General features: G+C 41.0%; 1 protein-coding gene and 1 long non-coding RNA gene across 5 annotated transcripts; both read right to left on the bottom strand.

Annotated features, from left to right (window-relative positions):
• Window positions 1-28,749: 28,749 nt before the first annotated feature.
• On the bottom strand, window positions 28,750-106,096 carry SNX10 (sorting nexin 10). Of its 4 annotated transcripts, none has more exons than XM_004418901.3 (7): window positions 105,957-106,096; window positions 56,535-56,581; window positions 42,227-42,313; window positions 38,719-38,819; window positions 37,978-38,076; window positions 30,996-31,208; window positions 28,750-30,541 (listed from the first exon to the last, which is right to left on the bottom strand). In XM_004418901.3, exons 2-7 carry the CDS (start codon window positions 56,556-56,558, stop codon window positions 30,460-30,462), a joined length of 606 nt encoding a protein of 201 aa, XP_004418958.1. In that variant the 5' UTR covers window positions 56,559-56,581; window positions 105,957-106,096; the 3' UTR covers window positions 28,750-30,459. The 4 variants fall into 4 exon arrangements, with proteins under 4 accessions (XP_004418958.1, XP_087285208.1, XP_087285211.1 ...); XM_087429082.1 differs by lacking the exon at window positions 105,957-106,096 and adding an exon at window positions 105,764-105,878; XM_087429085.1 differs by lacking the exon at window positions 105,957-106,096 and adding an exon at window positions 105,594-105,611.
• An 18,754-nt stretch (window positions 106,097-124,850) lies between these two features.
• Window positions 124,851-125,352, bottom strand: LOC147918216 (uncharacterized). The gene is made up of 2 exons (XR_015553196.1): window positions 125,251-125,352; window positions 124,851-125,074 (listed from the first exon to the last, which is right to left on the bottom strand). It is a non-coding gene; the product is annotated as an uncharacterized LOC147918216 (long non-coding RNA).
• Window positions 125,353-144,179: the final 18,827 nt, after the last annotated feature.

The following is a 144,179-nucleotide window of genomic DNA, read 5'->3' as shown; positions in this document are numbered from 1 at the left end:
AAAATTCTAACAATGAATAGTAACGAGATATTAAAATGTGTGGTCTTGGCACAGAAAAACACAGAGTGATCAAATGACCACGGTGGAGCCCAGAAAGTATATATGAACCCTTAGCACATAATAAAAGTAGCATTTTATATCAGTGGGAATAAGATAAATTATTCAAGAAATGATCTTCAAAAATCTAGCTAGCCGTTTGGAAAAAAATAAATAGAGCTTGATCCCAGCTTCGTTCTTTATACGGAGTTAAATTCCAGAGAGGTCAACAACTTAAATGTAAAAATTGGAACCATAAAAGTAATAGAGAAAATGATAGATGATTTTTATTATCCAGGGAAAATGGCAGTCTTTCTTATCATGAGTCAAAGGACAGAAATGAAAGGAGAAAATCTGGTAAATTTTGTTTCATAAAAAAAAGTAAAACCTCTGTAATTAAAAAAAAAAAAAGGCAAATGACAAACAGATAAATATTTGCAGCAAATATGATTTTTAAAGAATTAATATCACTAATTTAAGAAAAGTATACAAAATACTTTCTTCTTTATATTTTCCAACGTTATTTGACTTTTTTACAGTGAGCATATCCCGTTTTTCTACTGAGAAAAATAATAAAGCTGTTTTTATTTCTAAGAGAAATATTTGTTTAACCATGCCTATTTCCTCCAGGCTATAACTGCCAAATTTTAAAGGAACCAACCAATAACTTTAGATCACATCATTGCAACCCTAACCACAGGGGGTCTCAAAGTTGGATGCGCTTAAGAATCACCCAGCAAGGTTTTATTGCTGATTTCAGGAGTAAAGGAATTTGCCTTTAAAATTTAACAAGCCTCTTGAGGTGTCTCACCTGCTAACCTCACTTTGAAAACTATTGTAGTAGCATATCCAGTCACAGAACATTTTAACCTGCAAAAAAGTACACCGGGAGACTATCTTTGAATTTACCAGGAGATGTAGAAATATTCAGTGCTTCTTAAAGCAGCTACATTAGCGATTGAAGAATTGCTTTCTCTGTCTGTAGCTTTGGTGGCCGCTTAAGAGCTGATGTTAAAATGTTAGGGCCAAATGAAACTTATTATCTAGGTTTTATCCTCAAGATCTCTTACATTTTATTCCAGGAAAACAATTCTGGGTATGACACTAAATTGTCTGCAGTTCTGTGATGTGAAGTACAGAGGCTCTGTCTTCGGCAGTTAAATGACTCTTACAGGAATTCAATCTTCTGTGTGCAGTCTGAATTTCATTTACTGAAGATGCCACATATGTTTTATAAGGTGAAAAAAATTCTGATTCTTTATTAGAACTTTCCTGCTTTATCTTGACACTCTGATTTTTTCATAAACTTAGAATAACCTTTGCAAGTTTCCATTGGCTCTTCTTTCCCTCCTCAGTTTTCACTTCAGTGTTAGGAGCTTCAGGCCCGCCCCGTGGCTTGGCGGTTAAGTGCACGCGCTCCGCTACTGGCGGCCCAGGTTTGGATCCCGGGCGGGCACTGACGCACCGCTTCTCCGGCCATGCTGAGGCCGCGTCCCACATACAGCAACTAGCAGGATGTGCAACTGACATACAACTATTTACAGGGGCTTTGGGGAAGGAAAAAAAGGAGGAAGATTGTCAATAGATCTTAGCTCAGAGCCGGTCTTCCTCAGCAAAAAGGAGGAGGATTAGCATGGATGTTAGCTCAGGGCTGATCTTCCTCACAAAAAAAAAAAAAAAAAAAAAAAAAAACTTCCAAAAAAAAAAAGAAGGAGCTTCAGAAGCTTTAAGTATTGAGACACTAGTACAGTTCACTAGGTGTGCGTGACTTGTTCAAAGCTATCTTGTTGGATTAGAAACTCAGGATTTCAAGTCAATTGATGATATTTCTAGATTTAAATGCAGTCTACTTTGAGAGATCTTCCTATAATTGAGGTTTTCAAAGGATGTGAAGGCCCTAGAAATTGATCATTTTTTCTAATTGTTTTTTCTCTTTTTTCAATTTTTAGTGACAAGTAGTTAGGTCCTACCACCCACATGTTTAGGCTTGCAGTCATTTCTCTCTTCTTCTTCTTTTTTTTTTTTTTAATATTTGTACAAGAGTTGTGATTTTATTCTCTTTTTATTTTCTTATTTTTCTTTTTTCAGAGGAAAACTGGCCCTGGGCTAACATCCGTGCCTATCTTCCTCTACTTTATATGGGATGCCGCCACAGCATGGCTTGACAAGCAGTGCATCAGTCTGCTCCCGGAATCCAAACCTGCGAACCCAGGGCCAGCGAAGTGGAGCACGTGCACGCCACCAGGCCATTTCTCTTTTCCATACATAGGCATTATCATATCAAATAAAAACAAGTCTGTTACCTTTTTATTATTTATCTAACACTGGGTCCTTCCTTCTTTCCTTCCTTCCCCACTCATTATTTGATCAGCTCCTCTTGAGAAGCTAGATATGCTCTAGTTACTTTGCTAGATCATAAGCACATGAGAATTTTTAGACACTAATTCTGAGTGATATAATTTTGTTCTTTCCCAAGTTTCCCCAAGAAGGAGACAAACTTCACAATCACAACATAGCTCCAGAAATAACAACTATACAACTACTATGAAGTTAGTCTCAATAATCTTGGTAAATGACCACGAAAAAATTTTAGGGTGATGTCTTACCAGTCAGGGACTAACAACTAGCATTAATTTCATCTGTTGCTCGTGGCCCCCAGATGGGTACTTTGGACCTCTTGGTCTTCCCTGGTATAAAAATATGCAAGCTTCCTGACACCCGATAATTATATGACATGCTCTGCCAGTTGTTCTACCTCATATTGGTTAAGGAACACACTTGCAGTGACCGTTCTTCCAAAACCATCTTTACTCTCCTCCTTGAATCTGGGGTTGGATCACTGATGAAAGACTCTGCTGTCTGAACAAGGATTACTGTTCAATGATTACAAGGATTACTGTTCAAATCCCTGACAATGATTTGGGATTATCGCCTACTTGCCTAGGTAGCAAGAATTCTCTCTCTTCATATTCTCAACAACCTTGTCCTGCTGTTTGATTTCTGAGCAAATTAGAAATTTATTCTCAGTGCCCAGGCCTTGCTCCATGCCAATGAAAATATCAAATTTGGTTCCAACAGGAGTCCCTCTTAAAGGTTGATGCCATGGATTCCACATACAAGATGATCTCATGGGATATTTTGGAAATCCCCAATATCAACGTGTGGGGAAGATGGCTCATTCTGTGAGGGTCCAGCAGAGCCTCTGAGACTTCTTGTTTTCATTCGTAAAATTCAAGATTCTGAACAGTGACCAGTAGGGCTGGCAAGACATCCTCCTTCAATAATTCAATAGCTTCCCCAAACTCCTGATCTTAGCCAAGTTACTGGTCACAAGAGATGTTATTGTGGCATGTGTTTGGTCCTATGGGAAGTCTGCTGGTGTTTATTTTGTTTGCTTCTAGATAAGCCTCAAATACAACTTGGAAAACCGTGACCCTAAAAATTGGGGGAATTACATCAAGTTCATCTGGAAGTCAGCACAGACTTAAACCAAGTTCCTCATTCTTTTGGGGAAGATGGTCTGGGTGATAATTCTCAAAGGGTACTGGTGTCGGCTTGGAGGGAGGTCTCTAATCAATAGGCCCCAGGGCTCTCTCTGTCTTTAGACATTGCCTCAGTCAAAATGTTTCCCTCTGCCACAGATGAGGACGTGGATGGCATGCTTATCAAATCCGATGAAATTCATTCAGCGTGAGTCCCAAGAAACAGGACACTTGACATCCAACTCTGCAATATACTTCAGAGAAACCATTTAAGCAGTGTCTGTTCAACTGTCAGTGAAGACAGGATTTAATTGCATATGAAGAAGAATTATCAAAAGATTTATACTGCTTGCTGTTGTTTTGTTTTCTTCTTCATTCTCATTAGCATCTTTTTTTTTGGCCAAAAAGTGTATGTAGTCTTTGAGCTCACCATAAGTGGCCATGGTAGTTTGCAGATTATAACCAGCCACTTACTACCATCTTAAAGGAACACCCCGAGATATCACACAGTGCTCCTTGGCACACACAACAAAAGATAAAGTTCTTGCAGGCAAGTTCAAGTCCTCCAGGTCAAGGGCCATAGAATTTTAGATCTGATAAAAATATTGGAAATTATCTAGCCCATATGTCTCATTTTACAAATGAGGCATTTAAAGCTACAGGATTTCCATGACTTCCAAACGCCCCACTACAATTCAGATATAGATCCGGAATAAGAACCCTACTCCTTCCCTATACCTCACTCCCCTGATGCTCCAGGATGCCTGACTCAGTGCCTCCTCATAATTAGGTAGTGCCTCCCCTTCTGCTCCCCTTCCTTCCCAACACACACCCCTGGGAGCCATTCACACCTGCATGCCACAAAGCTCCGTCCCTTTATTGTGGTTTCCTCTGTGTAGAAGTCCTTCCTTGTTGGTCTGGAAATCGTTCCCTAACCATCTTCCAAGACCGAGCTCAAATACCAAACTTTGGAGAAACTATTTACTCCATCACAGTTAGTCGCTCATTGTTCACTCTGCCCATACTACGTCAATTTTCAGCCTGGTTTACATCCCTAGGTCTCTCCCACGTGAGCTGCTGGGAGCAGGGATTAAACGTCAGCCATCTTGAATCCCCAGCTTCAGGTAGAGGTATATAATGGACAAATTAAAACAAATTAAATTGTTTAAACAAGCAAATAAACAATAACAACAATGAAAACAACTTTAGGCCAGGTCCCGTTCCATAATTCTGTGGAAGCCACAAAGATAAAAAGACAAAGCTTTTGCTCTAGAGGGGCTTACAATTCAGCAGAGACATCACTTATAACTTCTCAACAAATATATGCTGAATGATGAATTAATATGATTTAATTCCAATTCTCCCATGTTGATAGGCTATTACCAAAATTCAACTGATCTCAGTGTTTTATGGAGCAATCGTTTTTTATCTTGACTAACAGGACTTCCTACTTTGTAGTCTGACTTCCACACTTCACTGCATTTATCACAGCCCCTGGGGCTGGGCTCTCACCATAAAACTGTGAGGAAAACATGGTAGGAAAATTCACTCACACACATTAGAAGTGTCTTCCATGATAAACGCTGTGTTGGCCTGGAGTGGGAAAATTGGCACACATACTGGTAGTTGGAGTGTAAGGCAGTACAATTATTCTGGTGATCGATATTGGCAATTTGTTATCAACATTTTAAATGTACATCTCTTTGTCCCAGCATTTCCACTACTAAAAATTTATCCTATGAACATATTTGCACAAATCTGCAAATGTATAAGTATGTTCGTTGCAGCAATGGTTGAAACGGCATAAATTTAAAAATTGTTACATTCAGACCTTGGGATTCCATGCAATCATTATAAAGGATGCAACAGATCTAAATGTGCTGCAAAGGAGAGATGTTCGATATGTTATTAATTCAAAATACAAGGCATTGAAGAGTAATGTTTGGTATTATCCCATTTGTGTAAACAAAGAAAAAATACATATATTTGTAGATATATAAAAATTACTAAAAGAATACACAAAAAATGTTAACAGAGATTGTAACAGTGGATGAAAGAAGAGAGGAAGGGACAGGAGAATTTTATTTTTTATTTCATACACTTCTGCAGTGTTTGAATTATTTTACTATTGAATATATTACTTTTATGATTTCTAAAAGTGTCTTCCATCTTCTCACCACCTTCTTGTTTTATCTATTTCAGTTTAGCCAACTAGGTTTTCTCAGGGCTGAGGTTATTTATTCCAGATTAACTCTCTCAAACTCATATGCATCTCCCAAACTTATTCTCTCTAAACCACTTTCTCACTTTAAATATGACCTTTCCAAGGTCTTTAGCTATTATTAACCAGATGAAACCATCAGTACATGGACTCCCCAGTCCAGGTATTGAATTACAAAAAGTACTTTTGGAAAAAAAACGCTAACTCAATTGCATCAGTTAAAACAGCAACAAACATTAGCAATGCCACAGTGTCACGATGTAGGAGATCAAAGGACTCATGCCCTCTGCACCAGGAGTCATAGTGGGACTTAACTGGGGCAGTTCTGGGTCTGCCATTGGGACCACAGGCACTCCAATCTCAATGAAAGTGCATAAGACACTGCCATTATCCCCGGATCATTGCCACGGTAGACCCCAACAACTCCAGTCTATCGTGTCAATGTGTATTCAGGGAGTCTTTAATGCACGGATCATTGGCAAGCTGAGCCATAAAAGCCCTGTAGGAGCCATGGCTGTGCATGGAATCAATGCACACTTGGGGACTCCCCCAGGCCTGGCTCATTTGCAGCGCATCGTGTCAATGCATACTCCGGGAGCCCTTACTCCGAGGCCTGTGCGTGCTAAGGAACAATGTACACCGAAAATACTTATGAAATAGTTGTTACAGTGCATACACAGTATTCACTCTTCTAAACGGCATGTCAGCAAGTTTAGTGTGTGACAAATAACTCCTAAAAGGCACAAAACACTCCTAGAGGCCCAACTTCGCACATGGACAGTTGGTCCATGGAATTGTAGCACGACTATAGTGGGAACATGAGGCTTCCTTTACCACGAACAAAGGGAATTGAAGCCACTGTTTCTACTCGGTGTTGTCCAAGTTTTCAGTATAATCCCAAATACTTCCTAATTATCTTTCTGGGCATTCGATTCTTAAAATCCGAGAACCTTCTGTCTTTCCCTGCCCTGTTCCAAAGCACCTGCAGTGTAAGGTGAGAGGGTTAGAGGAAAGCTCCTTAGGTCTCCGGCCTCTAGACCAGCACTGTCCAGCAGACATAGAATGTGAGCCACATATGTCATTTTAAATGTTCTTTGTAGCCACATTTTTTTGAAAGGAAAAAAGAAACAGACCTAATAGATTTTAAAAATATATTTTATTTCACCCAATACATCCAAAGTATTACCATTTCAATATCCAATCAATATCTTAAAATGATTGAGACAGTTTACATTCTTTTTTTCATGCAGAGTCTTTTCAATCCAGCACATCTCGATTTGGACTGGCCACATTTCGGGTGCTCAGTAGCCACACGGGGCCAGTGACTGCCCCGGTGGCCAGCACAACTAAAGAGGCCTAGGAAAATGAAGGCCGGTAGCTTAAATGTCCGCGGTCCTCTGTCAACTGACCATCTCAAAGCAGGTGTGTGCCTAGCTTTCCACCTCATCTCCTTGCCAAGGCTGCACCTGCTGACCTGCCCTTTCTTGGCCGCCGGAGTGGGTGGATATGTTTCGGGTTTTGTAATCATAAAAAGGACCACCAAAACGTGCATTCAGAAAGGGGAGAAAACCACTACAGGCCAGTGATAATGGTAGTACGAGGTCCTCCTTCTTGGAGGTGGAGATGAAGGGGAGAGCAAGGGGCTGCGGGGGAGGGAAAGAGAGCGGGAGCGGCGCTACGGGTGCGGGCGGTGGCGTCTTCCCCAACCGTGGTGTCAGCGGGGCAGCGGGCCGTGCGTCTCGGGGCTCGGGGTCCCTGGCGGTCAATCCGGGTAGGGTTGCTGATATCTGAGGCCGAGTCCTCCCAGAGACACAAAGAAGGAGGGGGTGCGAGGAGAGGGAGACAGAGACAAAGACGCGGGGGAAGAAAGAGAAGAGAGCAGGGCGAGGCGGAGAGTGGGATGCGGATGCGGGGCGGGGAGTGCGGCAGACAAAGCGCCCGCGGCCGCCAGGAGGAAAGGGGGCGCCGCGCGCTCATCTGGGCATCCGCGGGACGGCCCGGGGCGAGGGCCGGGAGGGAGGCGGGCGAATCGGGCAGGGCTATTTGAATATCAGGCTCTGCCACACTCGGGGCGCCGCTGACAACTTCATTACCTCCGCGTATAAAAATGACTGCCGGCAAATGCAAATGGCTTGCCCGTCTCAGCCGCCTGCCTCCGCTCTGCCGCCGGCTGCGGGCGGGGGCGCCGGGAGCCCCGCCGCCCGGCGTCATGAACGGCCCCGCAGTAGGGCCCGTGCCCCCCGCCCCCGCGCCCCGCGCCCCGCGCCGCCGGGACCCGGCCCGACGCCGGCTCCGAGGGCCCGAGTGGAGCCCGGTTTGGAAAATGAAATGGGGGTGGGGGCGGCTGGGAACTGCATATCTACTAAGATTTGCTTGCGAATGTTAAGTAAATGCCCTGCCTCTTAACTATCATCTAATTAATGTATGGAAATGTCAGGAAAATACTATGGGTAGGATACATAACTTTGAACCCTGATGAAAGAGGCTGAACCCCACTGGTCCTGGACTCCTCCGCCCATAGCGATTAAATTGGACGAAAGCATCCTTAGCGCCCCACGTTCGCCTATTGAGCAAGCAAGCGAGGGGGTGGGCTGCTCCCTGCTCCCCAGGCCTTCGCGTCCAGCCGCCACCAGGACTATGCTGGGTGACTGTGCAGAACGCCCTCCCAGATCTCTGGCCTAGCTGAGCAGTCCAAACGGGAGCAGAGGCAAGCCGCATGCAGAAGGAAAAGCAGTCTTCCCAGACCCTCTCTTTTTCCTTTGGCGCAGAGAGAGAGGGGAGGACTCAGTCCCTGGCATGAAGTCGCCTCCTGCCGTGTGACAGCTCCGGTTATTACATGTGGACTCCTGCAAACCCCTCAAGTGCAGGAGCTTGGTCATTTTTATTAATAATAACAGCAGTAGCAGCCGCAACAATAATAGTAAACATCTGCTGAGGGCTTATTATGCACAAAACATTATACCAACTTTTATCTAGGTTATTTTCGCCACAACGACCCTATTGCTGTCCTGGAAACTGAGGCTTAGCAAAGCCAGGGTAACCCAGCTAGGAAGGGGTGGAGCACGGATGAGAAAGCAGGCCTGCCCCCCCCCCCCCCCCCCCGGCCCTGTGCTCTCAAACATTCGGCAATTTTCTGGGCCTTTCTTGCAGCTCAGGCTGCTGTCCTGCACCCCCTTCCTTCTACCCCCGCCCCAACCCAAGCCATTCCTCCCTCTCCCCTGTGGCCCAAAGGTTAATCCTAAATAGTCCAAATCTATTATGTTCACCCCCTCCTTGTGTCCAGGGCTTGGTTCAGAAAACAGCATGTGAGCAGTCCTGGCCAGCACTATGGGGGGTTCTGGGAAATGCTCCCTTGCTCTAAAAAGGGGACACACGGAAAGCATTCGCACTTCTTCTGCTGGATGGTATCTTGGCACTGTGTGAAGTCTGATGGTGTCCACCACCTAGTAACCAGGGAGGAGCCAGCCAGTAAAGCTACTTTTTGCGGAGATAGATTTGCAAGAGTTAGTGCGCTTAATGTGCAGGCTAAAGTTCAGGAACGTCGCCTCCTAGTCCTGTCTCTATCAGCAGTGAGATCATGCCGCCTCATGTTTATTCAGGGTTACATTTAAGGTTAATTCCTTTTCAAAACAAGAGAAAATATAAAGAATTGAACAAATGAAAACTCCAGAAATTTGGTCATGTCTCTTCCCTGCTCTGTTTCTGTTTCTTCATCAGAAAAATGACTGAAGAGCGTCTGCTCCCTGGTGGCTTCTCCTCCTGGGCCCTCACCTCCAACCTCAATGAGTCTCAAGGCTCTCAGCAGCTTTTACCCAACTCCCTTTTCCATCAAGACGTCTCCTCCTACACAGGCAATGCAGCTCTCCCCTCCCAGAGCATCAGATCCCCCATCTAACTGCTGTGCACGTGCACACCCCAGTGTCTGAGCTCGACTGCCTTTGAAATGTTACTGGCCTTCAAGTAGTCTCTCTGGAGAACTTGCATCTGATTTTGAACTTTTTGGAAAACAATGGGTACTTAACCAGTCACTTACTAGTTTCCCTTGGTGACTGCTTTAAAACATAGAATCCAAATTAGAATGGAAAATTGATTTTTATTGTTTCATTCAAGTCATGCACAGTTTTCATTAAAATATGCAAAAAACTATATAAAATATATACTATATGCTTTAACAATTCATCCAGAGTCAATAAGTGGTGAACAGCTCAAATATTTCTAATGTTTCCCATCGCTGAGGAAAGGAAGCCCAAACTCCTTAGCAAGACATTTAAGACACTCCAGAAACTGTACCTAACCAGCTCCAGCCTTGTCTGTCTACCATTCTATACCCCAAAATCATACTATTGCATTTCCTCACCCATGACATATATTTCAGCATGTTGGGTGCCCACACTCTCTAGAATGCCCTTGAACTTCTCCAACTTTTCAAATACCACTGATTAAATACCGCCTCTTCCAAGAAGCCTGTCCCATTCCTCACATTCAGTGACACAAAATATTGAGTTCTCTAGTATTTGTTCTCATTAATATTTAGCATATGTTTTGTGTTTACTGACACCCAGTATTCTTAAAATAATGCACATGTCCAAATAGTGAAGGGCTTAAATATTATCATGCAAAGAAGTAAAATGGGTCATAAATATTATCAGCAGAATGTATAAACCTCACTCCCAACTTAAGGATGAGCTGTTCTCTTAGATGTGATAAAAAAGCTTCTTATGCTCTCATTTTTGTTAGGCTAACTTTGATCTAAGTAATAGAAAAGCTGTCTCAACTAGCTTAAACGTCGAGGAAAATGTAGTATCTCATGTTGAAAGTCTCAAGGTAGCAGGTGCTGGGGTTGATTCATTCAGTGGCTCAATAATATTTAATGTTGTCAAGGACCCAGGTTCTTCTCATCTTTCCACTCTGCCATCCACAGCTTGTTGACCTTGTCTTTAGCTAGTTCTCTTCAAGGTCTCAAAATGGCTGCCATAGTTCCAGGTATCACCTAAAGACATAGTAAAGTCCAGCCAAAAAAAGTGGGACTATTCTTACCTTATATATCTTCTTATGAGCGGGGAAATTATACCAGAAGACTTCTCAGAAGATCTTTTCTCATATTTCATTCGCCAGAACTGGGTCACGTGCTTATCTCTAAATTTTCACTGGCAAGGGAGATGAGACGATCATCACTGATAACTAATCAAGATTTACCCCTGAGTTATATTGTGGGGTGGGAGTTGGGGGAGGCAGAGGATAGGACAGGCAATATCAGAACAAAAGCTGAATTTTAGCCAGTCTCACAGTCATCTATTCCTGCATACAAAGAATCCCAAAGCTTACTGGCTTAAAAAAAATAATTTATTTTCTCAAGAATCTGGGCTGGGAGGATTCCCAAGGAAGAAGGGAGGATTGTTGGGTAGGCAACTAAAAGCGTCTCTCTACAACTTATGATGGTTTATCATTTGAAAGTCAAAACTAGTCATATTTAGATGATTCTTGTATTGGTCTTTTCTACAAAATATGTGTTAAAAATGATGTATACTGATTCAGTCAATAGTAAATTGATTGGGTGAATTCAACTGGTAATTTTCTTAGGAGGCGATAAAATCATGTTTTCTCTTTTGCTTTGTTTTCTTTTAGATAACTAGCTATATTATGGAGTGCACATAGGAGTTTTCCTTTAACAATATTAATGCTTGACTGAATTAAGCCATTTTTGCCCTAAATTCTTTAGTTTGTAGGCATCTGAGAATTAAGATCAGAAGGATAGCAAATAATTCCTTTAATTTAGCAAGTAATTTGATAACGATTATTCACTATCAGAATATTACCCTTTTGAAAACCGGTAAATCACAGGAGCTTTTGAAGATAAAAGTATTAAATAACGATTCTCCTCTTTTAATCAGGGCAGGTAGGAAAATTGCAACATACATTCTTTGTTTTGTAATGTCACTTCCCTATCCTAAATAGGACTTCTAGTTCTCTTTAACTTTTATATATGTGAGGCAAGGAAGTTCTTAAGTGGTGGCTATAGTTAAATTCCTGTCACTTACTAAAATAATACATGCACTTCCGTTTGTGATTATATCTCCCATCTTCTAATAAATGTATAACTGCCTCTGTAACAATACCCAGTCAGATGATGAATGTGTCTATAATACTACCTCTCTCCCCCCCTTTTTTCAAGAAGCTCATGGAAGTGCTTGCACAAAATCTGATGTATTTCAACATCATCTCCGTGAATCGTAGACTGTTAAAACCAGAATTACAACCTCTAATTTGATAGGTGAAGAAAGTGAAGCCCTAGAGTTTAAAGAACTTTCTGGAAGTTTCCAGGCTAGTTAGTGGTAGTGTGGGATCTCATTATCTTGTTTTCTGGTTGATTGCCCTTTACATCACACAATGCTATTAATGATTAACATTAAGGACGGAACTAACTCTAACCAGGTTATCAAGTCAAATTCCTTAATACCGTGTTGGTGGTGCCCACTCAGCCAGGTCCCTGCAGGGGCAGGGTTCTCATTATATCCTCAGGGACAGAGAGCATGTCCTCTAACCCATCACAGCCCATCATATCCAGAGATCCCACCTAGCACTATGGACCCTCCAGCCCCACTCCCATGTATCTAAGGTCTGCTCAAATTCCTGTTTTGTTACATGTCCCTGCAGCCCACGTAAACCCAGGGCATAAGGAATGTACTTGGCAAGATGTTTCTCCCCTCCCCTCCCATCCAGCTAGTGCAGAAAGTGAAAAATGGAAGAGTGCAGCTGGTAATGCACTGCTTGCCATCTTTTCACCATCACAGCCAATTTAAAGCCAGATTTTAAGATGAGAAACTGACGGTTCAATCATAAAAGTAGGTTTCTACTTCTCAAGTGTTAGTTGAATTTTCTTCATTAAATAATTGTTTGGATTTAGAAACCCTGGAACCTGTATTTTTTCAATATGGAATGATTCCATTTGCAGCATTCATTCAAACCTACAAGTCATTTGCTCAAATCATATATTTCCAAACAGGAGAAATGAAAATGTGCTCTAATTCACCAATATTTTTAAACAATTAAGCACAACTAAGAAAATGAAGCCTGACTTCCCCTCTCCCTCCTCCTCCTCGTCCTCCTCTTCTTCAACCAGCAATCCCTATAATCCACACTAATGAGGTAGACTGTGTTAAGAATTTTCTTCACTTAACATTTCTCATTATTAATAAATTTTACACTGACAACTATAAAGTGAACACTTTGGATTTATGCACCTAACCTAATTACATATGCTGCATGTACGCATTTCATTATTTACTTGACAGATTCATTCCTTGATATCATAAATAATTAAACAAGAATCAAATATTAACAATCACATACATTTTAATTCTAAAATCTGTAGAAACAAACTATATTTTTATCTTCAGTTCAACAGCACTGATTAAAATTTCTTCGTTAGGCAAATTTCTTAAGCAAAGTTCTTGATCCACTTTTCTTACTTTCACTGAAAATTAAACCTGGAACAAATTATTCCAGGATTACTTCATGGAAAAAAAAAAATGAATATAACAGTATTTCTAACAAGCCATTGGATTTGTAATCTTTCTCAAGCACTGCTTGAGAAATTCATATATAAGAATTCTCATATTCCTATACATGAAACATTAATCTGTGTGGTTGTTAGGAATTTTCAAATATGGTTTTTATTATAAGCTAAAAGCTGGCACATATTGGTTGCTAGTAGTATATTACCAGAGCTTCTTGTCTAGTGGGATGACGGATTTAACCAAACTATTCTTTTATAACTTGTTTAAAGAATGATTTCTAGGCATTATGGATCATGCTGGAACTAAATTTATTGGGGCTGAAAATTTACCCTGAGGTCAAAGTATAGCTGTTGCTTTTCTGCTTTAATGAGCTAGGTTTAAATTTTTTTATTTGTGTATATCAACATCTTCATTGATCAAACTATTCTCATACTTTATCAAATTTGCTTTGGTAGAGCATACCATACAATTTCATCATTTAAAAAATATTAAAGATTCATAGATAGCCACATTATTCATAATACAAGATTAATGCCAGGCTGACAGGTTTTTGTAAAGATCTGACTCTTTTTTTCTGAGTGCATATACCATATCTCTGTGAAATGTACCTCTGATGCTGCATATTGATTACTCCCTTCTCTTCTTTTCTAATGCTAAAGAGATAATATTATAGAATGATTGTCAGGGTTAGTGTGTCTCTGACCTACACATGTACTATTAATAATTTATGAGCTGACTTGAAGTACAGCACCAAGAAACCAACTGAGGACCATTGCCTGGAATGACATACACTCAGCGCTGATAGCATGTGCACCCAGATTTTGAGGTTCTGTCGTTAAAATACATAGAGAGACACAAACACTCCAAGTGCCAGAGTTAAGTGAATGGAAGGAAGCCATGCTTCTTTGTTAGAAATTTCAAGTAGCTATATTTATCTCTTTTCATCCTATCTTTCTAGGACATGAGATTTCCTTTTTAAATTATTTAATCAGATTGTCAAGTTAACTCATAGTGTCTATAAACATTAGAGAATCTAAATTCAAATAACATGGAGATTTTTAAAGCAAAAGATCAGATGTTTCTTCTTATTTCCCCCATTCCTTCACACCCAGAGGTTGTCAGGTGTGTATCCTTCCAGACTGGGTTCTATACTCATACTAAGATAGAGGAGGTGGGGAGAGAGTCCCCCCACCCTCAAACATGGTATCACACTCTACAGACTGTGCTGCAATTTGCTTTTTTCACTCAGTCCTAGAAGTAGTATTGCTAGGTCAGTAACTGATTTTTTAAGTATTCTTAATCCATTAATTAGGCAAGAATCAATAAATATTCCTATTTAGGATTTAAATATTATACCATTTTATTAATAGATTTTCTCATAACATTTAAGTGCATTTTTAAGTATACTTTTAAAACTTTAATAATATAGAGTAATTTAGGAAAAGATTATCTAAATTTTTAGTTACATTAATTTCATGTGTGAGTAGCTTTATGCAAAAGCAAACTGAAGTCTAAGTTGTTTTTAATGGTTTAGCAACACGTCATCAAGCCACACATCTGTATATATTATTTTTAACATCAATGTCCAAGGCAGTCAGTCTTCATTTTAGCAATGCTACATAAAACTAACACTTTAAAAGTGTTTATAGAGATTGACAACTGTTAAACTACTGAATGCTTTTCAAAATATATTCAAAGAATTTTATGTTTGAAAACATTTCATCTAGGAAATCTAATTAAAAACAATGTTATGTTTATTTGAAACCATCACAACTAAGTGTATTTGTAAAATTCTTTGCTTTTCACCTAAATTGTTTGAAGTCTTCTACAAACAATGTAATGGTTACCTAGTGTGTCTGTCAAGTTCTATTATGTGAACTAGAATATACTTTCAGAAAAGATGCCTCGCATCCGATGACAAGCACTTCCTATCTGCTAGGATTCATAAAAATTGGAACGTTGATCATTTCATGTAGACATTTTCTTTAGCAAGAAGATAAAGGGAAACCCTGTTATGCCAAATGACTTACTAGTCAAAAGTAGCCAGGACACTGAAACCTGGAAACTAGTTAATGGTTTGTAACAAGTCAGAAATAAAGATGTTCAACCAAGAAAATGACATTAAGCAGCACTGGCTACAAGAGAAAGAGCAGCCTGTCAGAATCACGCGAGGGCTGTGGTGACAGGTAGACAATAAAATGGGATGACACCAGTTCCCCTCGGTGGGAGTGTTTTCAACAGCTTTCTCTTGGGAATTTCCACGCACTTCCTTTGCAGGAAACCTTCCCTCTAAAAATGGCAGCAGACCCCTTGGAGGTCTTATTAAAATTCTCCTCAGTGTTATAAAGTGTGTTGTATAAGGCAGACGGCAGTACCCGAACAGTTAATTCTTCATTATATAAAGGAAAGTGGGGACAACAGTCACACTGGTACAGTAGCTCCATGCTGAAATATCCCAGTAATATTGTACAGTAGGCATCGTGAATCAGGAAATGAGTCAGAGGGGAAAATCAGTCCATAGCCCACCTAAAATAGCAGACAGCATGAATCCAAACAGAACCAATATTGTACATAATGAATATTTCATATTCAGATTGGTATCCATTATATCTGCAAATGAATTTCACAGATTAGCTTACAACTCCACAGTGTCTAGTCCAACAGCACCATTAGGATGAACATTGCTTTCGTTTTTAAGGGAAATTTTATTTCATTAACTTTCCACCACAAAACGGCAGCTATAACAGAGTACCTCTACTTACTTCATTATGGGCTACAAAGGCTCTGCCACCAAAGACTTGAAAGCAAGCAAAGAACCCAGCTATCATCCAATGAGTTCTTTAATACCAGTAATTTCAAAGAATGAATCTATAATATTTATCTAGAATAAAACTATGGCTGTTTTTTACTCAACCGTGTTCTAATGTAAAGTTATATCATTTCATATATGTCTATTTAAAGTGTTATAATACCACTAAACTAATTTCCAATAGAGTAATAGCTGTTAGAACAGTCTTCTAAAACATTTCTCTCTTATTATAGTCTATTCCCAACATATTTTAAGCTACATGACAAAATAAACGTTTCACAACCTTTTTCAGCTACATTTTTTTTCTACTGATGTCATTTCAACCAGTGGGAGGTCTATATTTTCCACACTGCAGTTCTACATCTAAAATTATTTCTGATATAGATTAGCTGTCCCTTAGTGAGCTACGAAAGACAAAATCTTAGCTTCTTTAAGCCCATCTCGTTTGACAGCATGCACGTATTTACATGAAATATAAAGCAAATGTTTGTTCTTTTCATACAAGCTGTCAGGACAAACTTGGGTTGTTTAGAAAACTGTTCAGACAAACACTACCGGCGTTTACTACATGACATATGATAAAAGGTCAACAATAGGTAAAATTAAAGTTTATTGAAAAAAAAATAAAGAGTTGACATGCATTTTTGGAACCAAAGTTGATCATGTTATACCATAAATTATATAGTACACTGACAATTAAAACTTCATTGTTGGGCCGGCCCTGTGGCTTGGCGGTTGGGTGCGCGCGCTCTGCTGCTGGCGGCCGGGGTTCGGATCCCGGGCACGCACTGATGCACCCCTTCTCTGGCCATGCTGGGGCTGCGTCCCACATGCAGCAACTGGAGGGATGTGCAGCTATGACATACAACTGTCTACTGGGGCTTTGGGGGAGAAAATAAATAAATAAAATTAAAAAAAAATTTTTTTAAAAACTTCATTGTTTATTCAATTGTTTGTTTAAGGAAACGTGAGCTTAATTTCAGTTGCTCACTTACCGGGGTATTAGCTTATGGTCCGATGCAGGGATACATATAAGAAAATGTTTGTTACCCTAAAAAGTTTCCAATTAAAGTTGCTTTTCAGCTTTTTTCTCCAGCGAACTTTCTAATAGCTAATAGGAACACATTCTGGAGTCAGGTAAGCTGAGCATCCTGATGTTACTGCAACCTAATCAGGGCCGCTGAGCCACCACGTCCAGCTGCCCAACAAAATCACGCTTCTGCTTTAAGAAACTGGTGGTTCTTGAATACGAGGAAGGAGTGATTTACCAAAGGATGCTTCCAGGGGCAAACTCACTTTGCTCTTGCTGCTAGGATTTGCACTATCGCGGCTTCCCTGGGGAATGCCTCCATCCTGCTGGCAAATTTCACCTGCCCCTAGACCCACTCTGTTCTGAAGCCACGAGAACGGAACTTGTTCTGCTTCCTGTGGACAGTGTCCCATCTGCTGAACACACATTTTAATAAGTAAACTCTATTTCCAGGGAAATACCTATTGGTATTAACAAGAAAATAGCATCTCTACAAGATTCTCTGAATCTTGCCCTATCAGTGCCACTCATTCTACCTTCAAAGACAAGTCCCTGTAATTACTTTCTCCTCTCCATTTTCTTGTCTGGAGAAAGCAACAAGATCAAGAGAACCTATCCATTTTCCCCAGATACCTTCCAACATGTGTGTCTGCTTTGCAGGCTGGGATCAGAAATTTCATTATCTGTATTTGTATTAGTAATTCACCGCACAAAGAGAACAGGGAGCAGAGGAGGAGAGCAAGCATGGCAGCAAACATCAGACAGACAATTGTATATATGCAAATGCTTGCAAATTCCTGCCAGCATCTCCCTATCTATAACCAAGCAACATGGAAGCCTATTCATCCCTCAGCTTCTCTGCTGCCAAATACGGTTGTGGTTTTGGAGGAAAATAGTCAGGAAACGTTGAACTTTCAGCCACTGGGACTAAATCTAACTCAAAATCTACTACATAAAAGGCTAATGCATAAATATAATGAGTGATTTTTCTAGAAAGACACCAGATATGCAAGCTCTTGGCTACAGAGGGTGAAAAACAAGATACCCAGGGAGGGGGTGGGGAAGGGAATGGCTGCATGCAGCTCTCCAGCCCAATTGTCAGAGGACTGAAATGTTGCCTCTTGGCTTCAGGGTTGTGCATTTGCATAAACAGCCTGGGCAAGAAGGGGCATGGAAAACCAGAAACAGGCATGATGAAGAAAATGCCCCAAATTCAAATTCGTAAATACAAAGTGCTCACTTTCAAATGAATACGCATGGCGTTTGAAAATGACAGTAGGAATCATCATGTATTTTATTCTGTCCTGAAGTCAATTATGCCCAAATAATAATGGTTATAGAAATTTTCATGACTTTCTTTATTCTTATATATTCATTCTACTCACTGCAAATCGGTAATAATGGTAATAATTCACACATATACATGCCCTTTCACATACGGCAATTTACTTCATCCTCAAAATTACACTTCGAGGTAGGGTCAGTATTATACCCATTTTACAGGTAAAGAAACCTGGCCATGGAGGTTGAATCAGCTCCACTGGGATCTGAGAATGAAGAGGGATGGCCCCTAACGAACATCAAAAGACTTCCAGGAAGAGTATGGACAGTGGGCAGGTAAATCAATGGATGTCTTCTACCCTCAACTATGGCACCTGATTCATTCTGTCTTGTATTATGGTTAGATGCCCTCAGATGGAGAGCCCCTGAGAGCATGGACTATGTGTTTGTTGTCGTTGTATCTCCTGGAGGACTCAGGACAATCCTCTGAGTATAGTGTATGTTCGATAAATGTTTTTTGACAGGAACTGATTCAGTAAACTAGTTCTTCTTTTGCTCATTTTAAGTTCTGTGGTGTCTTGTTCTCTTTTTACATGAAAATACATAAAATCTCAAACAGACATACGCCTCTTAACACCTTAAAAGACAGGATTCCAATGGCAGAAGCAAATAACGCAGCTTCATGATTTACACATATATTGACTCTCCTCTAAAATCATTCTCTCAGCTAATTTTACACAGGTGAGAAAAAGATCAAGGTTCTGCGGTGCCTTTGCAAGCCACGTCATTTTGCTGTTTTGTTTTTGTTTAGCAAATGTTGTATTTGTCGAAAATTTAAGTGCATAAGACTCACTGTATCCTTTCACAAGGTATCAGTATGCAGTTGTCATCATTTGGATTTTACTGCAGTGTAGAAATGTCCTTAGTCCTTTCTTAAGGAATTTAATTTCAATCTCTGTGGCCTTTCTCAAGGACTCCCCTCAAATCCTGTAATCTCTCCTCCTTCCCGGGCCTGCAGCTGCCCAGTTAGAGACTGCCCACCTTGCTCGAAGCTAGATGTAGCCATGTGACTGAGTTCTTACTAAGTGATGTAGTGATGCGTGCAGCTTCTAGATCATCTTCTTAAAGATGTCTGCGACTTGATTTAAAATAATCCAGCAAAGAAGGAGGGCATATTTGGGGGATATAATGATATAAGTTCTGCGACGTGAAGATAACTTTAAGCTGAGTGATGGGCACATGAGGATATATTATAATACATTGTCCCTACATTTGTATGGATGAGTTTGGAATTTTCTATTGAAAAATAAATTAAAAGGTGCTTGCCCCGGTTGTGTTCTCTCCTTTCCTTCTTCCTAGCTGGAAATAGGAATGACTGGAGCAACCTTGGAAAGAACATGTTGAGGCTGGCAGAGCCACCCCACTAGCCTGGGTCCCCAAATGACTTCCTGGAGCAGGGCTCCAGGAGAGTTACTGCAAGAGAACTTGATTTCTCACTCGTGTGAGCCACTGCATTTTGGGGTCTCTTTGTTATAATTACAGAGTTCTTTACATAACCCCAGCTCCTTCTTTACTTACATTCTATTTCAAAACAGTCTCCTTTATTCTAACGAACAGTATCATCTTCCCTGCCTTCACCTCTCCTATAGGTCAGCAGAGTGATAGAACTCAATACATGTTTACTATGATTACATTTTTATTCCTCAGGCTGAACCACAAGCTACTCAAACACCTAGACGGTATGAAAACAACCTTAAAATAAATTACTCGCAATACAACTCACTGTCAAAATCCTTAGGAAAAAATATCACTTTTGAGTTTAGACGTCTACGATTTAACATAGTTATGGACAAACTTGATTCAGAAAAGAACCATAAATTATTACAGCAAAACTTAGGATGAAATAGCAATGTTGAGAACATTTCAAGTAGCAAATAAAAACTTAAGAAAAAATTTAGTTTTTTTCTCATAAAATATGGTTGTGTTCTAAACCACCCTGTAGGCTGCCTCTAACCCGTCGACCTGTTTCCTCTTCCCCACTCCAGGTCTGGCGCAGTCCAACACGGTGCTTCCAGGACTTCTGAGTTTCGGTGTGTGTAGAGGGCATGCGCTCTCCAGTCCAGCAGAGTTTCACCCCTTCCCTGTGGCCTCACACCAGGCTTCCCACACACCTACCCTGAGGCCTAAGTGATCTGGCCATACATTGGGCTTAACATGTTACATGAGGCACGTGGACTAAAATAATTTTCTAAAAGGAGTTGTTAATCCTTGTAACGGATCACCAAAGGAGGTCACAGACACTTTCTCCAATAATCCTTAGAAATAAGGCTGATTTTCACACAATGGCTTTAGGTGAGGTCCCCCGAAGGTCAGAGGATGAACTACAAAAACAAAAGCAAAAATGGGATGCAAACCAGTGCTCATTATTAATTGAAATTAAACAAAACTAGGAGTTTCAGGAAGATCTATTTGCAGGGTTCGACGGCAGGTTTCACTCTGTTCACTTTTGCACCAGGAAAAATAATAACCTGTGAGTACTGCCAACCTGCTCCCACCCTCCGCCCCCAGCACACGCCACACTCCACCCTCCTCATTCCCCTCCCGCCCCCACTCAGGAGAATTCTGTCTGTGCGGACTAGTTCCTGAGCCCTGGCTGCACAGGCTGGAATGGGTGTGGGCAGGAACCGAGACAATCGGAGACTGTCTTGACCGATTTACACCGAGAGGTACTGGGTGAAGAGCAAGGAATAGATAAGCAAAGTTAGAGAGAAGGGGGAGAAAGACAAGAGCCAGCGTGGGCTGGAATTTGGAAGTTTGGAAAGAGGCTAAAATTGTTAGGAGTTTGAAAAAAAGCTGCCAAGGAATGTGAGGTGTATATATACATATTTAGAGAAAGAGAGACAGAGAGAGAGGGAGAGAGAGAAGACGACGGAGGCTTTTAAGCACGTTTTGGGGGTTAAACTTAGACTCCTTTGGTGTTTTTTTAGAGAACTTGGTAAAACTTTAAATTACCTTTCAACTACTTTTTAAAAGTCAGACTGGGCTTCAGCTTTATACGGGATTATAGGACGTAGCAGCATTTAGAGAAAATGCTAGCCTGTCCATATAGTCAAATATTTCAACTTAATCATCAATCATTTATCGAATGTCACTCTACTATAGACACACTGTGCTAGGCACAGTGTCATCAGAAACAAGTTCACCAAAAGAAAAATTTCACCAAAATATTTCATTGAACGGTCTCTGCGTAATCTCGCGCAAAGCATTTAATGACTGCCGCGTAGACCTCACGAATGGACGATTATATTACCATTTCAAGGTCTATTGGCAAAGAGAAATGGGAAACGAGGCACTGTAACAGAGTTTTCTCGTTCACTCTCAGGACGACCAAAGTTTTCAAGTTCAAGGAGCAAACATCTCTGAATGACCTACTACCATTCCCTACACTCTTCTGCCACTTTTGCTGGTTCTGCCACAGGAAAGGGGATTTCTGAAGGGTCTGTGGGTCTTTTGCCTCCATATGACAGTAATTCATCATTGGCTACAATGTGCTCCATATTACACTGTGGGCTGGTGCTTGGTGGGGGAGGTTGTAAATGAAATGCAGTTTTGCCCTCCAGGGGCTACTGCCTGAAGAGAGGGACAGACAGATGGGTAACCAACCCTGCAGGGCAGGGGGATGAGTGCTACCAGAAAGGCATGTGGGAATGTGAGGTGGGTCGTGCCATGGAAACACTGACTTGTAGTGGGTGTGGTCAGAGCAGGCATCAGCGCGAGGAGACATTTCATCAGCGTCCTGAATAACTAGTAGGAATTAGCAAAGCAAGAAGGCATCGAGATGGGGAAAGGAAGACTCTTCCAAGAAGAGGGAACATGCCCTCATGTTGTGTTATTATCTTCATGTTGTAAATGAAGAAACAAACTCCAGAAGGCTGAGTGACCTGGGGCACTCCTCTTTAAGCAGTGAAACTAAGATTTAAACTTAGCACCATACTCCCCGCCTCTTTGCAGAACCTGGTCTCTGAAGGGGAATCCTCATTTAGTGATGTCCACACATTCCTCACACCCAGACCTCAAGAACAACTAGGGCAAATGCAAGTGTCCCTTAATCATTCTGGGAAGGAATCCAAAGTATTACAGATTGAAAAGATCATAGAATTTTTTATTGTTTTGCTGGAATCAGTTTAAGAAAACTGCATACAGTACTTTCTCTCTCTCTCTCTCACACACACACACTCACTTAAGGATTCACAGTGTATATTAACATATGAAAGGCACTAAGTCCTGCAGAAAATTAATGTTAAATTTTGTTGAACCCAGTGCGTCTGAAAAGTAATTGACCACACCCTACCTCCCCTTTTCTTTTTAGTAACACTTATGAACACCTTTAAAAACATTCTGTATTCAATCTTCTTATTGGACTGATGAGGAAACTGCAGTCCAGAGAGGCTGGTCGCAGCCTTGGGTGTGTGCTAGTGGCGGACCCATAACCCAGGTCACCAGACTTCCCTCCCGTCAACACTCTCTCTGGGAAATCACACTTCAATATGTCCATTCCATACCTCCAATATATAAACAGTACATACAGCGCATGAGTTGATAACCTTGTAATTGTCAACTTACAAATTACCCTTTAAAAAAATACAAAGAAATCCCTAGGTGAGAGCTGAGATAGTGTATACAAATTTGAAGTGTGTTTATATACACTATTAATTGCTCTTGTCATGGTTTACACTAGTTAGCCAAGTCTTGCTGATATCAGTTGTTTATCTTCACAGCCTTCCCACTGAAATAACAATAACAATAACAACCACTAACTCTCTTTTTGCTCTCAACGTGAAGGATAACATTAATACATTGATGCAAATTTCTAGCGTTTCTCTTTATGCATTCATTTAAATGGAACCAAAGCTGAAGAAATCACTCGTTAACAAGATAATCACAAAACAAATCTTTGTACCAAGTATTTCATTGCTAGATCAAATCCCATCATCACTAACTACAAAGAAAGTTCTTTACTTTGGAATTTGGTTGGAATCAAGACAGCAAAACAAAAAGGTCGGGGGGAGGGGATTGGAAATCTTTTTGTTTTTGCAAAGATTTATATTATAACAATATTTGTTATATTAAAATTTGTTATGCTTGACTGGAAATTTTTTAAAGGTAATATACAAATTAAAAAATATATTTCAAGAGCAGTCAATTCCCAACTTTGCAGAGTATTTATGAATAATAACATATTAGGAAAGATCAATGGGGCTTTCTGTCTAAAAAGTTAAATATTCGGTGCCTGTATTCTGCATTTGTTACCAAAGGCCTCTTTATCAGCAGAAGGAGGCAAATGATACCCTGAAAATGTTTTAAATGTGCAACTTTGCTTATCTTCTGTATTAATGATCCTTATGGCAGTTGTTATATTAGCCTTATCACACAGCACAGCAATCAGAGAAACCTATTGTGAGAGGAAGGAAAAGAAAAAGCATTTAGTTTCATCTTGGGCCCTTTTTTTCAATCTAGCAATTTTCTGATTGTCAAGGGGGGAAACATGCAAGTTAGAGTTTTACTGGGTTTTCTTAAAATCTCAAAGAAGAAACTAGACATTTCCAAATGGGTGATTTATTAAACATCATACACTGTGAGAGGACACAGATTAGATTATCGACGAAATGCTCATGATGTGAGTCTTGGGTTTCGTGGTGTCCACACAGGAGCTCGGACCAGGAGACACTAAGTGGCTCCTGAGAAAGCCAGTCTCTCCTTCAAGGCTCTGAATTGCTCATTTGTGGATGTCACGTTACAAGAAATGCCATGTGCCCCTCGTAAGACTTCTCTTTCCTTCTTCATACAGTCTCTACGTGCACATAGAGGGAATTCAACAGCTCCGTCTTTTAACGCCTTTTCACTTTGATAACAATACCAAACCTGACCCTGAGACCCTTCTACCTTCCCATTCTCTCAAGGTGTTTGAGAAAACACCTAACTTTATGATTGAAATTAATGTTTTCACTCAACTGCAAATGCTTGAGCTCAACACACATACTAGCAGAGTGCGTACAAGCCCCTTTCACTGCTTTAGCCAGGTAATATGCTTTCTCCTTTTTTTTTTTCATTATCCCTTTAATGCAGAGCAGGGCTACTGATTACAAAGAGGCAGTTTGACTCCAGCAATAGGTCTTCTTCACTAATCCTCACTGTCATGGAAATTCCAGCTGCTACAAGAATAAGAGGCTCAATCCATATTTGCCAGCTCTAATATGAAATCTGTCAGAGCCCAAATTAATGAGTTCCAAATTCCTTACATCACGATAACAGGTTAAGACTGGTCAATTAATTACATAAATCCTTCCCGATTCATTGTGCGTTTGCAGCCCAGATTGTGTCTTACATTACTCCATGACACAAGGCCTTTTGGCTCCTGTTGTTCCGCAGAAAGGCCCCATTTAAGTGGAGGCTGCCTGCCATGGCAAAATGTTAAATGTCACACGTTAAATTTGCACTTTTCTGTAATTGCTTTTGTTAAAAAAAAATTAAATTAAAGCACAGGGCTCCCAGTACACCACCATGCAGAGGGCTGGGAGTGTACTGAATGGATGCCAGGGCAGGCAAGTACCTACGTTTTACCTCTAACGGTTCACACAGTCTCCTCTGGACCAGGTGTCCAGGAGGCAGCGGAACCAGAACGTTGATATTTGTGAAAATAAACCAAGTTTCCCTAAGATCCGTGGCAGCAAAACTAACATATTTAGAATATTCTTTTCTTTATGAAAGGATTAAAATAGGATTTTTTCCATAGCCAGTTTCCCTTTTGTCTACCAGTAAAAGTATTAGATATATAAAACACTGTTGATCTAACCACCTCTTCAGGAACATATATTGTACAAATGTGTGCGTTATTCTTGTGTGGGTCTTTGCCTTCAAAAACAATGTTGCTGATGGCTTTGCTATTTGGACTTGTAACCGGTACACATCTACAGAGGGAGAATAATTGAGGATTAAGATCTCAAAGGACTTCAAAAATCTTCCAGGTCAAACCTCTTCCTTTTTAAAACATCAAAATGTGCTCGGAGTCACAGCTAGTTAGAATTAGACCTAGAACTGTAGGCTTCCAGATTCCTACGGCGGTCTCTCTTCACCCCGCCACATACCTTATGGTGTGGACTTAAATACCTAGGTGCTCTGTATCGAATGGAACCAGCTCCCTTTTGTGTCTCCTGCATCATCTTATTGCGGGCTGGGGATTCTGCGAAGACAGAAGAGACCAGATGATGCTCCTAAGCACAGAGTGAAATCTATGTGAGGCGCAGGGTCTTTCCACCCGGGAGCCCTAACACCACCCCACCTCGCAGACAACTAGCTAGACCCAAGGCGGCGCGTTCTCAGGCGGGTAGCAGCAGCCGCCGCGCCGGCCCGGCAACGCCCCCCTCTGTCCTCCCGCGGCTTTGCACTCGGTATGCCACCGGCCACGCGTTTCTTTTTTCCAGGGCAAAAAACACAGCTCCACTTCCGAGCCCCCCGCCTAATGTGGTGGGGGACTTGTCTCTTCTCGCCCGTCCCCCACCCCTCAAACGCACACTGAAACCCTGACCCAGGGCCGTTTCTGAACCCGGAGCACACGCTTCTACCCCAGCGGCCCATTCCCACCACCAGGAGCGACTGTCCCCTCCTTCTCCAAACGGGAGGAGGCAGGTTAAGGCGACGGCGCGTCCGCCCGACAGGTTTTAGGGTCTTGGGGAGACTAGAGGGAAAGAGGGTTAACTAATGTGTGCCGTGCGTGCGCAGATGAAACATCTGGAACGCGTGGGTTTCGCCCCAGCGCCGCCGCAACCCCGGGGCGCTCGCGGGGCCCCTGCAGGCCTCAGCCACACCCAGGCCCGGGCGGCGGGGCCGGGCGCCGCAGCGCCGCGCGAGTATCTGCATAACAAAGACTCGGGTCCAGCCCTAGGCTGGGGAACGCCGCCGCCGCCGCCTCCTCCCCCGGCTCCGGCGCGGCCGACCCTGACCGGCCGTCCTGAAAACCAACAGGAGCGGCGGGCTCCCGGCTCCACGCGCGCTCACAAACCCAGCGGGGCCCGTCGAAACGACCTAACCCGGAGGCCCGGAGGGTCATCGGTTTTGCAGGCTCCCTCCCACACCAAACCCACCACCCAAGGCCCATCTGCATTATTATGTTTTATTATTATGTTTCAGGCAGCCAGAGTTGTCATGTTAACGCTGGGCAGCGGGCCCCGCGGTGCCCACGTTTGAAGCAGGTGGGGCAGGGGAGAGGGCGCTGCGGCTCTGTGCTGTAAATCGCTGTCTTTTGCGGTTGTTGTTCCCGCTCACCATCCACCGCCCCCCTCCACCCGGTTTTTCCTCCCTTTCTTTCCGCAGCGCAGTTGCTATGGGTTACCAGGGCGGTTGCCATGGGTTACCGGACCGAGGCCGGCTGGCTCGCTACCTGTCACCCAGTCGCCGCCGCCGGCGGAGCTGCCGGGGCGGGAGGAGGCGGGAGCGCGCGCGTGCGGGACGCGGCGCGGCGGAGTGTGCGCGAGCCGCCGGGGCGCCGCAGCCAACGGGCGGCCGAGGGTGCAGCCGCGGGAGCGCCGCCGCCGGTGGGGTGGGGGGCAAAGCTATCAAGAAGGCCCAGAGGTAAGAAGCTAGCAAAAACACCACCACAAGTTATGCCCGTGCTGTGCCTCTAGCAGCAAAGACAAGCGGTGCGGGGTTTGGGATGAATCTGCACTTCTCGTCGGGGGAGAAAGGGTATTTTCCTCTTGAGCATAAGCTACTTGCATAGGGTCTTTAGACCAGAGTTTAAATTCAGCAGAAAACTGTAGCTTAATTTTTTTTTTCTCTCTTTTCCTCTTTATCTTTTGAAGTCTTTGGAATTTTGGAGGAGAAAAGGGTCATTAACTACCAGAGTTTGCGCCGCTAAAATAGTGTCCAATGCACTGTTCATAACAATGATGTAGAAAAGTTTCCAGCAAGAGTGAATAGCAGTTGTGTCTGACTTAAAGGGACAATGGTGACTCGTTTTTGAGATACATATAGCAAAGAAGAGAGCCAAAACCCTTTGTAAATATTTCAAATTTAAAAGAAATTGTTGCTTATTTACATCCTTCTAAAATTTGTGAACTCCACTCTGAAAATGTATTAATTTCTTATGACCTTTATTTGCAAACAAAATTATATCTATGCTTTGAATGTCAAATTACAATAACTAATTTCAGACAGCATTTTGTATTTGAAACTGTTTATATATAATAAAGAAAAGGTCTATATTCCAAACAAAAGCAGAAAACTGTATTGAAATAGTTTCCTCCATTGAAAAGATGCTGCATTGTATTTATAGGATACCAACTAAGTAATTTAAATATTAAAAGGAAAACTATTTAGAATAAGCTTTTGTTATTTTTGTCTTAAAATTATAGAGGACTTTTGTGGAAAAGGGTCTTCCTTTATAGCTGAAATACTGAAAACTTTATTTGTACCACAGTAGCTCAATAATGATGAATCCTTAAGGCACCAAAAAAACAGTTCAAAACAACATTCAGTTTACTGTTGGATATAACAGTTATTGTGGCTAGGCTAAATTAATTTGTTTAAATTCTGAATAGCCATAAAAGAAATTTTATTCTTTTACCTTACTATATAGTAAGGTTATTGCCTATCATTTGTTTGTATTTGATTATTCAATAAAATGTGAACTAAGCTTCAAAAGCTCCTGCAAGATATTTAATATCTTAAGGGACATAACTACTTAAAGATAAACATTTCTGTTCTTCCTTAGTAATTTTTAAAACTTGAAATTTTAACTGGAATTTAAATCACTTTCTTCCAAGTGAGACTTTAAAAGAAGCCCTAAGTAACAGGTTATATATAAAACCAGTGCTCAAACAAAACACATAAACTGGCTTTATAGGGGAAGAGTTTACCCTTTCATAATTAGCCAGGGAAATACAGTTTTGTTGTATGTGAATCATAAAGCATCCAGGATTAGAATTCTTTAAGTTACATTAAAAATAGTTTTAAATAAACATCTATTCTATTTAGTTTAGTTACTTAAGTAATTATTTTCTTTTCCTAAAGAAAGCTTTATAAAAAAGTGTCAGAGAGAAATAAGAGGCTTGAACAAAGCAAGAAAGTCATCGAAGGCTGAAGTTCATCTAAATATCTCAGCTGCAGGAAATCAGTTTTAAGACGCCAGTGCTTAGGTATAAAAACAACCAAACCAAGGATAAAAGCCTTAAATGTATATACAACTATAGTGAATACTGAACCAAATTTCACCAAAGTTCTCCATTAAATATTACTGATCATTCAAGAACACACTGAATTTAGGTCTAAATCAGAACAAATATATTTGCTTGTATAAAATAAGTGATCCAGCAAACTGAAGTTGATTTTTTCATATTTAATGTGAAAACAATGATCTTGTGAAGTTTACATATCATAGTATTAGGCATTACTTGACATCAGTTTTGATGGCTGTGTTACATCACTTAAAAATAATATGACAATCAGTGGCACAATATATGCTTTTCAAAACTGCTATAAAACAGAAATAATGTGAATTCAAATACATATTGCCGAGTTGGCTCTTAAATGGCTGGATGGCATAATTTACATGTGAGCAAGAGCAAAAGAAATTACTAATCTTTTTTTTCCTATATTAAAATAATAAGTCAGATGATAAAGTAACAAGACCCAAGATACATTAAATAAAAATATTTACAAAAGTTCAGTAATGTTTTAGACCAAACAAAAAACAAGAAGGAGAAATTAAGGAAATCGTTCTTATTCTAAATTTAATTTTTTTCTGTTGGTTCTCAGTTATAAGCATTTCAAAGACTTAAAATAACTTTTAAACTCCTAGTTAAAGTGAGGTGAGGTAACAATTAAAGCAACAAGTTATCCCAGTTATGTAAAAATATCTTCCTCTTAGTTTCAGAGCTATTTTGTACCATTCAACAAGGAAGAAACTTGGATAATTATCTCTAGAAAATGCTCCCTCATCTGAAATTTGAAGTTCAATGTAGATTATCTAAGACATTTCATTTTGGGGCCACTAAAAAAAAAAGACATTTTATTAAATTATACCAATCCTCAGGCAGATGCCTAAAAAGAAAGGGCTTTTTAAAAATGAATAATTAATTCTGAAATTAGTAAGTTGATATCCTTTTGTCAATTATGGGAACATTTACTGGTCAAGTTTATTAATTTTTATAAGATCCTACTTCTAATTCAAAGATAAGTAACAAGTAACCACCACTGACAACGAAAGTTATCTAGGGATAAGAAATTGCACATTTAGTCAGAAAGTAAATCATTAACCTGTAATGCTAATTACACAGTGATAATGAAAATAAATTATCTGTTTCCAGAAACCATGTGTTAAAGCTGATTTTGGATGATGAAAATGTATTTCTGAATCTATATATTGCAAATATAAGCACAATTACTAACAGTATTTCTGTTTTTCCTAAGATGTGAACATTATTTTAACATGTCTTATTCATAAGATACATTTTCCATCTAAGTGTGAAATAGAATACTGGAAAGGTTAAACACTCTTACAATATTTCAAACACCCAAAAGCAAAGCATTTTCCCAGTCCAGGGGAGGAACCCACAAAATATCAGCCGCATGTCTGAAAGAGGCAGTCTGGTCCACGCTGTCAATCTTCATAGTGGTTAAGATCATACATGCTGCATTTAGGGTAACACTGCCCCATTGATATGAGAAGGAATGCTCTATCTGGATTTTAAATGCTACCTATTTAGCTATCTTTTAAAATTCAATAATACCAACTAGGTCTTTTTAAACATATAAATCATTTCATTTGAGGGCAGGCTCTTGTTTTACCACTAACGTTCGCCTATAAAGGAGAGTATTGCATTCACAGGCTTTTAGCTTTTTACAGAAGCTTAGCCAAAATAAGACAACATAAAAATACCACTAATACACAACCCAACATCTTTAAGAATTTAAATACCCAGTATCATGACAGTGAGCTTTAGGTAAGAGTATATTATTGGCAAGCTTTCTTCTCTATGACTGGACATAATTTGCTATTCCTAAGATGGTAACATTAGAATTATTTTTCAGGACTCTTGCGGAGCTGGGCTCATTTTACATCCATGTGAACTGCTGTCATCACTAGTGTGTCCAAACCCAGAGGATGAACTGGAAAAGAAGAGAGGAGAAAATAATAAAAAGAGGAAATTGGTTTTCACAACACACTCAAAGCCTGAGTAACAGAGGAGAACTTTAATTATCTCCAGTCACAAAGAGAGACAGGAAATTTGGACTTTTAATTAGCCATTTGGAGTGCAGTTGGATATTTTTTTAGCTAGATAATTTAAACGCGAATAATTCAAGTCTGACTAAATGAAAGTCACATAATCAGAATGCAGATAATTGAATTTCTACTGCATTCATTAATTCAGTGTGGAGGTGTGTGTGAAGACTACTATGATGAGCTGTCACAGCTCAATAAAATCTCAGTCAATTAATTTTTTCATTATCTTAGTATTACATCAACAAAAAAGTGAAGTGTGTGTATATATCTATACACATGCATATATGCACTCTGTGTTATATAAATACTTAGACGTTAAATCAAAATGCAAGGAAATACCTTTCGGAATCATAATCTATATCATTTTCTTTTTTTCCTTCTTCATCTTCTTCAGGGAAACGTCTGTTCATCAAGGCAAACTTGTGAATTGCTTCTTCTACAGAATACTTGGTCTGCCCAGAAACGCACGCCTCAATGTCTTCTGAATTCAGACGGCTCTGCAAGAAGAGGTGAAGCCTGCTGTCTGAAAGCAAAAGTGCGTTCTGCAGGACCCTATGTCAAAGAAACAAGGGGAAATAATCGGTGAACGGGGATGGGCAATTATAGGGTAGGAGAGGGAAAAATATTAGAACTGTGTCACCAAAGTAATTTCTCCACTATAGCAAACTTTGCATCAGTTATGGACTCTGCTCATTAAAGAGATGAAAGCATATGTTAACTTTTATTCGATTATTTGGAAATTTAGGTGAGTAAAAACATGAAGCTGATAGTTAAGAACATCTGCTAAAAGAATAACTTCAAGGACATTTCTTCAATTTAACCATCTGTTATGACCATGTGGATTAATTATGGAAATATTTTGCTTATATAGTCATCGAAATTTATTCTACTTAAAAAAAATTTACTGCCAACCAGCATGTCAGTTCTGTGATCTTTATTGGCTAGGCTGTCATGAAACATCAAAACTTTCAACTGCTATTAAAAATTATATTAAAAAGTCAATACATTTCTCAGCATGTTTTACATCTTAAAACTTTACAAGCATGCTTATTATGTACACGTTTACAAGGGCTCAGCTGAGAAGTGGCTTTTTTTGAATACCTAAGATTGACTAGAAATTTCTCCAAAATCGCCAGCAGCACTGTGTATCTATGTTGTTAAAATGAGCCAACAAATAAAATTGCTCCCAACCAATTTTACCATATATAATTAAAATACCATAATTTTGTGATAAGTATATACTAGCCTTCCTACATTAAAGATCAAAGTTTACAAAGAGTACAGATTTCAACTAGCGCATGAGAACTACATGGAGGATTAAAATTTACCCTGGAGCAAAATCTACATATGCTCAAATTCATATTATCAGTGAATGTGTTTTTTTTCTGAAATGCATGTCTGAGAACAGGAAATTAAGTCAAAGTACACCCTTATAGTTAAATAAAAACTTTTATCTTTTTAGCCAAGATTTTGATGTATGATAATTTAGTCTCTATTAATAGTTCAATAATGATATAACATGAGACACTAAGACCAGACGTAGGGGACAAAACTAAACTAAAACACTAAAACCCAAGTATAATTTTGCCCAACAGGGGATTTTTCCTATAGAGATCTATGAAAAAAAGATTATGTATTTCAGACCAAATGAACTTTCCCTTATAGTCTGCATTTTTAAACAGGGAATTAGAAAAGTAAATCTCTCTTGGCCATTCATATCAATTTACTTAAAATCCACAGTCATTAGAATATTTCCTTTTTCTTCAAAATAAAACAGAATTATTTCTTCAAGAAGGCAAACATCTAAAGATGCACAGCATCAAAACCAAAATTTAGCTGTCCCTTTTGCTTCAATAGGCTTACAAATGTAGTTTGAGTAAATATTCTTTACTGGCCTACTAAAAGGAAAAATAAAACCTTTGTGCTTTTTAAAAGGCAAAATCTCAACCAAAACAGCTAAATACTTCCTCTCCCTCCATGTCCTCTGCCCCAGGTTCTCCCAGAAGATGACCATACCACATGATAAAGATTAATTTACCAAGTACAAGTAGTCAAGTAGTAAATCCCTTTTAGTACTCTTTGAGATTTATTTTCTACATTTACAAATGTTTACCACTCTTGTTTTAAATACTTCAAATCAAGAGAAGATTTATATGGCAACGACCCATTAATATTAACTTGCATTCGCTGTGAAGTTTGAGCGGAGTGTTTCCTGTGTCCTTCTGTCAGTGGTTTCCTGCCAGCCGTGGCACAAGTAACTGTTCATGGGATTATACTTACTGCTTTGTTTCTGTGGGAAATGTGTTTTATTTTCTTTATAAAATAATGGGTAATCTTTAAAATTGATTTTAGATGGTTCGAGGCATTACACCACAAAAGTAATGAGCACTAATGCCAATGATATTGGACACAAATTCATTTTAGCTTTATTTCATGTCTGAAGCAATTCTACTGAGCCTTGAACTGCTCACGCGTGGTTATTAACTTGCTAGTAACCTAACACATGGGTACAGCAAACAAAAGTGATCAGAGTCCAGGTTGATCGGGACCTCAAGGCTACTGTTCTTTTTCTTGAGCTATAATTCAATTTCCAATTTTACTCTACGTTAGACTCATTATTTCCCAGTGTTTTCTTTTCTGCTTAATACTGCCATCTGGAGGACACGCAGGTGAAAAGCGAGAGGGAGCCCAGCACACCCCGCTCACAGTTCTGAAGCCGGCAAAAGATGTGGCTGGGGAGGGAACATCTGAACAGACACACAGGCCCAGAGTTCAAACAGGACATCTCTAGGCACAGTTTTGGTTTTTGGAATTCCTTGTGCCTGACTAAATTTATGCCACTGTGCTCCATGGGTACGAGTTTTAAATAAGCAAAAATAATTTTTTAATGTATTGATGATTTTTATTTTCAGTCAGATATTTCATTCCAAAATTAAAAATACAAAATTTTTATAGTGCTTTCCCATCTGGTTAGGTGAGTATAACTAGTTCATTTAAAGTAATATCCAGTTTACTATATATCAGAGAGTGTTGTGACTGCCCTCATCATAATATGACATCCTATTTTTACCTTAGTCATATTTGTGCCACATTTTCCACAAACAAATCTAATAGCAGAAAATCAACTTCAAACTTAATATAAAGAGTACTTTGTAAAACAGTCAATAAAATGTCATTTTTATAAGCTTCCATAAACATAAATGTATACAATTTTCAAGTCTTTATAAAAGGAAGAAAAAATAGCCTCTAGAATTTTAAAGGAATTTCTGAGAAGATATTTACAACATGACTCAAAAGTTATTCCTTTCCCCATAACAACTTTAAACTAAACAAAGCAAAGCCTGTTTTCCCTTTAATTGGATACAGTTGAAAATCTGGTTCTCCTCAACATGATTTTATTAGATGTATTATATATTGGTTCAGTTAAGAACAATATATAGCTATGCAAAACCATTTAATCCTAACTAAGGATGCCCTGGGTCTACTGAACCCAATATAACAGTATATATACACATCTGTATAGCGTGTGGAAGCTTAGCAGCTTGATGTAGGAAAAAAAATTTAATTCAGCCTGTTTATCTCTTAGCATGAGAAAAAAATAAAACCTACAAATCTTCATTGAAGACATTCAGGATCTGTGCTATGGTGCCCTCTATTGAACACAAAGACTTATAAAAATTGTTTGTGTGCGCGTGTGTGTGTGTGTATAAAACTAGCTATAGTGTTACCATGGGATCCTTTTGTAAAACTATAATATTCCTTAAATTTTTAAGAAATACAAAACTATGATACAAAAGTCTACATTGTAAGGTAAATGTAGTTATATTAATGGGATGTATTCGGTAAAGAAGGAAAGCTGGCTCCCACTTGAGATATCAATCAAATGTAAAAAATCAGTAGGAATACCATTTTCATAGTTGGAGACTTACCACCAGACTTTATAATTTTAGTCTATAACTTGCTTTTTCCATAACTATTAATAGAAGTGACTTACTATTTATAATTAGCCAGGGGTAAAATCCAAAAGAGACATTACAAAAATCTCACAATCTTACTGACCAAATTTAGCCAGCATTTAAGAGTTCTGCTAATTATAAACTTGCCAGTTCCTGGGATTAATATAGTGCCTCCACTTTTCCTATAATCTCCTTGTCTATAAAATTGAGATGATACCCATCTCCTAATATTGTTATAGGTATTGAGGTAAAACATGTAAAAATCTAAACATATAGTAAGTGTTCAATAAATGGTATAAATTATTCTTATTTGGCACCTAGTCAAAGAAACAACTTTCTAATCCTCTATGAAGATTGGCCTGGATATGTACTTTGCTATTAAATATGTATTATTTCACAAATGACCTAAAAATGGAAGAAAACATTATATTTATATTCTATACACACACACATGCACAGAGACAGCAGCATTTTGGTTTCAAAGAGTTTGACCATATATAGTGCTCTTGGTTCATAACTTCAAAACTTACATAAAAACCATATTTTTAAAATACTTGCTAAAAATCTACAACACAAGCATATTTCACATTTTAATGCTGTAGTGTCTTCCCTCTCCAGTTCCTAAAGTGCTCTACAAACAAATAAGAGACGGGCTATTGATGGTGGCCCTACTTAATGGGTAACCAGTGGGGCCACAGAGGACATCAAGCTGGGGTCAGGACACAATGTCGAGATGGCCAAGTTGCACGTCGCATCCGGTTTCCCAAAGTGGGCTTGGGCTGGAGGGACCCCAGGGGCAAAGTCATGGAAGGTTGCTACTCCTACACAAACTGGACAAAGAACAGGAGAGCTATGCACCAGAATCTGAGGGACACAGAAAGGAGGGTGGGGAAGGCCAGGAGGGGCCACAGTATTGAGGTCATTTAGGTCAGGCCTGAATCCAACCATGTGCTATTGGACTCCTTGCATCTTTCAGGTTTAAACCACATAGAAGCACTAGATTTCATTTTTAATGTGAAACTCATCAACTTGGAGACTAATGTTCACATACCATAGTGGAACAAATAACATCACAAGAGAACTTGGTGTCTGTTCTCTGATTTGACTTCTGGATGATAATCCAGATCCAATTTTAATGAATCTACCCATCCCCTGATATGTATATAGTGCTTCCCCACTAGAATGGAAGCTTGAAGAGGACAAGGATTTGTGTCCATTTTGTGCAGTCCTATATCCCCAGTACCCAGCCTGGCCCAAAGTAGTCACTTAATAAACAGGTTTCCAGAGTCCTTTCTGATGCATCATCTGAACTACACAACCACCCAGTGAGGTCAGCAATGCCTGTGTTACATTATCTCACTTTTTATAGCAAACCAAGGCTCAAAGGAATTAAGTGACTTTTCCAAGGTCATATAGCCAGAAAAAAATCAGGAGCCAACATTCATGCAAGACCTGGAACCCAGCCCCTCGAGCTCCTGATCAGGACACCTTCCACCATGACATCTGCATCACATTCAATCAGCAAACAACCAAACGACACAGCGTGCAAAAATCACCGAGGGCAAGCACAACCCCACTGCAGCCAGACAGCGCTCACTCAGTCACTAAATTGGTAGATCAACCGTGGAAGGAAAGATTATGCTCAGAACAATGGAGTGAGTCCTGGTCAAAAAACGCATGCTTGCACTTAACTAGCAACATAAATACAGAGACACGTGCCGTCCTTTGACCTCAAACAAGGAGACTTTCTACAGAAGACAAGCAGTCCCTCGTGCTGACAGGGACTGTGGGATTTGGCTGTCCTTGTCCAGGCCTCGCTGGTGATGGCCAGTCTGCAGCGTCCTGAGCAGCATCTGGAGTGACAGGCCACTCGGCAAACTTGGACTGCAGGGACCGCATCTTAAGGCAGAGGCCATCAGCCACCTGGGTCTCACGGAGACAACAATTAAAATCCCTTTCCCGAAGGGAGAGGGCGGAACAAACTTGCCCCGTGCTTTGTTCTGTCAGGCCTGTGATAGCCAAAAGAACACCACTGTATGTTTTCCGAGGACTTGGCTCGGTTAATCAGTTCTTCTGGTCTCTTGTCATTTTTATTCCTCTGGCTTCTTTTTCTTTCCCAGCCCTCCCTCAATTTATAATCTTGGATGTTTCTGTATGTCTCCATGACCCATTCAAAGGAAAGGCACTATATCAATCTAACAGAAATAAATATTAATATTCATGTGCATACTTAATACCCAAGCCCTTTATGAGTGAGCCATATGGGGAGAAGGCAGTATATTATTTCAGGCCAGCTCTAAGTGAACTCGAAAGGAGATTACTTCAGATCCTGAAGCTAGTAGAAAAAGAAAGAGAGTTCAGGAGACTGGACCCTGCCACTAACTAGTAGTCATATGACTCAGCCTATTTCCTTATCTATAAAATTGGAAGTTAGAAAAATTAGCTCAAAGCTATTTCATGTCGAAGTGTATTAAAACAACAATGGCCAATACTTAGATACCACATATTATGTGCCCGACTGTTGTGAGTGCTTTACATTCGTTAACTCATTTAACCCTCTCAACAACCTTATAAGTAGGTACTATTATTAACTCCATTTTATAGATGAGAAAACACAGGCACCAAGGAGGCAAAGGACTTGCCCAAGCTCCCAGCTAGTAAGCAGCAGAGCCAGGGTTTGAACCCAGGCAGTCTGGCCTCGTAGTCTGCGTGCAAACCAATGTGCTGGCCCATGGGATGGGTATTCTAGCATTCCAGAGTGGAAAAAAGAGAAATTATAGTAGTGTGAATTCAAGTCGCTTTAACTGCAGGACCTACCATCACCATGTAATCGAGAGTTAATAACCCACTGAGACTATTCACACACCACTAAATACTCCCTTATAAACATTCCCTCCAAAAAATAAGAGTTAAACTATTCATTTAGAGGAGCCCAGAAGGGTTTGACAGCCCATTGTAGAGCTGATTTTGGTCTGTCAATCCTAAACTTTGTAAATAAAGATAATTTTTAAGAAGTTCTTTTTTAATAACGTACATTTGTTTCCTGGAAAATTTTACTTTTGTCAGCTAAACTCCCAAGTAATTTGGCTCTGTTTTACTGCTTAAGGGACCATATATTTATTATCTGATTCAATTAGTTCATTGTTTTCTTTCTAGAAGATTTGGTCCCAAATATGCACCATATGATGTGAACCACAAGATGGTGCTCTAATCCAGGGAATGAACTACTACTGCGCTTAGCTCTGGAGGCGATTATTAGCGTTTCAGAAATAGTACTGTCCTCCCCCACATCATCACAGGACACTCAACTCCTGCAAAGCACTGTTCTCACATCTGTCTGGCTACAAGAGTTTCTGCACACTTACTTTCTGAGGAAATCTTCCAAACCCTGGCGACGCTGATCCACATGCTGGCGATTGTTCATGTTGAAAAATAAGTTTTTAGATGGAAGTTCTGGCAGTTGTCTTAGGAGAAAGAAAAAAAAATTTTTTACTCATGAAATCAAGGTAGTTTAATTACAGAAATCCCTCAAAGTGAAAGCAAATTATGCATAATAATTATCATACAACTATTATAGTTATATATATTATATATATTACATATTATATAATAAGGGTATGAGAAAATCAACTTAAAGAAAAACCCATTTTGGGCCGGCCCTGTGGCTTGGTGGTTAAGTGCGCGCGCTGCGATGCTGGTGGCCCGGGTTCGGATCCCGGGTGCGCATCGAGGCACCGCTTCTCCGTTCATCCTGAGGCCGAGTCCCGCATACAGCAACTAGAAGGATGTGCAGCTACGACATACAACTATCCACTGGGGCTTTGGGGGGAAAAAATAAAATAAATAAAATCTTTAAAAAAAAAAAAAGAAAAACCCATTTTAAATATTTTTTGTGGCCTTTCATAATCAATCCTCATAAAAGTTGGTGGAATTCAAGTGATATTGAATTCAGAGGCAGTAGCCACAAAACTAACTAAAGCTATGTATTGCAATCAAGAAGAAAGCTTATAAAATCCTTCATATTTTATATATCTTAATGCATATCAAATTGTTAAATATTGAATATAATAATACAGTCTCCTTGATATACTCTTTAAATCACTTACACCAGCAATGCATTACTTTGGAGTCTCTGCCTCAGCCACACAAATTCTCTATATCTTCTTCGTACACAGGATGTTTTCATTGTAAAACACATGCTATTGGTCTGTTTAGAGAACAAGAAAAATATAAGCCTCACTTAAGGAAAAATGCTTTTCTTATATCTATAACTTGCTATATACTGCAGTATTTATTTTAAAAAGGATTTTAAAAAATACATTTGCATTTATGCCTGATTCAAATCTTGCACATAACCCACCAATATAATAGCCCTGATGACAGCTGGAATGACATAAATGAACAGTGTTGTCTTGGGGCAAGTCATGACCCAGCCATTCCCTGAGCCCTGAAGTAGCCTCCTGCTTACCTATTAGCACTGCTTTCAAAGACAGATTACAAAAATTAAACAAATCCTGAAGCATAAGTGAGCAATAAGAACTCAGGGTCATCCACTGCATTTTCATACCATCTATCCATCCATGTAGCTGGAGAAGCCTTTGTGGATTAGAGACACCTTCTCATGGCCCTTGATGTGACATCACAGAAGCCATCATGCCCTCCATATGGCCATCATTATAGATCACACAAATCACTAGGAATCCTGAAATCACTTTTAAAGAGAACAGCATTTCCCTTCTCTACTGGACATTCGAGCAAGTGTGATCCAAGTTAGAGAGAGGTGTGCAGTGCACAGGGACAAGCATCCATGTAGGGGACCCAAATTCCAGTCCTGGCTCTGGTATAGGGCAAGTCACCTACACTCCAGTTTCCTGAATGGTAAAACAGGGATGAAACAATACATACCTTTTTCACAGGGTGGTTGTAAAGATTGATAATAAGCACTTAGCAAATGCTATCTATTAATATTATCAGTTACTAGATGTTGGTTTCCTTCCAGCTACCGTAAGGCAGACTTGGAAAAAGACCTACAGAGTCTCCATCCTAAGCAAAATGGCAATGCCTCTCTTTTGGGTAAACACAAGCTGATAAATACGTGTGTTTCTCCTTTGGGTAAAACAAGAGACTGGCAAATATTTGTCTATTTGCTTTGTAAGAATACCTCTATTCTCTATATTTATTTCAAAGTTCTATTTCATAATCTTTACATTGTCAATGAGAAATTTCTTTGCCCCCAAAATTTATATTATTTCAAAACTTGTTATTATTCCAACCACTTAATAAGCACCTAGCAGTTGTTTTCCTTGGGAAATGTAAATGATTTATGTGCATTAGTTCTCAAACTGTTCCCATGAAATATATGGCTCAGTTCCTGGTATTCCTGAACTTTATAAAGTTCAGAAAACCTCAGGATACAGAGAGGTTAAGAGACTTGCCCCAAAGTAGCTATTTATCTAAATCCCATCATCTTTGACGATATTGCAGCAAAATGCAGTGGATGGAGTTTGTGGCACAATAACATTCTGTGTGTGGATTTCAAAGCACATGAGGACCTCACTCTAATGTGATCCTTGGGGACTAAGACAGCAGGCCATTTACACCAGAACTGGTGCCCTAACGAGGCCTGGGCAGGTATCCTCTCAGTCTCTCTCCCCAGAGAGTACCAGGGCACTGCAGGGACTCCTGACGCCTCAGGCACAGACTAGGTCAATTTCAACTCCCTTTCATTTCTCTGTTCAGAATCATTGCAGATGTCAGTAACTGGAGATCCATCTGGTACATACACCAGACAAAGGTCTATCTCTAAGTCCTTCATCTGCAAGATAAGTTCAGGAGAGTATATATGATCGACTACCCACCTCTATAGTCCACTAGTTTAAAATTCCAAGTAAATCCTAAGATTTAGAGTCAACTGATATCATTTCCCTTGAGGTTAATGTAAACAGGTTAAACACCAGCTTCTCTACCTGAAAAGCTCTATGGGTATAGCATCTAAGCAAGGCTTACTAGAACTCTCCAGTCCCCCCATCCAGTCCTAATCATACAGCAACAGGTGGAAGCCTCTGCAGGATCAGAATACACTAGGATCACTAATTTATTAAGTTCCTCTAAATCTATTTGCTTGTTCCTGCTATCTACCAAGCCAAGATTTATTCATTGTCAATTTATTAGCATTTCAGAGAAACACCAGAACACCACCAAATAATATTTGTGGAACCATCACTTCTGGCTCGAGATGGACATTTCTGAATTCACATCATCTATTTAGGTAGCAGAGAAAAATGGATGCTTTCATTAACTCCCTGAGGTGAATTAAATTTCATGCCTACCATAAAGTGTGTAATAACGACCCACAAATTTTTTAGAGGAAGTTAAAAGGCAACTAAAGAATTTCATTTCATTTTCAAATGCTTAGTCTTACATACTCATGTTATAATTTTCCACACAGAATGTATTATCTGGTGTGACTATGAGTAAAACCAAAATACAAGGCATACCCTGGTAATGGCCATCAACACAATCATCAAAAAAGCAGTTTGGAGTTTTTACTTTATTTTCTAAGTTGGGCAGCCTTGAAAGAAAAAAGGAAAAAAAAGAGAAAAAGAAAAGTTTTATGGCTGGTGATTTGGTATCCAATACACCAATTTAGCTATTTACATGGGAAGATTAAAGGTGGCTAAATTTTACTTCACTTGTGCTACGTAGTCATAGATAAAATCTGAGCCTGTTGCTATGCTCCCAGGAGAAGTCTGGACTAAATCAGATGGGAAAAGTGACTATCTTCATGATCAAGGGCCAATTAACTATAACCTGTGGGCCAAATCCAGCCTGCCACCTGTCTTCACAAATAAAGTTTTATTGGAACACAATTACACTCATTCATTTATGTATTGTTTATGGCTGCTCTCATCCTACAATGGCAGAATTGAATAGTTTCAAGAGAGACTACACAAAGCCCACAAAGTTGAAGACATTTAGCACCTGGCCCTTGACAGAAAAAGCTTGCTGACCTTTGTTCAAGATGATCATAGAAGGTCACACACCACAGGACGTTGTTAAAGAGATTGTGGCACAGTATGATTTCCAAATAAAGTACATTGTTTCTAGTTATTTACTTATGTTAATTACTCATAATCTAGACTAAGGCAAAATAATTGCACATATTCATTCCCTACTTTCTTATTCTACACATAAAACATTGTGCATCTCTTTTCCAGAGAACTCTACGTCCTCTCAAAACTTAAGATTTACCAGGCAGTATATTATCCAGAAATACGCTATAACAGATCATAAAGAAATACCGTTAATGAGCTATAAATACTCCTTAACTGTGAATTTTAGATGTATTCACATCTCCATACATGAAGGCAATAAACATTAAAATATTAATATTAACAAAGGTGCAATAAGGAATTCAAATAAGTAATTTTTCAACTTTAGGAACCATCCTACTACTTCATTTAAGATACAAGCATTAGTTGTAATCATTCAAATTCAGTTCTTTGAATTAGGAAAAGTTATACACATTTCAATTTTAAGTATATCAGTGTGCCATCAGATGTATGCTACCTAAAAATTACTATGATTTCTCTGGACTACTGATTGCATACTTACATGAATACATATCTCATAGTCAATATAGGAATGCCAAAAGTCCTCCTTCTGAATCCTAGGATCTCGAACCCAGACACTTACAAATTCCTGCAAGGGCATGGTAAACAAAGAAATGTGCTTCAGAATTGCAAGTAGGGCTACAAAGAGCTGAGAAAAATTGCTGTACTAAATCAAAACTGAAACGAGCTTTAACCAATGTGGTCGTAATCCTTTAAAAAACAAGAAGTAAAGTTAATGAATCATGTACCACAGGAAGTTCAAGAAACACTTTTGCCACAAATGGAATTTTTAAAATAATGCAAAACCAAGCTGGGTACACTTTTAGATAGTTATAGAAGTTATGGGAAGACAATAAGATAGTATACACCAAAACCGATTTTTGATTTTTAATTATGAAAAATAGGTTCACATTTTTCTCAAATTTTAAAAACAGTAATTTCTTACCTTCTTCACCTCTCTAAATTAAAACTATAGACCCTACCTGATAAATCACTTCCTAGAACACAAATAAGAAAGAGTAGCAAAGGTCATGTGAAAAGCAAGCAATGAGAGTTGAAAATGACTTTGTATATGCACCCCAGCTTCATGAGAGTAAGCAGTAATAACTTATTAATAGAAAGATGAACACCTTTCACACAATACTTTTTCTATTTTTAAAATATACTTTCCCATACAGTAAATCATTTCATCTTCATAGTAACCTCATGTTACAGGTAAAAGTTAGAGATGTTAAATAAAAATACATAGTCAATAATTTTGTTCCTTTTTAAAGATAATAATAACGGAAATAACGGGGTAAAATTACAATACTTTCAAAAAAAGTGCTCTTTACTAAAAATCTGAAAACGTACAACAAAAAAGTATTATGTTTGGCATGATAAATTTTAAAGTGTAATTTATTCACTTTGATTATAAATTTACTAATTGAATTTAATTTTAAATATATTAACTTTTTGTTTAAAAAAAGGGGGCTTCAAGGCTGAAATTTTAGGCATTTCTTACTGCTTGGCTTTGGCACATCTGAGACGCAGGCTGTCAATGCTCTAGGGCAGAAGCAGCGGAGGAAAAATTGTAGGGTTTTCTGGACAGACCACCTCCATTCTGTTATACAGATAATAAAGTGAGAATTTTCAGTACAGAGGATTGAAAAAAAAGGAGAAAAATTGTCCACATTCCCTGAAAATAATTTTTTTGTGTGTGAGGAAGATCAGCCCTATGCCAACATCTGCCAATCCTCCTCTTTTTTTGCTGAGGAAGACTGGCTCTGGGCTAACATCCACACCCATCTTCCTCCACTTTATACGGGACGCCACCACACCATGGCTTGCCAAGCGATGCATCGGTGCACGCCCGGGATCCGAACCGGGACCACCGGGCGGTGGCCCTCTGAAAATAACTTTTGCCATCTATCAAGTTTCACCTTCTAAGGCAATGTACACTTTGTTCTTGCGTTTGAGACTTCTGCCCCACTGCTTGCCCTCAGCTTATAGGCATGATGAGTTAATGTTCCAAACAGTCTTATTTTAAAATCTTTTCATTATGTATTTTTAAAGTCATTGAGATGACACAGAGACAATAAAAACAACATAACAATATAGCAATGCTCTAAAGGTTTTGCCCATTATTTCTCAAAGCATGTTCTAAATTATAAGAGGGACTATAAAAACAATTGTTAAAGCAAAGTATCTGTAATAGCCCCTCATCACCTATAGCGTGACTGAGTCAGGGCAGTAGATCCTGCCCGGAGATGGAAACTGAAACAAAACCCAGGCTCCCTGCCCTTAGTCTGTACACATTTCACCTCAGTCTCCTGTCAGTCTGTGTGAAACTCATATTCCTAGAGTACCTTTGATACATCCACAGTTCTTAGAAGGAATGAATCATCATCATTGAATCAATGAACAGAAGGAGAAACAGGTTAGAAATAGGAGAGAAGACCAGAGTCCAGAGTAGACCACATGTCTCCCAGCAAATCCCCCAACACCCTCAGAGCTGCATTCTGACTTTCATAGGCCCTGGGTACTTTTGCCTTCATGGGCCTTTTCTTTCACAAAAAAAATTATTAAAGGGACTGGCCCAGTGGCACAGTGGTTAAGTTCACGTGCTCCACTTCGGCAGCCCAGGGTTTGTAGGTTTGGAACCCAGGCGGGCACAGACCTACTCAATGCTCATCAAGCCATGCTGTGGCGGCATCCCACATACAAAATGGAGGAAGACTGGCACAGACGTTAGCTCAGCGACAATCTTCCTCAGCAAAAAGAAGAGGAATGGCAACGGATGTTAGCTCAGGGCCAATCTTCCTCACCAAAAAAAATAAATAAATAAATAAAAATCATACTTTATGACTGTGCTCGTGTAAAGATGAATATATTAATATTATATATTAAAATCTTTTATTTGACCTAAAAGTTCAGTTCATTTTATTTTTCCTATTTTAAAAGAAATTAAAACATTTTCATGGGCCCCTCAAAGGAGTGTGGGCCCTGGGCATGTGCCTAATGGAGAAGTCAGCTGAGCCTACACTGAGCAAGGTGGAATGTTGACAACAGCTGACAAGGTTATCCTGCCCCCCTTAAGCCAGAAGGCTCCTAGTCATCAGGTCACATGTAAGCCATACTCTCTCCCAGAGTGCTGGCAGCTCCATTTTTCCACTGGAGAGGCAGAAGTTCTTCATTATACCAAAAGGGAAATTAAATATTTCCAATAGCTTAATGTCCCATATTAACAGTAGAAGACATGCACCTGTTACTGAAATAATGGGGCTTTACACAGATTAAATAAAAATGAAAAGATAAGGAAACACATTTGTCAATTTGCTACAAACTTGTGATTTAATAAAAATGTTTCTGAACTAAAACTATAAGTTACCACAGTGTCACATACCCCCTGATCATTCAACATACTGTTAATTGATGATGGTAGTAATGACAAATAGTTCTGGAAAAAATCAGGGCTTTTTCTTTCTATTTTGTTTGCTATTGCCCAACTGTTAACCTATAAGCTTTGAGTAACATGGCCCTTTCCATGAAAAGAGCACTGAAATCATGGTCACAAGAACAGGGGTAAATTCTGGCTCACCCACTTCCTAAATTGTGAACTTATTCATTGAACCTCTCTTTCCACATCTGGAAAATGAGAATAATGCCTGCAACCTGTCTCAGCTCTTTGTTAGGAGGATCAAATTATAAAATACTGGTGAGAGCACTGGGAAATTTTTAAGTGCTACATGAGTGTAAAGTATTATGACATAGAAAGAGAAATGCTTATAAACCGAAAGCACTGAAGTCTTTCCACAGACATCAGCAATAAGCAATTAAGAAAAGCTAAAACAACTATCTATCTTGTTTTAAAGTGCAAATTATTAATTTAAGAACCCAGTAGCAAACACTCTAACACTGTAATTTTTTAGCAAAAGGCAGAGTGACCTAAAGATTTCACAGTACTTTCTCAGAGCAAGGCCTTCATAATATTTGTAAAAGCATAATGACAAACTACAGTAAAGAATCTCTTCTTCATCTCAATGGGTTGGAATTCTTGGACTCTCCCATTATTATGACTTATTAAGTCTAATCTTTACATAGGGAAGTGTTTTTTGAATACCTTTCTAAAACCATGCTGGAAAAAAAAAATGTCTTCTAAGAACACAGCAATGCATTTTAAATACACGCTCAAAATTAACTATGGTGCTAAGACTCCAAATGTTTTTTCAATCCTGAAAAATCCTTAACTTGGTTGGAGTGCTAACTGTCACTATTTTTGTGGATGGCGAACTTTCTTCCCTCTTGTTCTCTCAAATGTTGCCGTGGCCCTGAAAGCCATCCCAGGCTGCTGTTCTTCACACCCTGTTGGAATTCAAGGGTAACCTCATGCAAACATACGGTTTCAAGCACCCAGAATGAACTGATGACTCCCTCTCCATCCCAGTCCAGGCATCTCTCCACAAATCCAGGCTCTTGCCTAGAAAGCTCCACTTGGAAGTCCCACAAGCACACAGAGTCCATATCCTTCCCACATCACCCTGCTCCCTGTCTCATCCCCAACAACCCAGCCAGAAATCCAGTTACTCCAGACTTCTGTCTTTGATTCACCTCCCAAATCCACACTGACCACGTCCTCCAGATCCACCCTCCTGTGAACCACCCACAACTCTATTCCCTTTGCTACTGCTTTGCTTCAAGGACCACTTGCCCAACATTAATGCAAGGGCTGCGAATTGATCTCTGGGCCTGTATCCAATTCATCCCCCACACTAAGACAAGAATGGCTCCAAAGCACACATCTGATGATGTAATTTTCCTGCTGAAAATCCTTAAAAACTCGCCCCATAACCTTCAAGATCAAGTTCAAACTCCCTAGCTAGCACAATATAGCCTTTCATGATTTTCATGCTACTTATCTCCAAAGGCTAAGCTTAGGTCCCCATGCACAACAGGCCATTTCACACCTCCATGCCCTTGAACATGCTGTTCTCTCTGCCTGGACTGCTGTCCCCACCCCACTTTCTGCTTTTCTCTTCTTTGTTGTCGTCTTCTTTCTTTTATTTTCTGCTACCTCCAATTCATTTTTCAAAATGCAACTCGGTCTCTGGAAATCCTTCTGGAATCCCTCTGGAAATCCTCAAATTCAGCCAGTCTGATTAATTTGACCCTCGTCCAGGCCCCTAATGCCTCTGGGCAGACCTTGGGCATCGTCCCCACTCGCTATGTCTTACTGTACTGTAATTACCTGTAGGCCTTCTCTACCAGATGCCAAGCTCCTTTCGGGTAGCTTAGGCTGTCTTGTATGACTTGAGTTACTGGCACATCAATGCATTCCATTAATGTCACTTAATGAATAAATGAATGCCTGCAGGAATGAATGAACTGCTTTCAGGGAAAAAACAAGATCAAACTTCAACTGAAATAAAAACCTCATCCACTTGGGTTCTTAGACTCCATGAATTAATGATAAGTTATTTAGCAGCTGGTCTAAAGTTTATCTTAATTTAACAAACCCCTTCCTCTAAAGATGTGCCAATTAACAGCATATGGCTACGAGAACAACATTTAAGATCTATGAGAACAAACTATTTTCGAGCACCCTAAAGAACTCCAGAAGCACCTATTTACATAGAAATAATTGAAAATCACTCTGATAGCTTCAATAACTTGGGTCCCCTAAGACTTATACCAGACAACAATTTGTTTGCCTAGTTGGAGTTAAAATATGTACTTGAAAGTAATAAAAGTACATTTATTTTAAAATATTCTATAATTCAGATGGGCCTCCCCTCCCCCACCCTGCAATTAGTAGGAATTAGTGAAGTTTCCCCATACTTTTAGCTACGAATAGCACACCCAGGAAGCCAAGGTTCACCTATAATCTCTTAATTAGACGCATCCCTCATAATGCTGCCCACCATCCTTCAAAGGAATGTTGACAGCCTGTCAGCCACAGAGGACAGCTCCGAGTTCCACACCTAGAATCATATGGATTTCCTATGAAAATTGCTTCAGCAGCAGCAGTTAGTCAATTTAATAACCTTATTAAACACTTTAATGATTTCTAGGGCCTAATGACTATATCTAGTATGAAGGAAGAAGCCAGGCAGAGCAGAATTAAAAATTTAAACTAACTGATCCCTACTGTTCTCCATGTGAATACAGGCTTCTGAAGAAAGAGAGACTGCTAGACTCTTTTAAAATTTAATTCCTGTATTCTCTTATAATAATCATTCTTTGATTTCAATGTACCCTGTTTTCCTCCCCACCCCCACCCTGGGTTCACCCTTTATCCATTCATCCATCTACCTTGTCTTTTCTTCCTTAGCCCTGATATGAGATGAAATTAACAATAAAAATAACTGTATTGTACAGGGCACTGACATGTGCCAGGCACTGTGATAAGTGTTTTACACTTTTTCTTTTCATCTTTACCACAATCCTAAGAGGTCAGTAATATCATCCCATTTTACAGATAAGAAAAATAAGGCTTCTAAAGATTAAGCAATGGGCTCAAAGTCAAATGGCCACTAGGCCGAGCTAGATTTCAAACTCAGGTTTGCCTTGTTGCAAAGTGTGTGATCTCAAACATGTTCTATCTAGCGGTTCTTTTAGCAATAATAAATTTCAGGTAATTTTCAATTTTACTGTAACTGCATTATTTTGGAGGGGAAAAAGTTATCTTCTTTGCTATTAGCTAAAAATATCAAACAACATGTTCTTCTGAAACTGCCCCACTAGCCTCTCAAAGGCTTTGTATTTTATATTTATATTTCTAGCACTGGGCACAGTATTAGCACATAGAAAGTGCTCATGAAATGTTTGAAAATTAATTAACCAATTGATTACAAAGAAGATTCAAAAATAAAGGATGTATAGGCTCTGTATGCTTAAAATTACAAGATGCTGTTGAAAGAAATTTAAGAAACTATACTTCTCTGTATATGTCTATATATGTCTATACTGTGTTCATGCATTGGAAGACTCAACATAGTAAAGTGATAAATTCTCCCCAAGTTGATCTATAGGTTTAATGCAATTCCCATAAAAATCCCAGCAAGATATTTTGAAGACGTAGATGAGCTTATTCTAAAATTCACATGGAAAGGGAAAGACCCTAGAATAGCCAAAACAATTTTGAAAAAGAATAAAGTGCAAAGAATCCCTCTTCCTGATGTCAAGGCTTACTATATAGCTATAGTAATCAAGATAGTGTGGTACTGGTGGAGGCACACAGATCAATGCCACAGAAAACCCAGAAATAGACCTATACAAACATGCCCAAATTATTTTTAACAAATGTATAAAAACAATTCAACAGAGGAGGTACAGTCTTTTCAACAAGTGGTTCTGGAGCAATTGGAGATCCACGGGCCAAAAGATGAACTTTGACCTAAACTTGCACCTTATACAAAAACTAACTCAAAATGGATCATAGATTTAAATGTAAACATAAAACCATAAAACTTTTAGAAAAAATATAGGAGAAAATCTTCGGGATCTAGGACTAGACGAACAGCTCTTAGACTTGACACCAAAAGGACAATCCATGTAAGAAAAAAGTGATAAACTGGACCTCACTAAAACTAAAAACCTTTGTTCTGCAAAAGGCCCTGTGAAGAGGTGAAAAAACAAATTATAGACTGGAAGAAAATATTTGCAAATCACTCATCCTTCAAAGGACTTGTATCTAGAATATATAACGAATTCTCAAAGCTCAACATTTTAAAAAACCAAAGAATTCAAATAGAAAATAGGCAAAACACATGAAGAGCCATTTCACCAAGGAGGACATTCAGATGGCAGGCGAACACCTGAGAAGATGTTCAGCATGATTAGCCATTAGGGAAACGCAAATTAACACCACACTGTTGCATCACTACACATCCATCACTGGTTCTAGTGCTATTATCACTATTTTTCATTCTAGCCATTTTGATAGATGTATTTTTTTAATTTCCACTGTAGTTTAGCTTTAATCTCTATAGTACAGTAAACATAACTGTGTGCTAATTATTAAAATATTTACTCAGATTACAATAAGTAGAGACAAAAGCTAATAAAGCAGAATCTCTAGATGTTAGTGAGTATTAATTTTCTAAAGCCTTGATGAGAATTTTCTATCACAAAAATGAAAACTTGTTTCATTTTGTGCTCACTTTCTCAGGACATTTTTTTTCCCTATTCTAAAGTAGTGTTTTACATATTTATGTATTTAAACTGGAGAGTCATTCATTCATTCAATTAAAATATATTGAGCACCAACTCTGCTAGGCAATGTTCTAGACAGCTATTGATTGCAGAATTTAACCAGAATCTTGTTCACTAGGGTTCTATTCAGCACTCCCACATAAGAGTCTCAAAACTAAATTTAGCCTGTTTAACACACTACATTCTTTACAAATAACAAGCCTGAAAGGCAGAAGGAATCCATCAAGTAACCTTCCTTTATTTCCTAATAATAGTTATGACAAATAACCTAAAAGACATACTACAAGTGATGTTACTTGCCACTTTCTAGCTTAGAGTGTGTTTAAATACCATGCTCTGGCATTTTTAACTATGATTTGTGTGTGTGTGTGTGTGTGTGTGTGTGTGTGTGTGTGTGTGTGAGGAAGACTGGCTCTGAGCTAACATCCATTGCCAATCCTCCTCTTTTTGCTGAGGAAGATTAGCCCTGAGCTAACACCTATGCCAATCTTTCTTTATTTTGTATGTAGGATGCCGCCACAGCATGGCTTGATGAGCGGTGCATAGGTCTGCACCTGGGATCCAAACCTGTGAACCCCAGGCTGCCGAAGCAGAGCACACGAACTTAACCACGATGCCACCAGGCCAGCCCCTCAACTGATGATTTTTAAGAAAGCTTTTCTTCAGGATAGATAACTGTGGATGAGATTCAACTAGACCCGCTTTTTACATGACTTATAATAGTTCATGATGTCACAAGTTTCTTTCCACAAGTAGCGTCTAAAATTAAGGAGAGTTACCTTTTTGCATCTCATAATACATTAGGAAATGCAGTGGAAAAAACTCATCTTTTGCAACAAGAAATAATTGCCAACCCGTGTCAAACTACGCTACAAGGACACAATCAGCAAAATCCAGAATGTGAAAACCTCTACAGGACAAAAGATGCAGTTTCTTCAACAAATAAATTGCAAAAGGAGAAAAGGCAGAATAAGAGACTTTAAGCAATATATTAACAAAATGCAATGTGTGGTCCTTATTTGGATCACCCTTAGAACAACCAAATATATAATTTTTTTTTCAATATAATCAGGGAAACTTGAACATTGATGGTATGAAGGAATTAATGTTAATTATTTAAGGTGTGATAGTGTGGTTTGTTTCCAAGAAGTGTCATTTGTTAGAAATGCATACTGAAATATTTACTGATGAAATTACACAACGTCTAGAATTTGTTTCAAAATAATTCACTATGTGGTAGCAGGAGGAAATGGGTGCGGGTAGGGAGATAGCTTGGTCATGAATTAATAATGTGTTAAATTTTGAACCCTTAGGTACATACCGGTTCTTTATATTATTCTCTCTTCTTTGTGTATGTTTAAATTTTCATAACAAAAAGTTAAAACCAGAGAAAGTAAAAGAAAAGAAGGGAGGAAGGAAGGGAGGGAGGGAGGTCATCTCCAGCAGACTGCTTTATGAAAGGGACAGATACAGCACTTGAAAGTGAAAGTAAATCAGAGACATGGATGTGAAAATGTTAACCATTTGTTCAACATGTACTGATAGCATTAACATAATGATATCCTAAGATTTATCTACCTTTAAAAAAATAAGATTTTTTTCATTATTATAAAAATAAAACACATGCGGTTAAAGAAAGAGAGAGAGAGAGAGAGACAAAATTTCAAATACAGAGGAGTACACTACGAAAATAAAGTCCCCCTCCTACTGGACTCCCAGTTTCTTGTCCATCTATCCAGGACTTTTATATATATTTTATATATATAATTGGCATATATATATAATTTTTAACACAAATGGGAACATGCTATAAATGCTGTTTGGTACCTTGCTTTATTCACTGTACAATCTTTTAGAAATCTTTATATGTGAGCATATATATTTCAATGTTATTTGTTTTAAAACAAACTGCTTATTTCAGAATAGTTTTCAACATACAGAAAAATTGTGAAGATAGCAGAGAATTTCCACAGGTCCCATACCCGGTTTCCCCTATTATTACATCGGATCACATAGACAGGGAGGGAAGGAGGAAGGAAGAACAACAAATTTAGTTTTGGGGAGCGGGAAAGTGTTTTGTCTTGTCTTGTCACTTCCCTTCAAAGTCCCTAACACCATAGCACACCAGGTGGAAGCCTTGCTTATGGGATATTCCCTAATGATATTCATTGGTTCCAGCCTAGTCAGTTTCTAATCAGTTTCCCAACATTAAAACCATGCTTTCCTAGAGCAAGCCCAAAATGCTACCATCAGTCGGCATAAGCATATCTTGAACATGTAAGTGGTAAGCTTAGAGCCAACACATTCAAAAATAGCAGCACATCCCTCCCATCGCTCTCTGTAGGGACCTGTCTCCTCCCTCCCTTGGTGGCAGGGTCCTCCTGGTGCCTAGAACTCTCGAGGGCCCACGTGGGTCTGCTCTGCTCAGGGTATCCCCTGCCACTGGAGCTGATGGTTTACTGTCACTAAGGTGTCAATAATTGGTAGTTGCTGTTATATCCAGTATGAAGTACGTACATTTTGAAGGAGAAAAAAAACCTTATCCTAAAGGTACATGTCTCCAAAGGCAGAATTCAGCCATCATGGTCTAGGGGAGCAAGGGAAATATACAACACCCCCGCCCGACACACACACACACACGCGCGCGCGCGAGGTTTTAGCCCACTCTTCCAGTCACATCACATAGGTAGGACCGTCCCATTTACACCAAGTGAGCCCTGGGCAGAGGAACAAACCCCGTGCCTTGGAAGCGAGAGAATCTAGAATATTGGATTGAAACAGACTATCTGACAGGAGAAAACTGCTTATTCATACATCACAGAAGATGAGCTCAGTGCGGCTGGAGGCAAGGGTCTTTAGTAATGGAGAAAAATCAAACCGCTCGTGCTGGACATTAGAATACAAAAAGAACAAAAACGCCTGACTCCACAAAAGACACTGTCTGAAACGTGTTTCCTGTCACAGCCACCTGCCTTTTCATTAGGATTCTTGGTTCTGTCTCATTAAACAGAAAAGTTGATTCAGTTGGGCCCATCTAATTATTCTTATTAAAATATGTAACCATAATATTTTAATTGTAAATTAAAGTTGCATGCATGAATGAATCTGAATTCATTTTAATTTTACAATGGCCCAATGCCAAGGCCTTTTTATGGGGAAGATCCATCAGCTCGGATATTGCTCTCCTGGGAATTCCAAACAATGTGCAAATGGAACATGTTTAACTAACAAGGGAGACTCTTACTCCCTGTTCTCCTCTCTCTAGATTTATTACAGTAATAAAGCTATTTTAACAAGAGAGACTGCATTTGTTTCCTCACCCTCCAAATCTTTAAAAAAAAAAGATTTACCAAACTTCTGGGCTGGCACTACCAGTTAGATGGAACTGAGATGTCACTCCTGGCTCATCTGAATCCTGAACAAGGATGGTCCATAGGTCTCAATTCACATGCCAACCTCATGATTAATTCGTAATGTCTGCTCTGGGCGCCAAGTGGAAAGTGCTTACAACACACACACTGCCCCTTTGGTCTAGATTCTAGAACAACCAGTGATATTGCATTCAGCCCTCACATATGCAGTTCAGTGGGACCTGAAATATTTTCCACTAAACAACAACCAGCCACTAGGATATTTAAAAGCTCAACCGAAACCACCTCCACTTCTGACTGGCGTAGACTCCAGGGTGCTGTTGGGGTAGGCGGTGGGATAAAAATACCTTCCATAATTGAGGCTTTAGGAAAACCTCTTCTTCACTTCCAAGCTGAGGCCTGCAGGATAAGGAGGAGTTAGCCAAGCAACGCGGTGTGAAGGCTGGGGGAAGAGAGGTTATTCCAGGCAGTGGGAAAACCGTCTGTGAAAGCCCAGGGGCCCAGGGCGCATAGAGCATTCAAGTCTCAGGAATAAGCTCCAAAAGAAGGAATGAGAAGTGCACTAGGGTGGAGGGAAGGGCAGAAGATGAGCCTGGAGAAAGAAGCAGGGTCAGATCATACAGGGCCTCAGAAACCACGTTTTCGACTTTGTTCTAAGAGCAATGTGTTAGAAGCCAGGAGGTCATTCTGGCCACATGCAGAAAATGGACTGATATGTGATGAACATCAGTTTATTACAGTACATCCAGAATCTAGCCTTGCTATGCTTATTTCTTGCTGACAGAGTAAAGTAAATTTCTGAACATTATACCTCTATCTCCTCATAGTATTTTCTTCCTTTTCAGTTGAAGGACTTTCCAGTTTAAAATTCCTTAATGTTGTAATATTATTATATATTTATTTATTTTTTGCTAAGGAAGATTCACCTTGAGCTAACATCTGTTGCCAATCCTCCTCTTTTTGTATGTGAGCCACCACCACAGCATGGTTGCTAATAGACAAGTGGTGTAGGTCCACGCCCGGGAACCAAACCCAGGCCGCCGAAGCAGAGTGCACCAAACTTAACCACTAGGCCACGGGGGCTGGCCCATATATGGTTATTTATAATAAACGACTTTCACAAGGTCAATAAAATGCTTTCTTTATATAGTTGGTTAAAATTTGTGTCTAGTTTTTATTAATTGAAATGAGTTTATAATAAAAATCAAGTGATTAAACCAATCAAGGGAAAAAAAAAAAAGCTTCTTTTAATTAAAAAAAAGTCTTTGCTGCTTTCACTGGTAGTTATTCCTCCCAAGAGAACAACTTTTAAAATGTGCCTTTGAAATTGTGCCAGCAATTGGCATGACCCTGCTCCCTTGGCACAGCCTGCCTGGTGGTCAGACTCATGCAGGTGTGTAGTCAAGAATTCACCTTACCCAAAGGGAGGTCTGGCCTCTGCCCTCAGCTGCAGCCCCTGCAATGTCCTGCCTGACAGGAGTATCTTTTTGCCCAGGCTTTGGCCACTGGACTTTCTTAATGTGAATATGATGGCGGCTTAGGGCCACACTACATCAGTTGTGACCTCTGGAGGAACTGGAGACTAAAGGTATTAACCCAATCCCAGGAGGAATGGAGACTCAAGGTCAGCCACACAGGCAGTGTGGGACTGAGCCCCAGTAAAAACTCTGGACACCAAAGGCTCAGGCAAGCTCTCTTGTGCGTACTGTCACACATTGATGCCGGGAGGGTAAGGCCATACACTCCATAAGGAGAGCACCACCAGAAGCTCCGCATTTGGACCACTCCCAACTCTGCCCTATGTGTCTCTTCCTTTGGCTGGTTCTAATTGGTATCCTTTCCCTGTAATAAACTGTAACTGTGAGTATAATAGTTCTCAGTGAGTTGTGAGTCTTTCTTGTGAATTATCAAAACGGAGGATGGTTTTGGGAAACCCCGAACTTGTAATTGGTGTCAGAAGTGAGGGCAACTGTGGGGGCTTGCAGTTTGGCCAACTTCACAGAGAAGGTATTTCTTGAAGCAAGCAGCTTGGTCCCAATACAGGGACAGGGAAAAAGTATACCTGGTCTTGGTATTGTGTGGGGTTATCTCTGTGGAGGGAAGTTAGGGGGACTGACTGGAAAGGGACACAGAGTACCTTCTGGGGTGCTGGAAACATCTATACCTTGATCCAAGTGGTGGTTACACAGGTATATACATAGTGAAAATATACTGAGCTGTACACAAAGATTAAGGTTCTTAATGCATTTTATAATACATTGGATATGTTATATCCAATTTTAAAAAGTTAAAAAACAAACAAACCAAAACATTCCACTTGAAAATGGGGGAGCCCAGCTTGGAATTAAAGGGTGGAAGTGGGCTGGACTACTGAGGAGAACCCGAACCCAAAGACAGGGCTGAAAGAAGGGATGTGAGATCTAGCAAAGAAGTTTCTGGATGGATTCTCTGAAATGAATTGTTTTAGTGCTTTAAACTTGGGCTGGGTGAAGTAAAGTTTTTGTGTCCGTGTGACTGTGTCTGTGTATGTCCGTGTATGTGCACACTCCCTACAAAGGCCCGTGTGCTGCTGTTCAGTTTCATTAGGCTCACTTAGCGAGGATGTGTGTGGTACAACAACAGGCAGAGCAGGACAAACAGGTACTTCCAAGGGAGGGCCACTCAGCAAAGGGTTGGTGTGGTGGTTGTCCTACAGTCCTCCCAGTCAGATGCAAGCTCAGGAAGCTGGGATTGGAGGCCAGGGAGGCCAGGATGGGTTCAGGAAGGGACAGTCTTCCCTGACTGTGTGCAACCAAGCCAAGAGATCCAAGAGGCAACAAGCAGGGCAAAACTGAAACTAATGGCAGACAGTTCCCCTGGGTTGTTACCAAAGGTGGGGACTTCAGATATGAGGCAACAGAGGAAAAAACCAAGAAGGCAGGCCAGAGGGAGACTGTTCAAAGCAAAGGGTGGGAGGCAGAATCTGGGAGAATCCTGAGTCATGGAAAAAACTAGTTTTATAAGCAGTGGGTGGGAGTGAGCTGAGAGACAGCTCAGTCATTGGAACCAAAGAATGAGGGCCAAGTGCTGGGGAGTGGGGCCATGGGGCCAGTAGGGGCAGCAGGGCGGGTGTTTCCTGAGCCCTCCTCTAGGATGCCGTGCAGTATCTTGAATCGCCACCACAGATTTATGGTTAGTGAGTGAAGAACTAATGTGCAGTGAGTCAGAATGCATGGATTATTTATTTTTGGATTTGTGATGACATACCTCTTTCTGTTGTTCTGGAAACATCTTCAGCACAGGACACGATCAATCTGAAAAATAAGATACCAACACTTGGTGATCTGGAACCTCCATACTGAAGCAGATATGCCTCTAATGGCGTCCCACCCAAATTCTCCAAGAGAGCCCACCCACCCACAGTCTCTGAAAGGTGAACCTCTGCTCCTCCCTCCCTCCTGTCCACTGATGACCAGACCAAGGTGAACATCAGTCCTCACCAGGGACGGGAGTTTGGGACATGGCAAGTCCAAGGCAGTTAGATGATGACAGGTCCTCAAACTGGAAGGACAGGTAGAGTTAGGCCTTGGTGAATCAGAGGAGGCTGGAGATGTGGGGGAGCAAAGAGGCCATGAAGGGTGGCGTGGGATGCTAGTTGACAGTGAGATGAAGAGAATGGAAAAGATGGCCAAAGGGATCTACCACTGAGAACAGCCCTGATGGTTTTACCAACAACTCCAACTTTCAAGGAACAGGTCATTCCTGTGACGTTTAAACTACTCCAGAGTTCAGAGATGAGGTGGTGTGGCCTCAAGAGGCATGAAGGTTGGGCTGGCCTGGTGGCGTAGTGGTTCAGTTCACGAGCTCCGCTTCAGCGGCCCAGGGTTTGGGGGTTCGGATCCCGGGCACAGACCAATGCACCGTTTATCAAGCTATGCTGTGGTGGCATCCCATGTAAAGTAGAGGACGATGGGCACGGATGTTATCCCAGAGACAATCTTTCTCAGCAAAAAGAGGAGGATTGGCAACGGATGTTAGCTCAGGGCTAATCTTCCTCACAAAAATAAATATTAAAAAAAAAAAAAAAAAGAGGGATGAAGGTCAAGACCCTGATTCTGACCTTCCAGTCAGAGCAGTCAGCCTGTCGGTTGATTCCAGGCCCTGCATGTCCCTGGGGTTATCTATTGTTCTTTAAACTCCCATTTATTACAGAAGCTTGCTGGAGTTGACACCTGCTCCCTGACAAAAAAAATTAAAATCCCCTAACTATATGCCCGCATATGCACTCCTACAACCAAAAAGTAGCCTATGGCTGCGTGGTCACTACTATTTGCCTTTATTTTGATAATATAAGTCTGACCTCATTTTCCAGATAATTCATTATCATCCAAAAATATCTCCTGAGTCTCTACTAACACCCTTGGCATTGTAGGGAATACAAGGAAGCAAGAACACTAGCTCTGGCCTCCAGTCCTACATGGTGTTGGGGAGGAGAAAACCCACCACAGGCAGAGGAAAGAAGTCCCACAGGAGGCGAGTGAACCACACCAGGAGCAGCAGGCGGGTTTCCAAGGGGAAAGAAGTTCCTTTCACCTGGGGTAGGCAGGAGACCCACAGAGAACAGGGGAATGTCAATGTTCACGAAAAGAGGAGGAACAGATGGCACGTATAGAGGACAGAAAAAAGCGTGATGGAGAGTCAAGAGATGGTGACCAAGCCAGATCAGCTGAGGGAAAGGGTTCATGGAGGGTGGAATGCATTGAATTGTTGCCAAAAAGATATGTCCACATCCTAATCTCTGGAACCTGTGAACGTGATATTACTTGGAAAAAGGTCTTTGCACGTAGATGGGCCCTGAATCCAACGACAAGTGTCCTCATAAGAGATAGAAGAGGAGAAAACACACACACACACAGAGGAGAAGGCCATGTGAAGACAGAGGCAGAGACTGGAGTGATGCAGCCATATGCCAAGGACACTTGGAGCCACCAGTAGCTGGAAAAGACAAGAAAGGATTCTCCCCTAGAGCTTTCAGAGGGAGCACAGTCCTGCCGGGACCTTGATTGTAGATTTCTGGCCTCCAGAATTGTGAGAGAATAAATTTCTGTTATTTTAAGCCACCAAGTTTGTAGTAATTTCTTATGGCAGCCACAAGAAGCTAAGACAGAGAGGGTCTGTGGGGATTCGATTGGAAAGATAGTCTGGGGTCATAATTGGGGAGGGGGGAATTCATTCATTCGTGTATTCACTCAATAAATATTTATGGAGCTCCCACGATGTGCCATGAGCTGGACTAGGAATGGGACATGCAGTGGAGTGTAGAGCAGTCTCAGAGCTTGTGAGATGACTTCATAATTATAATGTGGAAATGATATGAAAGGAAACGACACCCTGTTATACGAATGGAGAGACTAAATCAGGGGGAGGGAGCGGGGAAGAGTGTCACCAGGGAAGGCTTTACTGAAAAAGCGGCACTTAAGCTGATGCCTAAAGGATGGTGTAATTTAGCCAGGAATGCAAAAAGAAAAAGACATTGTAAGCAGAGGGACTGGCATGTGCAAAGGGGCGGAGGCTAGAAGGAGGAGCAGATCAAGAATTCAGTTATTGAAGGGATTCCGGCATCCGATGAAAGCTGGACCGTGGGTTGCATCCATCTCAGGCTCTGACCATGTTTCCTACCTACACACACCATGCTGCTCCACACAGCTGAAACACTGATCAGGCGGGTCGTCTGCCCTCATAACTTCACCCCTTCCAGATCTCCCTGCAAACTCCTGCTCCTCCTCCATGATTCTGCTCAGAAATCACTTCCCCTCTCCTGCCCCAGCTCTCTGCCCCATTACACAGCACAGTGTGTTGTATGGTCCCCTGTTAACATTAACCTCATTTGCATCATAATATTTGTATATTCTCTGTCTCCCCTAATTGATTGAATTTCTCCAACACAGCATATCTGTGTTTCCTTGTGTAATTAAACTTCACAACCATCCTGTGAGGGAGATTTGAGTGTCCTCACTTTATAGGTAAGAAAACAGAAGGTCAGAGGGATTAAGTTGCCTAAGGTCACACAGCGAGTGAGAGAGCTCAGGTCCAGTTTCAACTCAAGCCAGTGTGCTTCCCAATCCTATTCTTTCCACTGCCCGAGGCTGCCTCCATGACTGTGTGATATGAACAAAGAGTTCAAAGTTTGGGTCTTTATTCTCCCCAAAGGGCTAGAGCTTTTCCCACTCAGGCAGAAGGACTTGGCAATTCTAATAGGGTGTTGGCTACCTGAGATGCTACAGACCAAGTCAAACCATGAAAGTAGGAAACTGAAAAGTTTAAACCAGTTCCAAGACATGCCAGAGAACCACATGGTAAACCTTTAATATTTTAAATTGGTATAGTGGAATGGGGGGAGGGGCCACTTTCATTTTTTACTCCACACACTTCCATATTGTTTGAATTTTTCCAGTTAACACAAATTAATTGTATACTTTTTGAAGTAACAATTGTTTAAAACAAATTAAACACCAAAATTCTATCAGAAGAAATACTGACTCTAACATAAATTACAGAAGATTTTTATGTCATGTAAAATAAATAGCAGATTCAAATGTATGAAGAGACTCTATCTTTATAACACAATAAAAAATGTTATTTGGTACTAGACCTTGCCATGGCATTTACTAATGGAGATGAGGAAATTAAATGATAGCACAATAGTATGGTTTGAGATAAAAGGTCACTTGTCTATAATTTAGCAAACCAAAGCTGCTAATCAGAAATTGCCCCCTAAAAAAACTACACCCTCCTGGTGGGTTAATAATATGTTAGATTTGTTGAGATTTCCAAATTCCCCAGACTAGCCCATGTGTCTGTCATAATAATGTACACAGAGAATTCTTGCCTCACTGAAAGACTTTTATGCCAACAAGTATGGAAATCTGCCTCCAGGTGACCATCAACAAGGCTGTCTTTGGAGCATTTTATCTCCCCACCACTGGGGAACCACAACATACCTGGATGGTCACCCACTGAGATCTACTCTCCTTCCCACTCACCCTCCTCCCAAGAATTATTAAATCTCACCACCCTTCCAAACAACACGGATGACTTCTCAAACCTGTTGTTAAGGTTAGAGTTGGGTACACACAGATGACAGTTATACAGGTTGTCCCCCTACTGGGAAACTACAAAGACTCATCTGAGAGACTCAGCAGGTGTCTTCACAACTCGATCACCACCTTGAGAGTATGATTTGCTAGAACCAGAAACTTCTGGAGAAAACTGCCTCTATTTTCCACCTTGGCATATTTCTTCTATAAAATACAAAATGTCTGTGAAACTAAGATAGAATTCTACAGAGAAGAGGTCGGCAAATTTTTTCTGTAAAGGGCCAGATAGTAAATATTTCAGGCTTTGCAGGCCCTATGGTCTCTGCCGCAACAACTCAAGTCTGCAATTTGTAGCGATAAAGCACCCACAGATGATCAGTAATTGAAGGGACACGGCTAGGTTCCAGTAAAACTTTACCTACAAAAACAGGTGGCAGTAGTTTGCAGACCCCTACTATGGAGCAATCAAGTATTGCACTTTCAATTCTATACCTTAATAAGCCCCTTTCTTAGATCAACAGGAAAAAACCTGTGCGATGCTAAGCTCGATCTGTACACCTCTGGGTGGTCTCCTCTCTGACAAGCAAATAACTGACCAAGGGTTTACAGACTATATATGTGGGTGGGGCGAGAAAGGATTACATACTTTTCCCAATGGTGAAATAAGGAATAAATATGGTTTATATCATTCTTTGAAATGGAAATGGGGTGGGGGTGAGATTTAAGTAGCATAGTTTTGGGTTTTCCTACCATCTCGTGTCAAAGGCTGATTAACCCAACAAATTTGTTAATCATTAAATGAGATTTGAATTTACATCAAAGCCACAAGAACATCCTAAACTGAATGAAACTGGTTTTATTGAAAATCTATACAGTTATTGACCAATTATGACAATATACTTTTTTTTTTTTTTGCTGAGGAAGATTTCCCCTAAGCTAACACCTGTTGCCAGTCTTCCCCTTTTTTGCTGGAGGATGATTCACCCTGAGCTAACATAGGTGCCAATCTTCCTCTGTTTTGTATGTGGGTCACCGCCACAGCATGGCCACTGACGAGTGGTGTAGGTCTGTGCCCAGGAACCAAACCTGGGCCGCCAAAGCAGACTGCACCGAACTTAACCACTAGGCCCCGGGGCTGGCCCCTAAAATATGCAATTTTATAAACCAAATAGACATGTTTTTCTGTATTTCCAACACAGAAACCAAGAGAAATCTCACATGCTCCTAGAAGAAAGTGTAGGTAGATTCATAACTAACCCCACAGAGGGTAGGGCCTTTCTTTGAGTAAGGAGAGATGAGCATATTTTTATAAGGAAACTTTTATATCTTTCTTTTCTTTGCTGTGTTAGAAGGAGTAGTCAACCCTCGAACAAAATACACTTAATCTCTTCTCCCTACTAGAGATGTAGCCAGGTTCCAAGAGCTGGGGGCTTGAGGCTGGGGACAGGCCTACAAGCTGGGTGGGTGGAGGAAGTAAACAAGTAAACAAGATACCATCTTTCTATTTCTCCATGTCTCACCATCTTGCTTTGACACTGCTTCCTCCAATGCATTTTCACCGTAGTCTTAGAGCCATCAGGACAATATATTACCTTTTTAATGTTGAAGAGACTCCACTCTGGGAAAACTGTGCTTAGGGAAAGGCATCAGTCACCCAGCTCCTTTCCTATCACAATTCTGCCTCCACAGAGGGCTATTTTATAAGCAAGTTAGACAAGAGCCTTGGTACTGAGGGAAAAAGGATGTGAGGTAGGAACCCCAGTGAGCACTTGAGAGGGCCCAACTGAGGGGCTGGCTGAATAGCCTGGGTCAGTCTCAGAGGTATCTAAGAAGGTGGGAGGAGAGGGGTGGCTGCTTCCAGGGGCACCCAGGAGCTGTGTTGATTTGAGGTTCTCAAAAGCTTATCGCCTCCCCTTTAAGAGGAGAATCTCCTCCCACCTGCACCAAGTCTTATAGCTGTGGCTCCTCCAGTGTGCACAGAGGAGGACGCTGTGTTCTGTCAACCCCTGTGTCTCAACAGCTCCTTGCCTAGCAGGGGAAAGGCTGGTCATGCCAGGGAGTTTATGCTGTGGCTGTCGTGCTGCGCTGTGAAATGCCTTAGGGCACTGAAGGCCCCAAAGAGTCCTCTGGGACACCCAGAGGAACTGGTCCCAGTACTATGGTTAGTAAATATCTCCCGACCCTCACGTAAACATAAAAACAATAGAAAAAATTTTGAGAAAATAGTGATAGATATGACCACATAAAAATTTAAACTTGCTGTGTGTTTGAAAATGGATTTAAAGACAAATGTCATATAATAATAAGAATATTTAGAATATATATGACAAAACATTAATATTTCTTAATTTATGACAAGTTCTTACAAATCTATACCAAAGAATATTCCTGTAGAAAAGTGAGCAAAGGTTATCAATAATCAACTCATAAAACAAAAACAAAAAAGGTCAAACTCAACAACAAAAAACCAAATAACCTGATTTAAAAATGGGCAAAGAAATTCAATAGACATTTCTCCAAAGATCATATACAGGGGCTGGCCCCGTGGCACAGCAGTTAAGTGTGCATGCTCCGCTGTTGGCAGTCCGGGTTCAGATCCCAGGCGCGCATTGAGGCACCGCTTGTCAGGCCATGCTGTGGCGGAGTCCCATATAAAGTGGAGGAAGATGGGCACAGATGTTAGCCCAGGGCCAGTCTCCCTCCGCAAAAAAAAGAGGAAGATTGGCATGGATGTTAGCTCAGGGCTGATCTTCCTCGCCAAAAAAAAAAAAAAAAAAAAAGTCATATACAAATGGCCAACAAGTATATGAACAGATGCTCAATATCACTAATTATTAAGGAAATGCAAATCAAAACCACATTGAGTTATTGCCTCATGGCTACAATTAAAAAAACAGAAAACAAATATCGGTGAGGATACAGAGAAACTGGAACCCTTGTGCTGGTGGGAATGTAAAATGGTGCAGCTGCTGTGGAAAACAGTATGGAGTTGCCTCAAAAATCAAAAATAGAACTATTGTATAATCCAGTAATCCCACTTCTGGGTATATATCCAAAAGAATTGAAAGCAGGATCTCAGAGAGATATTTGTACATCCATGTTCATAGCAGCATTATTCACAATAGCCAAGAGATAGAAGCAACCCAACTGTCTATCAACAGATGAATGAATAAGCAAAATGTGGTATGTATCTACAAAGGAATATTACTCAGCCTTAAAAACAAAGGAATTTCTGACACATGCTACAACATGGATGAACCTTGAGGACATTATGTTAAGTGAAGTAATCCAGTCACAAAAGACAAATACTTGATGATTTCACTTACTCACATGAGGTTTCTAAAGTAGTCAAACTCATAGAAACAGAAAGTAGAATAGTGGTTGCCAGGGGCTAAGTGGAAGGGGAGATAGAGAGTTCTTGTTTAATGGGTATAGAGTTTCAGTTTTGCCAGATGAAAAAGATCTGGAGATCTGTTACACAACAATGTGAATACATTTAACACTACTGAACTGTACACTTAAAATGGGCAAATGGTAAATTTTATGTTTCTTACCACAATTAAAAATAAAAATTTGAAAAAAGATCAATAATCTATTTAAAATGTTTAACCTTGCTATAAACAGAAGTGCAAATAAAAATAAAATACCATATTTTAGTCTATTAAGCTAGAATTTTTCTTTAATGATAATATCCACTGCTGGCAAGAATCATGAGGAATGGACTGAATGCTGCTGGTAGGAATGTGAGCAATGTCAATATTTCTTTTTTTTTTTTTTTTGTTTATTGCAGTAACATTGGTTTATAACATTGTAAAAATTTCAGGTGTACATCATTGTACTTCTATTTCTGCATAGATTACATCATGTTCACCACCAAAATACTAATTACAACCCATCACCACACACATGTACCGAATTATCCCTTTCACCCTCCTCCCTCCCCCCTTCCCCACTGGTAACCACCAATCCAATCTAAGTCCCTATGTGTTTGTTTATTGTTGTTATTATCTACTACTTGTTATTATCTACTACTTGTTTATTGTTGTTATTATCTACTACTATTATATACTACTACTATTATTGTTGTTATTATCTACTTAATGAAGGAAATCATGCGGTATTTGACCTTCTCCCTCTGACTTATTTCACTTTGCATTATACCCTCAATGTCCATCCATGATGTCACAAATGGCTGGATTTCATCGTTTCTTATGGCTGAGTAGTATTCCATTGTGTATATATACCACAGCTTCTTTATCCATTCGTCCCTTCATGGGCACTTAGGTTGCTTTCAAGTCTTGGCTATTGTGAATAACGCTGCAATGAACACATGGGTGCATGTACCTTTACAAATTGGTGTTTTCAAGTTCTTTGGATAAATACCCAGCAGTGGGATGGCTGGATCATATGGTAGTTCTATCCTTGATTTTTTGAGGAATCTCCATACTGTTTTCCATAGTGGCTGCACCAGTTTGCACTCCCACCAGCAGTGTATGAGAGTTCCCTTCTCTCCACATCCTCTCCAACACATGTTGTTTCCTGTCTTGTTAATTATAGCCATTCTGACGGGCGTGAGGTGATATCTCATTGTAGTTTTGATTTGCATTTCCCTGATAGTTAATGATTTTGAACATCTTTTCATGTGTCTGTTGGCCATCTGTATATCTTCTTTGGAGAAATGTCTGTTCAGGTCCTTTGCCCATTTTTTAATTGGGTTGGTAGTTTTTTTGTTGGTAAGATGCATGAGTTCTTTATATATTTTGGAGATTAAGCCCTTATCAGAAGTATGCTTTGCAAATATCTTCTCCCAATTATTAGGTTGTCTTTTCGTTTTGTTGATGGTTTCCTTTGCTGTGCAGAAGCTTTTTAGTTTGATGTACTCCCATTTGTTTATTTTTTCTATTGTTTCTCTTGCCCAGTCAGACGTGGTGTTTGAGAAGACGTTGCTAAGACTGATGTCGAAGAGCGTACTGCCTATGTTTTATTCTAGAAGTTTCACAGTTTCAGGTCTTACATTCAAGTCTTTAATCTATTTGGAGTTAATTTTGTGTATGGTGTAAGGTAAGGGTCTACTTTCATTTTTTTGCATATGGCTATCCAGTTTTCCCAACACCATTTGTTCGTCTATATGTTTCAAAAGCATTTTAAATTGCTTCTGTTCCTTGACTCAATCATTCCATATTTGGGAAATCAACTTAATTAGTCAGACGTGTGCAAAAAATTTTTGTATGAAAGAATGTTCACAATGCAGTTTTTTTTTTTTTAAATCAAATAAAATGGAAACCTAAATGTCCATAATTAGTAGATTAAAAAAATGAATTATGGGGGCCGGCCCGGTGGCGCAAGCGGTTAAGTGCGCGCGCTCCGCTGTGGCGGCCCGGGGTTTGCTGGTTCGGATCCCGGGCGCGCACCGACGCACTGCTTGGTAAGCCATGCTGTGGCGGCGTCCCATATAAAGTGGAGGAAGATGGGCACGGATGTTAGCCCAGGGCCGTCTTCCTCAGCAAAAAAAGAGGAGGATTGGCGGATGTTAGCTCAGGGCTGATCTCCTCACAAAAAAAAAAAAAAAAAAAAAAAAAAGAATTATGGGGGCCGGCCCGGTGGCACAAGCGGTTAAGTGCACACACTCCACTGCAGCGGCCCAGGGTTCCCCAGTTCGGATCCCGGGCACGCACCGACGCACCGCTTGTCAAGCCATTCTGTGGCGGTGTCCCATATAAAGTGGAGGAAGATGGGCATGGATGTTAGCCCAGGGCCAGTCTTCCTCAGCAAAAGAGGAGGATTGGCAGATGTCAGCTCAGGGCCAATCTTCCTCACAAAAAAAAAAAAATGAATTATGGTAGAGCTGCATAATAGACCTCCTTATAGCCATTGCAAATTATGTTACTGAAGAATATTAAATGATAGGGACTGTTCAAGAAGTATTAAGTGATTTTTTTGTGTGTGTTTTTATTTCTTTACTTATTTATTTAAGAACTGGAGCCTACATATGACAAGTTAACAGGGGTCATTTCTGAGTGGTGGGATTCTGACTGGTTTTATTTCTTCTTTTCTGTATTTTTCCAAAAGTTTACAAGGCATTTGTTACTTTTAAAGTCAGAAACCCATATATTTTTAAAAAGAAAGTAAAACAATGTACTCAATTACTTTTATTATTCTCCCCTCCAAACAAAACAACAGCTAATTTCACTGTCTGTGTTTATTTCATTTCCTCCCATGATGTTCAGCAATTTTCCTATTTAAAAAATCACTGACTTCTTACCCTCATCTCATAAAGATATGCCATCAGCGAGATATTTTAAATTCAAAGTTTACTTTAGTGCCAGTTTTTCTCATACCTGCTCTCGGTACTACTTAAGTCCTTTGCACTGCATTGGGCAGGTCTGCGGGGGGACCATGGCCCTCCCAAATCTCCTCTAGGAGAAAGCTCCCCGCCACGGTCCTGCTGGAGGGCAGCTCTGCAGGTAGCCCCGCTTGGTATCACCTGGGGCGGGGGGTGGCGGGGGGGGGGGTTGCCCCTCAGACAGAGGTGACAGCATCAGTGATGGGCATCTGACTTCAGGGAAGCCAATCCACAGGTTAGTCAGGTGCCTAAGGTACGGCCCAGTGTGTAAAGATGGAAGGGCTGGGCCCTGGCTCCCTCCGTGTATTTAGACTAGGAAACACCCCCAAGACTTGGCAGTTCTCTGGGACCTGGGGCTAGGGAATGATCAAAGAGAAAGGGGAGGTATAATGATGTCACAGCTGGAGTTCTGAGGGACCAGAGCTTATACTTAAAATAAGCCATGATGTAGATAAAAGATCCTGAGAGATTTAAAGAAACTGGCCACCAGAATTATAGGAGCTGGCTTCAGCTGCTGAAGTCTGCAGGGCTGCCTGGAGCCTTTTTTTTTTTTTTTTTTTTTTACTATTTAGACTCTTTTTTTATTGCAGTAACATTGGTTTATAACATTATATAAATTTCAGGTGTACATCATTATATTTCGATTTCTGTGTAGATTACATCATGTTCACCACCCAAAGACTAATTACAATCCACCACCATACACATGTGCCTAATCACTCTTTACGCCCTCCTCTCTCCCCTCTTCCCCTCCCATAACCACCAATCCAATCTCTGTCTCTATGTGTTTGTTTGTTGTTGTTGTTATCTTCTACTTATGAGTGAGATCATATGCTATTTGACTTTCTCCCTCTGACTTATTTCACCTAGCATAATACCCTCAAGGTCCATCCATGTTGTCACAAGTGGCAAGACTTCATCCTTTTTTATCGCTGAGTAGTTTTCCATTGTATATATATACCACATTTTCTTTATCCATTCATCCCTTGATGGGCACCTTCAAGATGCCTTGCTTCAAGAAGCAAGATGGTTGCTTCCAAGTCTTGGCTATTGTGAATAATGCTGCAAGGAACATAGGGGTGCCTATATCTTTACACCATGCACCACTTTACTCAAGGTAGCTTGAGGGAGATCCCAACTTGGGCAATCAAAAGAGCTCAACCAAAAAGAAAAAAAAAGAGCTGCACCAAACCATGAAAACTGGACTGAAGTAGGGCAGCCATGCACTTTTGAGGGGGGCCAGCAGAGTGTGCAGAACCATCTGTAAACCAGGCCCAAGCTGTTCTTCCTCAGTCTGATCTTAGGACTTATAAAAGGCAAACCAAAATGGAAAAACAAGGAGAAATCTGAAATTCAGTTAAAGTTGGAGACACAAAGTTACCATTTAAGTTTTTCCATCATTTATCACAAAAGAAAAAAACATATTAAAGAGGATAAGATTTCTATTTAAAGTGTATTAACAATCTAAAAAAATACTAGTTCATAGTACATAAAACAATGAAACCACTAACTTACTAATCTCTGCAACATGTGGGTTCCATTTATGGTCATGAATATGATGCTAGGCCAAATTTAGAGTTTAAAATCCAGGAACAAGGCCAGCCCCGTGGCTTAGAGGTTAAGTGTGCGCGCTCTGCTGCTGGCGGCCCGGGTTCGGATCCCAGGTGCACACTGAGGCACTGCTTCTCCGGCCACGCTGAGGCCGCGTCCCACATACAGCAACTGGAAGGATGTGCAACTATGACATACAACTATCTACTGGGGCTTTGGGGGGAAAAAATAAATAAATAAAAAAAAGTAAAATTATGGGCCGGCCCCGTGGCTTAGCGGTTAAGTGAGTGCTCTCTGCTGCTGGCGGCCTGGGTTCGATCCCAGGCGCGCACCGACGCACCGCTTGTCCCGCCATGCTGAGGCCGCGTCCCACATACAGCAACTAGAAGGATGTGCAGCTATGACATACAACTATCTACTGGGGCTTTGGGGGGAAAAAATTTAAAAAAAAATAAATAAATAAAATAAAATAAAATAAAATCCAGGAACAAGAAAAAAATATAGAGAATTTTAACCTCACAACTATTTTGGTGGCATTTAGGAAAAGTGCTACCTTAGACTTAGAGATGCTATGGACACATAGGCATGTGCATGTTGGACCTGCCCTCTACCTCCCTTCATGCACACACTAAGGAGAGACACCAGGGGGATAGCAAAACATGACTAGAATAAACAGAATTGAAGGAAAAAACCTATAAAAAGCAGATGTAGGAGAGAGGAGCTGACCACTGGAGCAGGCACACAGGTAATACTGGATTTCCTAACTTGTGACATCCTCTCTCTGCAAAATAACCCTAACCTCCCAGATCAAATCCAAAAATATTTTGCGCACTTCCCCAAAGGTCTCCTTCCCTTTTTATGCTACTAAGGTTCTCTTAACCAGTGATGCATCTGGGCTACTCCTTTCCCTCTTTTAGAAAAGCAGATAAATCTCAGAAGTTGGAGGAAGGGTATTAGTAATTTAAGTATTAGTGTAAATTAGTCCAATCAGATTGCATTCCTGTTAACCAAGAGCTATCTAGTTTCAGCTACTCACTTCCTGCCCTTCCCCCTCCCCCACCACTACACACAGTTTTCTTCCAATCCAAGAGCATGGAATATCTTTCCATTTTGTGTTGTCTTCAATTTCTTTCAGCAATGTTTTACAGTTTTCAGTGTACAGATCTTTCACCTCTTTGGTTAAGTTTACTCTTAGGTATTTTATTCTTTTTGTTGCAATTGTAAAAGGGATTGTATTCTTAATTTCTCTTTCTGCTGCATCGTTGTTAGTGTATAGAAACGCAACTGATTTTTGTATGTTGATTTTGTATCCTGCAACTTTACCGTATTCATTTATAATTTCTAAAAGTTTTTTGGTGGATTCTTTAGGGTTTTCTATATATAAAATCATGTCATCTGCAAACAGTGACAGTTTCACTTCTTCCTTTCCAATTTGGATCCCTTTTATTTCTTTTTCTTGCCTGATTCCTCTGGCTAGGACTTCCAATACTATGTTGAATAGGAGTGGTGAAAGGGGACATCCTTGTCTGATTTCTGTTCTTAGAGGGATAGCTTTCAATTTTTCACCACTGAGGATGATATTAGCTGTGGGTTTGTCATATATGGCCTTTATTACATTTATTACTTTCATTCTATACCCATTCTATTCAGAGTTTTTACCATAAATGGATGCTGTATCTTGTCAAATGCTTTCTCTGCATCTATTGAGATGATCATGTGATTTTCATTCTTCATTTTATTAACGTGGTGTATCACGTTGATTGATTTGCAGATGTTGAACCATCCCTGCATCCCTGGAATAAATCCCACCTGATCATGCTGTATGATGTTTTTAATGCATTGTTGTATGCGATTTACTAGTATTTTGTTGAGGATTTTTGTATCGATGTTCATCAGTGACATTAGCCTGTAACTTTCTTTTTTTGTGTTGTCCTTGTCTGGTTTTGGTATCAGGCTAATGCTGGCTTCATAGAATGAGTTAGGAAGCTTTCCCTCCTCTTCAATTTTTTGGAAGAGTTTAATAGAGATAGGTATTAAGTCTTCTTTGAATGGTAGAATTCACCAGGGAAGCTGTCTGGTCCTAGACTTTTCTTTTTGGGGAGGTTTGTGATTACTGTTTCGATCTCCTTACTGGTGATTGGTCTATTCAAATTCTCTATTTCTTCTTGATTCAATTTTGGAAGGTTTTATGATTCTAAGAATTTATCCATTTCTTCTACACTATCCAATTTGTTGGCATATAGCTATTCGTAGTATTCTCTTATAATCTTTTGTACTTCTGAAGTGTCCATTGTAATTTCTCATCTTCCATTTCTGATTTTACTTATTTGAGCCTTCTCTCTTTTTTTGTTGGTGAGTCTAGCTAAAGTTTTGTCAATTTTATTTATCTTTTCAAAGAACCAGCTCTTGGTTTCATTAATTTTTTCTATTTGTTTTTTATTCTCTATTTCATTTATTTCTGCTCTGATTTTTATTATTTCCCTCCTTTTACTGATTTTAGGCTTTGTTTGTTCTTCTTTTTCCAGTTCCTTTAGGTGCACTGTTGGATTATTTGAGATTTTTCTTGTTGTTGAAATGGGCCTGCATTGCTATAAATTTTCCTCTTAGAACTGCTTTTGCTGTATCCCATAAATTCTGGCATGTTGTATTTTCGTTTTCATTTGTCTCCAGGTATTTTTTTATTTCTCCTTTGATTTCTTCATTGACCCAATCGTTGTTCAGTAGCATTTTGTTTAATCTCCACATATTTGTGGCTTTTCTGGTTTTATTCCTATAGTTGATTTCTAATTTCACACTGTTGTGGTCAGAAAAGATGCTTGGTATTATTTCAATCTTCTTACATTTATGGAGACTTGTTTTGCGGCCTAATATGTGATCAACCCTGGAGAATGTTCCACGTGCATTTGAAAAGAATGTATATTCTTCGGTTTTTGGATGGAATGTTCTGTATATACCTACTAAGTCCATCAGTTCTAGTGTGTTGTTTAAGGCGTATGTTTCCTTATTGATCTTCTGTTTGGATGATCTATCCACTGGTATAAGTGGAGTGTTAAAGTCTCCTACTATTATTGTGTTACTGTCTATGTCTCCTTTTATGTCTGTTAATAACTGCTTTATATATTACGTGCTCCTACATTGGGTGCATAAATATTTACGAGTGTTATATCCTCTTGTTGGATTGTTCCCGTGATCATTATGCCGTGCCCTTCTTTGTCTCTTTATTACAGTCTTCATTTTAAGTCTATTTTGTCTGATATGAGTATTGCTACTCCAGCTTTCTGTCCATTGCCATTTGCATGGAGTATCTTTTTCCATCCCTTCACTTTCAGTTTGTGAGTATCTTCAGGTCTGAATTGTGTCTCTTGTATGCAGCATACATATGGGTCTTGTTTTTTTATCCAATCAGCAACCCTATGCCTTTCAATTGGAGCATTTAGTCCAGTGACATTTAAAGTAGCTATTGATAAGTATGTACTTACTGACATTTTTTTACTTTTTTTCTTGGTGTTTTAGCTGTTCTTCTCTGTTCCTTTCTTCTTCTCTTGCTCTCTTCCCTTGTGGTTTGATGGCTTTCTTTAGTTTTATGCTTGGGTTACTTTCTCTTAGTTTTTTGTGTATTTATTATAGGTTTCTGGTTTGTGATTACCATGAGGTTCATATATAGTAACCTACGTATATAGCAATCTATATTAAGTTGATGGTCTCTTTAGTTTGACCGCTATCTGAAAGCTCTACTCTTTTACTCCTCTCTTCCCACATTTTATGTTTTTGATATCATATCTAACCTCTTTTTTGTGTGTTTGTACCCATTACCCTCTTATCATGGAAATAGATAATTTTTCCTATTTGTGGTCTTCTCTTTCCCCCTTCAATAAGTCCCTTTAGCATTTCTTGTAGGACTGGTTTCTTGGTGATAAACTCCTTTAATTCTTGCTTGTCCTGGAAACTCTTTATCTCCCCTTCCATTCTGAATGATAACCTTGCTGGGTAGAGTATTCTTGACTGTAGGTTTTTCCTTTTAGTACTTTAAATATATCATGCCACTCTCTTCTAGTCTGTAAGGTTTCTGCTGAGAAGTCAGCCAAAAGCCTTATGGGGTTTCCTTTGTATGTAACTTGTTGTCTTTCTCTTGTGGCTTTTAGGATTCTCTGTTTATCTTTAATTCTGGACATTTTAATTATGATGTGTCTTGGTGTGGGCCTCTTTGGGTTTATCTTGTTTGGTGCTCTCTGTGCTTCCTGTATGTGGATGTCTGTTTCCTTCCTTAGGTGAGGGAAGTTTTCAGCTATTCCTTCTTCAAATAGATTCTCTGCCCCTTTGTCTCTTTCTTCTCCTTCTGGGACACCTATAACACGGATGTTAGTGCGCTTGATATTGTCCCAGAGGTCCCTTAGACTGTCCTCACGCTTTTTAACTTTTTTTTTTTTTATCTGTTCAGCTTGGGTGATTTCCTCTAGTCTTTCATCCAGCTCACTGATCCGTTCTTCTATATCCTCTACCCCGCTTTTAAGTCCCTCTAGTGAATTTTTCATTTCCAGTATTGTATACTTCATTTCTGATTGGTTCTTTTTTATATCTTCCATTTCTTTGTTGACGTTGTCACTGAGTTCATCCATTCTTCCCCCAAGATCAGTGAGCATCCTTATGACTCTTTGAACTCTCTGTTGGATAGATTGCTCATTTCTGTTTCATTTAGTTCCTTTTCTGGGTTTTGTCCTGTTCCCTTACTTGGAACGTATTCCTTTCCCTCCTCATTTTGCTTCTTTCCCTGTGCTTGTGTCTATGTATTAGGTAGGTCAGCTATGTCTCCTGATCTTGGAGAGGTGACCTTATATAAGTGATGCCTTCTGAGGCCCAGCAGTGTGCTTCCCTCTCGTCACCAGATCCAAATGTTCCAGGAGTGACCCGTGTGGGCTGCATGTGTCCTTCTGTTGTGGCAGGGTTGCTCTTGCCATAGGTGCCCAGGGAGGCTGATCTGTCCCCCTGGTTGGCTGGTTGTAATGCTCAGCTCCGTGTAGTTGTTGTGGGCCCTTCAGTCTCTTTATCGGGTGTGGGGAGCCCCAGAACAGTTGGCTGCAAGATCTAATAGCACATTCCTGTTGCAGTTTTTCTATTAAGCGAGTAAGCCACCAGCGTGGCTGGTTTTTAGGCTCAGGGGCTTACAATTGCTATAAGCCTCCAGCCCATAAGGCTCTTGTCAGCTCTCTGAGGATTGCAGCTGGGTGGGGCTGGCTTCAGGCACAGGAGCACCCAATTGTTTCAGGCTTTGGAAGATGGGGCCAATCCCCTATATGGCTTTTTGAGAAGCACAAGTCTTCTGCAGCTGACAAGCCCTGCCGCACACGGGGCCACACACATAGTCCACACAGTCCTGCCCCATGAGTGTGCCCCGAACCCCTGGAGTGGACCTAGTCACTCCAAGGCAGGAGCCCCACACACTCCACCAATGCCCCACACTCTCCACCCGTTCCTCGCACACGCCCTACCCCAAAGAGGTGGACCCACTTGCCAGAGTGCAGAGAATCCAGGCAGCTTGCTTAGCAGGCCCACAAGTTTCCTGAGGGCTTGTTGTTGGCTGGGGCCAGTCCCTAGGGTGGGCTGCCTGCCCTGGCTGAGCTGGATTAAATCAGTGCTCTAGTGGGTGGGGCAGAACCTGGGCTAGCAGGCCCCAGGGAGAACTCCAATGGTGTCTGCCAGCGTCTGTGTCAGCACGCCCACACCAGGCCACAACAATGGCCGCCGCCAATGTCCCAGTCCCTGGAGAGGTGTCACCTTGCACTGAGATGCACCCAGAGCCTATCAGGTGAGTCTCTTTTCACCAAAGGACTGTGCACCTTTCTTTTTTTTTTTTTTGTGAGGAAGATCAGCCCTGAGCTAACATCCGCCAATCCTCCTCTTTTTGCTGAGGAAGACTGGCCCTGGGCTAACATCCGTGCCCATCTTCCTCCACTTTATATGGGACGCCGCCACAGCATGGCCTGACAAGCGGTGCGTCGGTGTGCGCCTGGGATCTGAACCGGGGAACCCTGGGCCACCGCAGCGGAGCGCGCACACTTAACTGCTTGCGCCACCAGGCCAGCCCCCATGCACCTTTCTTTCTGGTGATTTTAGGCTGCTTTCCGAAATGGGTGAGTTTGCCTGTGGGCCCTTTAAGAGGCAGCTTTAATTTTTTGTGTCCCAGCTTTTCTGGGAGTATTCCCAGACGTTGTTAGCGTCCAGCAAAACTAGATATTATGCTACTCATCTTGGTTGTGCCGAGTCCAAAAAATGCCTATAGCGGGCACGGTCCCTGGCTCAGGGCCCCACTCCTCCAGAGAGGGCTGCATACCTTTGGGCTGCTCCCTGGCGGCCGTGAAGCACTGCGGCTTGTGAAGGTGGTGTTTTTTTCTCTCCAGAAGAGAATTTCTGCCTCTTCCACCTCAATTAGGATTGTCGTTTGTTGCAGGGGTTCCCCTTATCCAGTTTTCAGTTCTCTCTCAGGGGCAATTTTTCTAAGAGTAGTTGTAAATTGGCTGTGTCAATGGGAGGAAGGGAGTTCAGCGTCTACCTACGCCACCATCTTGACTTCTCTCTACACACAGTTTTGATTAGGATGGGAAAGAGGGAAAACCACTAGTACTTGGGGATATAGAGTTCTTTAGAGGCTGACATATCCTTCACTGCCCTGCCACAGCATTGTGAAAGACCTGAGAACACAGCCTCCTGAAGAACAGCAGAAAATTCCCTGCTCTTCTCTCCTGCCAACAACTGGAGAGATATTTTTTTCAAATCTCCGCTTACTTTACCCCTCCCCCGGTAAAAGGACTTTGCAAAAGTCCTACCATGACTGCCCATCAAAACACTACCTGAAGGATAGCATCAGAAGAATAAAATACCTGGCATTAAATTTAATAAAAGAAGTACAAAACATATATTCTGAAAACTACAAAACATTGTTGAAAGAAATTAAAGAATATCTACATATATGGAAAAACATCCCATGTTAATGAATCAGAAGACTCAACATTGTTAAAATGGCAGTTCTCCCCAAACTGATCTACAGATTTAACACAATCTCTATCAGAATCCCAGCTGACTTCTTTGTATAAATTCACAAGCCGATTCTAAAATTCATATCTAATTGCAAGGGACCCAGAATAGTCAAAACTATCCTGAAAAAGAAGAACAAAGTAGGAGGACTTCCTGATTTCAAAACCTATTACAAAGCAACAGTACTCAAGACAGTGTGGGACTGGCACAAGGTTAAACAAATAAATCAAAAGAATAGAATTGACAGTCCAGAAATAAACCCATACATCTATGGTCAACTGATTTTTAACGAGGGTGCCAAAAACATTCAATGGGAAGAGAATAGTCTTTTCAACAAATGGTGCTGGGACAACTGGATAGCCGCATGCAAAAGCATGAAGTTGGACCCTATTTTATGGCATATATAAAAATTAACTAAAAATAGATCAAAGACCTAAATGCAAGAGCAAAAACAATGAAATTCTTAGAAGAAAACATAGAGGCAAATCTTCATGGCCTTGGATTTAGCAAAGGATTCTTAAATATAACACCAAAAGCATAAGCAACAAAAGAAAAAAATAGATGTTAGACTTCACGACAATTAAAAACTTTTGTGCTTCAAAGGACACCATCAAGAAAGTGAAAAGACAGAGCACAGAATGGGAGAAAATAATTGGAAATCATATACCTGATAAGGGACTTGTATCTAGAATATATTAAGAACTCTTACAACTCAATAATAAAAAGACTCAAGGACCTAATGTACAACATGGTGACTATAGTTGGTAACACTGTATTGTATAGTTGAAATTTTCTGAGAGTAGAACTTAAATGTTCTCACCAAAAGAAAAAAGAGGCAAATAACTGAGGTGACAGATGTGTTAATTAACTCCATGGGAGAATCCTTTCACAATGCATATGTATATCAAATCACCACATTGTACATTTTAAATATCTTACAATTTTATTTGTCAATTATACCTCAATAAAGCTGGGAAAATAATGTAAAAAGTAATAACTCAATTAAAAAATGGGCAAAGGATCCTGACTAGACATTCCTCCAAGGAAGATATATAAATGGGAAATAGGCACATGAAAAGATGCTTGACATCATTAGTCATCAGGGGAAAGCAAATCAAAATCACAATGAGATACCACTTCATTCCCAATATGTTGGCTAGAATCAAAAAGTCAGATAATATGGTGATCGACAAACAAAAGTGTACAACAAAAATTTCACAATGTTATAAACTATTAAGACATCAATTTAAAAAAAGTCAGATAATAACAAGTGTTGACAAGGATGTGGAGAAATTGGAACCCTCATACACTGCTGGTGGAAATATAAAATAGTGCAGCCACTTGGGAAAACAGTCTGGCAGGTTCACAAACGATTAAACAAAGACTTACCATTTGACCCAGGTATTCCACTTTTAGGTATATACCCAAAAGAAATGAAAACACATGTGACACAGAAACTAGTACATAAATATCAGTATTATTCATAATAGCCAAAAGGTGGAAACAACCCAAATGCCTATCCTTTGGATGTTGGATAAACAAAATGTGGTATATCCAGACAATGGAATGTTATTCAACAATAAAAAGGAATGGAGTACTGATACGTGCTACAACTCGGATGAACCTTGAAAACATCATGCTAAGAGAAAGAAGTCAGTCACAAAGTCCACAGATTATACAACTTCATTCACATGCAAGTCCAGAATAGGGAACTCTATACTATAAAGACTGAAAATAGATTACAGACATGTGCTGCGTAACGACATTTCAGTCAACAACAGACTGCATATACGACGGTGGTCCTGTAAGATTAGTACCATGTAGCCTAGGTGTGTAGCAGGCTATACCATCTAGGTTTGTGTAAGTACACTCTATGATGTTTGCACAACAAGACATTTCTCAGAACGTATCCTGTCATCAAGTGATGCAAGACTGTACTGGTTGCTTAGGGCTTGGGTAAGGCAGGTAGAGGGGTGGAGGTTAGGGGTATACGGGAGTGACAGCTAAAGGGTAATGAAACAAGGAAATTAAAATACTCTAAAATCGATTGTGGTGATGGTTGCATATATCTGTGAATACACTAAAACCACTGAATTGTACATTTTAATAGGGTAAATTGTACAGTATGTGGATTTCTCAATAAAGTTGTTTTTCAAAAAAAGTGCTACCGGAAACTCTGAGCCTGACCCATTTCATTCATAGCCCTAGTGTCCCTCATCTTGCAAACCACAATGTCTGCCAAGCTGAAGGCCGTCCAAGCATCATCCATCCCCTGGGGTTCTCTCATCTCTACCTGACTCTGACCCCAGCTTCCTCTGCTATCTCCTCTTCTAACCCTTCCTTCCACTACGCCTCAGGAACTCTCAGCCTAGAGCCAGCAAATGCCCCACATCTGCAGCCATCTCAGCAGCTTTATCTTAGCTAGACCCAGGCTTCTCCACTCCTTCCTTCCTTCGTAACCCATCCAAGTCAAAGCTGCTCATCTCCTCAGCATTCCCATTTCTCACAACCAGGAGAAAACCAAACTTCCCTGGTCACTATTATCTCCAGACAATAACCTACCGAGAAGTACCTAGAACCTAGGAATGTGATCAACTCCCTCCTCCTCACTTCCTGGTATGACTGCCTTCTCTCCAGGTTCCTGCTCCTCATGTCTACATTTTTAGGGACCTCCCCATGTTCTTCCCCATTTTTTCCTGATCTCTCCAAGGAGGACCTTATTCATGAGTAAAGACCTAACACTCCAGGGGTCTTGTCTTAGCCTATCTCCTTCATTCCGGTGATCTAACCCTTTGTTTACCAACCTGTGTTTACCATGTGGCCACATCCCTACCAGGAACTCTTCTTTGAAATGTAAAACTAAAAGTCCCCTCAGACTACTGTAGCCTACTCTTCCTTTTCTCACTTCCTCATTCTCACCCAATCTGCTTCCACTTGAATGAAAAGCCACAAGAACTTTGATCCTACCCTTCTTATTCTCCCTCTGGACTGCACTTCCTTCTACCATTCAAACACTCCCCCTCCAGCACCCTTAGTTTCCTGCTCCATTGAGACACCAGCTGCTTCTGTCAGTCCCCAGATACAGATCAACCTAACCTCTATCTCCTCCTTTTCCTCTCTTGTCCTGCCCACCACTGAAGGAAATCTTGTCATTTCTATGACTGGCTCCATCATCACGTTATGAGTTCCAGCTTCAGTGGGGCCACCAGGGTTCAGGAATCTTTCCACTCATCCTAGTAGCTTCAGATCTTTACCTCTCACCTCCAGCCTCCTACCTCCTCCCCGTCTGCTCCCCGTCTGTCATCTGATAACTCTATCTCCGACTTCATCAAAATACAAAGACCGTCAAGTTTACGTTCTTCATCTTGGTTCTGTGCCCCCTTGAAATCTACCCATACATTCACCCACTTCCCTCAGTCTCAAAGAAAAGCATCTTCGCTTTTCCCCTTCGCTTTCCCCCTATCTTTAGGATCTTATGTCCCCTACCTCCTCCAAGACCTTGGTCCATCGATTATCCCAGCCCTTTAATAATCCTAACTTCTTCCTTTTCACTAGTCCCTTCCTCCTTCCCCAACAAACAAGCTCACAGGTCTCTGGTTTGACTTACATCATAGTGGAAGGAGACAGAAAGTAAACATCTAAGCAAATAAATGGACAAGATAATGAACAAGCTTAACGAATAAAGCAAAACAGGATGATGTGATCGAGAGTGACGGTGGGGACTACTTCACATTCGGGTGGTCAGGGAAGGCTTCTCTGAGGAGGTGACATCTGAGCCAAACCTGAAAGTCAAGAGGAAGCCAGCGACATGGCAGTCTGGGGAAAGTGCACTCCAGGAAGACTGAACAGCCGGTGCCAAAGCCCCAAGGCGAAACAAGCTTGGTATATCTGGGGAACCCAAGGAAGCCAGTGCAGCTGGAGTGTGGTGGATGAGGGAGATGAGCTCAGAGAGGGAGGCAGGGGCCTGGTCATGTGGGACCTGTGGACCACAGTGAAGAATCTGGAAGCCATTGGAGCATTTTCAGATGAATGACATAATTTGACTTAGGTTTTCACAGGATCTCTCTGGTTGCTGAGTGGGGAAGAGATTGTAGGGGGCCAGAGTAGAAGCAGGGAGACCTGTTAGGAGGCTACTGACATAATGCAGGCCAGAGGTGATGGTGGCTCAGACACAGCAGTAGCAGCAGGCTAGATGAGGGGAAGTGGTTGTTGGTATGCTTCCTCATTTGTACTTATCCAATGGAGGAAAGAGAAAGTGATGATACGTGGTCACTAGAAGAGAGGGGCCATACACCTATTCAAGAAGGATTCTGTGAGACATGTTGCAGGGGAAGGAGACAGACACTCGAGGCAGCTCGGAGCCTGCAGGTGACATGGTAAGGCCCACAGCGCCCACTGAAAAGCATTCTTCTCCCCACTTCTGCACTTACACCCCAAGGGCTGGCCTTGAAGTGCACAGACAGTGAGTGGCATGTTCTTGGTAGGGGGCATGAGCAGTTTCCATGGTGAGGCACCACGCGTGGTGTCCCAGCAGAAACCACAGACTCATTGTCACCTTCTGCTTTAATCGGGGCAGTTCCCCAACGGGCCACTGACAGCTCTCTTTTCGTCCACTCTACACTCATTCTCGGCTACCACTCCCATATCACATGCAAGGGAGTCCAGAATCAGAACCGCCTTTGAGGCCAGCCTAGCCTCCTCCTAGTGGGCATCTCCATCCAGATATTCAGCAGGCACCTCAAACTTACTGTGTCCAATCCAGGCTGGTTGTTACACAACACCTTTTCCCTGCCCTTCCACAACCTGGCCAATTCTACCACCTCCTGTGTTGTCCATTTTAATTAATGGTGTCAACATCCACACGGTGACTGAAGTGAGAATCCAAGAAACTGTCTTTGATTGCTTCCTTTCCCTTACTTTCCAAATCCAATTGGCCAGCAAGCCTTGACAGTCCTCTCTCTGAATGCCTCCTAAGTCCATTGCCTTCTCTCAGCCTCCAATGTCACTGGCCTAATTCAGGCTCTTGTCATTCTTTCCTGGACTCTAGCTGGAATAATGGTAGACTCCCAGCACCCAACACACTTAGGAAGTGCTCATAAATGATTTTTGAATAAACGAGAGACAGAGAGTGCATGAATGAATAAAATGATTGAGTGAACAAATGAGTGACGAAATCATGAATAAACAAAAGAATAAATGCATGTTGTGTAGAAACAAAGAAAACTAAGGACTATATAGTCTAATGGAGGAGATGCAACCAAGCAGGTGCAAGGCATCAGGTGATAGAGTGTTACGGGGGAGGGGGACGGAAACTAACACTTGTTGAGTGTCTTCCAGTTGTCAGGTACTAACCCAGACATATCACACTTGGTTCACACATATATATAATGTGATACATTGTGCTCCAGGTCAGGAAACTGACATTCAAAGAAGTTAAATAGCCATCCAAGGTCACCCAACTCCTAAGTGGCAGGGTTCAGATTCAAACCTAGGTCTGCAGGCCCCAAATCCCATGTTGGTCAGTGGACACAGGCTTACAGGACAGTCAAAAGATAATGATAACCAACACAGAGTGCTTCTGACGAACAGTCACTATTCTAAGATCTTTACATGTATCCTCATAAAAATTCTATGAGGTAGGTATAAATATTATCCCCATTTTACAGTTAAGAAACAGAGGCAGTAAGACGTTAACAAGTAATTTGTCAAAGGTCATACAGCTACTAAGTGACAGAATTGGGATTTGAACCCAGGCAGTCTCACTCCAGTGTCCATGCTGGTCATCCCTCTAGCCTCACATTGTATTGCCTTAACGATGGAGGTAAGATGGCAGAGGTAGGTTCCAGGTGGAGGGAACAGTATGATTACATGCAAGGAGGCAAGAAGACACAAGTCATGTTTGGGACGAGGAAGTGGGTCGTTGTGGCTGGGATAGAGATAGTGGAAAGTGAGACTCCGGAGAAAAGATGGGATCAGACACACGGCTTCCTGTTACCTGGTCCAGGGCCAGAGGCCTGCCTTGTTTGATATGTAAACTACCTCCATCTTTCACAAGGTAGTGAACAGCTGGAGGAGCCTGTTCACTCTGTTTTCTTAACCAAGATACTTAGTTCTCTTGCGTGTGAAGGTGGAAAAGCTAAAAGGCAAAGGAATAACTGATTTGTTCAAGGTCTTACTGTTAACTAGTCAGTACAACCTCCCCCACAGTTCCTGGAGATAAATATCGGCACCCTGACCTCTTGGCATTTATTTTTGACACAGTTTTAGTTTGAAAAGATTACAGATAACACATTTTTTTAAATCTCTAATTTCCTTTCGTAGTACTTCAAGTGTGAGCCAATAAATTGCCATCTTTACACCTCACTACTGTGAGGTCACGCACACGTCAGTCAAATACAAATTTATATTAGGAAAACTTTCGGAGAAAAAAATTAAAAGGCAGATCTAGAAAACTAACCTTTAACTCTAATACTGCTTTGGGAAAGGAAAAGGAGAACAGGCCCGTCAAGCAGCAACTGAAACAAGCCCTTAGGTCATTTTGAACTGACCAGGATCCTAATCTCATCAGTTGCAGGAAAAGGTCATCTTGGAATCTGTAAGTGCTATTCTAGTTCCTTCCTTCACGAGAATCTAGGGGGGGAACAATGATCACAACTTCAAGGCCTCCCAGCTTGAAGGAGACCAACATGGTCATTGCCCATGGTCAAGGGGAGAGACCTAAGCAAGAGAGACCTAAGTACTAAATGAAAGAGCCCAAAGAAATGTTCTCTGACCTCTGAAAGTAAATATTCTAAAGCAAAATAATTCTTTTTACATATTTTTTATTTAAATTAAATTTAAAATAATAAAATTCGGGAGTTTAAAAAACAAAAAAGTGAAAATATTATCCATAACTAGGGTGACCATATAGCCTGTGTTGCTCAGAACAGTCCTGGTTTATATACTTGTCACGTTGTAATTATTAATAGCACACACATATACACGCACACACACACAAACACTTTAAGAGCATTTAAAAGCCTCATGGTTTAAATGATAAATTATTTCTGGTCACCCTACCCATAATCCACCACTATAAACAATCATTATCACAATTTGGTGTATTTCTTTGCTGTCTTTTTCTCATGTGTACATTTTTTATCGCTATAATCATAAGTGTTTCCACAAGCCTCTATCTTCTTCAATTTTCATTACAAAAAAATATCATTCTATGTTTCTAGATAATAGGTCATCACATTCCACTGAGCAGATGTTAGCTTTCCTCGAGTGTTGAACATTTAGGTTGCTTCAAGATAGTTTTAAAGGAAATGAATTTGTGGGGTACTTTGAGGACCTGTGTATAAACCTCAGGAGAAACTCCAACCTAAGTGAGGAAGAGGTAAAAAAATAATAATTAGGAGAAAATTTTAAAAATATCATTTTTATGAACAGGGTAGTCTCCTATTCCCTTCTAGACCAACTAACTTCTTCACTCTCCCCTTTAACAAATATTTATTGAGCATCCACTATCTCCAGGCACCACAGCAGGAGCTGTATAGAGATACACATCTTGTTTGCACTACGTCCTAATGTATCCTAGATCTCCTCACCATCTGTGCTGGTAAACCCTAGTTTGGTCACCATCATCTCTCAGCTAGGCTGCTGACACAGCCTCCCAAATGACTTTCCATTCTTGCCCCATACAACGCATTCTCCATACATCCAGAGTGATGGTCTCAATACAAAATTCAGAAAAATACAAAAAACATCTGTCGTGTATAAAATCCTCCCATGGCTTCCCACTGCAATAAGAATAAACTCCAGATCCTTTGCCACGACTTATAAGCCCCATGTGGTCTGGTCCCAGCCTACCTTCCTGCTTCACCTCCTTCCACTCTCCTCTTTATGCTCTGCCACCTGGCCTTCTCTCTATCCGTCCTACACACCAACTTCATTCCATCCCAGGGCCTCTGCACTACTATTCCCTTTCTCTAGATTGTCTTTCCCTAGATCTTTTCAGGCTGTGTACTCAGCTCAAATGTCACCAAAGTTATCTCTGCTACAATACTGTAACTAAAGTTTCCACCCCTAAGTCATTCTCTTTCCAATTACACTATTTTATTTTCTTTATGGCACTTAACACAATCTGAATCTACATTATTTATTTGTTTACATGTATTTTTTTCCCTGTAATGTGAGCTCTAAGAGGACAGAGACTCTGACCAGTTCACTGCTACACCCCAGTGCCCAGCACCTACTAGCAGACAGACAACAAATAACTGGAATGAATGAACGAAGAGAGGACAGGAGAGTCACTACGAGAACAGATCTTTATTTAATCCTCAAAGTTTTATAAAACCTTTTCTATTATTCTGCAAAATGATCAGCTAGTACTATTATGTGAAAATAAGAAAATAAAATGTTCATCCAAGTACACATCATCAACTCTAATAAGCAACATCACCTACATTAAAGGAATTAACTTCTTGCTCTGTAGGACCCCCCCAAAATATAAAGAAAAAACCTCTAGCAGTCTAATATTTACAACAGAGGTCCCTAAATGGCACTTAGGTCCATAACCAAGTTTTTAATGGTCCACAACAAAATGGGAAAAAGAAAACAATGCATTTTTATAAAGCTAAAATCTTTCAATTTAAAGAACTCTCCTTTATTCTTAAATTATATGTGTCTTACTTTGAAGGTATCAAAATACTCTCTTTTATAAAATGACAAGGATTGTATCTGATAGGTTTGGGGGAGGTTTGTATGTCTTTTATATAAAAAACAAAAAGTCAACAATCCTGTACAAGATCCCAATTTTCTTTTTTAAATTTTAGTAATCCAAGAGTTCCACAAATCTGGGTACCACTCATCTCTGCATTTCCCACACTCCTTCTCAAGTGTGGCCCTTGAAGGTTTTACTAGGCCAACAGTTGTACTAACTCTACTCTAGGAGTACCTGCTGCCTGGAGTGTTTAAGAAAGATCTCAAGCTCTGGTCCGGCTCTATGGGAAAGAGGCGAGATCAATCAATTAGTGACGTCGGCCGTGGTAGGGAGAGGAGATGGGAGATGAAGTGGAGGGAGAGGGACATGAGCAAATACATATGACAAAATAACCCCTCCCCTAAGACGTGTCAGAGCCCAATATGAAAACTACTTGGTAAACTATAGCTGAGAGATTTAAGTCACTTGTTCTGCTCCTTAACATAAGTGGTTGCTGACACAGAGAAGTAGAGGACAATGAAGTCACGAGGGTGCCCAACGGTGAGCCGGCCTCACTCACTGCCTCCTGGTACAGGATTCATTTCCCGCCTCAACAAAACCTTGGGGGAAGCTGTCAGTCCTGAATCCGTGACTTCTCAGGTCTGCGGCACACCTGGAAAGGAACCTGGCCAAGGCAGTTTGGCCAGGAAAGGGCTCAGGGGGAAGGAGTCACAAAACTGAGCAAATTAAACAAAGCCAGTGGGAGTCTTTTTCAAAGAAAGCCAATCTTGTGATCTTGTCAGCGATTTAAAGTCCAAAGATTAACAAAATACCAAGAAGGAAAACAAGTGCAGGCGGTTGGAGAGTGGAAAAGAAACCAAGAGGGGCTTTATTCTAGGAGCAGACTTGACATATTCGAGTTCTCTGTGAGTACATCCGGATTGAAGCAAAAGTCAAGATTTAAAAATTGTGGCCTTCGGCAATGTGAAGAGGGTAAGAGAGCTGGGAGGATCATCGTGCCCAGGAACCAGCTCTCTCTGGGCACGTGGCTTGGGCTGTTGCTGCTCTGCCCACCCCGTGGAAACAGAAAATAGCAACAAGACTCCTTCCACCTGAGTCAGGCCAGTGTTCACACCTCAGCCCTCACAGGAATACAGGGTCACTGACTCCCAAGTCTGAACCTCGCACACCCTTCCGCCCTGCATCGCCACTTCCAGGAAGGGCTCCTTGAGAAAGACCAGCACCCAGGTGCAAAGCCACATGTGTGAGGCTGCTCGCTGTAGCCCTGTTTATAACTGAAAAAAGTTGAGACAACCCGAACGCCCATTTGTAAGGGAATGATTAAGTAAAGTAAGACGCATTCATGGAATACCTTGTTGTTCAAAAAGAGGGAAATCTGTAAGTGCTGAGATGGGGGGATGTCCACGATACACAGAGGAGAAATAACAAACTGCAGAACAGTCTGTAGTGTGACTCTGTTGTTCAAGTGTGTACAGACATGTGTATACACTTATATGCTTGGAGATGCATAGAAAAAGATTCCAGAAGGATACACGCCAAAGTGAATGCAATTGGGGTGGGGGAGGGAGGCTTCAGTTTTTTTACTTATACACTCCTGGATTGTTAACGACTTTTATTTTTTTAAATATATTACTTTTGCAATTTGAAAATATAGATAAAATAAATATGTAAATACATATAACAAATATAAATACATAAAATAAGCAAAAGCCCCACAGTCATCTTTATTCATCTTTTGCTGAATCAGGAGAAACCAATTCCTAGGAAAGGAAACCAGGCCTGGAGCAGCAAATGCTCGACTTCCTCTCTCTAGCATTGTTGGATGTTTCACCCGCCCTTAGGTGACACATCAGGTTCTATTTTTATTCAGTTCTGATCAGTCAAAAACAACACTTAATTTTTGAAGCAGGATTTGCATTAGCAGAAAAACAAAACAAGAACTGCAGAGCAAATCCAGATGGTTCCAAAGCGAGCGCAGCCCAGCCCAGCCCAACAGGCTCCATGTAAGTGCGGGGTGGTACCAGGTACTGACAGGCAACAGCTTTATTGGCCCAAGGTCTCACGGATGTGTCTTTCCAATGCCACCCATTTTGTCTACGCCCATCTCTGAATATATCATTTATTTATAATTCATCCTCCCCTTGCTTCCAAATGGATTGAAGCAGTTCTCCAATAGATTTAAGGCAGTGAACAACATTTGACTTGAAGATGGTAAAATTATTAACATAGGAATTGAGGTACAGAAACGGTAAGAATGAGGAAGAAGTACAAATGTTTTTGAAGTATTAACTCCTAACACTCATAAGCATATTTAATTTTGTGTTGATATAAACTAATGTTCCCTAAGGTCTATACTGTTAAACCAAAGTTTATAACAATCAGACAAATAACCCAGAAAGACATTGCTACAATATCTATTTCTGATTCAGTGAATAAATCTAAATTCAACAAGCTTCCCCATGCTCTTCAGAGGCCACCAATTTTTTCATAAGCTGTTCTCATGACTGTATAAATATAAAAATCTTTGATACATACCTACCTTGCTGACACAGGGGTTTGATAATCTTCAATAACTAGCTGGAAAGTCAGCATCAATGTGTTTAGAGCTCAGATTTCAAGCCATTCACATCTGGGTTCAAACCCCAACTATGCCACTCACAGCTGTGTGATCTTGGACAAATTACTTAACCTCTCTGAGCCTCTGTTTTCTTGTAGGGGAAAAAAAGGTTCTTAATAGTGCCTATTTCCTAGAGTTACTATGAGGATTAAATCAGATAATGTATTTAAAGCACTTAGCAAGTGTTCAATAAAAATTAAGTATGACCACTGGCTGAACTCTTGGTACATTTTTCTTTAAAATGTAAGAACAATAGAAGGTGCAAAAAATCATATTACTCCAGCAAAAAGCTGGACTGGATATTTGCATATACATGTATATCTCCACAGATCAGAGAGGGAAAAGCAAGACTTGCCTTTCTCAAAGGATGCACAGGGATCCCCGTACATTTAGCTAGAAGAAATATCCATACATAACTACAAACACTGCAGCAAAAATCACTGGGCAAATAGAAGATGGTGTTGACACAGAAAATGTGCATTAGCCTAGCTATTAATGATTGACTGCCATGGGAAATGCAGGAGATGTGATCTAATAATACCTGTGTCTTAAAATCCTAGTATATTACAACTGCTCCCTAGGCAGCCCCATTCCGAATGTGACTTCACGCCAATGGTTCTATGAGAGCCTTTCCCACAACTTAGATGCTGAGGACACTTGGCCTCAGCCAAGTGTCTCATTTGGAGACCATCATTAAATCTCCCTTTAGGCTTCCATTTTCCAAGTTAACTATTCTCAGGTATGTAATGGCTCTTGCTAACCAGAATAAGGAAAGATTTAAATAAGTGTCTTTTCAAAGTTTCCAGTAAAATGAACAGAAAGCACAGATAGCAGTAAAAACAACTACCATTTACGAGTGTCAACTACGTGCTGACACGGTGCTGAGTATATTCTGTGCATCGTCTCATTTCATCCTCACAACCACCCATTTTATAGATGAAGACACTAAGTCTCAGAGAGCTAAAGCAACTTGCTCAAGGTCACCAACCTGCCCAAGGGCAATGCTGGAATTCAAACCCATCTGTCACCAGTTAACCACTACTCACTTTTCAGATCTGGGTTCCAATCTCACTAACTCAGGGCAACTTGCCCTAACTCCCTCCAGAAAGGGCAAATCCCCCTAGTTACTCTTCCCTTGCACCATCATCTTCCTCTGTAGTTCTGATCATAGTGATATTTGTACCTGTATTCATGTAAATATTGAATTCATGTCTGCCTCCCCACCAAACTCTAAGCTTGGGCACACACAGCTCCTCACAGTTCTTGTTTATTTAGGATCTCTGGCCTCTCTCACAGGACCAGTCACATAATGGGTTCTCTGTACACATTTACACTGATTGAATGAATAAATGGGGGAAAAAACGCTCAGAAATCACCCAGCCGCTTGGGCACTGCACTAAGGAAGCACAGGCAGCCCAGTGTTCATCCACGTGTGGGCACCACAGTGCCAGCTGCCCACTCTGAGGGGCAAGAAAACGCCGAGGCCAAGGTCTTCCTCGGAACCAGAAGAGGATCTCAAGCACACGACCTTGCCGTGCTGAGACAGCAGCATCTTCGCATCTGAAGGAGGGCAGTATAGACTCTTCATCAACCCAGTTAATACTTATTAATAATAAATCACCTTTCCGATTCATTTTGGTTGACTCTTTCCACTGTATATGGATTATTTCTGTCTTGATAATTTTTCCTGATATTTTAATCTGCTTTCTAGTTCCTTCCTCAAATATCTTTTTTCTTAAAATACTTTAAGCAGAATCACATGCTGTTCATAGGCTATTTTCTTAACACTCAACTATGAAACTGAAAGCAATTGGAAATAAGGGAAACTACGCAACAAACTATAGTTATTAAATCTCAGCACTTCTTCACAAGTCACTGTCACAGGAAAAGCCCAAGGGCGTCAGAGCAACATATTTTAAACAAGCCACAGAGCACCATCCCATATTATACTCATTCAGAATATAAAAATATTAAACCAGTAGAAGCATCAAGTCCTTCATGAGAGTGGACTATCCATTGAAAACACATCCATAGGCAAGCTATTTTGGTCTAAAAAAAAAAAAGAAATAACTTTTTAAAAAGAAAATTATATTTGCTACCTGTCAAAAATTCAAGTTCTTAAGGGATCAAGATTTGATTATCAGTGTGATGACAGGCTCGATTTCACAATGTTTTTTATTTTTACGCCACAAGTAAACAATGAGCTTTAAGAGAAGAGAGAAGGTGGAGACAAGCAGGTGGTGGGGGTTTTGTTACACGAATGTTCCGGAGAAAAGGGGAAAAACAAACTTAGCCATCATATTGATTGAGCAGAGCCCCAAACTCATGTAAAGCCTAAACTATTTAACCCTTTTTTAACATGCAGTCTTTACAGGTACATAATTCCTCTGAATATTCTTTTCAGCAAGTCTCAGATATAGCAGGTCCCCCCAGGCTGGCAGAACAATTGTGAAAAGCCCAGTTAAGGAACCTCTTAACCAAGAAGAGTGCTTCAGGCGAGTGCAACAGGAGGAAAGATATCAGTTTACAGGTTCTAACAAGATCAAGTATCTACTAGATGAATAAATTCTAGAGACCTGCTGTACAACACTGTACCTATAGTTAACAATACTGGATCGTACACCTAAAAATTTGTTAAGAGGGTAGATCTCATGTTAAGTGTTCTTACCACAATAAAATAAAATTTTTTTTAAAATGATCAGATACGGGCCGGCCCCGTGGCTTAGCGGTTAAGTGTGCGTGCTCTGCTGCCGGCGGCCCGGGTTCGGATCCCGGGTGCGCACCGATGCACCGCTCCTCCGGCCATGCTGAGGCCGCGTCCCACATACAGCAACTAGAAGGATGTGCAGCTATGACACACAACTATCTACTGGGGCTTTGGGGGAAAAAAAAATAAATAAAATCTTTAAAAAATAAATAAATAAATAAAAATAAAATGATCAGATATCTGCTAAGTGGTTTTCTTCTTAGCCCTATAGAAAGGACTGAGAGAGAGAAATTCCAGGATCCCTAAAAAGCTGCAAACACAGACGGCCCTTCACGCCTCTTCTACACACACACGCACACCGCTAGCTTCTTCCACCTTCTGCCAGTCAACCTCTACATCTTAATTCCTGTGTGTGCTTCATGTGATTTTTTTAATGGAGATGTTCCGTCCTTCCCTGAGAGATGCCGCATAGTGTATAAAAGAAGAAAATGAGGTTCTGTTCCCGAGTCAGCTACCCCCCGTGGGTAGAGCTCGCCATGTCTGTTCCCTCAGCTAGAAAATGGCACAGGGAGAGCAACAGGCATTAAGCTACCATAGTGATCTCAAGGGCCCTGCACGCGTCTAAAGTGAAGTTCTAAGGATTATGTGTGGCCTACACTTTAAATGAAGTAAATCCACAGCCAGAGCCACACGTGACCACTGGCATCTCGAGTTTCTTCAGAATATAATTTTGAGCAACTCAAACTTCTTCACAATGGTCCTAAATCTCCAGTTACTCCTCCTGGTGACTATAATAAAGTCAACAGTGACCAAAGCCTCTGTCGTTTGCCGCAAAACCCAAAGTTCCTCACCCCCTTCCTGTGCACGGGACTGCGCAGCAGCCTCACGTCCAGGGAGCGCACCTGGGCGCCATGCTCACCTGTCGGGAGAGTGATTCCTCCTGGCCTCATTCTGAGAAAGCACTGACGGGAAAGACCAGGTGCACGTACAAGCACCACCCAGACGCCAGCTGTAAGCCCTGGCAGGGGAAAGAGAACCCCCACCGTGTGACAAAGGGAAAGGAAAAGCAAAGTGCTCTCAGATCTCCCCACCCACCACCCAGAACCAAGGAGACCAAGAGACCAGGCTGCTGCTTCCCAGGGAGGCCTCTGTCCTGGTAAACCAAAGGCCACCATTTAAAATCACAACTCAGCCCTGTCACAGACATTACCATGAACCCACAAGCTGTCATCACATAAGCTTTTGTTTCTTGTTATCTGTCCCCACAAGAGCAGAGCGGGCACTGTGTCTGTTTTATCACTAGTTTTTACTGGTTGCTTGGCACAGTACCTGCCACTATGTAGGTACTCAATGAATATGTAAAGGATGAATGGATAAATGAATGAACGAATGAATGAATGATATCCTAGTCACAACAACCCTATGAGGCAGGGAAAGTATTATGGTCTCTGTTTCTCAGTTGAGAAGAGACATTTAACGGAGGGGATGACTTGCCCAAGGACAAACAGGCCTGGGCATTTCCTCCTATGACTATAATAAATCCACTCGTTATCACCGACCTGTCCCTTTGCACAATTTCACTTTCAGATAATGTAGCAGAGAAGAGGCCTTGAAAGACTGACACTCTATCATCTAAATTGTTAGGGCATAAAAGCAGAAGTAAGAGGAGGGGCAGAAGGAGGAGAAGAGCCAGGAGCACAAAGCTCTGGGAGGAGGGGAAGGCCTGGCTGGGGGTTCCCAATTTAATGGATGGACCCCTGAGAGGCCCTGGGCATCCCAGAGTCAGCAGGAGGGATCTGAGCAGCTGTAAGGGAAGAGGGATTTCCAAAAGGCAGAGGGAGAACACAAGGGAAGAAGCAGCTGGTCTGGAAAACCCAGATTCCCTTTCTGCTTAAAGGGCCCCTATCTCAAGATCTTTCTCTCCAAGAACCCAGAAGATTCTGGTAGCTCAATTGCTCAAGAACCAGCTCTATATGCTGAGAAGCCACAGACCCCAAGTGGCCAAAGCTGGAAAGCAGCTGGCTTCTGAAAGACAACAGGGATAAGCCATGATCTCCCCTGGGCCTAGCCATCAGCCTGTGGGGACCTGCCAGAGCCACACGGTTGAGGTTTCTGCTTCTCTCTCTGAAGGGACACAGAAGAGGCTGAAAACGGGTTTTGAAGAAGCAGGTAACTATGAGTGTCCACACATGAGAGCCAGCTACAGATACCAGAGTGTTCTCTCTCTAGGGACACTGAGCCCTGGTGATCTAGTACTGATAAGGTACTAGGTGGTAGCCCCTGAATCCAAACTCGCCTGCAGGGTGGACAGGGAGCACAGAGGCGGAATGAGGAGTGACCATCTCAGTTAGAGGTCAGGCTGCTCAGGTGAGGGGGTGGAGAAGACAAGGCAAATGGAAAGAAGATTCTGGGGTCAGGGCTCAAAAACTTAACCTACCTCCCCACTTAAAGAAACCTGATCAGCGCCCTTACTGTATGCAGTGTCATCCTCCCTGCTGAATCCTCTAGGGCAGTAAGTCAACACTCTTCAGTCCAGCCTACAAGTCGACCATCATCTGGCTCCATGCTCCTAAACAGCCTTCTATTCTGCTTCCCCCCACTATCCCAGTGCTCCCACCATTCAAGTGAGAGACCTCCTCTTCCTCTCCCATGCAGTAAGCTGCTGTCCCCGGATGCTCCACCACCTCTCCCTGCCTCCCTCTGCCTTTCCCATCCATTAGGGCAACATATCGACAGCAAACACTCCCATAGCCCTCAGGATGGCCAGGAACTACTCTAAGCCCTGTACATGCAGTGACTTACTCTACACAACAGCCCTTTGAGGAGGCATTATTGGTATCCCCACTTTACAGATTAGAAAACTGAGGCAAAGAGAGATTAAGTGGCTTTCTCAAGGCCCCACAGCTAGTAAGAGGCAGAGCCAGCCAAGATTCAAACCCACCATCAGCACCAGAGTCCCTGCTCCCAACCAGCGAGCTGCACTGCCTCCCACAGCACAACTCAGACTGCCGCCTCCTCCCCAAGTCTCCCCTGACCCCGCGTGGACAGGTCCTTGCAAATCTCCGTGCCACTTTCCAAATTCACTTGGCATGATGATTGCTAGCTTGTCTTTCTCCCCTCCTAGATTAGAAAGACCATGAGAGCAAGCCTTCGGGATTATTTCTACATCATCTTTGTATCAGTTTTCTATTGCTGCTGTAACAAATTGCCATCGACTCAGTGGCTTAAATCAACACAAATTTATTATCTTACAGTTCTGTAGGTCAGGAATCCAACACAGATCTCTGTAGGCTAAAATAAAGACTGCAGGGCTGCGTTCCTTCTGGAGGCTCTGGAAGAGAATCTGTTTCCTTGCCGTTTCCAGCTTCTAGAGGCTACCTGCATTCCTTGGCTCATGGGCCCTTTCTCCATCTTCAAAATCAGCAACATATCATTCTCTCTGACCCTTCTTCTGTGGTCACATCTTCCTCGGACTGTAGCCAGAAAAGGCTCTCTGCTCTCAAGGACCCCTGTGATTAGATTGGGCCCACCTAGATAATCTCCCCATCTCAAGCCCCTTAACTTAAATCACATCTGCAAAGTCCTTTTCACCATGCAAGGAAACATATCCACATGTTCCAGGAATTAGGACATGGACATCTTTGGGGGCCATTATTCTACCTACCACAATCTTTGTATATAAACCTTGCACACAGCGTTCAGTATGGAACTGAATAACCATCATACTTTGGTTGCACCAGCCCCTAAATGCTTGATTATATCATCCTGCCACTAGCCTCTGACTGTAGTGTACGTTAGTCTTGTGTCACCAAACTGACCAAGAGTTCTTGAAGGAAAGTGTCCCCCCTTTTAAGAGCCCCAAATTGTGATAGAGATAGTATATGGTGGACACATAAAAGTGTTTAATAATCTGGGGATCAAACACAATGCTAATGAATCTACAGCATTGAGTTCAGTCCCTACCTCAACTACTATTTTAGTTTCTATTTTTTTGTTTTGTATTTTATTTTTATTAATTTTTAAAATTTAACACATTTCAAAATGTAAAAAATACAAGAGTGTGGAATAAAAACCCCTCTTTCCCTGTCCTGATTCTCTTTTTGTGGCTGTATACTATTCCACAGTGCAGATACAGCATAATTCATTTCACCAGCCCCTGGTGATAGACACTCTTGTGCTATTATAAAGTGTTCAGTGAATACCTGTGAATTTATCTGAAGGATAAATTTCTATACGTGGAATTTCTGAGTCAAGCAAAACCACGTGAATTCTTAACTCTGACAGACATTGGCAAGGTGCTCTCCGTAGGGAACTAATACACATTTCCCAAGCGTGTATGTGTGAGTTTGTTTTCCCACATCCTTCCTAATGTGGACAGTTTTCAAAATTTTTTATCTTTGCCAATCCCAGATGAGTGAAATGTGGTATATTTCAGTGTAATTTAATTGGTATTTTAAAAATTATGTGTGAGGTCAAGTATTTTTCATATGTTTAAGAGCCACTGATTTATTTTATATGGACTGTCTGTTCGTATCCTTTGACCATTTTCCTACAGAGTTCTTGTTCTTTTCCTTATTGATTTGTAGGAGTTCTTTATGTATTAGGGAAATTAATCCTTAACACACAACATGAAGTACAAGCGTATTTTTCCAGCTTGTCATCTGTCTTTTGTTTTGCTTACAGGGGTTTTGCCATGCCAATTGTTTTTAGGTAATGAATTGTATCAGTCTTTTCCTTATGGCTTCCAGGTTTTGCACCATACTCAGAAAGCCCATTCCTACTGCAAAATTGTAAAAATATACTCCTTTGGAATATTCTAGAGACCAGTTACCCACGAGCAGTGAAAAGTTCTCTTCTATGGTCATGAATTACATCCTGGCCATAAGGTTCTATTGGCTATGACGTATGCAAACAAAATTTAAGTTTTCTAAAGCAACTTTTATTTTCTGATACTCTGCAGTTTATAAAGCACTGTCACATGACAGTCGGTGAGGCAAGCAGCACAGGACTTGTCTTACTTTACAGAAGAGGACACCAATACCCAGAGAGGTTAAATGACCACCCAAAGCCACACAGTGTGCTCCAGACTCAAACTGAGGCCCCCTGAATGCCATAAGTTGTTCTCTCCTCTCCCCAACACTGCCTCTCTTAACAAAAGGACAACATCCACACGCATTCAAGTCTTGAAGAACATCTCCAAAGTCATTTCCACATAACTTCAAAGGAATGTGAATAATAATTTTTCTATTCAAAAAACAGTATTTATTTATTTAAGTGGGTCACACAGCGATCCAATCAAACAGTGACTCATCCTCAAATGCTCATGCCAACGTTCTCACCAATTGATAGAATTCCATGTTCCTACAGTGTGCCTATACACCCTGCATAATTTAATTGAAAGTAGGAGATGTCAATGTTCCAGATCCTAAGGCTTCTGAGTGGATCATGAAGAGCAGTGCTCCTCAGTTTGGGGAGGGGAAGAAGGTGAGGTATATCCAAATTACGGAGGGCTCTTTTCAGATCACACATACCCCAGCCTTCCCCATCACTTACCCTCCAACAGTCCCAACCCTGGAGTACATCACACACCCCCTCAAGTGTATTGATGATAGAAAATTTTGGAAACCCACTGTTCCAGAGGAGAGGGTCTATATTTGCACGTTCCCTATAAATCACACTCCTTTGGTTCTCCAACCAACCCCTTGTTGCAAGTCTTCTGCACAATCTCGTTGTCCAGTCACCCTAACCAGGGAGGTTCTGAAATCCCCACCTCAGGTCTTCTGTGCCTCTTGTTCCCTCCAACGTTCCCCCCGCTTCCCTCACCCAACCCACCAAGGTGGCTCCTTCCCATCCTGTGGGTCTTGGTTTAAATGCCACCTCCTCAGAGAGGCCTTCCCTTACCACCCACCAGAGTAAACTCCCCCAGTAATGCTCTATCCTTTTATCTTCTCCTTAGAATTTATCACAGTCTGCATTATTTTATCTATTAATCTACTTTCTTGTTTATTGTCTGTCCTCTCAAAAGTCCCATGAGGGCAAGGACCTTGTCCACATCATTCAGGCTTTATAACCCTAGCACTTAGCAGAGTGCCTGGCATATAGGAAGTGCCCAACAAATATTGGGTCAATTAAATTTGATTGAATTAGTCCCAGCTGGGCCGGCCCATGGCTTGGCGGTTAAGTGCGCGCGCTCCGCTGCTGGCGGCCCGGGTTTGCATCCCGGGCGCGCAGCGAGGCACTGCTTCTCCGGCCATGCTGAGGCCGCGTCCCACATACAGCAACTAGAAGGATGTGCAGCTATGACATACAACTATCTACTGGGGCTTTGGGGGGAAAAAATAAATAAATAAAATCTGTAAAAAAAAAAAAAAAAAATTAGTCCCAGCTAATTTTCTCCATTTCTGCATCACCAGCAAGCTTCTAAGCAGCCCAACCACGTGGGCTGGGAGGATGGGCACAAGAACAAGGTGCCCTGCCCCTCCTGCCAGCCCATCTCTTCTCACTCATGGTTAATCATTCGCCTCTGGAATGCTTTTAGCCAGCAACAGCCCAGAGTGGAATGTCTTGAAGGCCACGTGTCTTCCTCTATTGTTTTCTATCTTTCCTCCTGACCTAACTCCACTGGAATGCGGAGAATGAGATTGGGGAATAATGTGAAAGTTAGGCCATTAATAATCAAAAATAGCAATCAAACTAAAAATAACTTTGTTAACTATGTGCCAGACACTGTGCGAAGCTTGTAACATGAATTATCTCACCTAATCCTTAAGATAGCCCCACAAGCCAAGTATTAGCACCCCAACTTTACAAGTAAGGAAACAGCGCCCAAGGTCACGCAGCTACTCAGTGAAGGAGCCAGGATCCGGACCCACATATCCAGACGCAGGAAAGCCCTCACTCTTACCCGCCACACGGTACCCTCTACGTCTAACACGGCATCCAAGCTACCTCCTTAAAAATAAATGCTTAAAAGACAGCAATAAGTGACAAATGCCAACCAATAAATTGAGTTATTAATGTCTCAAATGCTAGGGATGTAAGGTGGGGGCAGGGTTCTGCCTGTACAGGAACCTGGGAAAGCCAACATCCAAACATCTGGAAATGACTTTCTCATCCTCTGAAAGGAGGTAATACTGAGAGAAGTGTAGTGCATTCACATGACAGACCTCTTTAGGGTCATTAGCTATAAAATACTCCCTAAGAATAAGTAGAGGACAATGACAATTAGATTCAATAGTAATGACTGAGAGCCTACTGTGTGATAGTTCAAGGTTTGGTCCTGGTGAGGGGTATTTTTTTTAACAGTTAAGTAACATTCTCTGAATTCTAAGACCTAAGGATGCCCAGACTTGGATATGAAACAGTTCACTTGTAATGCAAAGCTCACTGTATGTGCCAAAAGAAACAGCACTGATAACAGGGCTATAGGAAGGAAGAGAACAGAGAGGGAGAGGCATCACAGAGAAGGTAGGGCTCGACGAGTCTTCACGCTTGTATTAGGACAAGCAGAGAAAACAGGACCAACCTGGGGTGGTTAAGAAGTACCACTTTCAGGAGATCTAGGGGTCCAGGCCCCCAGGAGTGGAGGGCCTGTGTTGGCAGAATATCACAAGGAGGTAAGTCTGGAAGGGCTCCAATGGGCATTCTAGGATGGGGAAGTCTCTGAATGGTGAGAGGACAAATATGGACTTCTATCCTGTTGGAAGGCAGGAAGGTAGTAAGTGGAAGGCTGACTCATCTGGGGATGGGGTGGAGGATGGATTGACAGGGAAAGAAATCATACGCGGTGAGCTTCATCAGGGGGCTGCTGGAATACACCAGCCAGCAGAAGAGATCACTCATGGTGGGCAGGGGGGACAGAAAAAGCACACTTGAAAATAACGAGAAGCAGAGCATAGAGGATTTTGGGGGCAGTGAAATTATTCTGTATGATACTATAATGGTGGACACATCATGTATTTGTCAAAACCCATAGAGTGTACAACACCATGAGTGAACCTTAATGTAGTGTGGACTTTGGGTAATAATGATGTGCCAGTGTAGATTCATTGACTGTAATATCATATGTACCATTCTGACGCTGAGGTTGATCATGGGGGAGGGGAGGCAGGCAGTGCATAGGATCTCTTTGTACTTTCCCTCAATTTTGCTGTGAAACTGCTCTAAAAAATCAAGTCTTTTGAAAAGATATATATAACGAGAAAAATTTGGACACAGCACATGATGGGGCACAGGGAGTCAAGGGTGACTCACGGGCCGGGTGACTGGAAGAAGACGGAGTCACCGACAGAATGAGGAAGTTGGAGCGAGGGGCCTGATTTTAGAGGTAAGAGAAAAAGAAGGTGAGTTCAGTTGGGAAGAAGCTGGGATGATGTAGGACATCCACACGGACCAGTCTTCAGGCATTTGGAGAACATTTTGGGGCTGAGATAAGAAAAGGGTACAGGTATGCAAATTAAGAGACAAAAGTCGGCATTAAATGTTCTTCTTTGAAACTGAGTGATAAATTCCTTTTCAAAAAGGAAAAGCTTTGCAACACACTGGAAATAACACCCTTCCTACCAAGCTCGCCGCCTCTGTCTCTAGGAACAGCCGCTGGGGAGGCCATTTCAATTACTTGTGAGAACAGCAACACCAAAAATTGTGATCTACTGGTCAGGTTCAAATCTGCCAAAGTGACATCAGTCCAGATATGAAGAACTGGCAAGTAATCTGAGGGACAAACAAGAAAGGGGATTTCACTTTTGAGCAAGGAGTGCCTCCTAAAAGGAGCAGGAAGTAAAGGGGAAAGGCAGCGTAGCTGTTCAACACCAAACAGCCTGGCTGGGAATTCTTATTCTGCCCTTTGCCAAGGGAAATTATTTAACCTCTCTGTGCCTCAGTTTCCTCCTCTGTAAAAAGGGGATAAGTGGCTACTTCATAAATCTGCTGTAAAGACCAAATGAGCAAACACAGAGGCATGCCCCTGGAGCTCACTATGTCAGCTACTGTCACTGTTCGTTATCTGTCCTAGACTTTTCCAAGACCCCTGAAAGGAAAAATGCTGAGGTCTCATCCTCATGATCACAGAGCACTTGTTCCTTTAAAAAATTTTTTCTCTTCAAGTATCTGTTTCGTCAGAAGGGATAGTAATATTGACGGGGGAGCAGAATACTTTAAACCTATATGCTCTGAAATCAGCCCATGCTCGTGAAATGCACACCCTGGCCATTCCTCGCGGCAAATCATTTACCCATGGATGTCCAGTGCCTGGCCTAGACCCAGGAAGGCTAGGATAAGACATATAGCAAGTCCTTTAAAAAGTGAGTAAAATGCCAGTTATTATTCCTTAAACTATTTGCCCAAAGCACTGACTGTCATCCAAGGGCATGTGACACATGTTTGTCGACAGACTCAGTTTGGCAAAGTTCTCAAAACAGAGGTCACGGTTTTTCAAGGTTTCCCAACTGTCGGGGAAATGAGTCAACTAGCAAAAGCCAGCATCCGGTCTGCCCCTCCTTGGAACCATTACATTGATTTCCTGGTATAAGAATTTCCATGTTTAGGTAGAAGGAGCCTAGATCCAAGTCTGATCATCCCCAGATAGCTGATAAAAAGGCTCCATGTCTTCTGCTCTGAGACCCCAGAATCCAGAGCTAGGGTAATACCACCCCCCAACCCAGGCAGCGACCTGGGGTGCTGGGGGAACAACTGCCTTCTTCCCAGCTCCCCCAAACACCTCTCTACAATAAGAAGGGCTGCTGTGTCCGTAAGAAAGGGAAGATAATTATCATGTAACAGAAAATTCTTTTCTGTGTGTTTGTATTTATAATTTGTAAGGAGCATAGACTCCCTACATACAAAGCCCCTTGTTCTGCTCCGCACTTTGAACACTTTGGGTTTGTAAGTTTAAGAGAAGAAGGGGGGAGTCTCCACAGTCATAGAGGGAAAAGACTCTGGAGCTCATTGGAAAGTAAGGAGGGAGGGAGGGGCAGGGCTGAGAGGCGGAGAGAGAGACCCAGGAGGGTGGAAGGTTGGGAGCCCCACACAGTGACTTCTCCACTAACCTAGTAAAGTCTACTGAACCAGCAAAGCATGGGGTGGGGTGGATTTCTCCATCAATGAGAGGATTTCTCCATCAGTATGTCAGGGCTGACACCCTGGTAAAACAAAACAGCACCAAGTCCTCCCCCACCCACACCCCAGGGAATTCGCAGAGCGCCTGAGAGGGCTTTGGAATTCCCTGGGCCATGGGCTTGTGGGTTCTCACAAGGTTAATTAGTTCGCTAAGGAACAAGAGGCTCCCAGATGACACCTGGGTTAAAAGAAAATGTGTCTTTCTTCCCCAAAACTAGTGAACATAGTCTGATTTTACTATTTAACATCTAAACACTGCACTGAAAAGCAAAGAATGAAGGGACATCCACCCCCATTTTGCTTGCACTTCGCAGGTCTTACACGGCACCCACGTTCTACCAGTGAAAGGTGGTCAACCATGACTGAAACAAACAAGCAGCAGTGGACAATGCAGGTGAGCCTCCCCAGATATACCCCACTTCTTTCAAACTGGTCCCCAGAAGGTCACACTCGTGCACGTGACCCCCACCCTGACCCTCTCCCATCCACCCCACACTTGTGGCCATACACCAGTCTCAGCCACTGATACGGACAATCCAGTCCACATGGTGGGGCTGAGCAAATCGAGGGACCGACATGTTCCAATTTATGTTCTTTAAAAGATTACTCTGGCTGCCTTTGGGAAATTGGATTGGAGGGGAGCAAAGTGGAACAAGACAGACTTGATCAGAAGCTAATGTGAAACTGCAAGACAGCAACCTGAGCTAAGGGGGAGTTGCGGGGGTCGAGAGAATAGGACAATCAACTAAGTCCTTGAGATGGCGCTGATGTGGGATGAAGACAAGAAATCGCTCCCAGGTTTCTGACCTGGACAAATGAGTGGATGGGTAAGAGTTTATTCAGATGGGGAGGGCTGGAGGAGAACCTGTTGGGAGGGAGAGTGGGGAGCAGAGGACCAAAGACTAAGAAGCTAAAGAAGCCCAAGTTTCCAAGCTCGCATCTGCACAGACTACCTCTGTGGTCCTGACCTCATTTTGCATTCACAATGCTGTGTTCTTTTTCTTAAAGAGGGCCCCCAAACTGCCTAAGTGTTAGGCCCTACAAAACTGGGGAGGGCATGATCAATAACACTGGGCAAGTTAATTTAAAATGTCTGGGACACCACATCCAAGGAGCCACAGTCAAATTCAATGTTAAATGTATAAACCTAAAGCTCACAAGAGAGAGCTGGACATCTGCATCAAGGAATTAGTGGTTTAAAGTCACGGAATATATTTCTTGAGTGCAGTGTTTTGTTTTGTTTTGTTTTTTTAATTTTTTTATTTTTTTCCCCCCAAAGCCCCAGTAGATAGTTGTATGCCATAGCTGCACATCCTTCTAGTTGCTGTATGTGGGACGCGGCCTCAGCAAGGCTGGAGAAGCAGTGTGTCGGTGTGCGCCCGGGATCCGAACCGGGGCCGCCAGCAGCGGAGCGCATGCACTTAACCGCTAAGCCACGGGGCCGGCCCCATGAGTGCAGTTTTTAACTGCACAGGTGCATAATACGGGATCTGGACTGTCAAAGCCAAAAAGCCCAGGTTAGACATTTACCAGGGCGGGTGGGGGCAGGGTATGCTGAGAAAATACAATGAAAGGGTAACAGAACTAGTTTTGCCCCATATCCAGGAAACAAAACTGAGAGATGAATGTGGATATTTTTTCAACGCTTAAAGACCACATCATCTAGGGTAAATGTACTTCTAAACTGAGCAATTTTCTTGCTACATACTACTCCTGCTTTCAGGAATGGACACTGTGGCAAATCTTTGGAACAAGTAGGAAAGTGTAGCTGGGAATACTCAACTGGAAATCCAGAGGACTGGGTCCTCCATGCCAAGAGAGACCATCCCCTACCAGGCAGGAGGACCCTATTAACACTTTAAGTCATTTTTTTTAAGCACAGGCATTCTTAATTATTGCTTTTTTTTCAGTACTACCTACTCATTATTTTTAAAAATAAAAGATTTATTATTTTGGTACTTTTTCTGTAAGTTTAAAATAATTTCAAAAGTTAAAAGTTAAAAAAAGAGGAATCTATTGATGAAATCCTCCATACTACCATCCCCTTTCTCACCCCACTCCCTAAAGGTAATGACTGTCTACAACTAGGGGCATATCCTTCCAAACTTTTTTTTTTTTCCAGAAAATGAGACCCTACTATACCTACTGCTTTGCACTTTGCTTTCATTAATGTATAATAGACATTCTCCATATCAGCCCATTTATAGCAACTTCCTCCTTTGTTCAAGTAGGCAAGTATTTCTGAGGGATGAAGTCCTAGAAATGGAACTGATGCATCAGAAAGAATGCAAAAGTGTCATAAATACTGCCAAAAGTGCTCTTCCAAAAGGCTGTACCAATTTACACTCCCTACAAAAGTATATGGTGACAGTCTATTTTGCCACACCCTTACCAACACTGGATATTATCAGCTTAAGCAAAAATGGTCTCATGGTTGTTTTTAATGCACACTTATCTGATTATTAATGAGGTTAAGCATTTTTATATACATATATGAATTACCTATTAATAGCCTTTGCCCATATTTCCATTGGACTATTTTTTTTCCTATTGATTTCTAAGAGTTCATGTCTCTCATAAATATTGCAACTCTTTGCTTTACTACTTTGCCATCTGCCTTTTAACTTTGTATATGGCATCTTCTTCCTTATAGAAATATAATGTTTCGTGAAGTTCAGTCACTATTTTCCTTTACGGTTTCTGAGTTTCATTAAACTTGGCAAGGTCTTGCCTACTCCAGAGTTATTTTTAAAAACCATCTTATATATGTATACATATTCTAATATCTATAATTTTGGTTTTGACATTTAATCTTTAATCTAAATGGAATTTACTTTTGTGAATGGTGTGAAGCATGGGTCTCATTTTTTCCTAAGTGGATGGCCAACTGTCCCAACACTTTACCACAGTCAATTTTATCATACACTCAATTCCTATCTTTACAATGGAACCATTTCTGGACTTCCTATTCCTAGTCTTAAGTGACATATTTTCATACATTTCAAAATGTACTGCCTACTAGTACAAATCTATTTTTCCAGGTAAACTGTATCAGTTTGTAAAAATTAAGCGAAGTTAAAAGGCTGCCTAAACTAATAAAGGTCTCATAACCTATTAGTCTTGTTTAGTCATTGGAGCATCCACCATTGGCCAGGAAGTAGCCTGGCTTCCCAGCGATTCATACACTACACAAGAAATTTCAGACTTCAAGGAATTTTGTTTGAATTTACAAATGTCTCAGCAAAAATCTTCCAACACTACAACTCTACCAAGAGGCGTGAACAGCCCCCTTGTGCTGCAACCAATGAATGTTCTGAATTTTTCTTATTTTCTCCCCAAACAATTTTTATCCCCCTGGCTCATATCTTTCAGAGTTGTAGATTCTGACCCTAAATCATAGTAAGGTGGTTCGGCTAACAAGAGGACATGCCAAAGGATGTTGTATTTTGACAGGCACTTCCAGGAAGCTTTGCTGGTCTCTCACACACTGTGGCAGCCTAGTGGGAAAGTCGGGAGTCTTCTGGCATTTCATAACTTATTCACTTGGTACCACTTATTCCAAAGGGAAATATTGGGGTATGATGCAAAGAATATGAGTCTGGAAGTCAAGAGACCTGAGTTTTAGTCCTCTTTCTACTTCTAATTAGCTCTGTAGTTCAAATTAAGTTATTCTGCCTCTCCACTGGGCTTCAGTTGCCTCATTTGTCAAATGAGATTATCGGAATAGAACAGTCAGTACTAACCTTTCTTTCCACCGTGGGTGACTCTAAAGTAAGCTGCGGACTCTCTCCCTCAGAACAATGCACTTTTGCACATGAGAATGAAACCATACATTTTCAGGGGGTTCATAGACTTCCTAAGGTCTCCCTCTGTATTCCCAGGGTCAAGATCACTGAGACTTATCCCAAGTTTTTAAAAATAAGAGAATACAACAGAAATGTATACAGAATCACAAAATCTTAAGCAAAGTTGTGTCATTTACAGAACTAAAAGCATCTCCTCTGCACAGACCAGAAAGAGGGAGTGGCTACTTAGAGAAAAACAAAATAAAGTGCCAGTTCAGAGTTGCCCTTGACTGACGCCCGGCTGAGCCCTTTACACACCTTCACAGGGGAGTGGCTGAGAGTACCCATTCCAGAGCCAGGCTGCCTAGTGCAAATCTTGGCTCCATCATTTACTAGTTGTCTGACTTAGGCTCTGTGCCTCAGTTTCTTCATTTGTATATTAAAAAAAGGGGGGTTGGGGATAAAAACAGGACCTATCTCAAGGATTGTTAATATCCATAGGGTCCTTGAAACAGGGCCTGGCACACACCAAGCCCTAAATAATTATTAGCTATATTAGAAATCTGAGACACATTTGCTGGGTGGTTAAAATTATGAGTTGAAGAGTTTAGAGAAGTCATAAATATCTTGATGCCTTAGTTTCCTCAGATGTAAATAGGATCTGCTTCATAAGTTAGTTGGGAGGATTAATGAGACTGCCACATAAAAACTCTTTTCACAATGCCTAGCTCATAATACGTGTTCAATAAACATCGGCTATTATTACCAACAATTCTGACAGACAATGATTATCACTACCTTTTTTTATTCCTGAATAAAGGATAAATCAGACTTAAGAGAGGTTAAGTGCCCTGCTGACAGTACCTCAGCCAAGAGGTCAAATCACAGTGCCAAGATTTCAACTCTGATAAGTCCAAAACCAGAAGTTGTAACCACTACCTCGTACAATCTCTTATTTGAACAGGGCTTAGTGAACAGAAGAGCTGATTCATACCCACTATTCATACAAGAGAAAGAAAGAGGTCAGTAAAAATAGTCCAAAATTTGCGGTATTCCCCATGGAGGTCAACGTCACTTTGGCCAAAAGCCCTTCTTTGCCACTCTTAGAAATGAAAGTCTGCAGAGGTTAGACTGTGGTCCAACCAGTTCTAAGCCCTTCACCAGTGGTTCACAGACCAGACACCAAAAGAGGAAAGAGAAGCCATTTCCCACAATAGCTTAATTAACAAAATGAACCCTTTAAAATGAAGGTAGAGATCCTAAGGCTGAGAAAATCTACTAAGAGTGCTCCAAGGGCATGGAAAATTGCTGTAGAAGAACACAAACATTAGTCTTTAATTAATACACTTTCATATGGAAAAGAATGAAGGTGTTTATTTCTATTTTTCGATACCAAGCTCCAGGTGGCCTTCCCATAAGTAAAACAAGAGGAAGTTGGTACCACAACCCAGAGCGGTGGGGAGAGAAGCAGACTGCCAGACAAGACAGCCCTGGCGAGAAGCAGTGTCATCCGAGCAAGTCCCCACTCTTGCAACATCAATTTCCTCAGGGGTGAAATAGTAACGTCGGAAGTGAGAACGAAATGGGCTAGCAGAAGAAACAGGATGAGCAGTTAAACACAAGTCAGTGCTGATCACCCTACCTCACACCTTCATGTATTTACTTCTAAACGTATTTTATTTTTGTATATTCAAAACAGTCCCATTAGTCAATCTTAAATCTGCCATTCCTTAAAAAGAAAATAGAAAAGCCTTAGGAACAGGCATCCCTGGATGATGGAAGAAGAGGCAGGAGACCCCCACCCCACCTCACCTCCGTTGTGGGACTGAGGAGCCCCAGCAGAGCTTGCCGGTTCTCACTGGCGTCCACCTCAGGCCCAGGCGCGGAGAGGGAGTTTTGCATTGCAAGCCCACCCCCGCCGCACGTCCCCAACCGTGGGGAGAACTCTGCAGCGGAAGTCAGAAGCCCACCAGAATCTAGGCCTGCTTCTGCGGGCGTCTGGCTGACTGACTCCCCTGCCGGGCCTTAGTTTCCCTGTCCTACGGGATCACGTGAAAGCTTCCCTCCTGCTCTAAATTTCTAAATCCATTATTCTTACATGGAAATGTGTCTTGCAGAAATAGAAGCCCTTCCTTTCAAGCCCTTCCGTCCCTGTGACCATTCCCTCAATAACCTGTGTGTAATCTTACAGAATATGATGCATCAGAACTGAAAAACAGGCTGTTGCTTTCCGGTGGCACCAAACCTGGTAATCAGTCAACGTGGATTTTCTCCCGGGCCTTTTCCCTCAATCCCACAAACCCACAAAAAAAACCCTGCCCACCCCTCCCGATTTCTAAACTCAAAGCTACCCTTCCGTGAATTAAAAAATACCTACCCAAACCTGGCCTGGCGTAAGGTGCCACAGCACTTTTCCTGGCATCCAGGATTCCACCTCTGCCCCACCCTCTCCCCGCGGTGTCTTTTTAGCCGTGACCCCCTGGATCAATACGTTCCTTGCCCTCCCCTGGCAAGCAAACCCCGTCCCTTCCGTCCTCGCCCGCACACCTCGGCTGCAAAGGAGGCAGCTCCGGCTCCACTCCCAGGAGACCCAAACCTCTTCCCCGCCCGCAGGGAGCTGGGCGCTGCGGGAAGGGCCCCGCGCCCCTGGAAAGGAAAGGGCTGCCGGCTCGCCGCCCGGCCGCGGTCCCCACTCCGGCGGCGTGGGCAAGGCCTCCCCGGCAGGTCTCCTGTCACTTACAGGCGGCTCCTCCGGGCAGGGCCGGGCAGGGCAGGGCCAGCGGACCGGCAGGCGGCGGAGTTTGCTGACTCAAAGGCGCGGCGGCGGCGGCAGCGAGCGCCCAGGAGCGCACCCGAGCGCAGCCCCGCGCTCCTCGCGCACGTAGCGGCCCCGCGCCCGCGCTCAGCCCGCCGCCGGGCCTCCCGCTTCCGCCACCGCACCAACCAGCACAGGTGCGGCCCCCGCCGCTGGCCGCGCCCGGCCCTCCCGCCCGCGGAAGACGAGGCGCACCTCCGGCGCCACCGCTGGGGGGCGCTCGGCAGCACGGATTCCGCCCCCCGCGTCCGCAGATCGGGCTAGCGAGGAAATACCCCCGCTTGCCCGGTCGCTGAGGCTGAAGGTGTGCAAGCGGCACCCTCTGGAATAACCCCTAGAAAGCCACCATGAGCTTGCTAACCCCGCCCGCTTAGTTATGGGGAGGATTGCTGAATCGGGAGAGGGATGGATAGACAGGGTGATCAACAAGAATAGTAGAATATTAATGGTAGAATCTAGGTGGTGGGCATATGGGTGTGCACTGTAAAATCATTCAGTTTTTCTGTATGTTTGAAATCTTTCATAATAAAACGTTTGGGGAAAAGAAATGAGATCTTCCAAGGAGCCTGAATCAGTAAGCCATTTCCCAAATGGCACCTTGAGCTGAGTCCGACCCACCTGTTTGCATTGTTAAAAAACGAAATTCAAGTGAGTCAATTTCAAAAATCTGTTTGGCTGTATTCAATGATTCATAAATCGGGCAGCATCCCATCTAGCAGATAGAACGAGCTCTGAGTGGCTGTACAAAAGAAAGGACTTTTATAGGCAGAAGGGAGTGGGACAAGGAAGTCACACTAGCAAAATTCGGATTGGTGGTGGCAAGGTCACTTTCCTTTAGGGGATGGCAGGGTCTATCAGGCAGATCACCTCACTAGCGCTGACCAGGTAATTCCAGATTGACTGGTTTAAGCTTCTATTCCTGGGAGAGGCAGAAAGTATAAAGTTCGTTATTAAGTCTCTGTTTGGTGACTCGGTTTTGGGCCTGTTGTCTCCTTTTTAACAGTATGGAGAAATGCAATAATCACTTACTGCTAATGCACGATTACACGACAGAATAATAAACGTAGCCTAATTTTTTCATTTTTCAAGGATGAATTTTCCCAATAGACAGGCGGCTGCCAATTACCATTCAGGGCCATTCCAGGCCTACCTGAAAATGTACCTCTCTATCCTCCACTCCTAAATTTTGGCCTTGCATAACAAAACTTCTAAGTCTACAATGTTGTGTCTTAACATCTTGGATCCGGAACTTGCATCGCTGAATCTTGAATCCCTGGGACTTAATTTCCTAAAATTGCACCCAACTCATAATACATAAGTGAATCACTTTTGAAAATTCTGAAAATTTCACTTTTGAAAATCAAATCAAAGTGTATTTTTCAAATTCTTGTCCTTATGCTCCACAAAGAAAAGCATTGACTGGAAAGCAAAATGCGGTATGTGTCTAAGATCCTAAGAGATTCTGCAAAATTAAAATCTTTCTGAATTTATTATCCTCAAGAGCACGACCTTACAACTGTGGACAGAGCAGCAGATAACCTTTGGGTAGTCTATAGGAGGTCATTTAAATATGTTAAGAGTATGGCCCTAACAGAAAGGAAGACTATGAAAAGAATTCAGACTAGAATGAAGCAATGATGGATTATTTTAATCCAATCCAGCAGTGTAGCAGCTGGGTGTGTTTCTGGCTTTAAGAATTGTAATGTGCAACCTGAATCCAAGGGGCTAAGCTAAGTGATTGCCATCTTTTTTAGGTCATGACATTTTTGTTATACCATTAGTGGGCAGGTAAAAACCTGGGACTCTCTCGTGTTTAAGAAACCCTAGATTGCTGATAAAATCACCATAAAATTGCTTTTAAGAGGAAATTCTTTCACCTACACAAATCCTGCCTCAAAGGTGGTTTCTAGGGTCAGGTTAACTGGGTTCAAATTCTAGCTTTACCACCTCTCACTATGTGATCCTGAGAAAATAACTTCAACTCTCTGGGCCTCATTTTCCCATCTTAAAAAGGGAGATAATAATAATAGCACCAGCCTCATAGGGTTGTTGAGGGGGTTAAATGAAATGACTCAGGGGAAGCTCTTGGAACTGTGCTGGGTACATAGTAAGTACTCAATAAATTTTATTTTTTATTATAACATTATTATAACTTTTTTTATTATAACTGTAATTATAACTTGATCCTCATCTCCTTAGTTAGTCGTATTAAGGAAAGCCACCTCCACCCCCTGCCTCTAACTCAAAAGTCAGTAAGAAGACACTGAGTCCATCCTCCATCTCCTGGGAAAATTGCAAAATTCACAGACGCTTAAAACGGAAGTTGCCTGGACTTGGTGTTCAGAAATTGTAATTAACTGATACTATACTACATAACATTACATTAAAAACTCTTTATCTTTAAATTTACATAAATGGTCCTGCCTTCTTGAGAAACACTGTCGCGGCAGATATTCATAATGTATGGAAAATGGTTTTTATCATTCATCAACCAACCAATAATGGGATGTGAGCAAAAAATTTAAACAAATGACAAATAATTTGGATTTTCGATTTCTGATCTTACAATCATAATCTTTTTTCAATAGTACGAACACATACAGATCAAGGTGAATAAAAATAACCATTCTTGACTGTCAATCTAATGTAATATCTCTCTTATGCACCTCTCCCAAAAAAAGACTAGAAAAAAGTTTTGAGCCTGATTAGCTATTTGTAAGATAAAGGGGTTGAGACTTCTCATCCATCTACCTACCCCTCCATCTTCCTTACTTTCGTTAGTGGATTCCTGTTCTCTCAGTTAATACCCCAAACCTACTAACTTCAGCACTGCCTTTGACCTGCTCCATTCCTCCAATCCACTCAAATCCAAGTCCCATACATTTCTTCATGGTCAGATCTTGGTGTTACTCACCTTCTGCTTTCCTCCTGTCCAAATTCTCAACTCCCTCAGAATCCTACAATAGCCTCTTTACAATGGTCCAATTTAGTGGTTTTCAAATGTTTTTAACAATGGGATCCTTTCTTCAAATGAACCCCATTTATAAAATAGAGAAAAACAGTGTTTTATTACTATACATTTATTTAAAGAATTTGATTTTGTAACATTTGTTATCATAAAGAAATACATGACCACGGGAAGTTGCTTTGTTGAACACCAACATTTGAAATCAGGGGTTTGTGAGTGATTGTTAGAATGTCCTATCAGTGTCCACATCCAATCTATTTCTCTATTTGATTACTCAGTATTGAGAAAATCCTAATCTACTCAGAGAAGTATTTGTAAATAGTAACAGTTTGTCGACAGTTTAAGATTTTCTTCAATTTAAACTATTCAGAAGTTTGAAAGACGAGTAGTTGAAATTTTTATTTCAAAGGTGAAGCACTGAGAATAATACATCCTCGTGCTTTATCACAAGTAGAAAAGCAGGTAAGGAGACCAATATTTACAATAAGTGCTAACATGTCCATAATGAGAATTATCACCACGTGACATGCTATGTGTTCACTCATCGTTACACAACCATATAAGAAAAAAACTCCCATCTTTCTGCTTTACTTTCACACTACTACCACACTCACAACACTTCTGGCACCAGAAGTGTGGATTTTCCACACATCAAGCGGTTCTGTGACACTAGCTGGCTGTCCTATGATTCAATTCAGTTCTGACACTATCTACCTGGAGTTAGCATCAGATCTCACAGGCTAAGTGTTCAGTCCACAAGACTGTGCACAGTTCAGATGCCAATCACAAGTTCCAGGTTGTCACCTGTACTTCTGATCCAGCAGCTATTGGTCGGAGCTCCCATGACCCCGTCCTTGGGTATAATAATTTGCTAGAATGGCTCACAAAACGCAGGGAAACACTTACATTTACCAGCTTATTATATAATAAAGGATATGATAAAGGATACAGATGGAGAGTACCTAGGGTGAGGTCTGGAAGGGTCCCAAGCACAGGAGCTTCTGTCCCCATGAAGCTGGAGTGTGCCACCTTCTCGGCATGTAGATGTGCCACCAACTCAGAAGTTCTCTGAACCCCTACTTTCAGGATTTTTATGGAAGCTTCTTCACACAGGCATGATCAATTGTTAATTCAGTCTCCAGTCCCTCTCCCCTTCCTGGAGGATAGAGGGTGAGGTGGAAAGTTCCAAGCTTCTAATCATGGCTTGGTCTTTCTGGTGACCAGCCTCCGTCCGGAAGCTATCCAGGAGCCCACCAAAAGTCGCCTCATTAGGGATCGCTCCACCGATCTTGGAAATTCCAAGGGATTTAGGTGCTCTGTGTGAGGAACCAGGGTCAAGACCAAATAGTAGAACAAAAGATCTCCTAGTGTTCTTATCACTTAGGAAATTATGAGGATTTCAGGAGCTCTGTGTCAGGAACCGGGGCAAAGATCTATATATATATATATATATTTTTTTTTTTTTATCTTTTCCCTATTTTTTCACAACAATTGACCAGAGCACACACCAAGCAGAGAGGCAGGCATCTTACCTAGTATTCCACAAGACCCACCCACAGGATGCATGCTGCGGTTATGTCCTGTCCATTATTCTGCTCTATCAAAATAGCTTCATTCTCTTAAAAAAAGGAAATGAAAGAAAAGACCAAAAAACCTTTTCATTATCAAAAACTGCATTTTAAAAGAACTGGTTTCAATGGCTAATTTTATTTTATTATTACAAACTAAAAATAATAAATTGGTTGGTTAAAACTGACCAAAAACAAAGTTTAGCATTATTGAGCATATCTTGAACATAAGCCCAGTCCCAAGTCATCTAACGTCTAAGCCTTTGATATAAATTGCAGTATAGTATAATTAGCAACAGCAGTCAACCAAAGAACAAGAGACCAGTGGAGAAGCTATGCTCTTGGATGGAGCAGCTGGGGGTTCCTGCTCTGCATGGGCTGTAGCCTTTATTTTATACACGTGGTTATGCACGTGGTACTAGTTCTGGATCATGGTGCGTTACAGTTAATGGCCATGTGGAGGTAGTAGAGTGCAGTGGTTAAGGCTCCAGAGCCTAAAGCTCCAGTCTAATCCCAAAGCTTCTGCTTAATAGCCAGATGACCTTGGGCAACTCATTTCATCTCTCCAAGCCTCAGTTTTCTTATCTATGAAATAGTACCTACCCAACAGGGTTGGAGTTAGGAGACGATGTATACAAATAACTTAGCCCAGTCCTGCAGTAGAGTAAGAAAGAGCTTCATAAATATTAGACGTTATTGTCTCTAGGGCGCATCTCATCTTTCCTGAATAAATAGCTGCCTAATACCCAAATCTCATAGTGACAATTCTTGCAGAAGAGGACATGCTTATACTCACTCATACAATTTTCTGTGAATGAACATGTACGGGCCTAAATTCTTTTAAATAACCAGCTTGTATATAGTATGAAATATCTCTGAGGGGATACACTTTGGTGAGGAGAAGCAAGAGGGGGAGCAGGATTACTTTTCATTCTACATCCTTCTGAACCTTTCAAATATTGTAGAGTGCATCCAAAAATATATAAACAAAGCAAGAGACAAGCACTAAAGATATGAACAGACAAGTCACAAAAGAGGAAGTATCAATAGTTAATGAACCATAAATGGAGAATCCATTTTTCAACAGTTCGGTTAGTAAAAAATTTTTAGTTGAGAGTATCACATTTGACGACAGGTATTTTCATGCTCTGCTCACAAGAGTACAAATTGGAAATGCACTTTTGGAAAGCAAGTTGGCAGCATCCTATCAAAACTAAAATTGTGCATACCCTATAGGCCAGCAATACCACATCTCAGCATCTCTCCTACGGAAACCCTCACACACGTGACTAAGAATACATATGTACAAGGATGGGTATTGCAGCATTGTTGGTAACAGCAAAAAACTGGCAACAAGCTCAATATCCACCAATACAGGAATGTTTAAATAATCTCTAATACATCCATAGCATGGAATACTATGCATCAAATAAAAGAATGAGGTAAGTCTATGTACATTGACATCGAAAGATTTTCAAGACATATTAGTGAAAAAAGCAAAATAGAAAATAATGTAGTGTGCTATACTTATATAAAAGAAGTTTTAAACTTATAAAACTTGTTCTGTTTCTATATGTACTTATATTTATGTATGTGAATATGTGGTCAAGAGGGACAACCTCAAACTTTTAACAGATGTTACCTGGAGAAGAACGACCCAGCACTGCTACTGGCCCATATAACATCTTTTTGAGAATTTTTTAAAGGCTCCCTTTCTTCCAGATAACTTACTGTCATCTGCTGGAAAACTATCATTAAAAAAACGTAAAAACTGGGCCGGCCTGGTGGTGCAAGTGGTTAAGTGCACGTGCTCCGCTGTGGTGGCCCGGGGTTCGCCGGTTCGGATCCCGGGCACGCACTGATGTACCACTTGTCAAGCCATGCTGTGGCTGCGTCCCATATAAAGTGGAAGAAGATGGGCATGGATGTTAGCCCAGAGCCAGTCTTCCTCAGCAAAAAGAGGAGGATTGGCAGATGTTAGTTCAGGGCCGATCCTCCTCACACACACACAAAAAAAGTAAAAACTTACTACTCTGTGAATAGTGCCCCCTAAGGGGACACTAGTGCTTTGCAGCCCTCCAGGAGACGCCCTTTATGTGTAACACTGAACTTTGCCCTCCAGGAGACGCCCTTTATGTGTAACACTGAACTTTTTACAGTGAGAGTGAGGTCAAGTTTTATTCTTTTTTTTTTTTTTATGAGGAAGATTGGCCCTGAGCTAACATCCGATGCCAATTCTCCTCTTTTTGCTGAGGAAGACTGGCCCTGGGCTAATATCCATGCCCATCTTCCTCTACTTTATATGGGATGCTGCCACAGCATGGCTGGACAAGCGGTGCGTCAGTGCGCGCCCGGCATCCCAACCTGCGAACCCCGGGCCACCGAAGCAGAGCGCGTGACTTAACCAATGCGCCACAGGCTGGCCCCAAGGTCGAGTTTTATTCTGAGGTCTATACAAAATAAGTTAACTTGGCCACATGGGTAAACATCAGTTAGTTTTCACTGTAACACATTTCAGTGCACAAAGGCCATTGCAGTGAGGTTTGGGGGCTATGTCACTGCCAACAGCAGAGACTTACTGCTGCCAAGTGAAGAGAGGACATGAGCAGCAGCAACGCTCGGGTACCAGACGAGACAAATTAATTACCTCTCAAATCCTTTCTTTCAGATGGCAGGAATGCAATAAATTCTTGTATAACAAGGTATGACTTCTCAGTAGTACCAGACATCCATTTTCTTGCTTCTTTTTACATTTCAAATCATGTTTTGGAGGCACCGGGAATTGGTAAAGTATTTGCAGCAATTGCTCATGGCAGCTTAGAACATTTTTGCAATATTAAACAATTCAAAGTACTGTTAAATTTCTATCTCTGTGGGTTTAGACATAACATGGGTGAAATGTGAAACTGATTCTTTATACTGGCAAGTAAATTGACATTGAACATTAGAATTGTGAAGAATTTTGTTTATATGAAAATATTAAGTAATATTTCATTAATTTTTCAAAAAAATCTAATTAAAAATTGTTTATTGAAATAATTTAACAAATTTTGTTTATTAAATATATTTATTTTTGCTTTTTAATTTTAATAGGTGATATTGAATGTTTTAGAAGAAGAATAACTTTTGGAAAACGCCTGAAACTTTTGATAAAAATATATTCAAATTTTGTTCGTTTTGACTATAGGTACATATTATTTTTCATTCTTTAGATCATTACTGTCAATAGAAGACAAACTATGTGAAAAATCTTTATTATAATAATAAAATTAATAATTTATCTAAGATAAACTTAATAAAAATAACTTTATGAAATAAATATTTAATAATTTAGGAATTATGAAAGTATTTATTTTATCCCTCAGGCAAACATCACCGGTCTATCAACAGAACACCCAGACATGCCCACTAATAATTAAATTCAGTCATCTTTGATATTTTACCAAATGTCAATCGCATAAAAACATGACTATGAACGTATTTTTCAATTTTGACAATATGAAGGTAGCTCTATCAAGGTAGAAGAATAGATTATATTCCATTTAACAGTTTGTCAGCTTGATTTATAACTTGTAAACATTTAGACATATGATATGTATGTCTCCTTTTTACTCTTGGCCCAGGGCCTATAAAATATATATGTGTGTGTAATAAAAGTAACAAGTTAACATCACACCATACAGAAATATCATTTCAAGATGCATCATAGACCTAAATATAAAAAGTAAAACTATTAAGCTTCTAGATGAATGTTTAGGATGCTGTTTGTCAGACTTAAAACAGGGCATAAGAAACATTAATCATCAAGAAAAATTTGATAAATTGGACTACATTAAAATCAAGAAGTTCTGTTCATCAAAGAACACAATTAAGAGAGTGAAAAAATTAACCAGAGTTGAGGGGCCGGCCCCAGGGCATAGCGGTTAAGTGCTCATCCTCCACTGCTGGTGGCCTGGGTTTGGATCCTGGGTGCGCACTGATGCACCGCGTGTCAAGCCATGCTGTGGCGGCGTCCCATATAAAGTAGAGGAAGATGGGCACGGATGTTAGCCCAGGGCCAATCTTCCTCAGCACTGCTGTGGCGGCGTCCCATATAAAGTAGAGGAAGATGGGCACGGATGTTAGCCCAGGGCCAATCTTCCTCAGCACAAAAAGAGGAGGATTGGCATGGATGTTAGCTCAGGGCTGATCTTCCTCACACACACAAAAAACTAACCATAGTGGAAGAAGAGATTTGCAATATATAAATCTGACAATGGACTTGTATCCAGAACATATAAACAACTCCTTAAAATCAATTTTTTAAAAGCCAGGTCTGGCCAGGTGGCGCAAGCGGTTGGGTGTGCTCAGCTTTGGCAGCCCAAGGTTCGCCGGTTCGGATCCTGGGCACGCACAGACGCACTGCTTGTTGAGCCATGCTGTGGTGGCGTCCCATATAAAGTAGAGGAAGATGGGCATGGATGTTAGCTCACCGCCCGTCTTCCTCAGCAAAAAGAAGAGGATTGGCATAGGATGTTAGCTCAGGGCTGATCTTCCTCACAAAAAAAAAAAAAAAAAGCCAGACAACCCAAGGGAAAAATGGACAAAGTCTTGAACTTCCCAGAAGATGATATTCGATTAAGCAATAAACATATGGACATATAACGAGGTGTTCAGACTTATTAGTTAGCAGAGAAACATACATTAAAACTGCCAACCAGAATAAGACTAACAATACTAAATTCTGCTGAGGATGTAGAGCAACTGGAACTCTCATAATCTACTTTGGAAAATCCTTTGGTATTATCTACTAAAGCTGAACATCCACATACCATACGGCCTAGTAAAGGTAGTCCTGGATATACGTCCAATGTAAGTGCACACATATGTTTACCAGACATGTATAGGAATGTCCTTAGCAACACTATTCATTATATCCACAAACTGTCAGCAACCCAAATGACCATCAACGTCAGAAGCCATAAATAAATTGTGGTGTATTCATACAACAGAGTGAATGCACCTGTTGCTATGCACAACAACATGGATGACTGTTATAGCATAATGTTCAGTGAAAGAAGTCAAACACAAAAGAGTATATAAAATACAAAACAGGCAAAAGTCATCTGCAGCATTTATTAGTCATGGCAGTGGGAGGCTGTGACTGGAAGAGGCATGAGATAATACTCTATTTCTTGATCCGGCTAGTGTTCACACAGGTGCATATGGAGAATGGATGCATAGAGGCAAAGAGTCTACCTCAATTCCCCTCACACGCAGGGTCTTGCAGCTCAGCCCCTGCCCAGCCAAGAGACCATCATATAATAATCTCCCTCTGTAAACTTTTCACGCTCCCTATACAGGTTTTTCCCAGGATTCCCTCTTGGGAATGGGAAACTGTTGGCTCCTAGCTGAAGCACTTTGGTAATGCTCCAGGACTAGGTCCCCAGAGAAGGTCACATGCGAAACCACGCTCCAGTGTGTGAGATGTCTTCCCCTTACACCCTAATGCACCCTGGAGTAGCCGCTGAAGTCAAGTCTGTGGATTTGCTGGACCTAACAGTGGTCCTGGACGCCCCTTCATGAGAGTATGTTTTCATTGCTTCCGTGTTTGGCAATTTTCTTTTCACTGCCTCTCAAATGTACTGATAAGCATCATTGGAAAATACAGATGGAGCATCATGAATTTTCCTGCTCAATATTTACATAAACATGAATGGCAACAATAAGAACTTGAACAATATGACTTCCATGAAGGTCTTCATTCACCACAGGTAGAATTTCTCTTGGACCAACATAGCCTGGTACAGCCCTGTGAAGCATGCTTGAACCAGTAACAAATGATTTATTTGGCTGAATCCATCAAAATGGAACAAATGGCCTTTGTGAGCAAATTTTCTGCAATCCCAACTGGATGTGTCTATTGCATTAATTCCTGCACAGTGATGCATTTTTTTCTTATTTAACACACCTTGTATGCCGTTTCCTGAATGCTGCCAAGCCACCCTGGCCTCCTGATCCAGAGACACAATTGAAAACCCATGGTCATGGCAGCATCACTATCATTATTACTGGAGGCAACAGCAGGAACAACTTCCTGGAGCTTACCAAAAGGAAATGAATGAGGATGGAGCAAGGCTCAGGGATGGGGTGGGATAGAGTGGGGTGTCTTTTGTGTATATGATTCAATCCTTTTTTAAAAGGAAAACTTGGGGACCGGCCTGTTGCATAGTGGTTGAGTTCACGCGCTCCACCTCTGCCGCCCAGGGTTCGCAGGCTCGGATCCCGGCACGGACCTACCTACCACTTATCAAGCCGTGCTGTGGCAGGCGTCCCACATATAAAGCAGAGGAAAATGTGCACAGATGTTAGCCCAGGGCCAATCTTCCTCAGCAAAAAGAGAAGGATTGGCAACAGATGTTAGCTCAGGGCTAATCTTCCTCACCAAAAAAAAAAAAAAAAGGAAAACTCGAATTTAATAGTTTGCTATTTTGTCTGCATGAAAGTATGTTATGTCAAAACATCAACATCAGCGGCAACCAGCTGGTATCAAGATAGTTATGTTAACAGGGTCATGTACTGTAATAAAGAGCTTGACTTTTTTTTTTTTTAATATTTTCTTACAGCTTTTAATTCTCACACCTTCCTCTTCCCCTTGTGTCCTGCCTCTGGGCAAGCTGATAAGAAAGTCTGGTGTTCCCCGCTATGGCACCAGCAGGAAGTTCAAACACACACAGAATCCTCACCTGGCCTTACCCTCAAACATCATAATAGCTTCATGTCAGTCTCTTTTCCCTGCTCTCTCAAGCTATTTTCAGGCCTGCTTGGTGGCCACCCTACTCTCCCTAGTGAGTAATAAACCTTTTCATGCCCTTGTAGAGTGTGTGTGACATCATCAGTCTCAACATTCCAAGCAAATTTTGGGTGGGGTTCCACTCTATTTCTTCTGAGTGGCCACCACATATACCCTTAGCAAAGGTCCCTTGTCTCAAATTCTTAGGTAATTAATTTGTACAGACGTGCTACAGATGCCCTAGGGTTTAAAATAACCCCAGATGAAGGTCCCCACCGGAGCTCCATCTGTAAGTATAAAAAATAGTACATCTATATTAATGCCCAAATCATAATGCTTTGAGAATTATGATTCTCTCCCCACACCCCCCTCCCAGTTATATTTGGAAGCCCCCAAAGGGGTTCTCACGTGCTTCTATAAACCCGTCAGCCTCAGTCACCACAGGGAATCACCATATTCTTCCTCTACTGCTCCAACAATCATATGGTACTGTCCACCACCCATAAAGTTACTTCAGGGAAGTTGCCACTTGGTCCTGTGCTGGAGGTCAATTGGGAGAGAAACTTTGTCTCTTTCCTCTCATGTGAGCTTCAGCCCTGACCCGGCCCAGTTGTTCTCCCTTATTGCTCTCCAGTACATGAGACAGACTGCCCCAAACAAGTCCACCCACTGCTATGTCACTGCACAGGAGAAGACGGTTAGGCCCTTTCCTCAATACAAGCAGGTTTTTTTTTTTTTTTTTTTTTTTTTTTTTTAAAGATTTTTTTATTTATTCATTTTTTTTTCCCCCCAAAACCCCAGTAGACAGCTGTATGTCATAGGTTCACATCCTTCTAGTTGCTGTACGTGGGACTCGGCCTCGCGTTGGACGGAGAAGTGGTGCCTCGGGGCACTCCCGGGATCCGAACCCGGGCCGCCAGCATCAGAGCGCGCGCACTCAACCGCCAAGCCACGGGGCCGGCCCTACAAGCAGGTTTTGAGGAGCATTTCAGGAACTCAGACATCTTGACAGCTTCAGAATGGTTTCCTGTGAGCTTACACCCGATGAGCCATGGTTTCCTCTCAGTCCCCTGGCTGACACTAGCACTACTTGACAAACCTTCTCCCATGGCCACGGTCTCTGTCTCCATGGCAACAGACAGGCCCGAAGGAGCACACCGCCCAGCTTCCCTCCCCTGGACGAAATTAGAGTGCACACAAGTAAGTTCACTGAGGAAACAAAGATAGTTGGATAAAGAGAAAATGGGAGAAATGAAGGAGCAACTAATCTGAACAATGAACAAAATAAAAGCACAAAATGAAGTTAAAAGCAAGAGAAAATGTATAAGGATGGAAAGAAGTAGTGAAAAAGCCAGTTTATAAAAGGTATATAAATTACCCTTTCACTTTCATTTTCTTTAAAAAAAGGCACATATAGTAGGTATAAAGTGGCAATCACAATCTCATTTTTTCAAGAAATGACTCATTTCTTTATTTTGTTTATGAAAATAAATCAGACTCTACACCCCACTGCACTGGATTAGTGGGAAAGTCAACCTCAGGCGTTACTAAAGGCCTCTAATGCCCTCCCCACAGCCCAATACCTGCCTCTACGACAAGCTAAAAAAGGAACCAGAGGTTTTACTCAGCTAAATATTTGAGGAAGCTTCAGATCTTTAGTCTCCACTGGTTTCCACTGAGATGCCCATTGTCCAAACTCTTGTGGTCCTTTCATGTTATTTCTGTATCATGGAAATGTGATGAAGCTACATGGAAAAGACATCGTATGTCCTTAGGATGTTAAAAGAGACAAATAAATGAACAATATCCATTAAAGAAAAAAGAAATTATAAACCCAAAATAGGCAGAAGAAAAGCAAGAATTACTGGGTATAAAAAATTACCAATTAGGGGCTGGCCCTGTGGCGCAAGCGGTTAAGTGCACCGGCTCCGCTGTGGCGGCCCGGGGTTCGCCGGTTCGGATCCCGGGCACACACTGATGTACCGCTTGGCAAGCCATGCTGTGGCAGCATCCCATATAAAGTGGAGGAAGATGGGCATGGATGTTAGCCCACGGTCAGTCTTACTCAGCAAAAAGAGGAGGATTGGCAGATGTTAGCTCAGGGCCGAACTTCCTCACAAAAAAAAAAAAATACCAATTAAAACTCTTAGAAAGGAAAATTGTAGCTGATGAAATTTAAAACTCAATATATTAGATAAACTCTAGACTGGACACAGGTGAAGAGAGAATTACTAAACCAGAAAACACAATTGCAGCACTTGCCCAAAATGTATCATAGATACAGTTAAGAGATGTGGATAATAAATTGAGAGACTCCAAAATACATATAAATAGTGCTCCAGAAGAAGACAATACATTGAATGCTAAAGAAGCAATGTTTAAGGTGATGACAGCTGAGAATTATCCAGAACTGTTGAAAGGCATGATTCTTCAAATAGAAAGTTCACTCTAAAATCCAAGAAGGAAAAATAAAAATAAACCTACACTTAGACTCATAAAAGTGATATTTCAGAACATCATGGATAAAAGAAAATCTATGAAGGTACCGGAGAGAAAAAGCAGATTACAGGAATGATTTACACTGTCACAGACTTCTCAGCAGTAGCAACAGATACCAGAAATGCTTAGGGAAAACAACTGACAATCTGGAATTTTTTATCCAGCTAAGTTATCATTCCAGAATGAGGTCAAAATTTGAGATACACAAAGACTAAGAGAATTTACTACCTACAAACAAAAAAGAATCAAGGCTCTTGAGGCAGCCAGAGGTCTGGCCCACAGTGAGATCAGGTGTTGCGGAGAAAATGCACTGGCTCTGAAAACAGTTGCCATGAATTGGTGTCCCATATGCCAGGCATGTTTGTATGCCATCTTACTTTATCCTTCAGCTATCTATCCCCTGCCCTGTGAGTGTTCGAAGTACACAAATGTGCGATAAGGGGAAATATAGGTATTCCCCGTTATATGTTACTTTGCCTCTGTAATAACTCATTTGCTTCACATCGTTGGAGAATAAAGTGTTACACGTTTTCAGATGAGATGAAATAGGAAAGAATAACACTCTCTCTCACCTAGAGGATTCAGGCCAGCACAACTGTGTGCAACAAAGCTCCAGGATTATTATAAAGTAGGTACAAGCCCCATTACTAAAGCCCAACACTTCAAAGATAGGGAGACTCTTAAAACTCAGTCATACCTCTTTTTTCTTTTATTTACTGCAATTCTTGATTATCTGGTAAAGCAAAGGGGACAGGAAACGTTAGTGGTAGACATCACAACACCAGAAAACAGAGCGCAAATCTGAAAAGATCCCTGAAGTTCCAATACCACCACAGGGCTGATGTCCACCTTCCTCCACCAGGCTGTGAGCTTCCTGAGGGCGGGACTGTGCCTGTAGACTTCTGTAGTTCCAGACACAGCGCCTGGCTCACAAGCAGTAGGTCTTCAATAAATAGTCATTGGGATGGAAGGGGATGGGGATGAAGGGAGGGAAGGAAAGAAAAGAGGAAGCAAACTGAAAGGAACATTCTGAAGAAACCCAGCCATGCAAGCCCCAATTGGCTCTAAGGTGTGTTGACCATATTTTCTTATTTTCTGTATTTCTGATGCTCTGGCATTTGGGGCCTTGATCCTGGAAAGACCATCCCTCCCAGGGCCAGCTAATTCCTAGAAATAAAAAAGGACTTCCTTCCAGGCGTGCCTTTGATATACAAACCAACCATCCCAGAGAGTCCACACCCCCAACTATCTCCTTTATTAAACTCTTACACTCCAAGCCAGTATTCCCCCTGCCCTAAATCACCCCAAGGCCAGATGCCAGACAACTAGGAACCACTCATAGAGCCAAGAGCCTGCCAAAATTGTTCAAACTATCCCATCCTAAATGTACTCAGTGCACCTATCCTGCCTCTCCCATTCCTTCCCAAGAGAATCCCAATAAAGGTTCCAGACCATGCTCTGCACTCTCCCACGCTTCTGCCTCCTGATGGTCCCTGGTCCTTCCTCATGTGGCCCTGCATGGCATGACATGATGTGCCTCCTGTACCTAGGGATCTGTGAGTATAAACTTCTTTCTTCATCACAATTATGTCCACGTCTGTTGTCTTACCACATCTAATTAAAACAAATCCCAGGTACATTTTTAACACATAAGGGCAACCTTTTTTCCCCATAGAAATACATCTCCAACTAAATAACAGAATTGTGTGGAGAAAAGAGACAGGATATGTGGATTTCTCTTGTAATATCTATTCCATAAAGCATAGGGAACCTTGCAAAAAAAAAAAAACTCACAAATTTTATGAGAAGAAAACAAACAGCCCATATTTTTACATCAAGCTAAAGATCTGAGTCATTCAAAGCGAAGGTCTCTTCTTTCTCAGGTACATCTTGGTCAAGCCTTAAAGAGATTATAGCTTGGTTTCTGGAATTTTTTAAAGTTTTACTATCCAGAGAGCCTGTTTTAGTTTCCAGTTGAGAGAAAATGAAATTAACAATAGAAACGTTCGGTTCCTTTTGTAACCAATGCAGGTAGCATTTAATTCTGTGAGGCAGCAACGAGACACAGTTAATCACAGTTAATCACAGTCTGGCCTGTTCCGGTGGCTCATTTGGAATATTTCTCTTTCTTCAGTCTCACTGTTTGTGATTCACTTTTCCTGGAAATTAGTGTGGTCCAGATGAAGCCAGTCACAGGCTGTGCTGGAGTATTTTTCCTATACAGAAATTAATGTACTTCAGCTGTATATCAACACCCTAGTTACAAAACATCACCTCCACACCTACTTATTTTTAAAACAATACCGAAATGTCTTTGTTCGCTGCAATTCCCTCTGGGTAAGAAAGGCCATCAGAGTAAACCCAGAGCCATAGGTGATCATAACTCTCTCCTTTACCCTTGCTTTGGTTTATATTTATCTTCTTAAAGTTTGTTCATTCATTCAACAAGTATTTAATAAGCACCTACTATGTGTCAGTCCACAAGCTGGTTTGTTCCCTAGATATTGTCCCTTTCCTCATGGAGCTAATAATTAATAAGAAAGATGTTAATCTAACAACCACAAAAATTAATTTTAAGTATAATCTGTGTTAAGTGCTGTGAAGAACACGTACTGAATGTTACAAAAGTAAAAACCAAGACACCTGACCTGGGGGAATCAAGGAAGTTTCCACAGAGAAAATGGGATTTGACATAGATCTGGAAGGGTAGAGAAAGAATGCAGGAGAGTGTTTCAGGCGTTTGGAACAGCATTTGCAAAGGCCCTATGGCTGAAGCACAGGGCTGGGAATGACAGCAGAAGATGAAGCTGCAAAAGTGGTTATAGGATATATAATGCAGAGATGTGTAGCCAGGTTAGGGATTTGGAGCTAAACCCTAAAACATCATGAGACCAGTGAGGGGTTTTAGATAGGACAGGAATATGATCAGTTTTCTATATTGAGAAGATCACTCTAGGTAGTATTTGGAACGGGGATGGGGGTGAGAGGAAGAGTGAATGTAGAGAGACTAGTTAGGAAGCTATTACAAATGTTTGGGCGGGAGATGATGGTAACTGGCCTAGGGTGTTGGCAATGAATGTGGAGAACACGGAAAGTTTTGAGAAGTATTTAGAAAGCAAAATTGACAGTCATCATTAACTATAAGTGTTTTGCTTGGTAGTAATTTCAGAAGAGAAGAATATTATACTTATAAAGCCTGAAAGGTAGCAAGTTAGAATGGGAAAAGCCTGGGATATGACTCAATTTTTAGCTCTGCTGCTCATTAGCTGTAGTGTTTGACCTGTTATTTAACCTCTCTGAGCTTTAATTTCTTTGTTTATAAGTAAGCCATGTTAATGTCACTCTATAAACTCAGGTGTGCAAGAAATATCTTGACTTTCTTTAAATCAACCATCTGGCTCTGGTTCCCCATTTCACCTGACTTGTGGGAAATTCAATCTTAGTTATTCCTGGGGCTACCTCTGCTGTGGCTGGGCAAAGGTCCTGCGGTGTTACATAGCGCCAAGGCGCCAGGGAGGCCTTAGATTATCAGATAACAGTCTATCCTAGTTACTACCAAGCCACGCATTGTTTCAGAGTCAGGGCTCTGACACTTTCGTGCCTTGTGGGGAGAAAAGGAATCTTCGGTCAAGCCCAGAGGTCATTTGCCAAAGGTCAGTGTTCTAAGGGTACCACCAACCCCATAGGGCTCCCAAGGCCCTGGGCCTGCCAGAAAATGAAATGCAGCTACCCAGTCCCTTCAGGCAGGCCTGAGACAGAGGGGTGGTATACAGCCAAGACAAACTAGCCAGCCTGCAGTCAGAAGGGGGTCTGGGACTCAAATATAAACTCATGTAAAGACTTTAAGCTGGTGCATCCTTGCTGGGGGGCCCCCAATTTTTTTCTACCAGGCAGAACAAACCTTTGCTGGCCCTTTTTGGAGGACTCACATACCTTCCATCTGGGGAATCTTTTCTTTCCATCAGTGACTTCTCAAAGGCACCCTCTTCTTTCAATCCTTGGACACCTCAAATACTATCCCTATTAATGATCTCACAATGGGTAGAACAACACCTTCTCAGGGTAGGTGGGAGGTTAACATGAGTAAATCTAATTAAAAGTCTGACATTGTCATTCTCCTTCTCTTAAGATCCTTAAGATCCTGCAAAGGTAATAAGTTTCAAAAAACAGGAAAAAAAATGTTGAAGACAAAACAATGTACTGAAGACGGTATCTAGAAAGGCAGAAGGACGTTATAACTCAGCTGAGCACAGTGGCCACATGAACATAGTATCGTGGGACAGAACCACAAGAACCAAGTGAACAGGATCCTGTTAAGGCTGAGGTTAATTTCTACCAGTCGGTGGAGCAGCAGTTGTTAAAAGAGGAAGTTCAGTAAGGACTGAGTCCGGGCACACATAGGGTTAATCCTAACAAGGAAACACAAGAAGCCAAGGTAGGGTAAGGAAGAAGGAAGAGCAGGGCTGTGTAATTTCTCCCCAGTAAGTATCACTCTTTCCTTGTGTCTCTAAGCACAGTAGTTTCTTTCCACACTCCAATATCTAGTCAGATTTTTCTCCATAGCAGTTTAAACCCAATATTTATAGTCAGGGAAGCAAATTATATCCTTAGGTTGTTTTCAGACTTGTTTTGAATTCTGGATGTTCTAGTCAATTCTCAAGTTTCTACCTGGGAGTTGGAAAGAGAACTGCAGGGGCAAGAGGACCACAGCTAAGGTGAGAGCTGGGCCTGGGGAATTAACTGAGATGCAGGGACTGGCCTCCACACCCTCAGCTCTAGCCGTAATGAGCCACTGTGCCAGGATAATGTTTTTTAAATAGTGTCTCATAATCTTCCTTTCCTTCTCCCTATCCCTTCACCATCCACAGTGTTTTCCTTTTTCCCTATTCAAGAAAAAAATCAGAAATATCACTAAGTCTCCTGGCTTTGGTTTCCAAAACCCTAACCCCACTGAGATTAAGCTAACTGTCACTGAGTGAAACATCAAGAGAAAGAAGTATGACTATTAAGAATGCATTTAGCCCAACAAACAGTGGTTTAATAAAGAGGAGTTTCTTTTTCTCATACAACAGGAAGTCCTGAGGTAGGGCTTTGCTTTTGGAGTCCAGAGGCTCTTTGAACATCAGAGTGTGATGTCAGAATTCAGGGTCTGCATCTCTGAATTCTCTCTACCTTCCCATCACAGCTGTGAGATGGCTGTAGCAGCTCCCGGCATCACGTCCCCTCACAACCATTTCTGCAGGGGAAGCAAGATGGGTGTAGCAGATGCTGTCAGTACCCCATTCATATCCCAGCGGCATGTACCACTTTCATGAATGCAGGCTCAACCTCAAACTGTAAGAACCCTCCCCCCATCCCCCACCCCCACACAAACACACACTCCTTGCCCGAGACACTTCCCCACTCCCCTACCAATGTTTCCTAGGAACATCTCCCAAATAAACTACTGACGCTCAAATCCTTGTTTCAGAGTCTAATCCTAGGGAAACCCGAACTAGGACGGGGAAGAGTGACAGCAGCAACCGAGCCTCTCTCTTCCCACTGCTCTCCGTGGGACTAGAGGGGGATTTTCCCAGAAGCCCTCTGCAGACTCCCCTTACAGCCTATTGGCCCAAACGGGGTCACGTGGCCCATCCGAGAGGCTGCGAGAGCCGGCGCCTGCGGAAGATGGGTGAGAGATAAGGGCTTAGCCAGGATATTAGTTAGGGTTCAGCTCCGTGACAAGGGACAGAAAACCCCAAGCAAGAATGACTTAAACGAGGGAAAAGTGTATTTTACTCTCTCACATAAAAACTGAGAAGTGGTCGCTGCATGTTGCTTAGAGGACCAGGCTTTTGTTGCTCCACTACGCATGGTTTGCAAGCCCAGAACCACCACGTGATCCAGGACAGCTTTCTTTCGTGGCAGGCGCTGTTCTAAACCTTCACATGCATTATTTCATGTACAGTAATCCTCTTAACAACCCTATGAGCTAAGTTCCATTATTACCTCCTTATTACTGATAAGGAAACGGAGATATGGAGAGGTTAAGTAACTTGCTTGCTACTAAGTGCCAGAGCCAAGGCCAATCTGGATCCAGAGTTTATGTACTTAAACCACATCTTTAAGATAATATCTTCCTATCCAGGAACATGGCTATTTCTGCATTTATTTAAGTCTTCTTTAATCCCATATACATCTTTTATTAAACTTATTGCTAGGGTCTCTATTTTGCTATTGTTCATGGTATCATTTTGGAAGTTAAATTTACTTGTGGCTGGTGTATCTAAATATAATTGATTTTTTGTATATTAACTTTATATCCAGCCCATCTTACAAAACTCATTAATTATAATTTGTCTGAAGAATCTTGAGTTTTCTGTGTAACTATTTATATCATCTGAATAAAACCAATTTTGTTTGTTTGTTTTCACTCCTAATGCTTGCCTGTCTTCTCTCCCTCCCTCCCCCCACCCTTCCTTCCTTCCTTCCTTCTTTCTTTCCTTCTCTTCTTCCTTCCCTCCCTCCCCCCCTCCCTTCCTTCCTTGTCTTACTGCACTGGTTAAAACCCCTAGTACAATGTAGAATACAAATGATAATAGTGATTTTCTTGTTCCTGATTTTTAAGGAGAAAATTTCTAATGTTTTACTACTAAGAATGATCCCCCCCCCCAAAGCCCCAGTAGATAGTTGTATGTCATAGCTGCACATCCTTCTAGTTGCTGTATGTGGGACGTGGCGGCCTCAGCATGACCAGAGAAGCGGTGCGTCGGTGCGCGCCCGGGATCCGAACCCGGGCTGCCAGCATCGGAGCGCGAGCACTTAACCGCTAAGCCACGGGACCGGCCCAGAATGATTTTGACTGTAGGGTTTTTTTAGATGTATTTTATCTGGTTAAAGAAATTCCTCTCTATTCCTGGTATGCCAAGGGTTTTTCGCGAATGCTTTTCCTACAACTATTGAAAATATATGACTTTTCTTCTTTAATCGATTAATGTAATGAATTACATTTATAAAACTTATAATGTTAGATGAAACTTGTATTCCAGGGATAAACTAAACTTAGTTACAGTGTATTATCTTTTCTACACATTGCTGGATTCAGTTTTGTTTAGGGTTTCACACTTATGTTCATGCATGAGATTGTAGTTTTCCCTTCTTGTACTATCATATCTAGTTAAGGTAGCAAGGTTGCACTCGCACTACAGAATGCATTGAGGACTGTTTCTCCCTTTTGTGTTCTATGGGAGACTTGTGTTAAATTGAAATTATCTGTTCCTTGAAAGCTTAGTAAAATTTTCTTGTAGGCATGGCGATATGTTTTATTTTTTAAACATTATTTTAACTTTTTGTTTTTAAGTAATTTCAGCTTATAGAAAAGTTGCAAGTACGCTACAAAGAACTCCCATATATCCTTTATTCAGATTCCCCAGTTGTTAACATGTTGTCATATTTGCCTTATTATTCTCTTTATATTACATACTATTTTTCAGAACAATTTGAGAATAAGTTGCAGACATGAAGTTGCATTACTTCTTAATATTTTAGTGTATATTTTAGAAAGACCAAAACACTCTCCTACATAATCACATACAACCCACAAAATAAATTAACATAGATATTATATTTCCATCTATCCATAGACCTCATTCAAATTTCATTGATAGTCCCAATAATGTCCTTTATAGGTCCAGGATTGAATCCAAGGTCAAAATTGCACTAAGTTGTCGTCTCTTTAGTCTTTTCAATCTGGAACAATTTGTCTGTCTTTTCATGAGCTTGACATTTTTTAAAATAACAGTCCCATTACTTTGTATATTGTGCCAATATACTTGTGTATATTGGGCTTGCCTGATGATTCCTCATGATTAGATTGAAACTATGCATTGTTGGCAAAAAAACACACAAGAGATGCTGTAGTCTTCTCAGTGTAACGTATCAGAGAGTACATAATGTTGATTTGTTCCGTTACTGGTGAGGTTAACTTTTATCACTTGGATAAGTTAATGTCTCCCATGTTTTCCCACTGTAAAGTTAATTAGTAAGTATTCTATACCATTAATTAGTAAGTAATCAATGACTATTTGTGAAGAGATACTGTACTGGGTTTTAAATGACCTGAAGCCAGACTGGAGCTACCCGCCTAAGCAATGCTGTTTCTTTATAACAATAATATTAACAACTACAAAAATAATAATAAGTAATACATAGTATGTAAGAAAATACAATAATAGTAATAAAATATGTATAATGTAGATATGTAAAATAGTAGTAAAATATCATTTGTCAAGCCTTTTCACGGGTGCACTAATTCTCTTAGAATACAAATTAATTCTGGACAGATTAAAAAAAGACACGTCTCTGAGTTTCAGTTGTCCCATCTTTAAAACAGGAATAAGCAGTCCTTATCTGCCCATCTCAAAGATTTGTTTAGAGAGCCAAATGAAATCATGCATGCTGAAGAAGTTTGTGAATAGTAAACTGCTGTACAAATGTAAAGCTTTAGTTGTCAAGCCAAAAATTAACATTTTGGTAACAATAAAAATTACAATTACTTAAATAGAGAATAATAATAGTAACGGCAAACACTACATACTATACATTGTTTTGAGTGCTTTACGTATGTTAACTTATTTAATTTTCATAAAACTACTATTATTTTCCACATTTTATTAATGAGAATATTGAATCATGAAAAGTTTAAGTAACTCACTCAAGGTCACACAGCTAGATCCTGTGTAAACAGAATTAGGTAAACAAACAAACAAAATAAGGTGACCTGATGTGATGCAATCAGAAATACACAGTATCTGCAGTATTCTTGCTAAAAGATTATGCACAAAATATTGCATTTCTTTATTTTCTCTAAATCAATCTAATTATTATTGAGTCCTCATCCCACCAGCCTGGTGAGAAATTCATTACTGGGGCTCCCTTACCTCCCACACCAAAGTCTGGAGAGCTCCAGGACATCTGGAAAATGACAGAAGACCTCAAAGTCATATCCATCCGTTCAGTCACCACTCATGTCCTCATTTCCAAGCCATATGATTCCTGTCAAGTCGGGCCACCCTGCGAAGTGGGGGTGGGAGACTAGAAATCTGTGCAGAGAGTGAGATCCTTGTGTGTGGGTCTTGCCTGCTTGGCCCCTACCACCTTTGGAGTCTGTTGCCCACCTCTCCCAGGATCTATTCCAGATCCATCTTCCCTTCTCCCTCCTGGATTCCTAGCATAATCTCTTCACAAAAGGTAGGAATAGCCTACCTATTGTAGAAAGAAGTTTCTTTCTTCAGGTCCTGTAAAAAAGACATAAGAAGACAGGATATTTAAGGAGTCTGACTACCTGCATGGAGTGCAGGAGAGGGGAGATCAAGGAGAACAAAGCATAGTTTAATAACACCTTAAGAAATTATCCAGCCCCAAAACTAAGTGGTCCAATTGATAACTCAAGTCCAGATCCTTGCTGGTGCTAACGGAACAGTGGTGAAAGTCCCTATAAAATAGTGTGTGGTCCCTGTCTTCTCACGTGGAGCAGATCCAGCCACAGTCCTGCCATACACCATAAGCACCAAATCTAAAAAATGATCCTACATATAAAATCTTGATTGATTTATTTTCCAACTTGAGAGACGAACTAAGTAGAGGGCTTCTAAATGTACCACCAACTAACCAGGTTCTCACAAAACCCCCTTGGAGCAGAGACCAATGAGAAAAGGGTAATTCTGCTTTTTTTTTCCCCTTAAAGATCTTCCTCTCATGGAAATCCTTCCATAGTTTCCCACCACAGAGTAAAAGCCAAAGTCCTTTCATTGATCTACAAGACTCTGTGTGTTCTACCCCCACATACCCTTGGTCAATGTTAGCTTTAAAACTTATCACTGAAAGCATAGGGCCCCATCTGTGGTGATCAGCGCCTTGATGTGGTCACAGCATTTTGGGGTCTCTTGCACAGATTTGTGGCTCTAGAAATTTGCTTTTGTCTATAACCCAGAGTTAAGCAAACAGACTTAGGTTAGCCATGATCATGTCTGTTTGTTAATTTTACAATGGAGAAGCCATAACTTTCTAGTGAAGGGGATAGGCATGTCCTCTATCCACTGTATTTCTTTTCTGCCCAGGGGGCAGAATTACTGACTGGAAGGCTGCCTGGAAGAATGGAATCAGTGTATGGATTGTGGGATGATAGGGAGTGTCAGACTGAAGGTGTATTGATGTAATCCACGAAGTGGACGCTCTCATACACTTTTGGTGGGAATGCAGATTGGTCTACCTTGGAGGGCAATTAGGTACAATCTATGAAACTTTAAAATGCATGTACCCCTTGATATAATAATTTCACTACTATTATGCAAAGGACTTATACGGAAAGATACTCATTGTAGCATTGTTTAGAAACAATCCAAATGTCCATTACCAGAGGATTGGATAAATAAAGAAATGGAATATCAGCTGATAAAAAAGAATGAGTTAGTTATGAACTGAAGAAGAATGACTTCCAAGGTGAATTTTTAACCACTTGGTTAAAAGTTAAATACAGAAACTATCCCTGTACTTATATATCCCAGGAGGGACATATGAGAAATGGTAATAGTGGACAGCTGAGGAGAAACCACTTGGGTCCACCCCTACCACTCAGAGAGCCACACCAGCTCAGGGGTCAGGTAGATGAAATCTGCTTAGCATTGCCTGTGATAGGGAATAATACAAAGGCTTTGACTGGCCCTTGTCTCTTCACATCCAGAAATTTCCACCCCACTACCAGAAAAAGAACCTAGGGCTCTGATTAGGTTCAGCAAACAAGCTGGGAAGCCAGACTGTCTGGGTTTGAACTCTAGCTCCACTGCTCATAGATTGTGCAACGTTAGGCAAGTTAGTGAACTTCCCTGTGGTACAACGTTCTTGCCTGAAAAATAAGGATCATAAACAGAACATATTCAGGGAGTTGTGAGGGGTTTAAATGAGTTAATATATGTAGGAAATTTAGTTTCTGGAACATAGTAATCACTAAAAAAAATGTGAGATATTATTAGCATTATTGGACCCAGAAAGGGAAGGAAGGCAGTCTCTAACTCTGGCAATCTTGAGACAAGGACACTTGCTTTTCACTGTATAAATACTAGTGATGTTTGATTTTTTTTCTTCTTTTAAACTATGAGCATAATTTCCTTCAGAGGAAAAAAAAAATTATTCTGTGAATTTTAAAAAAAATCCAGATCATAATAGATTTGAATGAACTATCCATCTCCACCCCAAGGTACACTGGGGTAAATCATGCATTCATTCATGAGCATTAGGGCCAGGTTCCCTCTCCCCTCCATAGAACTGGTTAAATGCACCCATATTTACCATGCATATCATCTCCTTTTTGATAATTCTTTCTTAAAGCACAATATAAATGATTAGGTTTGACCTTTGTTAGTTATAACCACATCAGACCACACTGACCTGAGATTTCATCCAGATAATCTTAATTGGATTTTGACTGCCCTGGAAGCTCCGGTCCCGCCTTCACAGCCTGCTTCAGACCTGAGTCCTTCTCACCTGGGCTCCCTGTCTCTGGGTCTCCTCCCTCAACTCCAGCCCTCACATTGATGAGCAAAGTCCTTCTCTGCTCACAAGTTTCTCTCTCAATTGCGTATAGAATTAAGTACTAATTAAAACCAAGATAAAATAACAAGTTGTGGTTTTTGTTTGTTTGACTATGTGATTGGCAAAAATTAAAAAGACAAAGAGTACAGATTTTTGTAATGATGTTGAGCAACAAGAATTCTCATACCCTATTGGTGAGATTAACCATATTTTCTGGGGATAAATCTGGGAATACGTATTAACATTTTTAATGCACATGTCCTTTGCATTTCCCCTTCTGGAAGTTTAACTTAAGAAAAGAATCCAAGTATACAAAGATGGTTGTACAAGGATTAAATGTAGCTTTAAATGGTAATAATAGAGGATTGGTTAATTACTTACGGTGTATTATACAATGGAATACTATGCACCCATTAAAATGATTATACAGCTGCATATTTTTGACATGGAAAAATGTCTAGTTTATAAAACAATGTTTGGCACATGGTGGATATTCAATAAATATTTACCGAATCAATCACTATTTATAATATATTAGGAAAAAAGTTATAAAACAGTATATATGTTCCTTTTTTTGTCTTTAAAAAATATATGTATCTTGTGTTACATTACATATATACATTAATATATGTATATCTCTCCCTCTTTTCTGTATCCATCTATCATCTATCTCTCTGTACTTTGCTACCTGAAAAAATCCTGAAAAGATGTTGGCAAAACAAGTGGAGAATAGAGTTGGGAGAAGCAGGGTTATCACTTTCTACTGATTGGACTTTGGGGCTGCTTAATTTTTTTTAATTAACGTATATCAATTTTATGATTTATTTCAATTTTGAGAGAACAAAACCATATTGTATAGAATTTACAAATAAATGTGAATTCATATGGATGATGGAAGTGTAAATTCCACAAACTTTACAAGAATAATTTGACATTCTGTTTGATAATCCTTAAAAATGTGCATACCACATGATGCAGCAGTTTCACCTGAAGGAATTGGTACTAAGGAAGCAAATAAAAATTTCCATTAAAACGCATAGTGATAGGAGGTAGTTAAATAAATTGTAATATCCTTGTAATGGAATAATATGCAGCTGAAAAAAATGTAATTAAATTTTTGAGATATTAAGAAAAGGTCTTCCACATTTCCTAGAACCATTTGCCCACCTCCTGTTCATTATGTGGTAGTCATTATCCCAGTGGATTTTAAGATTCAAAAGGCAAAGAAGCCAGTGTGGATAGATGAAAATGAGCTCAGACTAGATGCTAGCCTTCTCTTCCCTCCCCCCAACCCTGGGCAGAGAAAGGAGAGTGACATTTAATTGACTGAGATTTAATTTCTACTCCTAGATGGAAGGGGGCTTGAAAAAAATATTGAGTTCAATTATATAGAAGAATTTTAAAAAGTTATAGTTGTTGCACAGCTGAGTTTGTATCTAATATGATTGATTCTAAGATTTTAAAAAGTATGCATGAAAAAGATTGAAGAATATATATATATAAATATTCACATGGGGCTGGCCCCATGGCGTAGTGGTTGAATTCAGCACATTCGCTTTGTGGCCTGGGTTTGCAGGTTCGGATCCTGGGCTCGGACCTACACCACTTGTCAGTCATGCTATGGCAGCAACCCACATATAGAGTAGAGGAAGATTGGCACAGATGTTAGTTCAGGGCTAATCTTCCTCAAGCAAAGAAAAAAAAACGAGGAAGATTGGCAACAAATGTTAGCTCAGAGCTCATCTTCCTCAGCACAAAAAAACATTTCACATGGTGAGTTTTTTTAATTTCTGCATTTCTTTTCATTTCTCTTTTAGAATAAATAAGAATTACCTTTGGAATTGAAAAACATAGTTCTGTTAGAAATGCTTCTGAGCACAAGTTTTCCTGCTTTGCTTTAATAACATACTGTAAATGATAAGTTTCCACTGTGAAGGTATTTCTACTAATAGCTATTGACTTTGCTGAGCTTATCTTTCTTACTCTGTATTAAATCCAGTTTTCTGGGGATTTTTCCCTCAATTATATTTGTGTTTTTCCATGTTCCCATGGTGAAAGCAGAAGTAGGCACTGGAACCTGTTGTCATGGATGTAGATGACACTAAGTTGGCTTAAAAGTATATGATGACAAGATAATATAAAGTAATTATGTAGTCTCTGAGACAAAGTAGTCCTTTTTTAAAAAAAATTGTCAGTGAAAGAAAAATTGACAATGGTTTCCATAGACTGTTTTATGCTTTCATTGTTCTTTAATAAATTATATGGCTATGAGGAGAGGTGTCTGGTGGTGTGAAGGTCAAACCTGGAGGTGACTCACAGCCCTAGCCTAAATTCTGATCTTGGTTCCATCACTAATTCACTGTGTCCAAGGCCCTATTAGCCCACTTCCAAAAGAGCTTTAAACAAGCCTCTCAGGGTTCAGAATAGTGCCCTAAATCCAGCTTTCAAGATCTTTTGGCATGCAGGTTCTTAAGTCTTTCTCAGAGTATTATATATTCTGAAAACAATAAGGTATTTAATTTACCGATGATAAATTGAGAAAAAGATAGATTAAAAGTTGACCAAGGTCACTCAGCTGGGTTGTGAGACAATAGAGATCCAAACCCAGAATTTCCACCCCCTGGAACAATGCTCACTACGGGAATAATACACCAGCAACAAACGTTTGTGACACGCCTCCCATGAGCAGGCAGCACGACCAGTGCTCACTTAGAGCGCTTTTAATTTCCTCAGCCATGAAGGCGGAGGGAGAACTATTATTCCCTTTAAACAGATGAGGAATGTGAGGCACAAAAAAACATTTGTAACTTCCCCATAGGCCACAGTTAGTAAAGAGCGGGTCTCAGGTATGAACCCAGGACCTCGGGTTCTACCTCAAACGTTCTTGAATGGATTTTTGATCAATCTTTAAACATTAACATTATTGTTAAAATGCCATCATCTGAAGGTCAGAATCGTGATTACCTCTGGGGTGGGAGGTGAGGATTGACTGGAAACAGGCATGAATGAACTCTTTGGGAAGAAGGAAATGTTCTCTATCTTGATCTGGGTAATGGTCCTATAGTTGTATACATATATAAAAAGTCATTGAGCTGTACACTTAAGATTTATACATTTTACCATATGTAAATTATATCTCAATGAAGTACCATAAAAAATATCACTTGTCCTCCCGCAACACCTGTTTTTACGTCATTGTCAGCAGTGTGTATGTGCAAGTATGATGTGTTCTTTTTCACTTATTTTGAAAACATTTTCTATGTTGTTTCATAATGCACATATTTGTCATTTTAAAATGATGTTGACACTTTTAGAATTCTATTCTTTCACTTGATGCTTAAAGCCCCCCTGCAAGGTAGGAAAGACAGGCATTGTTTTCCTCATTTAGTAAATAAAGAGAATTGACTAAGAGAAATTAACTAATTTTACTTACTTATGATTTATTTTCAATCTGTTTGCAAAAAACATTGAGGTGGCAGTTAAGGGATGTGTCCAAAGCCATGAAGAAGTAGGGAAGGAGGTAAGACGCTCTGGGTTTGGTGCTCATTGCTCTGGGCCACAGATTGCCATAGCTACCTTCCATCTGTGCATCCAGCAGGGGTGTATACTGGGGCTCAATTCAACTGTCCACATGCCGCCTGGACAGCAAACTGGCTTCTGATTCTTTAAGGAGAGAAGATAAGAAAAGAATATGCAGCACAGGTGCAAGCCTAAGGTTCTCCCCCCTGCCTTTTTTTTAATTACATAAACTGTACATTTTAATTATAGAAGAATCAGAAATACAGATTAGCCAAAAATTCAAATAATAATCACTGAAACAACAGTGTTCAGACATAACCACTCTTCATATTTTGGCGTGCATGCTTTCAGGCTTTTCTCCGTGTTGGTATATGCGTAACTGTTTGTATTTTCTTTAGCTTAGCAGCATATCAGCAATATTTATCCATATTTATCAACAAAGATCTGCATTATCAATTCAATGACTACACAGTTCTCACAATGTAACTACATGGGCTTCGTGATGTAACTGACCTGTTTTTAGCAACACAGGTTGTTTCTAATTTTTCTCTATTATAAATAATGCTCTATTTGAATAATCTTACATGTACATTTTTTTCTATTTGTCTTGATTATTTTCTCAGAATATGTTTCTAGAAATAGAATTCCTGAGTCAAATTTCTAGCTTTTAAAAATTTGAACATGATCTTAAAGTTACTTATACGAGCATATTATATCAATAATAAAGACAATTCATGAAATAGTCATTTTAATTTCACCATGCTAACAAACTTTTATGATTTTTTTGTTTTTCTTTTTAAAACTTGTCCATAAACATAAATGATTTATATAGTTACAGCCTACTTACCATTTTTTCTTCTTTTTTATTATAACTTTCTTTATTATAACTTATTAGCAGCTACTTTTTATAATTTTCATTTTTAATGAAATTTTAATTTTTATCAACTTGAAACACTATATTTAACAGTTCCTCATTTTGGGGCATTCAGATTGTTTTCAACTCTTCAATTTTTTGCTACAATAAATATCAGGTACATTTAGCTTTTCTTTCTGTGAATTATTTCCTTATGAGTACTTTATCCAAAGTGATATTACTGGGTTCAATAGCAACATTATTTTTAGATCATAATACATTTTGCTAAATTACTCCAAAGAAATGATCCCACTTTCCAAAATAACCAGTAGTGAGTACATGTACCAGAGTCTTCAAAACCACACCAGCATTTCAAAATCTTGGTCAATTTCATAGTGGTAAAATTCTGTCTTGTCTCAGTTGCATTTCTTTGACTCCTCCCAGGGGTGAGCATTTTCTTAGTGTTTGTTCAAAATAATAGAACTGTTAAAAACATATGTATGGTAATGGATGGAAACTAGACTTTTAGTGGTAAACATGCTGCAGTCTATACAGAAGCTGAAATATTATAATGTACACCTGAAATTTACACAATGTTATAAACCAATGTGACCTCAATAAAATAATTTTTAAAAATAATTAAAAAAAAAACACATTGGTCTCAGAGCACAAAGGATCTCTGCATTGAATCAACAGCAGGAAGCTTCTCTTTTCATTGCAGGCCTAATAACATTTTGTCTAGTTTTAGAAGTCCAGGATTGGCCTAAAAGACATATTCTTGGGTTAGTCCAGTGACCAACCACAGCTTCATGATGACATTGGGGTACACCAAGTGACCTTTGCAAAGCAGGGCTCTGAGCACCTGCAGCTATGGCTGGACCCTGTATCAGCATAATTAGAAGAGGCTATCAAGGGCCTAGGCTGGGCTTACCTAGTCCTTGCCTTTCTTGATTTACCTCTGCCTCAAGAACTGGCCTTAACACTCACTCCCTCCAAGACCATCTCTAAAGACTCCTCATCATCTAGAGATGCCTGTTAATATCACCAACCCCATCCCTCCCCTGCCGTTTTTCACTGACCTGCTTGGTTATGCAGATTCTGCTCTGCGCCACCGTATTATCGTACCTTCAGTCTTACCACAAATCCGATCTCAAACTCAAAAACAAAGTCATGAACTCAAGTATTAAGTTGTGTATGTGGCCCCTATCTTGCAAGGAAATAAAAATCACTTGGACGATTTTTAAAATGCAGTCAGGAGTAGGAGTGTAGTTGTTGTTATGTATTTGCTAATACTTGGGTATTTATTTGTTTGGTTTGTCACAGCCATCATTCTCTCAGTTGTCTATGATATGCCATTGTGATGGTTTAGTGGGCAGGGAAACATGTCATTTTTTTTTTGTTTCTTTTTATTATAAAAGTGATATGTGTCATGCAGAAAACACAGCGAAGCGAATATAGTTGTGAGCTTGTTGCTTATTTATTATATGACAGGCCCTAGTGCTAAATACGTTGCCAGCATTTTTTCGTTTAATCTTCACATCAATCTTAAAAAGTCGGCACTAACATTATTAACATTATCCCCATTTCATAGAGGTAAAGGTTAACTAACTTGCCAAAAATTATATAGTTATTAAGTGGCACAGCTAGGATTTTTAATCCTAAAACCTACTGATTAGGCTCTCCTATGAGGAAACGCCTCCTACTCTACCTGCCCCACCAAAAAATTCTCCTGTAATCTCACCTCCGAGTGACAATCACAACTAAAATTTTACGCATGCCCTTTTTCTCCTTTACTGTATATTACTTAGTATTACATATATTATATATAGTGTAATACTATGTAGGTACAGTTCTATATTAGCAATGTACCCACAACATTTCCCAGTTTCAATGTTCTTCATCAAAATTCTTTCAAATGGCTGCATTAAGAGTCCATAATATATCTGTCCATAGTTTACCATTCCCCTTGTGTTTGGCATTTTGCTAGGCACGTGCCATTTGAATATCATTTTTATACATCATTTAATAGTTGTATAGAAGTATGAGTTCAATAGACTCAATATTATTGAGTGAGTCACCAACCTCCTGAAGACAGATGAGGGTTTGTGCTTAAGCGTTTTCTCTCTCCTCTGTCTCAGCAGGCATCCTCAACCTAGCATAGTTTCATGGGTATAATGAAAAGCCTTTGAAGATTATGTGGATGTTAATACTTCATTACTAAAGGGATAAACACTATAGGAGCCATCTAATGAGGCACCATTCCTCCTTAAAGGATTACTCACTTGCTAGATTTTCTCTCCTGGGTTTATTTATTTTTTCCCCATGCTGGTGGTCTATCAGATTAGCAAAACTAGTTTCACCCAGTTTTCTAAGAGTTCTGTCTGTAAAAGACAAGGAAGACATCTGTATTAGTTACCTATTGCTGATAATAAATTACTCCAAAATTTAGCAGCTTAAAACAACAACATTTATTATCTCACACAGTTTCTGAGAGTCAAGGATCCAGGAGTGGCTTAACACAGTGGTTCTGAGAGTGTCTCATAAGGGTGCAGTCAAGCTGCTGGCTGGAACCCGCTTCCAGGCTCACTCATGAGGCTGTTGGCAGCCCTCAGTTCCTCACAGGCTGTTGGCTGGAAGCTTTGATTCCTTACCAGGTGGGCCTCTCCATAGGCCTCCTCACCACATGGCAGCTTGCCTGCCCCAGAGCAAGTGATCTGAGGTTGCGGTGGGGTGATGGAGAGCACCCAGACAGAAGCTGCAATCTTTTATAACCTAATCTTGGAAGTGACATGCCGTCTTCTTCTGCTGTATGCTTTTGGTCACACAGACCAAGGCTAGTACGGTGTGGGAGAGAACTACCTAAAAGAGTGAATGCCAGGAGACTGAGTCATTGGGGGCCATCTTGGAGGCTGGCTACCACAGCATCTGCAACTGGCTCATGTCTCCTGAAGATCAGTAGAAACAGGGAACAAAACTTCATTTTTAAACAATGAGTTTCCCACTCAGTCACTCTGGGAATTGTAAACTTACCCATGGTTTGCCAAACCATATGTTTGTAGAGGCATATCTTGTAGGGAGTAGAAGTTTCCTTGCTCTCTTGGTGGCATTTAATTGGCATTTTGCCACATTTTCTGTTCTGCTATCTGACATCTGGACGTTATATACAATGCACTGTTGGTATTAGTTACTTCACTATAGGTTTCTATTCCCCTGTTGAAGTAACTTAACTTTATATAAAATTCCACCAGCTCTCTACTTATAAGATTACTGGTGTTGTTTTTTTTTACATTAAATGCTTTTTTTCCCCTGAAGGTTTCCCACTTTAATAATTATGACATCTTTTCATAGAGTCTTTGTTTTACTGTGGGGTCAAATTCACATACTCCAGCATGTATTAGAAAAGAAACACAGATACCATTGTGGGCATTTGAATGACTATAAGAATGCAGCTATATAATTTACTCTTAAATTTACCTGTGCCTAAATAAAAGCTATTAGTTAACCTATAATTTAACTTAAAAAATCTGTGGATGAAAAGTATTTACAACTAATATTCTGCAGAAAGAGAAGAAAGAACATGGAAAAAACACTACCACTTTTGTTTTCATCTTATATCGTATGGTCCTAGGCATTCTGTTTCTCATAAAGGATGCAAATGCCCCATAAAGAATATTATATTAACAGTGATGGTAACAAGGCAATCTTGAGTAATTGCTCTTTATAGTTAAAGAGGAATTGTAAATAGAAACCAACATTTTATTTGCATAAAGGCTTAGTTTTCTCTTCTTTTGCTTATTAGGGTTTTTGTACAATTCAAGTATTACTGCACACTGTCCAAGGAAATACACCCCCTATTGCATGACTCAAGGGGTTCCTTCCTAGGCTTTTATGCAAATGAAGAAATGACTTTTATTTATTGATTGATTTATTGATTTATTGATTTATTGTGAGGAAGATCAGCCCTGAGCTAACATCCATGCTAATCCTCCTCTTTTTGCTGAGGAAGACCTGCTCTGAGCTAATATCTATTGTCAATCCTCCTCCTTTCTTTTTCCCCAAAGCCCCAGTAGACAGTTGTATGTCATAGTTGGACATCCTTCTAGTTGCTGTATGTGGGACGCGGCCTCAGCATGGCCGGAGCAGCGGTGCGTCGGTGCGCGCCTGGGATCCAAACCTGGGCCGCCAGCAGGGGAGTGCGCGCACTTAACCGCTAAGCCACGGGGCCGGCCCAGAAATGACTTCTGATTTCTTTTCAAACAATGAGCTGTCCTCATTCTGGAGTTCTGTCATATAGCCAGGAGTGTGCTGCTTTCTGCACTGCAATGTCTAGTAAGACAGTCCACTCCTCTGACATCTGAAACATCCACACTCATCATGTACTTTATGCCTTTCTTCTTCTCTCCCATTCCTATTTCCCCCCTTAACATTAACGACTTCGTTGCCGCTCTGCTCCACCAAATCTTCCAGGCTGAGGATGCCTGCTAGTCTTCTGCTTTAGTCTCCTTCATCCTCTACACCCAGCCATCAGCAGGCTCCACAGATCCTAACCCACCCATCTGAGTCTAACTCAGATCTTCATTCCCTCTTCCCACAGCCTCCACTGTAATGCGGCTACCTGCCATACACTGTTCTCACCATGTAATGTTCCTCCAACTCCAAACTCAGTCTGACCCCTCATGGTGGCACTGCTGACACAGTTCACCCCTGTCCTCCTGCGACCGCAGTGCTCATGTCCTCACTTAGAATCACAGACACACAGCTGGGTGCTGTGTTGCCTTTATGTCCTCTCCATAGACTAAACTGTAGACTCTTCAAAGCAAGAAGCATTAGAAGAATAATATTCACCAGAGACTGTGGCAGACACTTTGTATATGTACACCAGTGATCGTCAACCTGGGGTGGTTTGCCCCCCAGGGGAGAATTGACAATATCTGGAGACATTTTTGGTTGGCAAAACTGGAGGAGGTGCTACTGGCATCTAGAGGGTAGAGGCAAGGGATGCTATTTAACTTACTACAATGCGTGGAACAGCCCCCACCACATAGAATTATCCAGCCGCAGATGTTAACAGTGCCAAGGCTGAGAAGCCCTGATACACACTGTTTCATTTAGTCCTCACAGAAGCCCTACTAGGATATTATTGTCTTCCTTTACCAGAAAAGAGGCTTTTCCTTTCCTCAATTTCCTAGAAAAGGAAAAGTTTCCTGAGAAAAGTTATTTGCTCTAGTTCCACTCTGTGGTGGAAAGAGAATTTGCACTCCAGTGTCTCAGCTGAGACAGGCTGTGATCTTTTTTTCTATTGCCTCCTGCCTGGAACAGGTCTCTACTGACTGCCAATCAGGAACAGCTGGGCCAGGACCAACAGTGCTCTCGCCAGTGTTGTTCACACACAGGTTCCCGCCTATTAATGGTTGTAGGTGAAATTAGTGGTGGTCTAGGACCAGCAAAATTATAATTATTATTATAATAATAAAAGACAAAAAACATCTAGCTGTATTGTTTTGTGGATGTGTGTGGTGGGTGTGTATACTATATCCTAGTGTAAAATTTATTTATTAAGATTTGCCATCAAAATGTCTGAGAAACCTGCTCTACATAGTTGCTGAGTTGTGGGTGTAATTCATTAAGAAACCCACAGCCATGATCTCTGAGGATATATGATTTTCTGCATCCTGAAGCCAACTTGATACAACTCATGGGGGATAGGAAGGAAAAAGTGAAATTGGGTTAAGTGTGTACTGGATAGACTATCTCCCAGGTAATCATTCGTTCATCAAATATTTACTAAGCGTCTGCTCTACCAGGGCCTATTCTAGGCAGTAAAGGTCTAGTAGAGAACAAAACGGTTATGGTCTACTGGAGCTTACATTCTGATGCGGGAAGGCAGGCAACAGTCAGGTAGATAGGCTAAGAATAGAAATGACCGACCTATTAGAGACTGCAGTCGCTTTCAGAGCTGCCATCTTCATGGGCACTTCCGCTCCCAACATTCCAGTCAGCCATTCCATTCACAGGCTATACCCTGATTTCTAATGGTTCCAATTCATATGTCCCTTCAGAATCGATGCAGTGATCAACCTCAGTACATGTAGAATTTAGAAGTAGGAAAAATTAAAGACAGAGGAGGGCTAGGAATGAGTGAGAGATGGGATAATGTAATCCCCAAACCTTACTATTTTTTAGAGCTTTCAAAATAATGTTAAGATGCTTCAGAACTGCCATCAGGAGATGACAGTAAGTCATAGAGCTTTTAGCCCTCTAGTTAAAAATATTATAAATTTAAGCAATTTGTCCTTCCTCCCAATTTGTTTTCTTGAAGAGTGGATTTCTTTATAGCTTTTTGGGCGTCCATCTCATGTTTATAGATGATGCCTCTTCCCAAACAATGGATTCTGTTTGTAGGAGCAAATGGGCTATGAATTATTGATATGGAGTCAATAAATAATCAGACTAGAGCTTTCTTTGTTGCTATGATACAGTAACACTGTGTGATATAGATGTACTGTTATATTAGAGAAATTATTTGGAATTTTACGAGATGTCGTATGCATACGTGAACTGCAACTGTCTAGGGCTGGAAGTGTCTGGTTTATGAAGTGAGTTGAATTTTGGGCCAATGGCAGGTAAGGACATTGCAAAGAATGTACCTATAAACTGAGATGGAAATGGTCTTTAGGCTCCGGGAGCACGTGGATGAGTGTGATACTTGAACAAGTAACTGGTTGAGATTTTTATCCACATCTTTGTCAAATGGTTAATCAGAACCAGTTGTGTGCGTGCTAGGCAGAAAGGCTCAGTGAACAAGAGACAGTTCCTGCCCCCTAGGAGCTTGTCATAGAAGACAGGCAAACAAACTAGCAGTTATAAAACCATGAGAGGTAAGAGGTATGATGGAGTAGAGACAGGAAGCTCACAGCAGGAAGTCTAACTCATAAATTTCTTTTCAGGGGAAAAATGTAAATTAGTAGGTAGAGGGTAATTGAAGGCAGAAAGAAGTAGGTAAGAAATGGAGAAGGTACGTGAAAGAAGGGAGAGATCCCAGAATGGCAGGGCACATCTAAGACTGTACACGCGCATTGTAAGACCTCCAGCCTACCAGAAAACCTGTAATTCCAACAGTGAAACTTTGTGTTTGAGTATCATTTTTGGGACACTGTTAAGTGCACATTTTTAAAAGGATGGGCAAGGAGGGCAAAGTAGTTCCTTAGTTTACCTTGGAAAAATTGTGTTTTGTGGGGTGGGTGGGGAATATACAACTTTATTTTTAACATAGTATTTAAATTCCACCACAGAATAAGGACACCATGGGATTCTTTCCTTTTTTTCCATTTAATAAATACAAATGAACAAAAATACTTTCTTTTGCAAGGAGACTGCCTTTCTTCCTTCTACAGATCTGGAAGCCCCCTGCAGGCACTTGCTCATGTAGCTACACCGCCCACGCTCCAGCTCTAGCCGTGTCCATACCCCGCCCCCCCACAAACCACTTTTTTCCACTCTACAGAGAAAGCTACATCTTGTTTAATATGCCTGCAAATACTAGTTAGGTGTGGTTCTAAAAGGTAGGAAACAGGACGTGTGGGTTTGAAGAATGCTGTAGAAAAGAACTAAAACTAGTTTTAAACCAACTTTTTTGGTCTTGGAATTAACTATTTGAGAATATGTTGCAATTATGGACCATTTCTCCAGAAACACACACACACACACACACACACACACACACAAGTTTTGCATTAAATTCATGGGGCCTCTGGCATCAGGTTAATAACTCCTGGTTCAAAGCACACGTGTGTGGGTAGTCCCCAGGGGAGGAAACCCTGGGCCGCTGTAGAGGAACCAGCAAGGGGAAAGGGAAATCTGTGCAAGTGAGGAGGAGGGACTCAAACAGAAATCTCACTATTTTCCAAACGTTGGCCTTGGAAGGTAGTGGTGTACTATGATGAAAATAAGCTATGCCACATTCTTTTTTTTTTTTTTTTGTAAGGAAGATCAGCCCTGAGCTAACATCCATGCCAATCCTCCTCTTTTTGCTGAGGAAGACCGGCCCTGAGCTAACATCTATTGCCTCCTCCTTTTTTTTCCCCAAAGCCCCAGTAGGTAGTTATATGTTATAGTTGCACATCCTTCTGGTTGCTGTATGTGGGACGCGGCCTCAGCATGGCCCGACAAGTGATGTGTTGGTGCGCGCCCGGGATCCGAACCAGGGCTGCCAGTAGCGGAGCGCACGCACTTAACTGCTAAGCCACTGGGCCGACCCCAGATATGGCACGTTCTTAATCATTCTTTTAGAGAGGTTTATCTACACACTTAACCCTATAGAACAGGGATTGGCCAAACTACAACCTTCAGGCCAAATCAGCCTGTTTTTATATGCGCAGCTGCCTCTTTTTCTGTGACCCAA

The sequence above is a fragment of the Ceratotherium simum genome, chromosome 1 (genome assembly GCF_057802395.1).
Source record: "Ceratotherium simum simum isolate JZ-2026a chromosome 1, ASM5780239v1, whole genome shotgun sequence".
In the NCBI taxonomy this organism is placed as follows: domain Eukaryota; kingdom Metazoa; phylum Chordata; class Mammalia; order Perissodactyla; family Rhinocerotidae; genus Ceratotherium; species Ceratotherium simum.
This window is presented reverse-complemented; position numbering and strand designations above follow the sequence as displayed.

Excerpts from the sequence above, each read along its gene's own strand:
- SNX10 (XM_004418901.3), bottom strand. The coding sequence starts at position 56,558 with ATGTTTCCAGAACAACAGAAAGAG. Across the intron at positions 42,314-56,534 it reads TTCCAGAACAACAGAAAGAG|GAATTTGTAAGTGTCTGGGT; the intron begins GTATGTCATCAC and ends ATGCCCTTGCAG. Across the intron at positions 31,209-37,977 it reads TTGGAAGATTTCCTCAGAAA|GGTCCTGCAGAACGCACTTT; the intron begins GTAAGTGTGCAG and ends TCTTTGACATAG.